This window comes from Neoarius graeffei, chromosome 7 (assembly GCF_027579695.1).
Source record: "Neoarius graeffei isolate fNeoGra1 chromosome 7, fNeoGra1.pri, whole genome shotgun sequence".
Classification (NCBI taxonomy): Eukaryota; Metazoa; Chordata; class Actinopteri; order Siluriformes; family Ariidae; genus Neoarius; species Neoarius graeffei.
The window spans coordinates 1-139,216 of NC_083575.1; the positions used below are offsets into that span (position 1 = coordinate 1).

The 139,216-nt window shown below is 43.0% G+C and overlaps 1 protein-coding gene across 1 annotated transcript; it reads left to right on the top strand.

The window, feature by feature from the left end:
• The first annotated feature begins 49,323 nt into the window (after positions 1 to 49,323).
• LOC132888988 (histone-lysine N-methyltransferase PRDM9-like) lies at positions 49,324 to 110,069 on the top strand. Its single transcript, XM_060925085.1, has 6 exons — positions 49,324 to 49,413; positions 64,829 to 65,000; positions 68,589 to 68,860; positions 98,376 to 98,443; positions 98,614 to 98,792; positions 107,337 to 110,069. Exons 2-6 carry the CDS (start codon positions 64,841 to 64,843, stop codon positions 108,575 to 108,577), a joined length of 1,920 nt encoding a protein of 639 aa, XP_060781068.1. The 5' UTR covers positions 49,324 to 49,413; positions 64,829 to 64,840; the 3' UTR covers positions 108,578 to 110,069.
• Positions 110,070 to 139,216: the final 29,147 nt, after the last annotated feature.

Sequence of the window (139,216 nt, forward strand, 5' to 3'; positions counted from 1 at the left end):
AGCCACAACAAGCCACAAGACCAGGGAGAGACACAAAATGCCAGCGGCCTCCAATGGATTTCAGGAACTACATGGTCAAGGGAAAACAAGCCACAGAGATTGACTACCTGCAGTAACGGCCGAGTATCCTGTGCTGTCTAAGCTACACAGTAAGTCAAGGCAAAACAAGCCACAAGTCAAGGGCAAACAAGCCATCAAGGCAAAACAAGCCACAAAGTCAAGGGCAAACAAGCCACAAAGACTGAAGTTGCAGCTTAAGGCTAAAAAACAGGACAGCCACTGAATAACTGTCTTCTCTTTGTTTCGAGGATGTGGTGCTGCAGTTTTTGGAGGTCCGTCTGACATATAATGACTTTCTGGTTCTGAGTGCTGTTGGCAGACTGGGGGAGCAGTAATTGGTAAGCCAAAAAAAGTCTGCTTCTAGACTGAAGAGAGCTTTGATTTATTGTTTTCAACAAAATCCAGCATTAATCTTCCAAAAGTCTATTTCTGGACTGTAGAGGGCTCATTGCCATCTTGTGGCCAAACCGTGTAATTGCATTTAAATACCATTTCTTTAAAAACGGAATATTGGCCACCAGCCTTTGTTTTCTAAAAGTCTATATTTAGACCAAATAAAACCCAAATACTTTAACCCTAACCTTAACCCTAATCCTAACCTCAACCCCAAATCCTAACCTCAATTTTAATTCTAGCCATAACCCCAATTCTAAATTTTAACCCCAACCCCAAATCATAACCCTAACCCATCCCCAAATCCTGGACTTGTGATTGGGCATGGGACACAAGCTCGGGTTTGATCACCCTGTGGCTGGCCGCCTTTGATGAGGGTGTCTGGTGTTGAAAGGCCGAAACACCCCATGATTCAAAGGAACACCACTGATGATGTGTCCTAAAATTGACGGAGATACAATCCCCACGCCACGCTTAACATCAAAGGAGAATGGAAGGATAGTCCAAATACACGTTGGGGTGCTTGCCTGGCATCTGTGGGGCATCGGGGATGGGGCTTGGGAAGGACAGTGCACAACACGGCCTTGGCCTAGGCCAGGACGTGGATCTTTGTGGAAACCTAACCAGCCAGTGCCTCCCGGGTCCTGTCTGGATGTTGTGCGGTGCCAGTGCATATCCCCTGTTTGTGTTTCTCCTGATGGGCATAATAAACTACAAAAACTATACTAGGAAGAAATAAAAAAATCACTATTAGGCCTAAAGGGTGGAACAAAATTAAAAACATAAATGTCCAAGGGAAATAAAGATAAAGGGAAACAAGGGAAATATCCTGTCAAGGCAAAATGAGTCACAAAGTTAAGGGAAAGTAATTGCTTAGTCATCCCCCCAACAAGGAAGGGGAGGGGCCTCCTCAAGGAAAACAAGCCACAACAAGCCACAAGACCAGGGAGAGACACAAAATGCCAGCGGCCTCCAATGGATTTCAGGAACTACATGGTCAAGGGAAAACAAGCCACAGAGATTGACTACCTGCAGTAACGGCCGAGTATCCTGTGCTGTCTAAGCTACACAGTAAGTCAAGGCAAAACAAGCCACAAGTCAAGGGCAAACAAGCCATCAAGGCAAAACAAGCCACAAAGTCAAGGGCAAACAAGCCACAAAGACTGAAGTTGCAGCTTAAGGCTAAAAAACAGGACAGCCACTGAATAACTGTCTTCTCTTTGTTTCGAGGATGTGGTGCTGCAGTTTTTGGAGGTCCGTCTGACATATAATGACTTTCTGGTTCTGAGTGCTGTTGGCAGACTGGGGGAGCAGTAATTGGTAAGCCAAAAAAAGTCTGCTTCTAGACTGAAGAGAGCTTTGATTTATTGTTTTCAACAAAATCCAGCATTAATCTTCCAAAAGTCTATTTCTGGACTGTAGAGGGCTCATTGCCATCTTGTGGCCAAACCGTGTAATTGCATTTAAATACCATTTCTTTAAAAACGGAATATTGGCCACCAGCCTTTGTTTTCTAAAAGTCTATATTTAGACCAAATAAAACCCAAATACTTTAACCCTAACCTTAACCCTAATCCTAACCTCAACCCCAAATCCTAACCTCAATTTTAATTCTAGCCATAACCCCAATTCTAAATTTTAACCCCAACCCCAAATCATAACCCTAACCCTAACCCATCCCCAAATCCTGGACTTGTGATTGGGCATGGGACACAAGCTCGGGTTTGATCACCCTGTGGCTGGCCGCCTTTGATGAGGGTGTCTGGTGTTGAAAGGCCGAAACACCCCATGATTCAAAGGAACACCACTGATGATGTGTCCTAAAATTGACGGAGATACAATCCCCACGCCACGCTTAACATCAAAGGAGAATGGAAGGATAGTCCAAATACACGTTGGGGTGCTTGCCTGGCATCTGTGGGGCATCGGGGATGGGGCTTGGGAAGGACAGTGCACAACACGGCCTTGGCCTAGGCCAGGACGTGGATCTTTGTGGAAACCTAACCAGCCAGTGCCTCCCGGGTCCTGTCTGGATGTTGTGCGGTGCCAGTGCATATCCCCTGTTTGTGTTTCTCCTGATGGGCATAATAAACTACAAAAACTATACTAGGAAGAAATAAAAAAATCACTATTAGGCCTAAAGGGTGGAACAAAATTAAAAACATAAATGTCCAAGGGAAATAAAGATAAAGGGAAACAAGGGAAATATCCTGTCAAGGCAAAATGAGTCACAAAGTTAAGGGAAAGTAATTGCTTAGTCATCCCCCCAACAAGGAAGGGGAGGGGCCTCCTCAAGGAAAACAAGCCACAACAAGCCACAAGACCAGGGAGAGACACAAAATGCCAGCGGCCTCCAATGGATTTCAGGAACTACATGGTCAAGGGAAAACAAGCCACAGAGATTGACTACCTGCAGTAACGGCCGAGTATCCTGTGCTGTCTAAGCTACACAGTAAGTCAAGGCAAAACAAGCCACAAGTCAAGGGCAAACAAGCCATCAAGGCAAAACAAGCCACAAAGTCAAGGGCAAACAAGCCACAAAGACTGAAGTTGCAGCTTAAGGCTAAAAAACAGGACAGCCACTGAATAACTGTCTTCTCTTTGTTTCGAGGATGTGGTGCTGCAGTTTTTGGAGGTCCGTCTGACATATAATGACTTTCTGGTTCTGAGTGCTGTTGGCAGACTGGGGAGCAGTAATTGGTAAGCCAAAAAAAGTCTGCTTCTAGACTGAAGAGAGCTTTGATTTATTGTTTTCAACAAAATCCAGCATTAATCTTCCAAAAGTCTATTTCTGGACTGTAGAGGGCTCATTGCCATCTTGTGGCCAAACCGTGTAATTGCATTTAAATACCATTTCTTTAAAAACGGAATATTGGCCACCAGCCTTTGTTTTCTAAAAGTCTATATTTAGACCAAATAAAACCCAAATACTTTAACCCTAACCTTAACCCTAATCCTAACCTCAACCCCAAATCCTAACCTCAATTTTAATTCTAGCCATAACCCCAATTCTAAATTTTAACCCCAACCCCAAATCATAACCCTAACCCTAACCCATCCCCAAATCCTGGACTTGTGATTGGGCATGGGACACAAGCTCGGGTTTGATCACCCTGTGGCTGGCCGCCTTTGATGAGGGTGTCTGGTGTTGAAAGGCCGAAACACCCCATGATTCAAAGGAACACCACTGATGATGTGTCCTAAAATTGACGGAGATACAATCCCCACGCCACGCTTAACATCAAAGGAGAATGGAAGGATAGTCCAAATACACGTTGGGGTGCTTGCCTGGCATCTGTGGGGCATCGGGGATGGGGCTTGGGAAGGACAGTGCACAACACGGCCTTGGCCTAGGCCAGGACGTGGATCTTTGTGGAAACCTAACCAGCCAGTGCCTCCCGGGTCCTGTCTGGATGTTGTGCGGTGCCAGTGCATATCCCCTGTTTGTGTTTCTCCTGATGGGCATAATAAACTACAAAAACTATACTAGGAAGAAATAAAAAAATCACTATTAGGCCTAAAGGGTGGAACAAAATTAAAAACATAAATGTCCAAGGGAAATAAAGATAAAGGGAAACAAGGGAAATATCCTGTCAAGGCAAAATGAGTCACAAAGTTAAGGGAAAGTAATTGCTTAGTCATCCCCCCAACAAGGAAGGGGAGGGGCCTCCTCAAGGAAAACAAGCCACAACAAGCCACAAGACCAGGGAGAGACACAAAATGCCAGCGGCCTCCAATGGATTTCAGGAACTACATGGTCAAGGGAAAACAAGCCACAGAGATTGACTACCTGCAGTAACGGCCGAGTATCCTGTGCTGTCTAAGCTACACAGTAAGTCAAGGCAAAACAAGCCACAAGTCAAGGGCAAACAAGCCATCAAGGCAAAACAAGCCACAAAGTCAAGGGCAAACAAGCCACAAAGACTGAAGTTGCAGCTTAAGGCTAAAAAACAGGACAGCCACTGAATAACTGTCTTCTCTTTGTTTCGAGGATGTGGTGCTGCAGTTTTTGGAGGTCCGTCTGACATATAATGACTTTCTGGTTCTGAGTGCTGTTGGCAGACTGGGGGAGCAGTAATTGGTAAGCCAAAAAAAGTCTGCTTCTAGACTGAAGAGAGCTTTGATTTATTGTTTTCAACAAAATCCAGCATTAATCTTCCAAAAGTCTATTTCTGGACTGTAGAGGGCTCATTGCCATCTTGTGGCCAAACCGTGTAATTGCATTTAAATACCATTTCTTTAAAAACGGAATATTGGCCACCAGCCTTTGTTTTCTAAAAGTCTATATTTAGACCAAATAAAACCCAAATACTTTAACCCTAACCTTAACCCTAATCCTAACCTCAACCCCAAATCCTAACCTCAATTTTAATTCTAGCCATAACCCCAATTCTAAATTTTAACCCCAACCCCAAATCATAACCCTAACCCTAACCCATCCCCAAATCCTGGACTTGTGATTGGGCATGGGACACAAGCTCGGGTTTGATCACCCTGTGGCTGGCCGCCTTTGATGAGGGTGTCTGGTGTTGAAAGGCCGAAACACCCCATGATTCAAAGGAACACCACTGATGATGTGTCCTAAAATTGACGGAGATACAATCCCCACGCCACGCTTAACATCAAAGGAGAATGGAAGGATAGTCCAAATACACGTTGGGGTGCTTGCCTGGCATCTGTGGGGCATCGGGGATGGGGCTTGGGAAGGACAGTGCACAACACGGCCTTGGCCTAGGCCAGGACGTGGATCTTTGTGGAAACCTAACCAGCCAGTGCCTCCCGGGTCCTGTCTGGATGTTGTGCGGTGCCAGTGCATATCCCCTGTTTGTGTTTCTCCTGATGGGCATAATAAACTACAAAAACTATACTAGGAAGAAATAAAAAAATCACTATTAGGCCTAAAGGGTGGAACAAAATTAAAAACATAAATGTCCAAGGGAAATAAAGATAAAGGGAAACAAGGGAAATATCCTGTCAAGGCAAAATGAGTCACAAAGTTAAGGGAAAGTAATTGCTTAGTCATCCCCCCAACAAGGAAGGGGAGGGGCCTCCTCAAGGAAAACAAGCCACAACAAGCCACAAGACCAGGGAGAGACACAAAATGCCAGCGGCCTCCAATGGATTTCAGGAACTACATGGTCAAGGGAAAACAAGCCACAGAGATTGACTACCTGCAGTAACGGCCGAGTATCCTGTGCTGTCTAAGCTACACAGTAAGTCAAGGCAAAACAAGCCACAAGTCAAGGGCAAACAAGCCATCAAGGCAAAACAAGCCACAAAGTCAAGGGCAAACAAGCCACAAAGACTGAAGTTGCAGCTTAAGGCTAAAAAACAGGACAGCCACTGAATAACTGTCTTCTCTTTGTTTCGAGGATGTGGTGCTGCAGTTTTTGGAGGTCCGTCTGACATATAATGACTTTCTGGTTCTGAGTGCTGTTGGCAGACTGGGGAGCAGTAATTGGTAAGCCAAAAAAAGTCTGCTTCTAGACTGAAGAGAGCTTTGATTTATTGTTTTCAACAAAATCCAGCATTAATCTTCCAAAAGTCTATTTCTGGACTGTAGAGGGCTCATTGCCATCTTGTGGCCAAACCGTGTAATTGCATTTAAATACCATTTCTTTAAAAACGGAATATTGGCCACCAGCCTTTGTTTTCTAAAAGTCTATATTTAGACCAAATAAAACCCAAATACTTTAACCCTAACCTTAACCCTAATCCTAACCTCAACCCCAAATCCTAACCTCAATTTTAATTCTAGCCATAACCCCAATTCTAAATTTTAACCCCAACCCCAAATCATAACCCTAACCCTAACCCATCCCCAAATCCTGGACTTGTGATTGGGCATGGGACACAAGCTCGGGTTTGATCACCCTGTGGCTGGCCGCCTTTGATGAGGGTGTCTGGTGTTGAAAGGCCGAAACACCCCATGATTCAAAGGAACACCACTGATGATGTGTCCTAAAATTGACGGAGATACAATCCCCACGCCACGCTTAACATCAAAGGAGAATGGAAGGATAGTCCAAATACACGTTGGGGTGCTTGCCTGGCATCTGTGGGGCATCGGGGATGGGGCTTGGGAAGGACAGTGCACAACACGGCCTTGGCCTAGGCCAGGACGTGGATCTTTGTGGAAACCTAACCAGCCAGTGCCTCCCGGGTCCTGTCTGGATGTTGTGCGGTGCCAGTGCATATCCCCTGTTTGTGTTTCTCCTGATGGGCATAATAAACTACAAAAACTATACTAGGAAGAAATAAAAAAATCACTATTAGGCCTAAAGGGTGGAACAAAATTAAAAACATAAATGTCCAAGGGAAATAAAGATAAAGGGAAACAAGGGAAATATCCTGTCAAGGCAAAATGAGTCACAAAGTTAAGGGAAAGTAATTGCTTAGTCATCCCCCCAACAAGGAAGGGGAGGGGCCTCCTCAAGGAAAACAAGCCACAACAAGCCACAAGACCAGGGAGAGACACAAAATGCCAGCGGCCTCCAATGGATTTCAGGAACTACATGGTCAAGGGAAAACAAGCCACAGAGATTGACTACCTGCAGTAACGGCCGAGTATCCTGTGCTGTCTAAGCTACACAGTAAGTCAAGGCAAAACAAGCCACAAGTCAAGGGCAAACAAGCCATCAAGGCAAAACAAGCCACAAAGTCAAGGGCAAACAAGCCACAAAGACTGAAGTTGCAGCTTAAGGCTAAAAAACAGGACAGCCACTGAATAACTGTCTTCTCTTTGTTTCGAGGATGTGGTGCTGCAGTTTTTGGAGGTCCGTCTGACATATAATGACTTTCTGGTTCTGAGTGCTGTTGGCAGACTGGGGGAGCAGTAATTGGTAAGCCAAAAAAAGTCTGCTTCTAGACTGAAGAGAGCTTTGATTTATTGTTTTCAACAAAATCCAGCATTAATCTTCCAAAAGTCTATTTCTGGACTGTAGAGGGCTCATTGCCATCTTGTGGCCAAACCGTGTAATTGCATTTAAATACCATTTCTTTAAAAACGGAATATTGGCCACCAGCCTTTGTTTTCTAAAAGTCTATATTTAGACCAAATAAAACCCAAATACTTTAACCCTAACCTTAACCCTAATCCTAACCTCAACCCCAAATCCTAACCTCAATTTTAATTCTAGCCATAACCCCAATTCTAAATTTTAACCCCAACCCCAAATCATAACCCTAACCCTAACCCATCCCCAAATCCTGGACTTGTGATTGGGCATGGGACACAAGCTCGGGTTTGATCACCCTGTGGCTGGCCGCCTTTGATGAGGGTGTCTGGTGTTGAAAGGCCGAAACACCCCATGATTCAAAGGAACACCACTGATGATGTGTCCTAAAATTGACGGAGATACAATCCCCACGCCACGCTTAACATCAAAGGAGAATGGAAGGATAGTCCAAATACACGTTGGGGTGCTTGCCTGGCATCTGTGGGGCATCGGGGATGGGGCTTGGGAAGGACAGTGCACAACACGGCCTTGGCCTAGGCCAGGACGTGGATCTTTGTGGAAACCTAACCAGCCAGTGCCTCCCGGGTCCTGTCTGGATGTTGTGCGGTGCCAGTGCATATCCCCTGTTTGTGTTTCTCCTGATGGGCATAATAAACTACAAAAACTATACTAGGAAGAAATAAAAAAATCACTATTAGGCCTAAAGGGTGGAACAAAATTAAAAACATAAATGTCCAAGGGAAATAAAGATAAAGGGAAACAAGGGAAATATCCTGTCAAGGCAAAATGAGTCACAAAGTTAAGGGAAAGTAATTGCTTAGTCATCCCCCCAACAAGGAAGGGGAGGGGCCTCCTCAAGGAAAACAAGCCACAACAAGCCACAAGACCAGGGAGAGACACAAAATGCCAGCGGCCTCCAATGGATTTCAGGAACTACATGGTCAAGGGAAAACAAGCCACAGAGATTGACTACCTGCAGTAACGGCCGAGTATCCTGTGCTGTCTAAGCTACACAGTAAGTCAAGGCAAAACAAGCCACAAGTCAAGGGCAAACAAGCCATCAAGGCAAAACAAGCCACAAAGTCAAGGGCAAACAAGCCACAAAGACTGAAGTTGCAGCTTAAGGCTAAAAAACAGGACAGCCACTGAATAACTGTCTTCTCTTTGTTTCGAGGATGTGGTGCTGCAGTTTTTGGAGGTCCGTCTGACATATAATGACTTTCTGGTTCTGAGTGCTGTTGGCAGACTGGGGGAGCAGTAATTGGTAAGCCAAAAAAAGTCTGCTTCTAGACTGAAGAGAGCTTTGATTTATTGTTTTCAACAAAATCCAGCATTAATCTTCCAAAAGTCTATTTCTGGACTGTAGAGGGCTCATTGCCATCTTGTGGCCAAACCGTGTAATTGCATTTAAATACCATTTCTTTAAAAACGGAATATTGGCCACCAGCCTTTGTTTTCTAAAAGTCTATATTTAGACCAAATAAAACCCAAATACTTTAACCCTAACCTTAACCCTAATCCTAACCTCAACCCCAAATCCTAACCTCAATTTTAATTCTAGCCATAACCCCAATTCTAAATTTTAACCCCAACCCCAAATCATAACCCTAACCCTAACCCATCCCCAAATCCTGGACTTGTGATTGGGCATGGGACACAAGCTCGGGTTTGATCACCCTGTGGCTGGCCGCCTTTGATGAGGGTGTCTGGTGTTGAAAGGCCGAAACACCCCATGATTCAAAGGAACACCACTGATGATGTGTCCTAAAATTGACGGAGATACAATCCCCACGCCACGCTTAACATCAAAGGAGAATGGAAGGATAGTCCAAATACACGTTGGGGTGCTTGCCTGGCATCTGTGGGGCATCGGGGATGGGGCTTGGGAAGGACAGTGCACAACACGGCCTTGGCCTAGGCCAGGACGTGGATCTTTGTGGAAACCTAACCAGCCAGTGCCTCCCGGGTCCTGTCTGGATGTTGTGCGGTGCCAGTGCATATCCCCTGTTTGTGTTTCTCCTGATGGGCATAATAAACTACAAAAACTATACTAGGAAGAAATAAAAAAATCACTATTAGGCCTAAAGGGTGGAACAAAATTAAAAACATAAATGTCCAAGGGAAATAAAGATAAAGGGAAACAAGGGAAATATCCTGTCAAGGCAAAATGAGTCACAAAGTTAAGGGAAAGTAATTGCTTAGTCATCCCCCCAACAAGGAAGGGGAGGGGCCTCCTCAAGGAAAACAAGCCACAACAAGCCACAAGACCAGGGAGAGACACAAAATGCCAGCGGCCTCCAATGGATTTCAGGAACTACATGGTCAAGGGAAAACAAGCCACAGAGATTGACTACCTGCAGTAACGGCCGAGTATCCTGTGCTGTCTAAGCTACACAGTAAGTCAAGGCAAAACAAGCCACAAGTCAAGGGCAAACAAGCCATCAAGGCAAAACAAGCCACAAAGTCAAGGGCAAACAAGCCACAAAGACTGAAGTTGCAGCTTAAGGCTAAAAAACAGGACAGCCACTGAATAACTGTCTTCTCTTTGTTTCGAGGATGTGGTGCTGCAGTTTTTGGAGGTCCGTCTGACATATAATGACTTTCTGGTTCTGAGTGCTGTTGGCAGACTGGGGGAGCAGTAATTGGTAAGCCAAAAAAAGTCTGCTTCTAGACTGAAGAGAGCTTTGATTTATTGTTTTCAACAAAATCCAGCATTAATCTTCCAAAAGTCTATTTCTGGACTGTAGAGGGCTCATTGCCATCTTGTGGCCAAACCGTGTAATTGCATTTAAATACCATTTCTTTAAAAACGGAATATTGGCCACCAGCCTTTGTTTTCTAAAAGTCTATATTTAGACCAAATAAAACCCAAATACTTTAACCCTAACCTTAACCCTAATCCTAACCTCAACCCCAAATCCTAACCTCAATTTTAATTCTAGCCATAACCCCAATTCTAAATTTTAACCCCAACCCCAAATCATAACCCTAACCCTAACCCATCCCCAAATCCTGGACTTGTGATTGGGCATGGGACACAAGCTCGGGTTTGATCACCCTGTGGCTGGCCGCCTTTGATGAGGGTGTCTGGTGTTGAAAGGCCGAAACACCCCATGATTCAAAGGAACACCACTGATGATGTGTCCTAAAATTGACGGAGATACAATCCCCACGCCACGCTTAACATCAAAGGAGAATGGAAGGATAGTCCAAATACACGTTGGGGTGCTTGCCTGGCATCTGTGGGGCATCGGGGATGGGGCTTGGGAAGGACAGTGCACAACACGGCCTTGGCCTAGGCCAGGACGTGGATCTTTGTGGAAACCTAACCAGCCAGTGCCTCCCGGGTCCTGTCTGGATGTTGTGCGGTGCCAGTGCATATCCCCTGTTTGTGTTTCTCCTGATGGGCATAATAAACTACAAAAACTATACTAGGAAGAAATAAAAAAATCACTATTAGGCCTAAAGGGTGGAACAAAATTAAAAACATAAATGTCCAAGGGAAATAAAGATAAAGGGAAACAAGGGAAATATCCTGTCAAGGCAAAATGAGTCACAAAGTTAAGGGAAAGTAATTGCTTAGTCATCCCCCCAACAAGGAAGGGGAGGGGCCTCCTCAAGGAAAACAAGCCACAACAAGCCACAAGACCAGGGAGAGACACAAAATGCCAGCGGCCTCCAATGGATTTCAGGAACTACATGGTCAAGGGAAAACAAGCCACAGAGATTGACTACCTGCAGTAACGGCCGAGTATCCTGTGCTGTCTAAGCTACACAGTAAGTCAAGGCAAAACAAGCCACAAGTCAAGGGCAAACAAGCCATCAAGGCAAAACAAGCCACAAAGTCAAGGGCAAACAAGCCACAAAGACTGAAGTTGCAGCTTAAGGCTAAAAAACAGGACAGCCACTGAATAACTGTCTTCTCTTTGTTTCGAGGATGTGGTGCTGCAGTTTTTGGAGGTCCGTCTGACATATAATGACTTTCTGGTTCTGAGTGCTGTTGGCAGACTGGGGGAGCAGTAATTGGTAAGCCAAAAAAAGTCTGCTTCTAGACTGAAGAGAGCTTTGATTTATTGTTTTCAACAAAATCCAGCATTAATCTTCCAAAAGTCTATTTCTGGACTGTAGAGGGCTCATTGCCATCTTGTGGCCAAACCGTGTAATTGCATTTAAATACCATTTCTTTAAAAACGGAATATTGGCCACCAGCCTTTGTTTTCTAAAAGTCTATATTTAGACCAAATAAAACCCAAATACTTTAACCCTAACCTTAACCCTAATCCTAACCTCAACCCCAAATCCTAACCTCAATTTTAATTCTAGCCATAACCCCAATTCTAAATTTTAACCCCAACCCCAAATCATAACCCTAACCCTAACCCATCCCCAAATCCTGGACTTGTGATTGGGCATGGGACACAAGCTCGGGTTTGATCACCCTGTGGCTGGCCGCCTTTGATGAGGGTGTCTGGTGTTGAAAGGCCGAAACACCCCATGATTCAAAGGAACACCACTGATGATGTGTCCTAAAATTGACGGAGATACAATCCCCACGCCACGCTTAACATCAAAGGAGAATGGAAGGATAGTCCAAATACACGTTGGGGTGCTTGCCTGGCATCTGTGGGGCATCGGGGATGGGGCTTGGGAAGGACAGTGCACAACACGGCCTTGGCCTAGGCCAGGACGTGGATCTTTGTGGAAACCTAACCAGCCAGTGCCTCCCGGGTCCTGTCTGGATGTTGTGCGGTGCCAGTGCATATCCCCTGTTTGTGTTTCTCCTGATGGGCATAATAAACTACAAAAACTATACTAGGAAGAAATAAAAAAATCACTATTAGGCCTAAAGGGTGGAACAAAATTAAAAACATAAATGTCCAAGGGAAATAAAGATAAAGGGAAACAAGGGAAATATCCTGTCAAGGCAAAATGAGTCACAAAGTTAAGGGAAAGTAATTGCTTAGTCATCCCCCCAACAAGGAAGGGGAGGGGCCTCCTCAAGGAAAACAAGCCACAACAAGCCACAAGACCAGGGAGAGACACAAAATGCCAGCGGCCTCCAATGGATTTCAGGAACTACATGGTCAAGGGAAAACAAGCCACAGAGATTGACTACCTGCAGTAACGGCCGAGTATCCTGTGCTGTCTAAGCTACACAGTAAGTCAAGGCAAAACAAGCCACAAGTCAAGGGCAAACAAGCCATCAAGGCAAAACAAGCCACAAAGTCAAGGGCAAACAAGCCACAAAGACTGAAGTTGCAGCTTAAGGCTAAAAAACAGGACAGCCACTGAATAACTGTCTTCTCTTTGTTTCGAGGATGTGGTGCTGCAGTTTTTGGAGGTCCGTCTGACATATAATGACTTTCTGGTTCTGAGTGCTGTTGGCAGACTGGGGGAGCAGTAATTGGTAAGCCAAAAAAAGTCTGCTTCTAGACTGAAGAGAGCTTTGATTTATTGTTTTCAACAAAATCCAGCATTAATCTTCCAAAAGTCTATTTCTGGACTGTAGAGGGCTCATTGCCATCTTGTGGCCAAACCGTGTAATTGCATTTAAATACCATTTCTTTAAAAACGGAATATTGGCCACCAGCCTTTGTTTTCTAAAAGTCTATATTTAGACCAAATAAAACCCAAATACTTTAACCCTAACCTTAACCCTAATCCTAACCTCAACCCCAAATCCTAACCTCAATTTTAATTCTAGCCATAACCCCAATTCTAAATTTTAACCCCAACCCCAAATCATAACCCTAACCCTAACCCATCCCCAAATCCTGGACTTGTGATTGGGCATGGGACACAAGCTCGGGTTTGATCACCCTGTGGCTGGCCGCCTTTGATGAGGGTGTCTGGTGTTGAAAGGCCGAAACACCCCATGATTCAAAGGAACACCACTGATGATGTGTCCTAAAATTGACGGAGATACAATCCCCACGCCACGCTTAACATCAAAGGAGAATGGAAGGATAGTCCAAATACACGTTGGGGTGCTTGCCTGGCATCTGTGGGGCATCGGGGATGGGGCTTGGGAAGGACAGTGCACAACACGGCCTTGGCCTAGGCCAGGACGTGGATCTTTGTGGAAACCTAACCAGCCAGTGCCTCCCGGGTCCTGTCTGGATGTTGTGCGGTGCCAGTGCATATCCCCTGTTTGTGTTTCTCCTGATGGGCATAATAAACTACAAAAACTATACTAGGAAGAAATAAAAAAATCACTATTAGGCCTAAAGGGTGGAACAAAATTAAAAACATAAATGTCCAAGGGAAATAAAGATAAAGGGAAACAAGGGAAATATCCTGTCAAGGCAAAATGAGTCACAAAGTTAAGGGAAAGTAATTGCTTAGTCATCCCCCCAACAAGGAAGGGGAGGGGCCTCCTCAAGGAAAACAAGCCACAACAAGCCACAAGACCAGGGAGAGACACAAAATGCCAGCGGCCTCCAATGGATTTCAGGAACTACATGGTCAAGGGAAAACAAGCCACAGAGATTGACTACCTGCAGTAACGGCCGAGTATCCTGTGCTGTCTAAGCTACACAGTAAGTCAAGGCAAAACAAGCCACAAGTCAAGGGCAAACAAGCCATCAAGGCAAAACAAGCCACAAAGTCAAGGGCAAACAAGCCACAAAGACTGAAGTTGCAGCTTAAGGCTAAAAAACAGGACAGCCACTGAATAACTGTCTTCTCTTTGTTTCGAGGATGTGGTGCTGCAGTTTTTGGAGGTCCGTCTGACATATAATGACTTTCTGGTTCTGAGTGCTGTTGGCAGACTGGGGGAGCAGTAATTGGTAAGCCAAAAAAAGTCTGCTTCTAGACTGAAGAGAGCTTTGATTTATTGTTTTCAACAAAATCCAGCATTAATCTTCCAAAAGTCTATTTCTGGACTGTAGAGGGCTCATTGCCATCTTGTGGCCAAACCGTGTAATTGCATTTAAATACCATTTCTTTAAAAACGGAATATTGGCCACCAGCCTTTGTTTTCTAAAAGTCTATATTTAGACCAAATAAAACCCAAATACTTTAACCCTAACCTTAACCCTAATCCTAACCTCAACCCCAAATCCTAACCTCAATTTTAATTCTAGCCATAACCCCAATTCTAAATTTTAACCCCAACCCCAAATCATAACCCTAACCCTAACCCATCCCCAAATCCTGGACTTGTGATTGGGCATGGGACACAAGCTCGGGTTTGATCACCCTGTGGCTGGCCGCCTTTGATGAGGGTGTCTGGTGTTGAAAGGCCGAAACACCCCATGATTCAAAGGAACACCACTGATGATGTGTCCTAAAATTGACGGAGATACAATCCCCACGCCACGCTTAACATCAAAGGAGAATGGAAGGATAGTCCAAATACACGTTGGGGTGCTTGCCTGGCATCTGTGGGGCATCGGGGATGGGGCTTGGGAAGGACAGTGCACAACACGGCCTTGGCCTAGGCCAGGACGTGGATCTTTGTGGAAACCTAACCAGCCAGTGCCTCCCGGGTCCTGTCTGGATGTTGTGCGGTGCCAGTGCATATCCCCTGTTTGTGTTTCTCCTGATGGGCATAATAAACTACAAAAACTATACTAGGAAGAAATAAAAAAATCACTATTAGGCCTAAAGGGTGGAACAAAATTAAAAACATAAATGTCCAAGGGAAATAAAGATAAAGGGAAACAAGGGAAATATCCTGTCAAGGCAAAATGAGTCACAAAGTTAAGGGAAAGTAATTGCTTAGTCATCCCCCCAACAAGGAAGGGGAGGGGCCTCCTCAAGGAAAACAAGCCACAACAAGCCACAAGACCAGGGAGAGACACAAAATGCCAGCGGCCTCCAATGGATTTCAGGAACTACATGGTCAAGGGAAAACAAGCCACAGAGATTGACTACCTGCAGTAACGGCCGAGTATCCTGTGCTGTCTAAGCTACACAGTAAGTCAAGGCAAAACAAGCCACAAGTCAAGGGCAAACAAGCCATCAAGGCAAAACAAGCCACAAAGTCAAGGGCAAACAAGCCACAAAGACTGAAGTTGCAGCTTAAGGCTAAAAAACAGGACAGCCACTGAATAACTGTCTTCTCTTTGTTTCGAGGATGTGGTGCTGCAGTTTTTGGAGGTCCGTCTGACATATAATGACTTTCTGGTTCTGAGTGCTGTTGGCAGACTGGGGGAGCAGTAATTGGTAAGCCAAAAAAAGTCTGCTTCTAGACTGAAGAGAGCTTTGATTTATTGTTTTCAACAAAATCCAGCATTAATCTTCCAAAAGTCTATTTCTGGACTGTAGAGGGCTCATTGCCATCTTGTGGCCAAACCGTGTAATTGCATTTAAATACCATTTCTTTAAAAACGGAATATTGGCCACCAGCCTTTGTTTTCTAAAAGTCTATATTTAGACCAAATAAAACCCAAATACTTTAACCCTAACCTTAACCCTAATCCTAACCTCAACCCCAAATCCTAACCTCAATTTTAATTCTAGCCATAACCCCAATTCTAAATTTTAACCCCAACCCCAAATCATAACCCTAACCCTAACCCATCCCCAAATCCTGGACTTGTGATTGGGCATGGGACACAAGCTCGGGTTTGATCACCCTGTGGCTGGCCGCCTTTGATGAGGGTGTCTGGTGTTGAAAGGCCGAAACACCCCATGATTCAAAGGAACACCACTGATGATGTGTCCTAAAATTGACGGAGATACAATCCCCACGCCACGCTTAACATCAAAGGAGAATGGAAGGATAGTCCAAATACACGTTGGGGTGCTTGCCTGGCATCTGTGGGGCATCGGGGATGGGGCTTGGGAAGGACAGTGCACAACACGGCCTTGGCCTAGGCCAGGACGTGGATCTTTGTGGAAACCTAACCAGCCAGTGCCTCCCGGGTCCTGTCTGGATGTTGTGCGGTGCCAGTGCATATCCCCTGTTTGTGTTTCTCCTGATGGGCATAATAAACTACAAAAACTATACTAGGAAGAAATAAAAAAATCACTATTAGGCCTAAAGGGTGGAACAAAATTAAAAACATAAATGTCCAAGGGAAATAAAGATAAAGGGAAACAAGGGAAATATCCTGTCAAGGCAAAATGAGTCACAAAGTTAAGGGAAAGTAATTGCTTAGTCATCCCCCCAACAAGGAAGGGGAGGGGCCTCCTCAAGGAAAACAAGCCACAACAAGCCACAAGACCAGGGAGAGACACAAAATGCCAGCGGCCTCCAATGGATTTCAGGAACTACATGGTCAAGGGAAAACAAGCCACAGAGATTGACTACCTGCAGTAACGGCCGAGTATCCTGTGCTGTCTAAGCTACACAGTAAGTCAAGGCAAAACAAGCCACAAGTCAAGGGCAAACAAGCCATCAAGGCAAAACAAGCCACAAAGTCAAGGGCAAACAAGCCACAAAGACTGAAGTTGCAGCTTAAGGCTAAAAAACAGGACAGCCACTGAATAACTGTCTTCTCTTTGTTTCGAGGATGTGGTGCTGCAGTTTTTGGAGGTCCGTCTGACATATAATGACTTTCTGGTTCTGAGTGCTGTTGGCAGACTGGGGGAGCAGTAATTGGTAAGCCAAAAAAAGTCTGCTTCTAGACTGAAGAGAGCTTTGATTTATTGTTTTCAACAAAATCCAGCATTAATCTTCCAAAAGTCTATTTCTGGACTGTAGAGGGCTCATTGCCATCTTGTGGCCAAACCGTGTAATTGCATTTAAATACCATTTCTTTAAAAACGGAATATTGGCCACCAGCCTTTGTTTTCTAAAAGTCTATATTTAGACCAAATAAAACCCAAATACTTTAACCCTAACCTTAACCCTAATCCTAACCTCAACCCCAAATCCTAACCTCAATTTTAATTCTAGCCATAACCCCAATTCTAAATTTTAACCCCAACCCCAAATCATAACCCTAACCCTAACCCATCCCCAAATCCTGGACTTGTGATTGGGCATGGGACACAAGCTCGGGTTTGATCACCCTGTGGCTGGCCGCCTTTGATGAGGGTGTCTGGTGTTGAAAGGCCGAAACACCCCATGATTCAAAGGAACACCACTGATGATGTGTCCTAAAATTGACGGAGATACAATCCCCACGCCACGCTTAACATCAAAGGAGAATGGAAGGATAGTCCAAATACACGTTGGGGTGCTTGCCTGGCATCTGTGGGGCATCGGGGATGGGGCTTGGGAAGGACAGTGCACAACACGGCCTTGGCCTAGGCCAGGACGTGGATCTTTGTGGAAACCTAACCAGCCAGTGCCTCCCGGGTCCTGTCTGGATGTTGTGCGGTGCCAGTGCATATCCCCTGTTTGTGTTTCTCCTGATGGGCATAATAAACTACAAAAACTATACTAGGAAGAAATAAAAAAATCACTATTAGGCCTAAAGGGTGGAACAAAATTAAAAACATAAATGTCCAAGGGAAATAAAGATAAAGGGAAACAAGGGAAATATCCTGTCAAGGCAAAATGAGTCACAAAGTTAAGGGAAAGTAATTGCTTAGTCATCCCCCCAACAAGGAAGGGGAGGGGCCTCCTCAAGGAAAACAAGCCACAACAAGCCACAAGACCAGGGAGAGACACAAAATGCCAGCGGCCTCCAATGGATTTCAGGAACTACATGGTCAAGGGAAAACAAGCCACAGAGATTGACTACCTGCAGTAACGGCCGAGTATCCTGTGCTGTCTAAGCTACACAGTAAGTCAAGGCAAAACAAGCCACAAGTCAAGGGCAAACAAGCCATCAAGGCAAAACAAGCCACAAAGTCAAGGGCAAACAAGCCACAAAGACTGAAGTTGCAGCTTAAGGCTAAAAAACAGGACAGCCACTGAATAACTGTCTTCTCTTTGTTTCGAGGATGTGGTGCTGCAGTTTTTGGAGGTCCGTCTGACATATAATGACTTTCTGGTTCTGAGTGCTGTTGGCAGACTGGGGGAGCAGTAATTGGTAAGCCAAAAAAAGTCTGCTTCTAGACTGAAGAGAGCTTTGATTTATTGTTTTCAACAAAATCCAGCATTAATCTTCCAAAAGTCTATTTCTGGACTGTAGAGGGCTCATTGCCATCTTGTGGCCAAACCGTGTAATTGCATTTAAATACCATTTCTTTAAAAACGGAATATTGGCCACCAGCCTTTGTTTTCTAAAAGTCTATATTTAGACCAAATAAAACCCAAATACTTTAACCCTAACCTTAACCCTAATCCTAACCTCAACCCCAAATCCTAACCTCAATTTTAATTCTAGCCATAACCCCAATTCTAAATTTTAACCCCAACCCCAAATCATAACCCTAACCCTAACCCATCCCCAAATCCTGGACTTGTGATTGGGCATGGGACACAAGCTCGGGTTTGATCACCCTGTGGCTGGCCGCCTTTGATGAGGGTGTCTGGTGTTGAAAGGCCGAAACACCCCATGATTCAAAGGAACACCACTGATGATGTGTCCTAAAATTGACGGAGATACAATCCCCACGCCACGCTTAACATCAAAGGAGAATGGAAGGATAGTCCAAATACACGTTGGGGTGCTTGCCTGGCATCTGTGGGGCATCGGGGATGGGGCTTGGGAAGGACAGTGCACAACACGGCCTTGGCCTAGGCCAGGACGTGGATCTTTGTGGAAACCTAACCCTAACCCTAACCCCAAATCATAACCCTAACCCATCCCCAAATCCTGGACTTGTGATTGGGCATGGGACACAAGCTCGGGTTTGATCACCCTGTGGCTGGCCACCTTTGATGAGGGTGTCTAGTGTTGAAAGGCCGAAACACCCCATGATTCAAAGGAACACTACTGATGATGTGTCCTAAAATTGACTGAGATACAATCCCCACGCCACGTTTAACATCAAAGGAGAATGGAAGGATAGTCCAAATACACGTTGGGGTGCTTGCTTGGCATCTGTGGGGCGTCGGGGATGGGGCTTGGGAAGGACAGTGCACAACACGGCCTTGGCCTAGGCCAGGACGTGGATCTTTGTGGTAAACCTAACCAGCCAGTGCCTCCCGGGTCCTGTCTGGACGTTGTGCGGTGCCAGCGTGTATCCTCTAGTGTTCCTCCTGATGGGCATGTGCTAGTTAAGGCAAAATAAGCCACAAAGTAAAGGGAAAACAAGAAATTGGCCGAGAAAGTCACTGGTATGCTTAAAGGGTGAAAGAAAATTAAAAACATAAATGTTCCTGGGAAATAAAAATAAGGAGAAAATGGTTATTACCTACTCATAAGAAAGTCCTAATTTGGGTTTATATTCATAAGAGAGTCCTAATATGGGAAAGTCCTAATTGGGGTTTAAAACCATAAATGTCTAAGGGAAATATCCTGTCAAGGCAAAACAAGCCACTAAGTTAAGGGAAAATAATTGCTTAGTCATTCCCCAACGAGGAAGCTACCCAGTAAAGGGGAGGGGCCTCCCTAAGGAAAACAAGCCACAACAAGCCACAAGGTTGCACAGTGGAGACTATACTAGGGAGAAGCAAAAATGTCAGCGGCCTCCAGCAGATTTCAGGAGCTGCATGGTCAAGGGAAAGCAAGCCACACAGTAAGTCAAGGCAAAGACAAGCCACAGAGTCAAGGGTAAACAAGCCACAAAGACTGAGTGAAAGGAAAAAGAAGTCAAGGCAGGACAAGCCACAGAGTCAAAAGGAAAAAGAAGTCAAGGCAAAATAAGCCACAGAGTCAAAGGAAAAAGAAGTCAAGGCAAGACAAGCCACAGAGTCAAAAGGAAAAAGAAGTCAAGGCAAAATAAGCCACAGAGTCAAAGGAAAAAGAAGTCAAGGCAAGACAAGCCACAGAGTCAAAAGGAAAAAGAAGTCAAGGCAAAATAAGCCACAGAGTCAAAGGAAAAAGAAGTCAAGGCAAGACAAGCCACAGAGTCAAAAGGAAAAAGAAGTCAAGGCAAAATAAGCCACAGAGTCAAAGGTAAAAGAAGTCAAGGCAAAACTAGCCACAAGACTGAGTAAAAGGAAAAAAGCTACACAGAAGCCAAGGCAAAACAAGCCATGAAGTCAAGGGTAAACAGGCCATTTCTAGCTTAAGGCTGAAAAACAGGACAGCCACTGAATAACTGTCTTTTCTTTGTTTCGAGGATGTGGTTCTGCAGCTTTTGGAGGTCGGTCTGACACATAATGACTTTTTGGTTCTGAGTGCTGTTTGCAGATTGGGGGAGCAGCAAGGGGTAAGCGATAAAAGTCTGTTTTTAGACTGAAAAGGGCTCACTGCCATCTTGTGGCCAAACCATGTAATTGCATTTAAATGTTATTATTTCTTTAAAAACAGAATATTGGCCATCAGCGTTTGTTTTCCAAAAGTCTACATCTAGACTAAACAAAACCCAAATATATGAACTCTAACCCTAACCCTAATTCTAACCTCAACCCCAAGAGGTACAAGCTGACTCCTAACCATAATTCTAACCATAACCCCAATTCTAAATTCTAATCCTAACCCTAACCCCAAATCATAACCCTAACCCATCCCCAAATCCTGGACTTGTGATTGGGCATGGGACACAAGCTCGGGTTTGATCACCCTGTGGCTGGCCACCTTTGATGAGGGTGTCTAGTGTTGAAAGGCCGAAACACCCCATGATTCAAAGGAACACTACTGATGATGTGTCCTAAAATTGACTGAGATACAATCCCCACGCCACGTTTAACATCAAAGGAGAATGGAAGGATAGTCCAAATACACGTTGGGGTGCTTGCTTGGCATCTGTGGGGCGTCGGGGATGGGGCTTGGGAAGGACAGTGCACAACACGGCCTTGGCCTAGGCCAGGACGTGGATCTTTGTGGTAACCCTAACCCTAACCCTAACCCTAATAAGGAAATCATTCCTTACACTATGATCTCTCAGCTTCCAAACACGAAGCTTAGGGGTAAAAACATGCCTCTTTTTCTTGCTAAACTTCAAGGAAATATCACATAGTAGGAGCTTATGCTTCAGGGCACATTCTTCATTTGGGACAACTTTAGTATTGATGACATGCTTAAAGTTGCATCTTCTAGTCAGAATATAATCTACCTGTGTTGAGGAAACACCAGACTGATATGTAATCAGATGGCTTGCCGTCTTCTGAAACAGGGAGTTGTTAATTACCAAATCGTTTGCCACTGCAAAATCAAGAATCCTCACTCCCTCTGGGTTACACTCACCATAACCAAAACCGCCATGAACACCTTCATATCCTTCAGACTGACATCCAGTGTGGCCATTAAAATCCCCACAAAGGAACAAGGTCTCAGATTCGGCAATCTTCGAAACCTCACAAAACAGCTCATCGTAGAAAGAGTCCTTAACCCCATCATCTAGTCCTACCTGGGGGGCATATATGGAAAAAATGGTCAGGATGGTAGAATCGATGGTAGAATCGACATCGACCTTCATGGCACAGATACGATCAGAGACCCTTCTAACCTCCAGGACATGCTCCACCCACTTTTCCGCAAGTAGGATACCTACACCGCCTGTACCATTTTCGTTGCCAGACCAAAAGAACTTATATCTGGTGTCTTTACCAGCAATCATACGTGCAGAAGAACCTCTCCTCCTTGTCTCTTGCAAACAACATATATCAATCTTTCTCCTAGATACAGTTTCCACCACTTCTCCACTTCTTCCTCTCATTGTACCAACATTCAAAGTTGATATACGCAAATTTTGACGTGGCCGCTTGATGTCGGTCTGGTGGTGCCCACATCTAACACCATCCCTACCGTTAACGACACTCCTAACACTAGGAGCCCCGTTTACACTAATACTCTGTGAAACTACTACCATGACTAACAAATGAAGCAGGTTTTTACGGTTGGATGCCCTTCCTAACACCAACCTAGTTTCACAGCAACTAGGAAGCTGGGTGCCAAGGGATTGCTAAGACAGGGATGGGGAGAACTGGTTTTAAGGCGCCAGCAACCCGCCTTTCGCCCATCCTCCTGTTGGTTCTGGACAGTTCTGCCACGTGAAGGCCAGGAGGCAGACTTGGTTGTCAGAGGCTGTATTTTGCACTGAGCCATTGGGGCATTTTGTAAGCTGGTAGGACAAATGCCCAGTACAGCCACCCCGGCGATAACAACCCATAAGAACCCATTTCTACAGAAATAAAGAAAATTCTAAAGGGTTCACAAACTTTCAAGCACCACTGTGTGTTTTCTGCTGAGACATAAGTGCTGAGACTGCATCTGATGCCTGAACTCTATTTGGAAGGCTGTTCCATTACTGCGGGGCTTTGTAAGAAAAGGCTCTGCTCCTTGAGGTAGCCTGCACCTTTTGATCTAAGTAGGCATGGCGGGTCATAAAGGACCAGAATTTAGCTCAGGTACTGTGGTGTGAGACCATTCAGTGGTTTAAAGGTCAATAGTAGTATTTTATAAACAATATGGAATTTGACTGGGAGGAATTTTGTATGGATTTTAACCTCTGATAAACTCTAATTTCTGCATATATTTATCCTTCACTTCTTTCGGACTTAGATTATCCAAGTAATCCAATAGTAAAGCTTTTTTAGCTGTAGTTTTCTTAGGACAACAGCAACAGATGTCGGACATCTTTGCTTGGCTTTAGTATGTGAACTGTATGTAAACAAAGTTCACTTGTCCCCCAGGACTAGGGTAGCAACAGTTGCTAACGTAAATGTGACATCAGTGCAAGGGGTTTATAGCTGCCCACTACTCTGGGTGTGTGTGTGCTCATTGCTCACTTGTATATGCATGTGTGTATTCACTGCTTTAGATGGGTTAAATGTAGAGGAGGAATTTCATTGTGCTTGAGTGTACATGTGACAAATAAAGGCTTCTTCTTCTTTGGCTTGCAAACCTAATAAAATTAAAAAGGCAATAATTTGGAAACTATTTAAAATTAGTGTTAGGTTTATATAAGTATTATTCTTATTATTCTTATAAGTATTATTATTAAAATGGTGACAAACTTAAGGATTAACTTAAGGTTCAGTTAAAAATGACCTTCTGTCTCGGCTGGACATTGTTTGGGAACATTTTGTTTATGAAATGTGTATTTTTGATCAGAGATGTGTCTGAACGACGCCAAGGTCTGTTTTGATGTCAGATCGACCCACACACACTTTAATGTTGGATGTAATGGTAGCCTTATTGCTGAACAAAGAGTTAAGACTCTTATATTATATTTTTATAGTATAGTTATAGTATATATTATTATAGTATATATTATAGTATATATTACTTATAGTATATTTTAGAGCTTTTTAAGATCCTTTATTATTTTGGATTATTGCATATACTATGGCAGTGATTTTAAACTATTCCTGTGTAGCCTGACCTTCTGAGAAGAACACTTCTTTGTTAGACCAAACATAGTCTTTGTTTAAAACATTGTCGTAAAAACATCTCACGTGCTTTGACGTACGTAAATGAAATTGCTGAATTGCTGAAATATTATTTTGCTTATGATTGAAGGTTTCATTCACACACACATACATATGGAATTAAGATGTGATTTGCCGACCTAGCACATAGACACAGATATCAAAATGATGTCACTCACTCACACCCCTCTCTGAGGTCACATACAAACACACACACATTTGACAGACACAGTAGCCATTTGGAGAGATTATGATTTGTTATAAAAGGTGTTTGTAATCTTTCATCTTTGACGAAGTGACTGTGCGAATAAACTGGCATGTGAACTGTCTGGTTCCCCTGTCTGTTTCTATCATTCTATCATTCGTCCCGGATCCGAGGGTGGCCCACGAAGGAATCGGGGTCTCTGACTGGGGTGAACCCCAACAATTTGGTGGGGGTTAGTATTGTAATTAGTGTGGGGGCAGTATTGCCAGTTGGCAAACTGAGGATAGGGGGAAAGGGGGTTTATGAAATTAATAATCGAGGGGAGGTGCTGCTGAATATTTTTTTTTGCTCATTTGAAAGTAATGCCCACCCGAAAGGGAAAATTAAGTTTTTTTGTTCATGTCCAGTTTAATATCAATTCTTATTGTAATCACATCAAATTTTTAATGCCTATATACAAGCCCAATTCCAAAGAAGTTGGGACAAAGTACAAATTGTAAATAAAAACAGAATGCAATAATTTACAAATCTCAAAAATTGATATTCTATTCACAATAGAACATAGACAACATATCAAATGTCGAAAGTGAGACATTTTGAAATTTCATGCCAAATATTGGCTCATTTGAAATTTCATGACAGCAACACATCTCAAAAAAGTTGGGACAGAGGCAATAAGAGGCTCATCTCATCTCATTATCTCTAGCCGCTTTATCCTGTTCTACAGGGTCGCAGGCAAGCTGGAGCCTATCCCAGCTGACTACGGGCGAGAGGTCGGGTACACCCTGGACAAGTTGCCAGGTCATCACAGGGCTGACACATATGCCGCTTTTCCACTACCAACGCGGCTGAGTCGGGCTGAGCCGTGCCATGCTGAGTCGGGCTGAGTAAAGCTGAGCGGGGCTGTTGGAGTTGCATTTCGACTACAACCGCGCTGAACCGTGCTGGCTGGAAGTGGGTGGACACATTGGGTGGAGTTAGCGAAAGTGGGTGGACGTCACGTGATGTCGTTAAGCAGCGCAAACAGTGACATCAGTGAGCTTTTAAGCGGTAGTCTCACGACCCGAATAGTAAACAATAAACATGGAGGACATGGAGTTGTTAGTGTTGCTGGTCTTGGTTCTGTGGCTTGTTGTCACCGACAACGGCAACAGATACTGGCAAGAGCATATAGATGAGGCGAGGCGCATAAGGCTTCAGAAATTCTCGTAATTCATAATTATTCTTCTATCGGGTTTATGGTGTTTACAGATCCCAGCGTGCTCGCGGGGCGTGTGTGGGCATGTGAGGACACTCCTCCTCACCAATCAGTGCACAGGGGAGTGTCTGCTCACGCCCCCAGCCTCACTCGGCTCGCTTCAGCCCCACTCCAAAACGGTGCGAGTTTTAGGGGCTAAGCAGGGCTGAAGCGAGCCGAGTCGTGCTGTTCTTTGGTAGTTGAAACGCGAGCCGTGTTGGGCTGAAGTGAGCTGAAGTGAGCTGAAGTGAGCTGAAAAAGGGTAGTGGAAAAGGGTCAATAGACACAGACAACCATTCACACTCACATTCACACCTACGGTCAATTTAGAGTCACCAGTTAACCTAACCTGCATGTCTTTGGACTGTGGGGGAAACTGGAACACCCAGAGGAAACCCACGCGGACACGGGGAGAACATGCAAACTCCATACAGAAAGGCCCTTGCTGGCCATGGGGCTCAAACCCAGACCTTCTTGCTGTGAGGCAACAGCGCTAACCACTACACCACCATGCCGCCCAGCAATAAGAGGCTGGAAAAGTTAAAGGTACAAAAAAGGAACAGCTGGAGGACCAAATTGCAACTCATTAGGTCAATTGGCAATAGGTCATTAACATGACTGGGTATAAAAAGAGCATCTTGGAGTGGCAACAGCTCTCAGAAGTAAAGATGGGAAAAGGATCACCAATCCCCCAATTCTGCACCGACAAATAGTGGAGCAATATCAGAAAGGAGTTCAACAGTGTAAAATTGAAAAGAGTTTGAACATATCATCTACAGTGCATAATATCATCAAAAGATTCAGAGAATCTGGAAGAATCTCTGTGCATAAGGGTCAAGGCCGGAAAACCATACTGGGTGCCCATGATCTTCGGGCCCTTGGACGGCACTGCATCACATACAGACATGCAAAATGTATTGGAAATGTTGGTAACTCGCCAGCGCCCCCTATAACGATCCCACAATTTCCTTGCGCGCTCCACCCGGATGTGACGTGAAGTGGAACTGCTTTAACTGTATCGAGAGCGCCTCGATTCGCTCTCTCATGTTCTGACTACTGGAGTGGTCGGACGGACTGTAGGCACGCAAGCTACAGTGTTGAGACTAACCGCTATTGTCTGAGAACAGCCTGTTCAAATTAGTTTCGGCCGAACTTTTGAACGACCCGCTAAGTTTCAGCGATATAGTGGTTTCGATTCTAAACCTTTGCAAAGTTTAACTACAGTTAAGTAGTTTTCCACGCTAAGAGGCATTTGCGGACAGCTTCGCTCCTCTCAGCCTTTTTCTCGTCGACGCATCACCGGAGGTTTCTCCTGAAGCACCGTGGGCCAGCTAGGCCTTCATCTCCCTGCTTCGTTAGCCGCGGTTGGACGCAACGCGCCGCTAACCTCCTCTCCTCGGACTGCGACCCTCAGCGCGGACATCGGAGAAAGAACTTCCATCGCATTGAGTAGGCACTTGGGCAAATTTTTAATTTGTAGCTTATTCAGATGGTTGTTAGGGTCATGTTTAAGCTTTGAGCTATTTAGCATACCCGCTCAGACACGGAAGGTGTTTGTTTGTTTTTATTGTTTGTTTGTTTGTTTTTATTGTTTGTTTTGGTTCTGTTTTTTTTTTTCTTTGAACTTGTTAGACAGGGTATCTTGCATGATATCTTTCCTTAACTCCATTGCTAGCTTCCCTATCTGATTAGCAGCGCAGCGACAAGTTTGTTATTTTAAGCTCCGAGGCTAGACCGCTACAAGGCCTAGTTCTCTCCATCCAACACATATACACACTCTCTCACACTCTTTCTCTCTCTCTCTCTCTCTCTCTCGCGTTGAGTTCTTTGCCTAGATAGTCTGTTGGAAATTGTTGTTAAGTGCAGTGTTTGGATCCAGCTGTAGCGTGGTCAGATTCTCCTTAGCAACTTATTGCTAGCTGGTAGGCTTGTGTTCTCGACTAGGCCTGCAGGCGCCATTTTTCCGACGCCATTTTGATACCTTCCTCATTGAGTTACCTGTGATACGACACCTAGGCACTGACCGCCATTTTGTTTAAGCATTGCCAGAGTGGCTAGTCATTAGCATCTGCCCACAGATACCTACACAAAGCACACATTAGCCACAGAGCTAATCCTTTGTTCTATTTAGCTAACATTCCTTTGTTTTAGCTAACATTCCTTTGTTTTAGCTAACGACAAGCTAGGTCACACACACACACACCCACCTCCACACACACGCACACAAGGGATTCTTTTCTTTTTTCTTCTATCTCTTTCTCTCTCTCTTTCCCTCAAATTTATAGTCCAGGTGTAATTGTTCCATTGTTTTGTCTTGTTATTACCTTTGCTGACATTGAATGTATTTTGAGTTTATTATTATTAGTGAGTAGTAGACAAATAAAAGCTAATTAAAATTAATTGCATTTTACTTGTTCCTGTTGTTTATTCACAAGGTCAACTATTTAGAACTCCTTTTTCCTTCAGAATTTAGCTTTTGTATACAACTGGGTTTCCCATCTAATACAGAGCTACCATTTAATCTTGAGTGTAACCATTCACGGTGAGTATTAAGATTAATAATTTAAGATTTTATGAGACTGATCTTTATTTATAAATTGATTAATTTAATTATCAATTATCACATAATTTATAATTTAATTAATCCCAATTCAACCTACAGAAATCACAAAATGGGCTCAGGAATATTTCCAGAGAACATTATCTGTGAACACAATTCACCGTGTCATCCGCCATTGCCAGCTAAAACTCTATAGTTCAAAGAAGAAGCCATATCTAAACATGATCCAGAAGCGCAAATGTCTTCTCTGGGCCAAGGCTCATTTAAAATGGACTGTGGCAAAGTGGAAAACTGTTCTGTGGTCAGATGAATCAAAATTTGAAGTTCTTTATGGAAATCAGGGACGCCGTGTCATTCAGACTAAAGAGGAGAAGGACGACCCAAGTTGTTATCAGTGCTCAGTTCAGAAGCCTGCATCTCTGATGGTATGGGGTTGCATTAGTGCGTGTGGCATGGGCAGCTTACACATCTGGAAAGACACCATCAATGCTGAAAGGTATATCCAGGTTCTAGAGCAACATGTGCTCCCATCCAGACGACATCTCTTTCAGGGAAGACCTTGTATTTTCCAACATGACAATGCCAAACCACATACTGCATCAATTACAGCATCATGGCTGCGTAGAAGAAGGGTCCGGGTACTGAACTGGCCAGCCTGCAGCCCAGATCTTTCACCCATAGAAAACATTTGGCGCATCCTAAAACAGAAGATATGACAAAAAAGACCTAAGACAGTTGAGCAACTAGAATCCTACATTAGACAAGAATGGGTTAACATTCCTATCCCTAAACTTGAGCAACTTGTCTCCTCAGTCCCCAGATGTTTACAGACTGTTGTAAAGAGAAAAGGGGATGTCTCACAGTGGTAAACATGGCCTTGTCCCAACTTTTTTGAGATGTGTTGTTGTCATGAAATTTAAAATCACCTAATTTTTCTCTTTAAATGCTACATTTTCTCAGTTTAAACATTTGATATGTCATCTATATTCTATTCTGAACAAAATATGGGGGCGGCACGGTGGTGTAGTGGTTAGCGCTGTCGCCTCACAGCAAGAAGGTCCTGGGTTTGAGCCCTGGGGCCGGCGAGGGCCTGTCTTTGTGGAGTTTGCATGTTCTCCCCATGTCCGCGTGGGTTTCCTCCAGGTGCTCCGGTTTCCCCCACAGTCCAAAGACATGCAGGTTAGGTTAACTGGTGACTCTAAATTGACCGTAGGTGTGAATGTGAGTGTGAATGGTTGTCTGTGTCTATGTGTCAGCCCTGTGATGACCTGGCGACTTGTCCAGGGTGTACCCCGCCTTTCACCCGTAGTCAGCTGGGATAGGCTCCAGCTTGCCTGTGACCCTGTAGAAGGATAAAGCAGCTAGAGATAATGAGATGAGACAAAATATGGAATTTTGAAACTTCCACATCATTGCATTCTGTTTTTATTCACAATTTGTACTTTGTCCCAACTTTTTTGGAATCGGGGTTGTGTTTTAGAATGCACAAGAATGTTACAGGAATAATTTGCTGTAATTAGTATTTTTCTATGAAGATTGAGAATGCTTTGTGACTGTACTAAATCTTTCAGATGAGCTTTGGTATACGCATTGCTACCATTTCTTGTTTTAATTAACTATCTTGATACTTTTTTAAAACAACCTTCAATACCTGTGGATTGATTCTAAATTTATTCAAAATTTACTAATAAAAATCATTAAGCTGTTTTACTTTTAATCAGGTCAATGGCTTCACGCCATAGTTCAAGGCTAAGGATCCATCTTTTAGAGACACACACTCCATCTTACTCCATCCCCACCTCTCAAAAAAAAGGAAAACTGGTGCTGAGGCAACGCGCGATTGGAAAGACTGACTGCAACAAAATGAACCTGAGAGATGGGCTGAATACATCCAAAGAGGCAGAGAGGCAACAAAAGCCTACAGAAAAAAATGTTCTGAAGAAAAGAAGGTACATTTTTCCAAAAACCTAAATCAAAGTGTGCATTAGACATATATTTTGCAAATGGATCTATTGTTGATATATTTGTCAATAAGAATATGTGTATGGCAGTATAAATGAATGAAGCGAAGCATACCTGAATATTGCAATTAGTGCAAGTTTCATTTTTATGTAACAGGGTTATTCATCATAACGTGTTGAAAAGTTGCCAAATACAAAGCTAACTTTTGTGTGTGTGTGTGTGTGTGTGTGTGTGTGTGTGTGTGTGTGTGTGTGTGTGTACAGGCCATTCAGAGAGAACAAAGCAGGCTTCAGATGCAGGCGATGAGAGCCCGAAAAAAAGCAGAGCAGCCAGAGCAACCTAGATTGACTCGATCTGCTAAAGAGGAGCAGAGAGAGAAGTGGAGGCAGGTGAAGGCAAAGTGTTGGGTGAGCTTACACCCCCAGAAACAACGCCGTCAGAGGGAGAAGAGAGCCCAGCCGGAAAGAGAAAAGTGAGAGAACAAAAGAGGTACCATGTATTGTCTAATAATAATAAACTTAAATCTAGTTAAGAAAGTGGGAAGTAAAATTCCACTTAGTTATAATGTTTGGTGTAAGTTGTAATTTCTCAGAGCTCTCTATTTTAAGTGACACTTAAAATATAAAGCAGTAAAAGCCATTTAATCTGAACATCATGGCCACTATTGACATTGTTCAGCTGCTTTCTGGAAATATCTCCCATCTATTTGTGTTTACCGGTAGTGAAAAGAAAGATAATAATATTAACATAATAAACTTTTCTATTTAAAATATTGATTGAATGATTTTTCTTTGAATGTTCTAGTGCATGCAGTCAAAAAAAGATTTTTAAAGATGTTGATGTGAATGATTATCATAATTTTTTTATAAACTGTAGACTGATGGATGTTTTAGGATCATCACTTTGTGTTATATCCTGTTTATGAAATTAATCATAGCTGTGAAATTCTGCATGTACACTGCAAATTAAACATTACAATAGACATACAGTATATTGATGATCATTATATTTAAATAGTATTATTGAAAATATATTTTTTACAAGTTGCACACTTGTGTTTCAAAAATTGTTACAAGTTTATTTAATCATTTTTACTGTTTCAGTATCTGCAGCTGCTGCTTCCCAGCCATCCAGCAGCATACCACAGGCTTCCACTTGCACCCCATTGTCATCATGGAGTCAAGGAGCCAGAAGAAAGGCAAAGGCTCAGGCCTATGCAACTTTTCCACACAGTCCTTGCAGACTCATAGAGACTCTGAATGATATTGTACATTCCCTTGCACCTCGTAAGAAGCAGCTATTCAAAACACTCCAGCCAGAGTCATTAGAACATAGGCTTGGGAAATCTGTGATATTTGAGCTGAAAAAGAACAACACCAGGCGAAATAAAGATCTGCTTCACACTCACCATGTTCTCCTCAATACCTGTCAAAAATACCTGAATCTTCGAGGATCCAGCAGCATCCGAGCAGTCAGCAAGGGGAACATTTTGTCACTGGCTGCATCAAAGCACATGAAATGAGAGAAGATGAAAAAAGAGATTGAGGAATATTACAAAAGTGTTTCCTGCCCCATCCCTGACAAAAAGCTTGTCTCATCAAAAACCGGCCAGGCTGCATCACTGTTGACGAAGCCCTTGAGAGAAGTCTATGATGACTTTGTTGCCACACAACCAGCGGGGTCAACGAAGGTCAGCTTCTCTCACTTTGCCAAGTGCAAACCCAGGTACATTTATCCACAGCAAGACTGGCGGCTGAGAATGTGTCTGTGTGAGTATTGCACAAACATTGACCTGAAGCTTCGTACCCTAAATGCCATCACTGGAAGGACAGACAATGCTGCTCGCATCAGGCATGGCTACCATGCCATCGATCTCCTGACCTGTGGTCGGGATGACGGAATATGGCAAAAGAAGTGTGCATACAGGGAGTGTGTAGAGTGCCAAGACCAGACACTGAAGCAGCACACAGCGCGGCTCCTATAACACCAGCGCCCCCTGACCTGGTTGTAATCAAAATATAATTTAACTTTAAGTTGTGAGAATGATTACATTTTAATGCAGAGTGTAAATCTGCAACTTGTTCAGATGTGATATAAGTAATGATATCTTCACTGTAAAAAGAAACTAGTAAAGAAAAAAATACATGTATTTCCATGTTATGTGAGAGATGAAAAAGCAAATAATTGAATAAATCAATGGGATATTGTGTGACAGTTTCAAACTTTTGTCTGTGTATTACTATTATGCTAATTGATAATTTAGCACAAAATAAGGGGTGTATCTACATGATATCCTGCAGGCACAACAAAGTAAAGTTTAATAAAATGTATGATAACTGATGAACATTCAAAACTAAGGAGTAAAATTTAAAAATAATGATAACAAATATGTTTTTGTTTTCGTGTCCAATAATTTCATTTAAAGAAACAAATATATGCACAGAAAAATATATTCCTTGGTTATAAAAGAGGGTTTTTAAAGGCATACGTTTCCATGTTATGTGAGTGAACTTCAGAACACCGTTAAAATTTTCCACAGTGGAGGCCAGATAAAGCAAGATGCTATCTTTATTCTTATTAAACATGACAAAAGAAACATTGAGTGTTAAGTAAAAGCAAAAAAAAACTGTAAAATTAGAACATTTATTTTTTGACCATAATGTCCCAAATGAGAGACCAGTTTCTGAGACAGACCCATATACAAACTACTTGGCACTAATGTTTCCTTCAGATCATAAGGAGCAGGTGCATATAAATTACAACAAAACAAACAAACAAAAGTAAAACACATTTATGAGGCTCAGGCTTTTCTTGTAAATCATGCTCTTCAATTATGTTTAAAAGTTTAATTGCATCTTTTGTTTTTGTGACCTGAATGGCTTTAGTGTAAGAAAGAAACTCATTATGAAATCCACAACACCTGGGTTTCACCTTCATGTCCTTCCATCTGTGGATATAGAATTTACAAAGGATAATAATGACATTCACCAAAAAGTCATTTTTCCTGTTGTCCATAAACAATGTCCTTTTGAATAAAGTTTTCCAACTGAAAAACCTTCAGGTCAAGCCAATCATGTCCATCCAGTCACAAGGCTTCAGCAGACATACACTGGAAAAATAAATGATCAGAGGTTTCATTATTTTCACAAAACACACAATTCCTGGTTTCAATAATTAACCACTGTTGCAACAGATCACTGGATGGTACACTCCATTTAGAGTTTGAAAATGTATTTCTCTGGCTTTGGGATTTATCAGAAATTGTACATATTTTCTTTGTAAAATATGAAGTTATTTTTGAGTAAATTTGTAAGATGCAATTTCTATAACAAATGGGGTACAACATTGATTGATTGATTGATTGATTGATTGATTGATTGATTCTTTGTCATTGCACATTACTATACAACAGAACACTGTTTGAGGGCTCAGATCACAGCAGCATATCAATAAATAATTATATATATATATATATATATATTAGCGCTGTCAAGTAATTAAAATATTTAATCGCAATTAATGTCGCGACTGTCATAGTTAACTCGCGATTAATCGCAGTTTAATCGCACATTTTTGTCACATGAAAAACCATTGTAATTCTCTTATCAGCATAAAAAAGTGAATGGACTTGCTCACCGTTCAAACTACGGGGGTACTCGGGGGATCCAAGATCCCCTGAAACAGACATGAGATCCCTTGAAAACATGATTTGGGAAATGTTGGGGGGTCTCTAAAATATTGGCAAAATGAAGTTTATTGACATAGCAATCGTGTGTAATGGGAAGCATTTGCATATCTGAAGTGAGCGCGCGATGGAGATCCGCACTCTGAAACAAGCGCAAGCACCCCAAGGGAAAAAAGGGACCCCCCGAAAATATCGGCATAGTTCGAACACTGGTTGTACCAATGTTTTTTTTTATTGCAGAGCATAACACGTCTTTTCACAGCCACTGCAAAGTCGGGCTGGAGCCGCCGATGGGAAAACGAAACCTAAGCCGAGCACCGTGGCTCTTCGGGGGAGGGCAGAGGACTCTGGCTGTGCGGGGCGTGGCATTACAGTCTAGCTGCTATCGTTTTTCTAAGCAAAGTCTCTGTTCCAAGTTCCTGGCAGTTTCAAAAGCTTATGAAAAACCTACATCATGTCACAGAGCGTTAATCTCGCGATAAAAACATTATCGCCGTTAAAATTGAGTCAAGTTAACGCGTTAATAACGCGACATTTTTGACAGCACTTATATATATATATATATATATATATATATATATATATATATATATATATATATACACACACACACAACCTTTTAAAAGCAGCATAATGGCATATAAGCAGTAGTATAAATTGTTTAAAGTCCTTCCCGCGCCGTGTGGTGCCAATCTCGGTTTCCACAGCCCTCAGCCTCTCACCTATTACATAGCTAGGGTTACAGTGGGGGGCTAGTCCTCTGGTAACCACGAGAGTTTAACTCCCCACTCGCATCTGTATTGCAGCGTGCCTTGCCAGATGGTAGCCATGCTTGCCAGATGATACCTTTTTTATGATGGTCTTTGGTATGACCCGACCGTGAATAGAACTCACAATCTCCTGATCGAGAGGTGGACACACTACCACTTGCTGGTAGTATGAATTGTAGTATGTAATTATTTAATGTAGCCAAACACAGTAAGGTGCAGAGTGTGAGTCCAAGTCCAGATCAAGCCTCCAGCAGAGCTTTTACAGTCCTGGGGAAGAAGCTATTTTGGTGTCTTGCTGTTTGTGACTTTCTAACCCTAAGCCTTCCGGGAAGGGTGTCAAAAAGACATTGTCTGGGGTGAGTGCAGTCAGTCCTAATCTTTGTGGCTCTGTTTCTCAGCCTGGCAGAGTAGATCTGTTCCAGGGATTGGAGAGGGGTACCAATGATTTTAGATGCAGTCCTGATGATCCACTGCAGATCTTTTCTCTCCTCTGAGGTGCAGCTGGAGAACCACACTATGCATCCATAGCTCAGAACACTTTGTATGGTGCATTGGTAGAAGTTGGTGAGCGCAATCCGGATCTGGGACGGAACTTCCATCTTGCTGGCATTCACTTCTTGGTCTGCTCTGCTGTGTAGAAGGGGACTTTGCCAGAACATCTTGTTTGTTTCTTGTGCCATTTTTTTTGTTTCCTGGATTTTTGCTCTTGGTGGCACGGTGGTGTAGTGGTTAGTGCTGTCACCTCACAGCAAGAAGGTCTGGGTTTGAGCCCCGTGGCTGGTGAGGGCCTTTCTGTGTGGAGTTTGCATGTTGTCCGCATGGGTTTCCTCTGGGTGCTTTGGTTTCCCCCACAGTCCAAAGACATGCAGGTTAGGATAACTGGTGACTCTAAATTGACCGTAGGTGTGAGTGTGAATGGTTGTCTGTGTCTATGTGTCAGCCCTGTGATGACGTGGTGACTTGTCCAGGGTGTACCCCGCCTTTCGCCTGTAGTCAGCTGGGATAGGATCCAGCTTGCCTGCAACCCTGTAGAAGGATAAAGTGGCTACAGATAATGAGATGAGCTTTCTGCTCTCTGTTTTGCCTAGTCTTGTCACAGTTTTTTTGCACTATGTTTTTTGTCTCCAGTTTTTGTCAGAACTATTTTTCATGTTTTTTCATATTAGCTCTTTGTCTACCTCGTTGTTGTCTGGATTATTTTTGCTATTTTTGTTCATTGACTTTGTTTGGACTTTAATAAAATCATTTTTTATTCATTGGTTTTTCTGGTTTGTGTTCTGCTATTGGATCCTAACTCACCACATCTTGCTACCCTTAACAGTTTTATTCTCTGCTGGCTGTACAACAAATTGCCCCTCACAGAGATAATAAAGTTTACTATACTATAATGCATCAATCAAGAGGAAGTGAGTAGGGGGAGGGCAAAGTAGCTAGTTTTGGAAAGGGCCACAGAGTGCTTCCAGTGGCGATGCACACAGCTGTGTTCATATTTTGCTCTCCCATACAATCCTGAGTGCTTGTACATTTTCTCTATGATTGGAGGCCTTGAATACGTACTCTTGTGTGATTATAAAATAGAGAAACTTCCCCTAATCTTGTCCAATTTCCATAAACAAATGCTCTTGGTATGGTCACTAACTTATAAATACAACTTCTCCCCACATAGATGCTTCATCTGGAATAATCAGCACATTAAATATAAAAATAAATCCTTATTTTTTTTTCAATCCTGGTTCAACAACATAACTAGTAACCCAACTACTCAATGAGAATAGAAATCTGCTAAGTTACTGAGTTCCTCCAAACATTTGGTATTCCTGTTACCCCAAAAGAGTTTGCCATTGTAATGGATGCCATTCCCTCTGGTATCCTAATTCTTCTCAGAGGGGCTGAAAAACCAGTTTGCTTACCATCTCTGGACCCCATATTGACCTCAGTGGGTCAGGTATGCTTCTCTGTCACACACAAGAATAATAATCACAATATTCTTGCATTATTCCAGGCAGATGTCACCACTATCCCCTCTGTGATTCAATACTGGACTGGTCTTGTTGGTGACCTGAACTGGAGCAGTGTGTGGAACCTCCCATACAGATACTTCCTTACAAAGTAAGGGAGGTGTCTTTCAAACTGATTCATAGATACTATCCTGCCAAGCATTATATGCTTAAGTTTAAGAGAGACATGTGTGTGGACTGTTCATTGTGTGAGACAGACCCAGAAACATTAGTGCACCTGTTCTGGCAATGTCCCTTTACCATCACATTCTGGACAGAAATAATCCGGTACATTACAGCCAAGCTTGACTCTGATTTTTCTCTGTGTTGGAAATATGTACTGTTTGGTTTCTATAACAACAAAATAAAAAGAATTATATATAAATTTGTTGATCATTTTAGGAAAATGCCATATTCATAAAGCCAAGTTTAGTCATTCAAAACCTTCATTTATAGCCTTCGAAAAGGAAACTGAACAGGAAATCAAAATCATCTCGAACTCCAAAAACAAGAAAGCTGCTAAAATTTTTCATGTGTACTTATTATTTTATGTTTTTATTTGAAAACTCACCCTGGCTCTTGGTTTGTTGTTTGTGTGTGTATTAATAACTGTATTTATATTTTGTTGCTGTTATTTTCAATAAAGATAAAAAAGAGAGAGTGCTTGTGTTGCGGGGATAATTTTAGACTGCAGGCAGCTGCTCCACTGTGTTTATCACAGAAATACCCAATAAAAAAGTAGCTTGTATGGCCATTGCCATGCTACTTGATCAATAAAAGAGTTAAGCTACTGAAAAGCTATTTGATTCAGTAAATAGTGATGTTACTGAGAAATTTAGTTAAGTTACTCATGATGCTACTTGTAGTGACGCTACTGCCCAACACTGAATTTCCCTTTGGACGGACACTTTTTGGAGACATCAACAAGATTTTGACAGAAAGCTTCTTGGGCAGGGGGCGACACGGTGGTGTAGTGGTTAGCACTGTCGCCTCACAGCAAGAAGGTCCTGGGTTCAAGCCCAGCAGCTGATGGGGGCCTTTCTGTGTGAAGTTTGCATGTTCTCCCTGTGTCTGCATGGGTTTCCTCTGGGTGCTCCAGTTTCCCCCAAAGGCATGCAGGTTAGGCTAATTGGTGGCTTTAAATGCAAGTGTGAATGGTTGTTTGTGTCTATGTGTCGGCCCTGCAATGACCTGGCAACTTGTCCAGGGTGTACCCTGCCTCTCGCCCATAGTCAGCTGGGATAGGCTCCAGCTTGCCTGCAACCCTGTAGGACAGGATAAGCAGCAACAGATAATGGATGGATGGAGCTTCTTGGGTAGTAGTGCCTAATTGGTACAACAGAAAAGCATTCACCCTATCATCTAGAGATTGTGAGTCCAAATCCTGATGTTGTCAAAAGTCAGGAAGGGAGAGGTGTCAACTGCAAGTAACACTAGCCAAATGTCTATGAGTTCCTACATATAGAAATGGGTAGACAGTTGGTGTGTGATGCTGTATGAGCAGCAGTTCAAATAGATAAGCAATAAGAACTGGCTGCCCAAATGACTGGTCCAAATTTAAAGACCTTCGATGAAAAACCAAACAGAAGCTTGCTTGCAAAAAGAAAGATCATGCCACCAAGCTCAGAGACTTTTTGTTTGAGAACCCCAACCATTTTTGGTCACTTGTCAAATCATCCATGACACAGCGTACTAGTCCCACGTACCTCCATGATGGTCAAACCTTTGTGACAAACAGTGTTGACAAAGCTAACTTGCTGAATTCATTCTTCCATTCTGTATTTACTACTCATGATACAACACCTCCAAGCATGGACAACACTCCAACTGCAACATTTATTCCTCACTTGTCAAGTGTCCAGCTCACTTTTGATGGTGTGATGAAAGCTCTATACTTGTTGGATCCAAAGAAAGCAAGTGGACCTGATGAAATCCCTGGGATGATTTTAAAGAACATGGCTGAAGCTATCACCCCATCGCTGTGTCGACTGTTCAACTTGCTGTATCATTAGGAACAGTTCCTAATAAATGGAAATGCGCCAACGTTAACACCTATTCATAAACGAGATGACGCATCTATCGTTGCTAATTACAGACCAATCTCCCTGCTGAGTATCATCTCTAAAATGCTAGAATGGAGTGTCTTCGATCATTGTCATCACCATTTGTTTCCTTATCTATACCACCTACAACATGGATTCCAAAAGAGGAAATCAACAGTCTACAGTCTACCATGATATTGTGGAAAGTATAGCTAGTGGTAATGAAGTTGATGTGGTTCATCTTGATCTATCAAAGGCATTTGATAAGGTATCACATTAATTGCTGTTATTCAAACTGCAATCATACGGGATCTCAGGATCTCTACTTCAATGGTTCAAGAGCTATTTGCATGACAGACAGCAGCGTGTCGTCTTGGATGGTACTTATTCTGACTGGTTACTCATATCATCTGGTGTTCCTCAAGGCTCCATACTTGGACCACTTCTCTTTCTTATCTATGTCAATGATATGCCAGATTATGTACAAGGTGACTCCAACTTGCCCTCTTTGCTGATGACTCGAAGCTGTACAAAGTTATCAAATCTGAAACATGTAAGGAATCCCTTCAAGATGACATTGATTGTATTCACCGCTGGAGTGTTGACTCGCACATGTCATTCAACGCTTCCAAATGCAAAGTCGTCAACATGTCTAAGAAAATAATCCAAACCGCTAATTACCAGTACCATCTTGGTACTGGTAACTAGTTCGGTGCTAGTTAAAATGGCGCCCCCCATGGCGAATGTGTTTGTGATGTGCTCCCGACACCGATTGTTTTTATTGTTTATTTTAGTCATTTTGATTGTGACAAATGCTCAGTGCTTGTACACTAGGATCACCTACAGCAAAGACACACTTCTGGACATTGGTAAAATTCACCACGGGCCCAGTCCAGTCCTTCTGGACTGTAGCTTTCTTCTTATCATTAACACCGACCAAAGCTACACCGACACCATCCGGCAGGCCGCATCATCACCAGACTCGAGTAGGTGAAACGGCCGATGATCCATGCACCCAAAATGGAGGCACGGTAAGAGAGGCGGGCTACATGCTAGGCTAAAGGCTAGAGCTACAAGACCACCACTACCTAGCCTTCTGCTAGCTAACGTTCGCTCACTCGAGAATAAGATGGATGAGCTGAGAACCAGGACAACATCTCAACGTGAGATCAGAGAGTGTTGTGCCCTGATTTTTATGGAAACCTGGACTACTGCAAGCCTGCCAGACCTGGCCATTGAACTACAGACCCACTCCATGCACCGCGGAGACCGCACATCTGCTTCCAGTAAAAACAAAGGTGGCGGTGTGTATGTTTATGTTAACAACAGATGGTGTACAGATGTACAGGTGGTTGAAAAACACTGTTGTGCGGACATTGAAGTGCAGACCCTTTTATCTACCGAGGGAGTTCAGTGCTGTGTTTATGCTGGCTGTTTACATCCCGCTGCGGGCCGACTGCACTACAGCACTAGAACTACTACATGACATCATCGGCAAATATGAGACCACACACCCAGATGCTGTGTTCATCGTGGCTGGGGATTTTAATCACTGCAACCTCAGGACTGTGCTACCAAAGTACCATCAACACGTGAGCTTTCCGACAAGGGACAACAACATCCTGGACTATGTCTACAGCAATGTGAGAAATGGCTACAAGGCTGTGCCCTGCCCCCACTTTGGACAGTCTGACCACATCTCTGTGTTCCTCTACCCAGCTTACAAGGCCTTTCTCAAACAAGCCCCCCCAGTGAGTAAAACTGTTAAAGTTTGGAATGAAGGGACTGATCTGGTGCTCCAGGAGTGCTTCAGTTCTACAAACTGGGATGTGTTTAAGACTGCAGATTTGAGAGAAGACTGTTCTGTGGATTTAGAGGAATATGCATCTGTGGTCACCAGCTACATCAGTATGTGTATTAATGACATTGTCCCCACCAAGCGCTGCAAAATATATCCTAACCAAAAATCTTGGATTAACAGTGAAGTATGCTCCATGCTACATGCACGCTCCACCACTTTTGCCTCTGGTGACGCAGATGGATATAAAAAGGCCAGATATGACCTACGCAGATCCATCAGGGAAGCCAAGAGGCAGTACAGACTGAAGCTGGAAGGATATTACAACACCTCAGACTCCAGATGCATGTGGCAGGGCCTGCAACACATCACCAACTTCCAGCAGAACAGCAGGGTCACAGCCAACCACAACACATCACCAGATGAGCTGAATGAGTTCTATGCTTGCTTCGACACCCTCAACACCAACAACACAGAGGGATTCTACCAACAGAGGCAGCACAGAGCTGTTCACCTATTGTGACCATAACCGAGGTGAGCAAGGTCTTCAGGAGGACTAACCCCCGAAAGGCAGCCAGCCCTGACAACATCCCCAGCTGTGTTTTGAGGGCCTGCTCCACACAGTTAGCAGAGGTCTTCACAGACATTTTCAACCTGTCCCTCTCCATGTCTTCTGTGCCCACATGCTTCAAGACCACCACCATAGTGCCCCTCCCAAAGAAAAACAATATAACATGCCTGAATGACTATCGCCCAATTGCACTCACTTCAGTTGTAATGAAGTGTTTTGAGAGGATAGTCATGTCATATATCAAAAAGGGCATCCCAGACACAATAGACCCCCTTCAATTTGCATATCGTCAGAACCGTTCAACTGATGATGCCATCAATGCAGCCATCCACACAGCCTTGTCACACCTGGAACACAGGAACACCTATGTTCGAATGCTGTTTGTGGACTACAGTTCAGCCTTCAACACTGTCATCCCCAGCAGACTGACAGAGAAGCTCTCCACCCTTGGACTGACATCCTCCCTCTGCTGCTGGGTCCTGGACTTTCTCACAAACAGACCCCAGGCTGTCAGAGTCGGTACCAGAACATCCAGCACCAAGACAGTGAGCACAGGGACCCCCCAAGGCTGTGTGCTCAGTCCACTGCTGTACACCCTCTTCACCTATGACTGCACCCCCACCCAGAGCAATACTTCCATCATCAAGTTCGCTGATGACACCACTGTCATTGGGCTGATCACCGGCGGAGATGAGAGAGCCTACAGGGAGGAGGTGGCTCAGCTGGTCTCCTGGTGCCAGGAAAATAACCTCTCCTTGAATGCTGAGAAGACCAAGGAGATGATTATTGACCCGAGGAAGAGGAGGAGAGACCAGCACGCCTCGCTGCACATCAATGGGACACAGGTGGAGAGGGTGAAAACATTTAAATTCCTCAGAACTCACATTAGTGAGGATCTCACCTGGACACACAACACACAGCAGACCATCAAGAAGGCTCAACAGAGACTCTTCTTCCTGAGGAAGCTGAGGAAATTTGGACTGTCCACCAAACTCCTCAGCAAGTTCTACAGGTGCACAGTGGAGAGTGTCCTGACAAATTCCATCACTGTGTGGTACGGGAACTGCACAAATCAGGACAGAAAGGCTCTCCAGTGTGTCATTAAAATGGCACAGTTCATCTGTGGAGCTGTCCTCCCCCCACTACAGGACATTTACAACACCCGGGTCACAAAAAGGGCACAGAGCATCATCAGGGACCAAACACACCCACAACACAGACTATTCATGCTCCTACCATCTGGCAGATGCTACAGGAGTGTGAAAGCAAGGACTACTAGACTGACACAGTTTTTACCCCCAGGCCATCAGGCTTTTGAACCATGGATTATAATCACCATCTACCTCTATATTTCCATCAGGCTTTGAACCACGGCTTATATTAGCAATTTTGCACAAGACATTGCACAGTATATCTACCTCTATGTTTGCGCATTGTTTGTTTGCCTCTCCTTTTTTTAATGTTATCTTCATTTTTCATTCTACTTTTATATTTTGCATTCCATATGCACTTCATATTTTATATTTCATATTTTATATATAGGGGCGGCACGGTGATGTAGTGGTTAGTGCTGTCACCTCACAGCAAGAAGGTCTGGGTTTGAGCCCCGTGACCGATGAGGGCCTTTCTGTGCGGAGTTTGCATGTTCTCCCCGTGTCCGCGTGGGTTTCCTCTGGGTGCTCCGGTTTCCCCCACAGTCCAAAGACATGCAGGTTAGGTCAACTGGTGACTCTAAATTGACCGTAGGTGTGAATGTGAGTGTGAATGGCTGTCTGTGTCTGTGTCAGCCCTGTGATGACCTGGCGACTTGTCCAGGGTGAACCCCACCTTTCGCCCGTAGTCAGCTGGGATAGGCTCCAGCTTGCCTGCGACCCTGTACAACAGGATAAAGCGGCTAGAGATAATGAGATGATATGAAAGATTATATATATATATATATATATTTCTTTTTTATTGGTAAGCATAGTTTGGTCGGGCAGTTGCAAAATAAGAATTTCATTACCCAATAATAAACCGCTGTGTCTGTATGACAAATAAACATCTTGAATCTTGAATCAGGTCCTTGAATATGCAACTGAAACAAAAGACCTTGGTGTTACTGTGTCAAGTGACCTAAAATGGAACAAGCACATCGAGGATAAGTGTGCGAAGGCAAATAAGACCCTAGGACTGGTGAAGAGAACTTGTGGAAGACACATTAAAGAGGTGGCAATGAGAAAGACTTTATATTGCTCGCTGGTAAGATGGCAGCTTGAGTACGCCTCCAGTATATGGTCACCATACACTGTGAAACATATCAAGCTAATTGAAGATATTCAACGTAGGGCAACAAAGTTTATTCTGAACTATCCAGAAGACATGTGCTACACTGAAAGACTCTGTGTACTTGAGCTTCAACCATTGGAGCATAGAAGGAACATCACTGACCTTATTCTCCTATAGATAGTTTTCACTGACGTCACGGCATTCTGGGGAATGTCCTCCAGCCGCCATCTTGTGGGGCTAACAAAACGGACCATCGCTATTACCGGCTATGTTATCTCAGACGAATTTATAAAGTTATATAGTCAGTTTTCTAAAATAAAGATCAATGTCGGCAAAATCAAGCAAACGGAAGTATATGGATACATTGGACGACATCTCACGACGACGGTATGCAGCCAAACTGGCCTTGATTGGGGGAATTGACCCCTACGAAGTGGACAAAGATGCATTTTCCAGTGACTATGCAGGGCTGCCATCCATATTGTACCCTGATATTGTGAACTATTTCATGAATAGTAAAAGTGCCTACACACTTGACATCCTCAAAGCATACAAGTCCCTGGAGTCATACAATTATTTTGTCTGTGGCTGGGTCCGTGAAGTCCACCATATAAAAACAAGTGACAGTCGTGTCCTAATTACAGCCAAGGTATGTAAACATTGGAATTTTAGAGCTCTCAACACTGCATATAAATGTGTGTGTGTGTGTGTGTGTGTGTGTGTGTGTGTGTAATATCGAGTTGATTTAAATCGGAATTGATTTAAATTGCAAAGTTGCATGAAGCTGCGCAAATGTGCGCAGCTTTCCGATTCACTGTTTTTTTCTCATCCTTATACTTCCTATTTAAACAACTTACCACTTATAAAATGATCGGAGCAGACTTTGCTGTGTTTGGAAGGCTGATAATCCTTGCGGTTGATTCTTGCAAGCCATAGATTTCTCCTTTGTATGCTGAATTTCTTTGTTTGCTTGCCTTCGTGCTCCCGTACAGTGGGAATTCCATAAAAGCTCCGCTTGATGTCATCATCTGACCTATGACGACAGCATGAATACAACAGGTGTGCACCATTGCTAGCTTTAAATAGCCTGCTTGGGTTCTTTTGAAGACTTTGTACTCGTGTGTTACAATGTGTGCTCAGTGACCCATACGGTAAGCTTGACCCACAAGATGGCCACCACTAGGGAATCCCCGACTCTGTGACATCATGTGAAAACTATCTATACAAGATAAGAAACAACTTAATTGACACTGACCTCAAACAGCACCTCCTACCTTCTGCATCCTCCTACAACACAAGGAACTTTGACAGAAATAACTATATTCAGCCTCAACACCACAAGCAAACCTACTACAGAGCCACCTTCCCCCCAAGAACAGGTGGTCTCTGGAATAAGCTTCCAACTGAAGCTAAGTCAACGAAATTGAGACTATCACAATTTAAGAAACATGCAATTAGCTACTATCATAATCAACTGTCACAGTACAAACCTCATTAACTCTTTACTTGACTATTGAACCCTATTTTATAGCCCATAAACTTTGATAATTTTGAAGAATAAGATCAAATTATATAAAGACTTACACATGTCGGCTGAAACGAATCCGAGATAATCGCAAAAGTCAAATCAAATCAAATCAAATCAAGTTTATTTGTACAGCGCTTTTAACAATAAACATTGTCGCAAAGCAGCTTTACAGAATTTGAACGACTTAAAACATGAGCAAATTTTATCCCTAATCTATCCCCAATGAGCAAGCCTGTGGCGACGGTGGCAAGGAAAAACTCCCTCAGACGACATGAGGAAGAAACCTCGAGAGGAACCAGACTCAAAAGGGAACCCATCCTCATTTGGGCAACAACAGACAGCCTGACTATAATATTAACAGTTTTAACAGGTATAACCCTCAACTGTCCTCATGGGGCCGTCCTTCACAGGAGTGGGGCGATAAAACTCCGACCAGACACAGGGCACCAGGATGGATCAAGCAGGTCCGAGGGGCAGAAGAGGCCAGCATCTCAATCCCAGGATCAACATGTAACTCAGAGGGACAGATGGGGGGGGAGAGAGAGAGAGAGAGAGAGAGAGAGAGAGAGAGAGAAAGAAAACACGTTGTTAGGTATGCCCTAAAAATGACAAGTATTAAATCTGTGTGGTAGGCTCGCAGAGACGAGAGTCTTTACATCAGGCATAACACACAATGGCATGTTAATATGGTAAAAATGTATCATGACCTGCTCTGGCTGGATGCTTGATTGGGTGATGGGAGCACACTCCTCAGCAATGATGAGATGCAGATGGGACCCTTAGGCCTGGCCAAGACAATTCAGTTACATTTCACCAGGTCTGGGACATGCGACAGAATGTCTGACGGCCGATTCCCTGCAGGCTACGATAGCCAGTCGAGGTCCCCACCGTCTCCACCAAAAGATTTCCTGTTGACTCCATGTAACTCAGAGGGACAGATTTGGGGTGGGGGGGAGAGAAAGAAAACACAGGTGGTTAGGTATGCCCAATGTCACCTGAATAAGTAGGAACAGTATACATATTGCACCGTGTACAAGCAGGGACTCCGGCAGCAAACTATGACAGCATAACTAAAAGGAGAGAGCCGGAAGGTAACACAGGCATGAGGGAGCCCCGGGACATAAAGCAGCCAGCCACTACACCGTCAACAAACTCGAGTGAGCAAGCGAGTGGGGACTGACAGCATCCATACATCCCAGTTTACCAACACTCTATGTCTGAGGACCCTCCAGATCTACTCCTTTACCTCATAAACACCATTAACAAAAGGCTTGACTAAACAGATATGTTTTCAGCCTAGACTTAAATGCTGAGACTGTGTCTGATTCCTGAACATTACTTGGAAGGCTGTTCCATAACAGTGGGGCTTTATAAGAAAAGGCTCTGCCCCCTGATGTAGCCTTCACTATACGAGGTACCAGCAGATAGCCTGCACCTTTTGATCTAAGTAGGCGTGGCGGGTCATAGAGGAGCAGAAGTTCACTCAGGTACTGTGGTGCGAGACCATTTAGTGCTTTAAAGGTCAATAGTAGTATTTTATAATCAATACGAAATTTGATTGGGAGCCAGTGCAGTGTGGATAAGACAGGCGTGATTTGGTCATATTTTCTAGTTCTAGTAAGGACTCTTGCTGCGGCATTTTGAACTAACTGGAGCTTGTTTATGCACTTATTGGAACATCCAGACAGTAAGGCATTACAATAATCCAACCTGGAGGTAACGAAAGCATGGACTAGTTTTTCTGCATCATGCAATGACATTAAATTTCTTATCTTTGCAATATTCTGAGATGAAAGAAAGCTATCCGGGTGATGTTATCAATGTGAGTTTCGAATGAAAGACTGGGGTCAATAATCACTCCGAGGTCTTTTACTGCTGCACGTGAAGAAACAGAAAGGCCATCCAGAGTTACTGTGTAATCAGAAAACTTACTTCTAGCTGTATGTGGTCCTAGCACAAGTACTTCAGTCTTGTCAGAGTTAAGCAGAAGGAAATTTATAAGCATCCAGTGTCTAATGTCCTTAACACATTCCTCAATTTTATTAAGCTGGTGTCTCTCATCAGGTTTTGCAGAGACATACAACTGTGTGTCATCAGCATAACAGTGGAAACTAATACAATGTTTACGAATAATATCGCCCAGAGGTAACATATATAGAGAAAAAAGCAGTGGACCCAAGACAGAACCTTGTGGAACACCAAACTTTACCTCGGTACGTCTAGAAATATCACCATTTATATCAACATACTGATAACGATCAGTTAGATAAGACCTGAGCCAGGAGAGGGCCATTCCCTTAACTCCCACAACATTTTCTAGTCTATCCAGAAGAATGGAATGATCAATGGTATCAAATGCTGCACTAAGGTCAAGCAACACAAGTAGCGAGACACAGCCCTGATCAGACGCCAACAGTAGGTCGTTTACTACTTTAACCAGTGCTGTCTCGGTGCTATGATGAGGTCTAAATCCTGACTGATACATTTCATGGATGTTATTCCTATGTAAATATGAGCATAACTGCTGTGCCACAGCTTTTTCAAGGATCTTGGAGATAAAGGGGAGGTTTGAAAAGAAGCAATTTTTTTCGAAATTTGTGATTTTTGTTTTTTTTTCCATCATGTGCAAGTTGAGATCTTGAAGAATGCAATCAGTATTTCAGATAATAGATTGTTTTGTTGGAAAAGCATACATTTTTTTTGTTGCAAATTGTCTCGTTTTTGTCAGGACTGTAGCCTGCTGGGGGGTGTGGGTAAATTACCATATGGGCCATTCACATGATGATTTAAGTCTTTTGGGTTTTTTTTCCGCGAATCAGCTGTATGATCCGAGCTGAGCGCATGGCTACTTAACACACTTACTCTTATTGAAGCAGCGCGTGACAAGCCTCAACAGGAACTACGGGTGACTTGCAGGGCCAAATTAGAATTTGCGTTAACGGCACTATTTTTTTTTAATCACGATAAATTGAGATCACGTTAACACGTTATTATCGCGTTAACTTTGACAGCACTAATATATATATATATATATATATATATATATATATATATATATATATATATATATATATATATGCATTTTTTTAAATTATAGCGGAAAAGTTTATCAATTGGGACGAAAGTCCTGTAGCTTCCACCTGTCACAAGATTTAGTTTTAGAAATTTTATCATTACCCGCTTCTCATTTCATTTTATTGTAACTGTATTTATATATTGTGACAAATTAAAAAAAAAAAAAAAGATGCTGGCTTTATGTGCCTCAGAGGAGTCTTTATTATTCCAACCCCACAGAATTTTAGCTTCCGGCAGAAAACAAACAAACAAAAAAACCCAATCCAGACATGTTCAGAACAACCAAATGGGTCCAGGCATGCAACATTACACTTTTTAAAATTACATTATAATTGTTATTAGTAGAAGTGTGTGAGGGTTAAATCAGTATCTCACTGGGCTGCGACAGCCTGCGACTAGTTGGAGACACAACAATTGTGATAAAATATAGGAATTAGTGACAATTTTCACTTGGAATCACACTGAATTGATATTCACATATTTTATCGCAATTGCTGTGTCTCCAACTAGCCGCAGGCTGTCGCAGCCCAGTGAGATACTGGCTGAAGAACTCGCACTTCCTGTCTCACGGAAACTGACTTGAGAAGGGTTCGTGACAACTTTGCGACACCAGCGATGCATTTGCGGCTATTTTGAGAGAAATTTTGTCGCACTAATTTTTGGAACATGTTCAAAATATCAGCGATGAAGGGGCGACACTTTGCGACTCATGCGAGGAAATTGAGAAGCCCCGCGAATGTTTCAAGACACTTTTGAAACTCTCTCGCGCAGGGGCGTGTTTAGCCTATTTTTGGGGGTGCTCAAGCACCCCCAAAAACGAGCTCAGCACCCCCTAGCTCAGCACCCTCAAAAACACTGCTTTTGGACGTAATTTTCAGAAATAAGTGCCCTTGCGCACTGTGCAATGAATGTGTGCGCGGGCGTGTGAGTGTTCTTGAATTCACCTTTTACGTGATAGTTCTATGACCAGTAAAATACCTCTCCTCCTTGCGTCCCCTCTGATTGGGTTGCCTGTCCGCGCGAGTGCTTGCTACGACATGGTGTTTTTTTTAACTGGATTCCACGCCGATGAGGAACTCGAAGTAGCACCTGAGTATTACTGGCATAGCGAGATGTGAAGGTACGGACTGGAGTTACAATTGTTAAACATAACACAATAATATGCATAATGCAATATTGATGTTCCCTGGTCTATGAACAGAATGATAAAAACGACATTTATCATCCATATCGAGATACTTTTGTGCAGAGCTGTACAAGTGCTACTGTGCTAGACCACCGTGTGTTAGTCAATTTTATTTAATGTAACATATGTTTACGTTTGCTTATCATTCTTATCATGCTTATCAACAAAAAATATAAACTAATGTAAAATCATAATAATACACACTATTATTACACAATACACAATAACACATTAATTAACAATTACCACTGTTCAAAATGAATAGCTCCAACATTACAAATGCAGTAGTAGGTCTTGTTTAGTTAAAAATATCACGTAAATATTTGTGTCAGTGGTTGCAAATGTGTAGATATCATAGTTTATTGGGTCAGCTTCTGTTACAACATTGCATAAGTCTCGTCTTGTCTAGTCTAGTTTTCTTGTCTAGTTAAGTCTAGTCTAAATGCGGAATAAATGTGTAAACACTGTCATTCAAGCCAGGTGCCTCTGTCAGCTCTGGGGGCTAAGCACCCCCAAAGATCAGATGCTAGAATCGCCCCTGCTCTCGCGCATGACGTTCACAATTTGTCGCAGCCAGAGATACTGGCTTTTGGGTTCGGCTGGGATAGGCGTCCTCCACCCTGAAACTCCGCTCCAGTCCAGGTGGTGGCGGTAACGCGTCCAGTAGCTGCTTCTCCAACCGCCAGAAAACACTGGAGAAGAAAAAACCGCTGCTCGCCTGAACCGCTTTAGTCCCTCGAGTTATAAAAATAAAAGCACGTTACTGTGTCTGGCTCTGAGGATTTAAAACCCTGAGGTAAGTTAAACTGAAGGTGTGTGGTCGAATCCCAAATATATCTCCACTTTACTGTTTTAGGAACTCCGTTCAGTATGAAATAATGCCGTGTGCACCCTAGATAGTGCACTATTTATCCACTCAGGAGAGAGTTGTAGTTTGGCTAACCTGTTTAGTTGTATACTGAAAGTATTTAAATCTTCACTTCAAGTTTATTTCCATCACGGGTTGTTTTTTTTCCTCTTTCTCTAAATTGTGACTTCCTCGCAATTCCAACTTTATATTTCTCAAAATTTCAACTTGATTTCTCACAGACTTTTTTTCCTCGTTTTTTTTTCAAAATTATTATTATTATTATTATTATTATTATTATTATTAAGCTAATCAGGCAGAATCACCCCCTCTGCAGTGTGTTGAGCAGAAAGCTTTACACACTGAAAATGAAAATGGATGAAATCATAGGGGACTGTTTTAGGCATGGTTTCCTGAACCGGGAGGTCTTGCTGTTGGAAGAATCGTATGGTGTTGAGCTTGAAGCCTCTGATCCCTGGAGAGAGAGAACTGTGTCTAACAATTAGCTCTGGCAGCAATGAAACCTCTTACTTTAACTCAGGGCTGGTTTTATACGCAGGGCTTTATTAGGCACTGCAAACTCTTCTTCTTCTGGGTGTTTCTTCTTCTTAAACTTATTCATCTTCCGTACAAATTTCAAATAACCCAATAACCGTACATCGCACACAGACAAACAATACATCAAAACGTGCAGCTCGATCGGACTCGCTGTGCTATTATTACTTTGTTCAGCATTCTACGATTTTTTGCGACGTAGTTGCGAAAAAATCACGCAAAATTTCCCATTCATTTCTATGGGAATAAATGAAAAAAATCGCACATTTTCAACGTTTTTCAAACATCTGCTGCTCTGGCATGCTTTCACCTAGAGACATGATTCAAACTTTAAAATGGAGACAAACTCCTGTGTGGATCTGGCATTCAACTTTTTTGCTAGGTTCTATACTTTTTGATCAGTCACAGATCAATCACCATGATCAAATCTGGAGAAATTCAGACTTTATAATGGGTGTCTATGCAGTCGCGGTAGAGTGTACACAGCTTTAAAAAAAATGCTCTACATTTCTCATTAAAACTCTTTTCAGCCATAAATTTCACTCTACCAGAGCATTTTTTAACATAGTTACTGGGAGACCAAATGGTCTCCCAGTGGCCAGATTTGGTCTCCTAGTCAATGCCAAACCAGCTTCACTGGGAGACCAAATTTTAAACCAAGTTTTTATCATTTTGTTCAATCAGTTGCAATTAATTAACCAAGCACCATGTAAGTATACATTTAACAAGGAAAATGAGGGTCTGTGTTATAAGATATACACACGATCATGTTGGTTAAGAAAAACAAAACTAAAATTTGGTTACTGAGATGGCTGATGTCAGAATCCGATGTCATTACTATGTAACTTTGGGTGTCTTTGACATAACACAAGGGCAAATACAGCCCCAATTACATACCGTATAACGGCGCCCAAATTACGGGCTTGTCAAAAGACCCAAAATAGAACATACGAAAATCGCCCAAATTAGAAGAAAATATCCTGTTTCATAAGGGTGGAGAACCCAAAATATTTTTAAATTATTGTTAAATGTCTTTTTTTGGCATATATATTTCAATTTGTTGTTCAGTCGCTTCATAACATGAAGTGAACATGAAATGCGTCTAGTGATTACCGTAAACCGTGTCTGAGTCTCTGACGTCTGAATGTCGTAAAATATACTTCCTTTGTTTATGTTGTGAAATTCTCAACGATTCATGATAACATGTGGCTGTCAGTTTGTGATACTGTTGATAGTATAGATTGACAAGTGGTCGTCATGCCGGGTCGTGGTAGACCTAAGACAACTGGTAAATCACATAAGAACAGCAGTTCATATATTCATGGAAAACGCACAATCGATGGCATTATTAAGTCTACAGGTGGGGGAATGGGGGGGTTTATCACACAACAGAACAGTCAGAAGACATCAGACGATATTGTTGACAAGGTCAAGGTCATTGACTTGTCATTGACAGCTGCCTTAAGGCCTCTGCATGCTCTTGCGACAAGGCTTTCGCAGATAGCTTTTCGCAGACAGTTGTAATTTATTGTTGAGCGGGGGAATAGGCGTGCGCGATGTTATTCACCGGCACAACGCAAGGGGGGGCGAAGTCGCTAGGAGTAGTTGGTGGGTGTGGTTAGTGGAGTGTTTATCCTCCGGTTACTTATAATGACTAGAACTTTTTTTTTTTTATAATGACTAGAACTGGAGTCGTATAGATGTACGTACTTCCTCAATCAACCGCTCTTCGTGCTGCTCCATCTTCGCTCGTGTTTTTAAAAATGCCGGTCGTGAAAACAAAAACCAGGAAAGTAGGGAAGCGGAAGTGCGTGTACAGCGGGTAGAGTGGACCAATCAGAGCCCTCTTGTCTCCGGCGCTGTCTGCGAGGCTTCTGCGGTGGTCACAATTTTTGGGAGGTGCGCGCAGAGCGTCTGCGAAGGTGGGGGGGCTACGCAGACACTGTCTGCGACACCGTCTGCGAGGACTGGGTTGTCAGCATAAATTGGCCTTTACAGTTGCCAGGTACGCTATGGATTTTTATTACATATTTTATGTGAGACTTTTATGTAATCTGCTTTGTACCAGCTTATTTTTAAACTTGAGTGAAAATTATTTTTATCCCATTTATGCCCAAATTAATTTATACCAAATTGTATTGGAAGTTGAATTGAAATAGATGTGTGCCCAAATAGATGCTGTGATCATAATTAGGCTTACAAAATATAGCATAAGCTATTATATCTAGTACTTGATTTTTTTTACTTTTCATGTTTAAAAACATGGCTTAACTCATACATTTAATTGTAATAATAATTATTCTTTAAGGGCTGCACACAATTAAAAATCCAGTTATTAGTTTATTTATTTTTGATATTTTGATTGTTCTAGATCATTATTGTTTCACTGTTTGAGATTTTAAAGTTCTCTGCTGCCCATACTCTTGTGCAAATAGATTGATATTACATATTGTTTCCCATTTTTCATGCATATAAAAAATTCATGAACTATTATTATCTTTATTTATTCAGAATGTTGGAGAAAACTTTTGACTTTTTAGATACAGCATTACTTTATACTTGCACATGATTATGTAATTTCTATTATTTTTATTGCTCGATATATTTATAATTGGTTAAAAAAATTACTAAAAATGATACATCAAAAATTTTCAGCACGCTACGCACAAAAATAGTAAAAAAAAAAATTCTACGCTCGCCATGGTGCCCAAATTAAAAACCTGTCTTTGCCCCTGCACCTCCTCCCTGTTGACTCTCTCATCTTCGCCGGTGATCAGCCCAATGACAGTGGTGTCGTCAGCGAACTTGATGATGGAAGTGTTGCTCTGGGTGGGGGTGCAGTCGTCGGTGAAGAGGGTGTACAGGAGTGGACTGAGCACACAGCCTTGGGGGGTCCCTGTGCTCACTGTCTTGGTGCTGGATGTTCTGGTACCGACTCTGACAGCCTGGGGTCTGTTTGTGAGAAAGTTCAGGACCCAGCAGCAGAGGGAAGATGTCAGTCCAAGGGTGGAGAGCTTCTCTGTCATTCTGTTGGGGATGACAGTGTTGAAGGCTGAACTGTAGTCCACAAACAGCATTCGAACATAGGTGTTCCTGTGTTCCAGGTGTGACAAAGCTGTGTGGATGGCTGCATTGACTGCATCATCAGTTGAACGGTTCTGGCGATATGCGAATTGAAGGGGGTCTCTTGTGTCTGGGATGCCCTTTTTGATGTATGACATGACTGTCCTCTCAAAACACTTCATTACAACTGAAGTGAGTGCAATTGGGCGATAGTCATTCAGGCATGTTGTATTGTTTTTCTTTGGGAGGGGCACTATGGTGGTGGTCTTGAAGCACGTGGGTACAGAAGACATGGAGAGGGGCAGGTTGAAAATGTCTGTGAAGACCTCTGCTAACTGTGTGGAGCAGGCCCTCAAAGCACGGCCGGGGATGTTGTCAGGGCCGGCTGCCTTTCGGGGGTTAGTCCTCCTGAAGACCTTGCTCACCTTGGTTACGGTCACAATAGGTGAAGAGCTCTGTGCTGCCTCTGTTGGTAGAATCCCCCTGTGTTGGTTGGTGTTGAGGGTGTCGAAGCGAGCATAGAACTCATTCAGCTCATCTGGTGATGTGTTGTGGTTGGCTGTGACCCTGCTGTTCTTCTGCTGGAAGTTGGTGATGTGTTGCAGGCCCTGCCACATGCATCTGGAGTCTGAGGTGTTGTAATATCCTTCCAGCTTCAGTCTGTACTGCCTCTTGGCTTCCCTGATGGATCTGCGTAGGTCATATCTGGCCTTTTTATATGCATCTGCGTCACCAGAGGCAAAAGCGGTGGAGCGTGCATGTAGCATGGAGCATACTTCACTGTTAATCCAAGATTTTTGGTTAGGATATATTTTGCAGCGCTTGGTGGGGACAATGTCATTAATACACATACTGATGTAGCTGGTGACCACAGATGCATATTCCTCTAAATCCACGGAACAGTCTTCTCTCAAAGCAGCAGTCGTAAACACATCCCAGTTTGTAGAACTGAAGCAGTCTTGGAGCACCAGATTAGTCTCTTCATTCCAGACTTTAACAGTTTTACTCACTGGGGGGGCTTGTTTGAGAAAGGCCTTGTAAGTGGGCAATTCCATGTAAATGTCAACCTCACCATGCAAAAATAAAGCAACATGTAATACATCAAAACCACTCCCAGAGATATCACCTAGGCCTGTATTTTACAGATGTGAATAAGTTGAACCAATTTGTAACCAACCTAATATGTCACTGTCAGTCTTTCTTTCTTATAATGTAAACCCCAAGCTAAAATCAACTTTGATCATGTACAATTCTATATTATTGCCACAAGCCACAGAAATGTATGCTAAAATCCACAAAACAGCAAAACAATAGCCATCCTAAATATTATTTAAGAACTTTGATAGTTTTAGCTGATATTTAGAGAGTTTTTCAAAGGGTTATGGTGGTTAAATTGCTGATTTTCTAAACATATGCCATGTCTATTTCAGACGCGTCACATCCATAACGCTGACTTTTCCTTCCGAAACTCTGCATGAAATACAAAATATTTTAAACAAAGATTTTTTAATATTCACCTTGGACCCCTCTATCAAATGGATATCTCCATTTCGACATTAGGTTTACAATTTCACAGAGTTTGATAAAAATGTACAGTCACCCAAGAAAAGTGATACTTTTTCTGTCACATCCATAACGCATCTTTTATTGGCATTTTCTGGCATGCCCTAGATGTACTATGGGAATTGTTCTTGTTCTATCAGTTCTCCAGTATGGTACAGCCTTAAAATATGCAACACCTGTTTAAATACTGGGAGACAATAAAACATGCACTGGGTCATTTGTTGCCATTTTGAGTTCAAGTGTCACGTCCATAACGCTGGAATTGCTCCAAGCTGGGTAGAGGAACACAGAGATGTGGTCAGACTGTCCAAAGTGGGGGTGGGGCACAGCCTTGTAGCCATTTCTCACGTTGCTGTAGACATGGTCCAGGATGTTGTTGTCCCTTTTCGGAAAGCTCACGTGTTGATGGTACTTTGGTAGCACAGTCCTGAGGTTGCAGTGATTAAAATCCCCAGCCACGATGAACACAGCATCTGGGTGTGTGGTCTCGTATTTGCCGATGATGTCATGTAGTAATCCTAGCGCTGTAGTGTGGTTGGCCCGCGGTGGGATGTAAACAGCCAGCATAAACATAGCACTGAACTCCTTCGGTAGATAAAAGGGTCTGCACTTCACCATCAGCACTTCAATGTCTGCACAACAGTGTTTTTCAACCACGTGTACATCTGTACTAGGGATCGACCGATATGTTTTTTTCAGGGCCGATACCGATTATTGTGGAATTGGGATGCCAATAACCGATACGTGCAACCGATAAATGTAAACATTATAATTCACATGAAATTAAACATAGCACACACTGACACAGACCTTCATATCCATGAAATGTATGTTTAATTGTAAAATTGAACATGAAATTTTGTGCAGGGAGATGCCAGCAGCATTTGTACAATAAAGTCAAACATTAGTTAGAATAAAATGAGAAATAAAATATTCACCAATAAAAAAAAATCACTCTCTACTATATTACAGCTCACCATTTTCAGTGGAAAATAAATGAAAATACACTCTGGATTCTTTTACACTAAAAACTAAGTAAGACTTACCAACTTCAAGTAGTTTTTAAATAACAAATCAAGTGTAGGGAGCTGCCTGCAACATTTTTTAAAAAGTAAAATCAAACATAAAGTAGGCTATCACTCCCTATTATGTAACAACTTAACAAGTAACCACCTACATTCTAATGCTTTTAATGCCCAAGCCTAATATTCCCAATTTAGGAGGATTATATTGTAGTGAAGGATGCTCTGCATGTTAAAAGGAGCGGCTGCTCCTTTAAGAGTCTGTTCAGAGAACGGAAGTCGGAGTGAGGGGGCGGCTTGAAACAGTTCACAGCGGTTAGCTACGTGTGTTGATTGGCTATATCGCTTGTGCCAAACAAATCAGATGTTGTGGTGGGTGGGACTGTGTTCTTGAACTCAGAGAGGCGAGTGCAGGAAAGGCCGTGCAGTGACAGTCGCGTTAGGAACGAAATGGCTGCAAAAAGGCATGTTATCGGCATATCGGTGGAAATTATGGCCGATACTGATAGCCCTAAAAATGCAGAATATCGGCCCGATATATCGGCTAGGCCGATTATCGGTCGACCCCTAATCTGTACACCATCTGTTGTTAACATAAACACACACACCGCCACCTTTGTTTTTACCGGAAGCATATGTGCGGGCTCCGCGGTGCATGGAGTGGGTCTGTAGTTCAATGGCCGGGTCTGGCAAGCTTGCAGTAGTCCAGGTTTCCGTAAAAATCAGGGCACAACACTCTCTGATCTCACGTTGAGATGTTATCCTGGTTCTCAGCTCATCCATCTTATTCTCGAGTGAGCGAACGTTAGCTAGCAGAAGGCTAGGTAGCGGTGGTCTTGTAGCTCTAGCCTTTAGCCTAGCATGTAGCCCGCCTCTCTTACCGCGCCTCCGTTTTGGGTGCGTGGATCGTCGGCCGTTTCGCCTACTCGAGTCTGGTGATGATGCGGCCTGCTGGATGGTGTCGGTGTAGCTTCGGTTGCTGTCAGCAATGAGAAGAAAGCTACAGTCCAGAAGGACTGGACTGGGCCCGTGGTGAATTTTACCAATGTCCAGAAGTGTGTCTTTGCTGTAGGTGATCCTAGTGTACAAGCACTGAGCATTTGTCACAATCAGAATTACTAAAATAAACAATAAAGACAATTGGTGTCGGGAGTGCGTCGCAAACACGTTCGCCATGGGGGGCGCCATTGTGCAGCTATGGTGGTGATATTGCGGTCGCGGTAGAGTGTTCCATTAACATAAAGCTTGTCGATAGACAGTGTAGCTCGTTTACCTTCTTGCCTGAGTTGTTTCATTATAGGCAAGAGGGCTCTTCTTTCCTGGATTTCTCGTGGGAATTGGTCGTTTAGTCCATATGATGTGCCTTTCAGTTCTTTTCCTTTGCTTTTAATAAGTTCTTTGTGCTTGTAGTGTTCGAATTTGGCTATTATCGGAGGTGGCTTTTTATGCCGCTTTTCCACTACAAACGCAGCTGAGTCGGGCTGAGCCGTGCCGTGCTGAGTCGGGCTGAGCGGGGCTGTTGGAGTTGCATTTCGACTACAACCGCGCTGAACCGTGCTGGCTGGAAGTGGGTGGACACATTGGGTGGAGTTAGCGAAAGTGGGTGGACGTCAGGTGATGTCGTTAAGCGGCGCAAACAGTGACATCAGTGATCTTTTAAGCGGTAGTCTCACGACCCGAATAGTAAACAATAAACTTGGAGGACATGGAGTCGTTAGTGTTGCTGGTCTTGATGCTGTGGCTTGTTGTCACCGACAACGCGGACAGATACTGGCAAGAGCGTATAGATGAGGCGAGGCGCATAAGGCTTCAGAAATTCTCGTAATTCGTAATTATTCTCCTTCCGGGTTTGCGGTGTTTGCAGATCCCAGCGCGCTCGCGGGGCGTGTGTGGGCATGTGAGGACACTCCTCCTCACCAATCAGTGCACAGGGGAGTGTCTGCTCACGCCCCCAGCCTCACTCGGCACGGCTTGGCTCGCTTCAGCCCCACTCCAAAACGGTGCGAGTTTTAGGGGCTAAGCAGGGCTGAAACGAGCTGAGTCGTGCTGGTTTTTGGTAGTCGAAACGCGAGCCGTGTCGGGCTGAAGTGAGCTGAAGCGAGCTGAAGTGAGCTGAAAAAGGGTAGTGGAAAAGGGCCATTATTGTCTTTGGAAGTGAGACGGTGGACTTGATGAAAGGTAATCCTGTTGACTGCCTCTGATGGGATTTTCAGAGATGACTACATGAAATCTTTCACAGCTTTCTCAGGATCATCAGGTATAGTTGTTGATAGTGGGATTCCTGAAAAAATGAGGTTGTTGCGCATGCTGCGGCATTGGAGGTCTAGTATTTTTTCTTTCATGATTCTATTTTCGCTAGTGAGATGAGTTACCTGGTTGGATAAGTTTGTGACATTTCCTTTTAGTTCACTGTTTTCTAATATGAGTGTGTCGATCTCTGATTGAGAGAATGCGAGACTGGCTTTTAATTTGAGGTGATGATGTTACACTGAGTCTATCGCGAGACTTTGGGTGAGATCCAACATGGCGGCGCGCTGAATACCATTTGTAAACAGAGGATTACAGGAATATCATTTTCCTTCTGTTTAAACTAGTGGTGCAACGGATCACAAAACTCACGGATCGGATCGTTCCTCGGATCAAGAGTCACGGATTGGATCATTTTTCGGATCGGCAAAAAGCAAAAAAAAAAAACGACAAATAAACATATGTACTTACATTTTGTCTGTTTATAACACACTTAAATTATTAAAATATATAAAAAATAGTGCACAAGGCATAATTATTAATGAAAAACAACTTAGTGCAATATATTGGCATATCTCCTTCCTTTAAAATGTAACAATGAACCAAAAATCTACTTAAAGTGCAACAGCAACATAAAAAGGCATATCTTCTTTTAATATTGGTTCAAAAGGTCATTAGAACTCAAAGGTAAACATAAGAAGACATCTTCGTTGAAACAAGGACAGTGAAAGAACCTGAGTTTATAATTTCAGATTTTTTTTCAAGAAGACAAGGATGTCAACATTGTCGGGAGAGAGTGTGGACCTCTTAGCTGTCACTATGTCCCCTGCAGTTGAGAACACTCTCTCTGATGGTACTGAAGATCCTGGCACAGCGAGGTAGCATCTTGCCATCTTTGCAAGACAAGGGTATTTGCATTCATTGGTTTTCCACCATGTCAGTGGATCACCATCCACTGACATGCCACCTGCTGCCTGGTAGGATGCCACCTCCTCTTTGATGAGGTCAATGCCAGGAGCCTTGGTGTACATCTCTTTGCTGACAAAGGTCTCTCCAAAGAGCTCGGCCATCGCTGATTTCTTTTGAGGAGGAGATGTGTCCAAGCCTCCTCCTGCTGCCTCTGCAGCTTGACCCTGCAGAAAAAAAAAATTAAACCTGTTATTTATTTTAATGTTTCATAGGCATGAAAAATGTGGCAATAACATTTAATAAAAGCCATTATTACTGGAAATAAAAAATGTGTGTAGATTTACATTTATAATTTTTAGATAATATTCTTTTTCTTTACCTCATCAAAGTCTTCAGTACCCAGATGGCTCACAATCTCAGTGGTGAGGTCATTGTATGTCTTCCGACGTAGGGCAGGGTCCAGGTGAGACAGGGACTTGAATCTGGGATCCAAGGCAGTAGCTTTGTGAAGGTAGTCCTGCAGAGTAGGGGATGAAGTGTATCTGGGCTTCAGGTCCTCTCTAATGGCAGCCTTGACATCTTGTGTGATGGTACTGTCTTCCACACTTGGAGCCATGGATTGTAGAATCCTTGTTTTCAGCGGCAGGATCATTGATACAGATGGTGAAGTTTCAGTGCTCAGCAGAGATGTGACCGTTTTGAGGGGTTTAAGTACCTGGAGGACCTCTTCTGCCACTCTCACATCATCATCAGACAGGGTGATGATGTTTTCTTTCCTCAGGGTTTTCTCAGTCAATGCAGAGTATATAGCTGCCTGCTGCTCCAGATAACGCTCCACCATATCATAAGTGGAGTTCCACCTTGTTGGTACATCATGTATGAGCTTATGATTGGGTAGCTGTAACATGTCTTGCTTTGTCTTGAGCACATGAGCAGCTGTTGTGCTTCGGTGGAAGTAGGAAATCACCTTCCTGATTCTCCCAAGGAGGCGTTCCATTTTATTGACTGAGATTCCCTTTTATGATGCCAAATTCACTACATGTGCAAAGCACCCTATCTGTGGGCCAAGTCCTGCCATATTCACTGCATTTATTTGATTTTTTGCATTATCAGTTGTTACTGGAATATTAGTACTGGGCCTCCTTAACTTCCATTCTTCAACTGCTTGTGTCAGTACCTGCGCAAGATGAGTGCCTGTGTGACTCTCGTAGAGGGGGCGTGTCTGCAGCACTAGACTTCTCATCTCCCAGTCTTCGGTGATAAAGTGAGCCGTTATCGTCACGTAGCTCTCCGTTCCCCTGGACGTCCACCCGTCTGTCGTGAGCGCAACAGCCGACGCTCGGGATAGTTCATCCACAACTTTCTTCTTCTCCCACTCATAGAGATCTGGCACTACCTTCTCACTGAAGTGTGTGCGCGATGGGATGTCGTAACGTGGCTCAAGCACTTTCAGCATGTTTTTAAAGCCCTCGTTTTGCACAACTGAATATGGCCTCGTGTCTGTAGCTATAAACACGCCGATAGCATTTGTGATAGCTTTAGCCTGGTCGGATTGCGCAGGGAGAGGCTGCTTAAATGCTGCGGTGATGAGCGGTTGTTGGCCAGCTTTCGTTTTTTCTCCGATCAGTGAAACACCCAGGTGATGTCGCTTCAAATGAGTGAACATGCTGGATGTGTTTCCACTGTCATATGGCTTTCTTGTGCCACAATGCCTACACACAGTCGCAGTTTTGTCCACTGACCTCTTTCCTTCGTCATCATAGTTGACAGGGAAGCCAAAATGCTCCCATACAGGGGATTTAAGTGTAGACGTGGCGTTCAAGCTCCTCCATTCCGCTCGCCATGTCTACACACCTCCTTTCTCCGCTCGCCGCAAGCTGTATGCGGATGGAGCACAACTTTTTTTTTTTTTCCAGAAATTAATCCGCGGATCACGTGTGTCCCGAACCGATGACGTCGATCCGAACGGATCACGGATCAATGATGATCCGTTGCACCACTAGTTTAAACTGGTTATTACCTCTCAACAAGAACCGGACAATCTGTTTACCTTTTCCGACGGCCACTTCTTCATTCCGGACACTGACATCTGAACCCAGCAAGAAACACCCAACACGTGACTGGTCAACTGAGACAGACGAGGCTCCAGAGACTAGGGGTGGGCGATACTGGGAATTTGGGTATCGATCCGATACCAAGTAAATACAGGGCTAGTATCGCCGATACTGATAGCGATACTTTTTACTTGAAATGTTATGATCATTGAATAATTTTGTGATTTTGCCTTTTTTTAGTTGATTGAGTATGATAAAACACAGGACAAAGATTTTAGGCAAATAAAAATGTTTTTTATTAACTAACTACAACAATATAAAACAATGTAACAGTGTATTAATAATAAAATAATTCCCTTATCACCTTCTGCTACACAAAATTGTTTAAGAAAAAAGTCACTAGTGCAAAATACAACCCCGATTCCAAAAAAGTTGGGACAAAGTACAAATAGTAAATAAAAACGGAATGCAATAATTTACAAATCTCAAAAACTGATATTGTATTCACAATAGAACATAGACAACATATCACATGTCGAAAGTGAGACATTTTGAAATTTCATGCCAAATATTGGCTCATTTGAAATTTCATGACAGCAACACATCTCAAAAAAGTTGGAACGGGGCAATAAGAGGCTGGAAAAGTTAAAGGTACAAAAAAGGAACAGCTGGAGGACCAAATTGCAACTCATTAGGTCAATTGGCAATAGGTTATTAACAGACTGGGTATAAAAAGAGCATCTTGGAGTGGCAGCGGTTCTCAGAAGTAAAGATGGGAAGAGGATCACCAATCCCCTTAATTCTGCACCGACAAATAGTGGAGCAATATCAGAAAGGAGTTCGACAGTGTAAAATTGCAAAGAGTTTGAACATCTCATCATCTACAGTGCATAATATCATCAAAAGGTTCAGAGAATCTGGAAGAATCTCTGTGCGTAAGGGTCAAGGCCAGAAAACCATATTGGGTGCCCGTGATCTTTGGGCCCTTAGACGGCACTGCATCACATACAGGCATGCTTCTGTATTGGAAATCACAAAATGGGCTCAGGAATATTTCCAGAGAACATTATCTGTGAACACAATTCACCGTGCCATCCGCCATTGCCAGCTAAAACTCTATAGTTCAAAGAAGAAGCCGTATCTAAACATGATCCAGAAGCGCAGATGTCTTCTCTGGGCCAAGGCTCATTTAAAATGGACTGTGGCAAAGTGGAAAACTGTTCTGTGGTCAGAAGAATCAAAATTTGAAGTTCTTTATGGAAATCAGGGACGCCGTGTCATTCGGACTAAAGAGGAGAAGGACGACCCAAGTTGTTATCAGCGCTCAGTTCAGAAGCCTGCATCTCTGATGGTATGGGGTTGCATTAGTGCGTGTGGCATGGGCAGTTTACACATCTGGAAAGACACCATCAATGCTGAAAGGTATATCCAGGTTCTAGAGCAACATATGCTCCCATCCAGACGACATCTCTTTCAGGGAAGACCTTGCATTTTCCACCATGATAATGCCAAACCACATACTGCATCAATTACAGCATCATGGCTGCGTAGAAGAAGGGTCTGGGTACTGAACTGGCCAGCCTGCAGTCCAGATCTTTCACCCATAGAAAACAAGCCGCAATCGCAGCAGTCTTGTCAAGTTGGGGATACACCTGCCCATGACCCAGATACCGTACTTCCACCCACCCAATTGCACATTTTTTGGGGGTTAGCTGTGAGACCCACATGCCTCAGTGACTCTAGGACAGCCCTAAGGTGTTCAAGGTGCCGAGGCCAATCATTGCTGTACGCAATAATGTTGTCAAGGTATATTGCCACATAGGCAGTGTGGGGATGGAGGATATTCTCCATGAGCTGCTGGAATGTGTCAGGAGCCCCAAATAACCCAGAAAGAAGCGTGACAAACTGGTGTAATCCAAACGGTGTGGAAAAGGCCATTTTCTCTCAGGATAGAGGAGTCAAGGGGATCTGCCAATATCCCTTTGTTAAATCCAGTGTCAAATAAAAGTGAGCAGCATCTAACCGATCAAGCAACTCATCAATGCGAGGCATTGGGTATGTGTCGAATTTAGACACCACGTTGACTTTTTTCTATAGTTTTCAAAGAACCAGACCGATCTATCAGTCTTGGGTACCAGGACCGCCGGGCTGCTCCAGTCACTGTGTGATTCCTCAATCACAGACGCGGAAGGAGAATACGGGAGGACACCCCGGTGCGGTGGGCCAGCTGTGGGGAGCCAGCACCCGTCTCTGTGGTGGGGACGGGAAGAGAAGGGAGAAGAGGCGACCCATCCGCCTGCTGTCAGAACCGGCATCAGATGGCCCTCCACCAACTTGATGGCTTGCTCCAGGGACGCTGAGCGATGACTCTGGACCCAGTCTGCTGTTCCTTCTGGAAGTTGAGCGATAAACTGCTCCAGTGTCACCAGATCGATGATCCTGTTGGTGTCATGGTCTTCCACCCTCAGCCGCTATTGGTCGAATGCGAACGGCCGGCTGACCTCCTCCAATGTCTGTGTCCAGAAGCACTGGCGATGTTGTTCCGGAGAGTGGCCGACACACTGCAGGATGGCTCTCTTCAGGTCGGTGTATATGAGCTGGCTGCCGGCAGCGAGCTGCCGTGTGGCGGGCTGTGCCTTGCCAGTCAGGAGCGGAAGTAGGCATGCTGCGCGCTGCTCGACTGGCCACCCCCACACTTCGGCTGCTGGCTTGAAGTGAGCAATTAAAGCCTTCCGGATCGTTGTACGGGCCCATCTTTGTGAGGGTGCTGTGGGGAGGGTCCGCTGCGGTTGAGGTCCCCGACAACACAAGCAGATGCCGGAACGCTTGGCGATCTTCCTGCTGGGCCAGTATCAAGGCTTCAAAGCATTGCTCTTGTTCCTTCCGGAGGGCGGTCAGCGCTTGATTCCTGGTTCTGCTGGGCAGTAGCGAGGGCATGGATGAGATCCTTCAATGGGGAAGACTTCATGTGGTGGTTCCCTTCTGTACTCCTGGGTTTCGGCACCACTCTAATACGCCCCTCATGTGGGTGGAGTACAGAAGCATGGCAGGCGAGAGATGATGTTCACACACACCTTTTATTTTCGTGTTGTTTTTCAGCTTTAATGTGCGTTTAGGTACACAGACATGTGCGTACACACAGTTGTGTTTTGGTCTGGGGAAATCTCTTCTCTCTGCTCTCTCCCTCTATTTCTGTTCTCCACAGTCACTGCAACAAACACACACACACACACACACACACACACACATTTAATTAACAACAGGTGCATTGACTTTGCCACTCACCTTCCCTGGCCCCACCCTACATTCACAAACTGACACTAAGCCATGCCCCCACTGCCACAAATGCGTTTGAAGTTCCTCATACTAACTGTCCAGGTTTTTGTGTCATGCTGAGATAATCATTATAAAGAATCGCGATGCCTCCTCTGCCAGTTAGACGAGGCTGGTGTATATAACTGCAACCAGGAGGACTAGTTTCATTTAATGCTACAGACTCATTTGGTTTAATCCATGTTTCTGTTTAAACACAGTACATTAAACTGCTGATCAATAAGAAGTTCATTAACAGTTCATGCTTCAGACATAAGAGAGAAAATATTTAAAAGTCTTACCTTTTACAGTAGGTCAAAGGTGCTGGCAGCGGCTGTACAGTCAGTATGATCTAATTTTATATTAATTAGATTATTAGAACAAACTCTGAGTATTTCTACTTTTTTGTATAGCTCGGGGAACAGGCACAGTCTCAATGTAATGGAACCTGTGTAATGACTGTGCAGGTAGCAGACAGAAAGTTTAGCCTGTCCGTCTGCTCCCTGGCCTTGGCTCTGGATTGCCGTGGATTAACTAGGCCTGTTCTGAGACTATGAGCTATGCCGCGAGAAATGAGAGCAGCATCTTCCCGAGTGGGATGGATACCGTCCCGCCCTAACAGATTTGTTTGATCTTTAGCTGTGTGAGGACATGAAAACAGAGACATCCATGGATGGAGAGACCTCAGAAGCCTGTGTGAAGAAAGAGGAGACGCTGGATCTGAATATCTACAGCTATGGAGACGATCTCGACAACCCACCTGAAGGTCTCTCCGTTAAAGTGGAAGATCCTGACAATAAAGACTATCTCTGTAAGACATTAGGCCACTCTGGTGCTCAGTAACACTCACTGTTTATTCTACCCTGCACACTATCTGGTGCACTAAAAGTGCAATACAGTACATTTGGCATGTAGCCTCAGTCTTTCTTATAATTTTAATCAACAAATTGACATTGAAATTTAGATTTTTTTATTGATTAAAGTATGAACTTTGTTTATAGAGCATGTAACATGGTAGCGAGGAGTGAAAGAAACTTTGTTTATTTATTTATTTATTTAAAATACTTTAGTCGTTATAAACCGAGGATGTTAATCTGAACAAAAAAAGCATGGAATATCACACGATGGGTGTGTATTAAAAAAATCTGTGCTGCGTGGTTTTGTTTTCATATTACAACATGGCCCAAAATGTATGATTCCCCTCAAACCATAGTGATTTGCTTATTGCAATTTTGAATTTATTAATGAATGACACATTCAATGTTTAATTTGTTTCTGTTTGCATTTAATGTTGCAGAATGTCTGTCATTCTCTCCAGCCACTCCTGTTTTTTATTCTGAGACAAAAAAAAAAAAATGTGGGATGTCGTGTGACTGAGAAACCAGAAAGCACAAAGTCTTCTGTCCTGAAGACTCTTCCATCTTGGGAAACTTACTGACTGATACCTGGGTCTCCTTCCATAAATGTTAAATAAATGTGTCGTAACGTCTTCACCACATTAGAAGATTATAGGTTTCCCCCCCTCTTTCTTCCACCCGTTTGTCGTCCAGTGTGGTCACCTGCTAGTATCCACCCACTAGCCAGGTCTCTCTAACCATGTGAGTGAAGGCTAACACGTACGTCCTCCAAGACATGTAAAGCCATCAAACTGCTCTTTTTCAATTGCAGCTCATGCTGTGTCACATGATGGCAAAACACACCTGGAGGACAGTGTTATGTGCTCTGTTCCCCACATGCATAAGCTCGCAGAAGATCCCAACCAGATGTGATTTAATAGGGGACAGAGAGTATGCCCCTCATTATGCCTCTGGAATTGAATGTTCAATAAGAGACAGTGGGTGTGAGAGACAGGAGTCCAAATATACGGATTTCGGGGCATCACAGTGGCGCAGCTCCGGGGTCCTGGATTCGATTTTAAGCTCGGGTTGCTGTCTGTGTGAAGTTTTGCAAGTTCTCCTCCCCGTTTGACTATTTATTTATTTACTTTCTTACTGTGTGGACAGAAGAAGCTTTTTGTCACATGCACACTTGAAGCACAGTGAAATTCATCCTCTGCATTTAACCCATCTGAAGCAGTGAACGCGCGCGCACACACCCAGAGCAGGGGGCAGCCACACCAGAGCGCCTGGGGAGCAGTCAGGGGTCAGGTACCATGCTCAAGGGCACCTCAGCCCAAGGCCGCTCCATGTTAACCTAACTGCATGTCTTTTTGGATTGTGGGGGAAACCAGAGCACCCGGAGGGAGCCCACGCAGACACGGGGAGAACATGCAAACTCCACACAGAAAGGCCCTCGCCGGCCGCTGGGTTCAAACCCAGAACCTTCTTGCTGTGAGGCAACCGTGCTAACCACTACACCACCGTGCCACAGTTAATTTTGTTTGTACCTGCATGTGATTTTTCATAACAAATTTGGGAAATTCTGTTCCCCAGAAGATAAGCAAACAAGTAGCTGAATTTAAAACAACCCTGACCAGGCAAGTCCTAAGAGTAAATACATCATGCAGTGCCACAGTCATGTTAATGAACCTTCGTTTTATTTTGCCCTGCAAGCTTCGTATCTGACCATTTGTTTACTCCCACAAGGAAGTAAAAAAAACCCTCATACTCATATCCAGTACTGGCACAAAATATGGAAATGCCTAGGAAAAGATCGATTTTGCATACTTAATCCGTGCAAATGACATCAGAATCTGCACTGAAGGCAACTGAAATACATTATGAAGATACAGAGACACCTTTTAACCACAATTTTATAATTTACCCATGAAAATACTAGCAGTTTTGGCCATTGTTGTGTGTTAAACATCATAAAAATATTGGAAATAGTATCTCTTTTTGTTTAGTTTAGCCCCAAAAACCACCTTAATCACTCCTTGTTGGGCAATCCTACCATGATATATGCTAATTATTCCACAGGTGAAAACCATTAAATAAATTATGTGGTCTCTACAAATAATTCATTAGAAAAACTATTTATCCTCTGACTTACAGCCAGGCAACAGGCAGAAATGGCATCAGAGAGAGAAACTACAGAAGAGCAACGTATTAGGATGAAAGTTTTGCAGGAGGAGGGCCATTCATAATGAGCCATAGCAAATAAACTGCATGTGACCCACAGTGCTGTCTGGAAATGTCTCAAGCATCACCAGCAGACTGGGAACTTCAAGAACATTTCAGGCAGAGGAAGGAAGAAAAAGTTGACTAAAGCTGATGTCCAGTACCTCAAGACTACATCCCTACAAGAGAGGAAGAAATCCAGCAAGGAACTGGCACAGGACCTCCAAGATGCTACAGGCAAGGATGTCTCCCCACACCTGGTTAGGAAGACGCTCTCAGCAGAAGGCCTCAAAGGTCATGTGTCAGTGCGCAAAACTTTTGTTGAGAGGTGGAAATAAGCAGAAGAGACTTAACTGGGCAAAAATTCACAGGAGATGGACTTCGGAGCAGTGGAAAAGGGTCATGTTCTCAGATGAGAAGAAATTTTGAATTATTTGGCAACGCTATGCAACAGTAAGTCAGGTGCAGAAAGGGAGAAAGATACAAGGCAAACTGTATTTCTCCCACAGTAAAACATGGCGGAGGGGTCCTGCAAGTATGGGGAGCCATCACCTACAATGGAGTTGGTCATCTCTACAAAATAGATGGGACCCTCACTGCTGACAAGTACAGACAAATCCTTATCCATCATGCTGTGCCTTCTGGAAGAGCTCTCATTGGCAACAACTTTTTATCTTCCAGCAAGATAATGACCCAAAACACACAGCTGGGATGGTTAAACAGTATTTACAAAACAAAGAACAAGATGGCAGCTTGGCAATTCTTGATTGGCCAGCCCAAAGTCCTGACATGAATATAATTGAGCAAGTCTGGAACTACATGGAGCGAGAGAAGGTGAAAAGGGCTCCTTCAAACCTGCCACAGCTCTGGGAAGTGTTGCAAGACATATGGAGTTCAATTCCACTTGATTTTATTCATAAACTTTGATAGCATGCCTGATCGTGTCAGTGCTCTTCAGTGTCAAGGGGTTCCATACCAAATATTGATAATATTTTAGAATGATTTACTCTGGTTACTTGTAACATTTGTTTGTTATGATGAAAATGTTTAGTTTATTAAGAGAACTTGAAAACAAAAGGTCAAATTGTGGTGTTTTGTCATTTTGGTAGGTGTTTCCATATTTTTTGCCAATACTGGTACTTGGTTGTGTCCTGTTTGATCCCAGTCCTGATGGACACCTCTAGTCTCAACCAGATGCTCAGTGAACCTTACTGGCAAGCTTTCTTAGGATAATCTTTATACAGTACTAATGTACCGTATATGGTCTTAGATAGACACACACACAGATTGCACACACATTTGGGCCTCATTTCTTCCTGTTGTGTTTTCTCTACTCCCAGACTGTGAAGTTTGCAAATCCTTCTTCCTCAACAAATGCGAGGTTCATGGACCACCCCTCTTCATCCCCGATACTCCTGTTCCCATGGGAGTCCCTGACCGAGCCAGACAAACACTTCCTCCTGGGCTAGAAATCCAGAAGTCCAGTATTCCTGATGCAGGCCTGGGAGTGTTTAATAAGGGGGAGACTGTTCCAGTAGGTGCACACTTCGGCCCCTGCCAGGGAGAGCTGGTGAACCGAGAGGAAGCCAAGAACAGTGGCGACTCCTCGGTTGTGAGTTTGTCATAAATTTTATTATAAAGATTGTATATTTTTATGTAACAAAATCTGATGACTAGATGAAGGTAGCTCCAATTAATATCAATTTCTTCTTGCAGATGATATGTGGAGTAGTGGTGTAAATCGCAAGTTTTAGCACAATGCGGTCCGACATCGGTTCTTTTAGCCAGTGTGGTGGAACTTGCCTGTTAATACTAGTAACACCTCAGTGCTCAAGTTGTCTGTGTCTATGCGTCAGCCCTGTGATGACCTGGCGACTTGTCCAGGGTGTACCCCGCCTTTCGCCCGTAGTCAGCTGGGATAGGCTCCAGCTTGCCTGTGACCCTGTAGAACAGGATAAAGCAGCTACAGATAATGAGATGAGATAAGACAGTATATACCCGGTGTGCTGTGAGACAAAGTGAAGTGTGCTGTGGAATTTTGAGCAACCCCATGCATTTTCATGCAGGCTCATTAAATAATATTTTTTTTTAAATACAACAATGACTGTACTTTTTCATTAAAAATGTTTGTAGGTAGTCACTTTTTTACTTTTTTTTTTTTTTAATCTAAATGGCCTTTAATCCCATTTTGAAAATAAATTTGGCTCCAGGGAGGAGTATTATTATTGTAGCGACCAGAAAAGGCAGTCACTTTAGTTGTTGCCAATTCCACGGAGCCTTGCCAGAGTGCAAAGGCTCATGGTGCTGTTAATGTTAAAGCTTGGAGAACATTAGGGGCTAAATAGCAATGAGCCACCTTGACCAAGACTCCTGCAGTAATTGACCACCTCTGTCCAGTATTTCTGATAGGCATGTGTCTTGTAGTAAAATAAAACAACATCTAGAACCATGTTATGTACAGAGCAAAGGATGTCACATAAGCCAATCAGTCCCTGTCCCAGTCCACCATCCCACCCTGCCTGAAGTCCTCTACCATCTTCCATTGCCAAAAAAAGACCATTAGCAGCCTGAATGACCACTGACCAGTGGCACTTATTCCCATCATGAAGCGCTTTGAGCAACTGGTTCAGACTTGCATCATCTCAAGTCCCCCACCCATGTTAGACACCAGTATACTTGTAGAGCGAATGGGTCTACAGAGGACGCCATAGCAACAACTCTCCACACTGCCCTCACTCACCTTGAGAAGCAGGAGAGCTATGCTAGGCTGTTCTTTGTGGACTTTAGCTCAGCATTCAACACCATTCTCCCTCACAGACTGGTGTCCAACCTGATAGACCTGGGACTGTCTTAATCCATCTGCCTCTGGATAAAGGACTTCCTGTCTGATTGCCTCAGCAATGGCTCCCCACTCTTCACCCTCTAGTCAAGAAAAGTTTATTTGTATAACGCTTTTAACAATAGACATTTTCGCAAAGCAGCTTTACAGAATTTGAACGAGTTAAAACATGAGCTAATTTTATCCCTAATCTATCCCCAATGAGCAAACCTGTGGCAAGGAAAAACTCCCTCAGACGACATGAAAGAGAAACCTCGAGAGGAACCAGACTCAAAAGGGAACCCATCCTCATTTGGGTGATAGACAATGTGATTCTAACATTTTTAACATGAAATCAGTTTTGTTGATGTTCTAACTCTTCATTGATGGAAACTTGAGTGCAGAACTGTTCATGACAACTGCAGTCCTAAAGTTAGCAAGTCAGCTGTAGTCCTCAGCCATAAAAGCATTACTGTAAGAGTCCAGAGCATCTGCCAAGTGTGACTTTCAACTGTCCGTATGGGGCCGTCCTCCACAGGAGTGATGTGATGAGACTCCAACCAGATGTAGGGCATCGGAATGGATCAGGCAGGTCTGAGGAGCAAAAGAGGTCAGGATTGCCATGTAACTCAGAGGGACAGATGGGGGGGAGGGGAGAGAAAGAGAGAAAACACAGGTTGTTGGGTATGCCCAATGTCACCTGATGAGTAGGAACAGTATACATTTTGCACTGAGTACAAGCAGGGACTCTGGCAACTAACTATGACAGCATAACTAAAAGGGGAGAGCCAGAAGGTAGCACAGGCATGAGAGAGCCCCGGGACATAAAGCAGCAGCCACTACACCGTCAACAAACTCGAGCGAGCAAGTGAGTGGGGAACTGACAGCATCCATACATCCCAGTTTACCAAAACACCATGTCTGAGGACCCTCCAGATCTATTCCTTTCCCTCATAAACACTCTTAACAAAAGCTAAACAGATATGCGTTCAGCCTAGACTTAAACATGGACTGTTTCTGATTCCCGAACACTACTTGGAAGGCTGTTCCATAACTGTGGGGCTTTGTAAGAAAAGGCTCTGCCCCCTGATGTAGCCTTCACTATACAAGGTACCGGCAGATAGCCTGCACCTTTTGATCTAAGTAGGCATGGTGGGTCATAGAGGAGCAGAAATTCACTCAGGTACTGTGGTGCGAGACCATTCAGTGCTTTCAAGATCAAGAATAGTATTTTACAATCAATGTGAAATTTGATTGCAAGCCAATGCAGTGTGGATAAGACAGGGGTGATGGGGTCATATTTTCTAGTTCTAGTAAGGACTCTTGCTGCTGCATTTTGAACTAACTGGAGCTTGTTTATGCACTTATTGGAACATCCAGACAGTAAGGCATTACAATAATCCAACCTGGAGGTAACAAAAGCATGGACTAATTTTTCTGTGTCATGGAGTGACATTGAATTTCTTCTCTTAGAAATATTTCTGAGATGAAAGAAAGCTAACCGGGTAATGTTATTGATGTGAGTTTCGAATGAAAGTCCGGGGTCAATAATCACTCCGAGGTCTTTTACTGCTGCACGTGAAGAAACGGAAAGGCCATCCAGAGTTACTGTGGAATCAGAAAACTTACTTCTAGCTGCATGTGGTCCGAGTACAAGTACTTCAGTCTTGTCAGAGTTAAGCAGAAGGAAGTTAATAAGCATCCAGTGTCTAATGTCCTTCACACATTTCTCAACTCTATTCAGCTGGTGTCTCTCGTCAGGTTTTGTAGAAACATGCAACTATTGCCCCTTTTCCACCAAAGCAGTTCCAGGGCTGGTTCGGGGCCAGTGCTTAGTTTGGAACCAGGTTTTCTGTTTCCACTGACAAAGAACTGGCTCTGGGCCCAGAAAAACCGGTTCCAGGCTAGCACCAACTCTCTGCTGGGCCAGAGGAAAGAACCACTTACGTCAGTGGGGGGGGCGGAGTTGTTAAGACCAACAACAATAACAAGACCGCGAAAGATCACCATTTTTAAGCGACGAGAAGCAGCAGCTGTACAAATGCGAAGTCATCCATTATTGTTGTTGTTGCTGCTGCTGCTGCTTCTTCCGTGTTGTTTTTACTTCGATGTTCGCGCCAAGGTTTATGCAAACGTAGCGACGTAACTGACGTATACAGCGACATAATGACGTGGCTTCCCTTAGCACCGCGAGCTATGGAAAAGTAAACTGGTTTTCAGCTGGCTCGCAAGTTGAACGAGTTGTGAACCAGCACTGGCCCTGAACCAGCCCTGGAACTGCTTTGGTGGAAAAGGGGCATATGTGTCATCAGCATAACAGTGGAAACTAATATCATGTTTATGAATAATATCACCCAGAATCAGGCCTTTACATTAACTTTTTTGCTCACCGGCCACTGTGGCTAGTGGTTTTCCTGAGTCACTAGCCATTCAGCCTTTTCACTAGCCACAATTTTGTTGCCAGGAAATCGCAGTTTTTTTCTTCACCATGATGCGTTAAAGTTCGGAAGATCTAGATTTAATTATGAATGGCAGTGTATAATGTATCTGTACAGTAGCACTCAAGTATTCGGTGCTGTTAAGGTAGCTCTCTCTATGAAAACATGGAACCAATTCAGACAAAAATATAAGCAGAGTATTCTGTTTATTGAACTCAAATTCAAGCCCCTTACAATATGAAATATCGTATATGAAAAATAACATTCAGTACAACTGAACTGATTCTAATATTAAAAGTCCAATTCAAAACATTTATCATTGAAAAACATTTGATGTTTTGATACGCAAGTATTATGTGTATTATCAAGTATTATTATGTATATTATGTATTATCTATTAATTTTGTGTGTGTGAACATGTGTAGAGAGAGACATTAAATGTCCTCATTACATTCATCATCAGATGAGTCTGAATGGTCCATGAAAAATGGTCTTCGTGACCTGAGGCTTCCAGCAGGTCATAAGTTGATAGCTGGGGTGGGATCAACTTCTTTACAATCACGTGAAAGTTTCTAAATGGCAGCTCCATCCTCTCCAGCTCAGCCAACTTCATGACAGCCAGGGACTGAAAGCAATGCTGCCCTGTAGTGAACCAGCCGTCTTCGCCGGTTTTGATGTTATAGTACCGATGTGTGCATTTGACTTTTTGTGGTCCTTGATAGTTTCGAGTCTATCCAGAAGAATGGAATGATCAATGGTATCAAATGCTGCACTAAGGTCAAGCAACACAAGTAGCGAGACACAGCCCTGATCAGACACCAACAATAGGTCGTTTACTACTTTAACCAGAGCTGTCTCTGTGCTATGATGAGGTCTAAATCCTGACTGGTACATTTCATGGATGTTATTCCTATGTAAATATGAGCATAACTGCTGTGCCACGGCTTTATCTAGGATTAAACAAGTTGTTCTTCTACACTTACAACTGCACCCTGCTCACTCCCGTAATGACATCATATTTGCGGATGATACTACCATTGTGGGGCTCATCTCTGGGGGGAAGGAGTCTGCTTATCAGCACAAGGTTGAGCAGCTGTCTGGGTGGTGCTGAGACAACAAACCTGGTCCTCAACCACCAAAACCAAGGAGCTGATCATAGACTTCAGGAAAAAGAAGACTTTCAGCCTATTCTCATCAGTGTGCAATATGTGGAGAGGATCCTGGACTTCTGGTTCCTTGGGGTGCACATAGAGGAGGAGCTGACCTGGAGCTCTAATGCCACACAAGTGATAAAGAACACACAGCAGAGACTTTACTTCCTGATGATCCTCAGGATGAACGACCTCCCTCAAAAACTGCTTGTGTCCTTCTATTGTTGCTCCATAGAGAACATACTTACATACATACTGCATCAGTGTGTGGTTTGTCAGCTGCACAGGAGCAGAGAGAAAAGTTCTCCAGAGGGTTGTCACCACCACCCAGATGATCATCGGATGCCCTCTTCCCTCCCTGGAAGAGCTTTACGGTTCCTGCTGCTTCAAAAGAACCCTCAGTATATTAAAAGATCCATCCCACCCCAGAAATTCTCTGTTTGAACTGCTGCCCTTGGGCAGGCAGTTCAGGTCAATTAAGAAATGGACAAATAGACCCCTTGCACATGATGTTACGCATCACGTGATAATTGACCCCCAGGTGAAAAGACACCAGTTTTCGTGTAAGCAAGGCTTAACCAGTCTTAAATATGGTTCATTTTTGCGCTGTTTTTGGTTGTTCCAATCATTTAAATCGAGGAATAGATAAAGGATATTACCATTTCCCTGCTATGAAGAAAAATGTTAACAAAGAGAAGCAAATGCTTCAAGAACAATGAAGAAATGAGTGGTTAAAGAGAATACAGCGAGAGGAGCTAACCCTGAAAATTGCAGAGAAATTTGCGACTATTTAAAATGTATTTTTAAAAAATAGACAGTCGCAACAGAGTATGGAAGAGTTTGTTTAAGAATCTCCTTTTATTTCTGCTCACGTTTGAATTAGCTTTTTCATGAAAGTGTTCAGACAAAATCAAATGATTTTCTTCCAGATGAACCAACTTCCTCGTTCGACATGGAAAACCCAGATTGGGCACCAAACAAACAACGCTGACATAATTCGTTAAAAAACTCAACAAGGAGCGACATGCTCCTGATGCATCCTGAAAGAACAGAAAAGATTAAGAGCAAAAAGCGCTGAAGCTTTGCTTCTGTTATCAGAGGAACTCAGTCCTGTGCAAGATGTCAACCTGGAGCCAGAGTGTAGTAATGAACCTACAGTTTGACTGTGTTCTACATAAACACACTGAACTTTACAACAGCTGCAGGCATGTGAAATGGAAATAAATCGACTAAGGCAGGAAAAACTCATTCATCTCATCATCTCTAGCCGCTTTATCCTTCTACAGGGTCGCAGGCAAGCTGGAGCCTATCCCAGCTGACTACGGGCGAAAGGCGGGGTACACCCTGGACAAGTCGCCAGGTCATCACAGGGCTGACACATAGACACAGACAACCATTCACACTCACATTCACACCTACGGTCAATTTAGAGTCACCAGTTAACCTAACCTGCATGTCTTTGGACTGTGGGGGAAACCGGAGCACCCAGAGGAAACCCACGCGGAGAACATGCAAACTCCACACAGAAAGGCCCTCGCCGGCCCCGGGGCTCAAACCCAGGACCTTCTTGCTGTGAGGCGACAGCGCTAACCACTACACCACCATGCTGCCGCAGGAAAAACTATTTTGGATAAAATTGTTACTGTCTGTTGCACACTTATCAACCTGTGTGACTCAGTTGTGCTTTTTGAATAGAGAATAAATGAAGAGGGAACTGAACATGAACAGTTTATTGAAATTATTATTACAAGGGTGATTGTAGTTAACTATATGATTATAGTTAGCTATATGACTACAGCTGCAACTGGAATGTGCCGATTCTGTTTGCATTTGTAATTATTGTACCATCCACTATTAGATAAAATTAAAATAAAATCTTACAACATTGTTTGAAAGTCTAGAGCAAGATAACGTTATTTTACAAATAATAATACTTCAGAGATTTGTTTCTTTTTTAACAAATCATAAATATCAATGTATAAATGAGTGCAAATAGCTCTGTAACTTGATGTCCTTGAGGTTGTTGAGACATAGCGGGCCGGGAATACCATCTAGCCCACAGTTCAAGTAGTAGTCCTTTGAGAGTAAATGCTCAGGCTTTTGCAGCATTCTGTTCCCTGAAGCTGATGTCGGTAAAAATTCTATACACAGGTTTTCTTGTTTATGTAGTGGGGTGTGCAGTTTTTTTTTTTTTTTAACTGTTCTTCCGTGTCCGGATTCTTCCGGAAAAGGAAAGTACATTCCAACATGTAGCTAACACTAGGCCACAAATCTGCACCGTCACTCCATTGGTTTTGAGGAATTTTGTACAGATCATAGCCACTAATAAACTCCAATTTCCATGTATCCTTCACTTCTTTATAACTAAGATTATCCAAGTAATCCGTTAGTAGGGCTTTTTTGGCTGTAGTTTTCTTCAGACAACAGCAACGGCCATAACAGCCATTGAATTTGTTCCACGTTTCCGTGACTGGCCCTCTGCAGGCCCTTGGGCATCCCCTGACTGGTTCTTGACTGTCTGCCGATTGGTCAGTGTAGATAATTTATCCCCCACAATGACGTAGTCAATGCAGTCCTGACTGGTTACGCCCCTAAGCAGCTTGTGTGAAAACCAGCTGCTATCCCTCATTTTTCCACGGGGAGGAGCAGTGATTGTCCGTTTCACAAAGCAGGTTTATCAAATGCTGAGAACAGCTGATTTCAGTTAGTTAATTCAACCCGGAGGAGTTTCACCGTGAGTTAAAAAGCCATAAGATTTTAATGCGCTCATACAGCGAGTTTGAATGTTTTCTGAAAGAAGCGCAACACTGCTGCAGCTGCCAATCACACTGGGAAATCCTAATAGAAATGAAATTACTCATCGGTTACAGCACAATGTCAATATAATTAAAAATTAATTCAACAGATCTGACCGGTGATTTGTGTACGGTATGTGAAGGGAAACCGGCAGGGATTATATGCGCCTTGGTAGCCCAGGGGTCACACTGCATGCCTCATGATAGTGCGGTACGTAGTTCGATTCTGACTCGGGACCTACAGCCTCCTGCAATTTACTCCTCTCTCAGGCTAGAAGACCATGTATGAAACTTTTTTTTTTTAATGGGTAAAAGCCAGTGCTTAATTTGTGAAGTGGGAGGTCCCGGAACGCAGGAGGTGGGTGGGTCCGGCAACTCAAAAAAAAAAAAAGGCATTGGGTGGTTTACTATAACTTTACGCACACACGCCTATTGTGTGTGTAAAAAAAAAATATCAGATATTATGATCTTAGAAAACACTTTAGTGACGAACAGTTAGACAGTAATATGTCGTGATGTTATAAAATATTATTTTTTATTAGGCTATATATTAAATTATATATTAAATTTATCTTCTAAAATAACAGACTGTACTCATATCACAACCGGTTTATTTCACCATTGGAGATCAGATCACACAGGGACTTCGTGGCTCAGGTGGATAAGGCGCCATACCATAAATCCAGGGACCCGGGTTCGATTCCGACCTGCGGTCATTTTCCAAGCCCTCCCTGTTTTTCTCCTGCTCATTTCCTGTCTCTACACTGTCCTATCCAATAAAGGTGGAAAAAGCCCAAAAAAGAGAATAATTTAAAAGCAGTGCCAGCAAACATAAGTGCAATCAATTCAAGTAATAGTTAAGAAATAAAGGGTTTACAAAACAAGTTGGAGAATTCATTTTAAAAATTTTAGTAAGCTTTCTTGTTTTTTTTTTTTTGCCATTTTTTTCCACAGCACAAGCTAACGGCTACAAAAAACCTGGTGTTCTATTGAGCTGAAGTATACACCCCATGTCCCCCCCTCCCTCTTCCCCTTTCACATAGATTTTGTGGATGTCATAGGAGAGAAATCAACAACAGATATCAAAATCAAAACCGAACACTAAACAAATTTTTATTCATTTATTTAATTTATTGTTTGATTTTTTCCCTTTGTGATGGTCACAGAGATGATCTGAAGGGAATAACCTACAGTACGGTAGGCTGTAGGTCACGGGTCGGAATCGAACTATTATTAATGTAACAAAGACAGTAGAAAGATGTTTGCCATTTGTGCATTTTTATTGAAGGTACAAACAGTAGTGCTATCACAAACAAACGAATACAAAAAAGTCACTAAAAGCCAAAGTGCTGTGACTCAGGGTGAACCTTTCAGGGGCTTCAGTCTCTCGTTGATCTGGCTGCAGATTTTTGACCACTGGTTTTTACTTTGGACTGAAAGAAAACATTATTTTAAAGTAAATTGAAAACTTATAGTTCTGAACTGAATCATAAATTTAAGATATATAAGACAACTTAATAAAATTGTAATTACAACAATTTAATTTAATTCGGTTTTTCCACAGTTTATCCAAAGTATCATTTTTTTCAGTGTGTGTTCTGAGTGTTTGCTCTTAGCAGTTTACAGGAGACAGAAAAACAGGTTCTGAATGTTCTGGGGGATGCCTTTTGCATTGTTCAAAGACAGGTGAGAATGGTCCCTTTTCACTGTATGGGGGGGGTAGGGCAGCTTGCGCATTCCAGCCAAACGAGCTGTTACGCATTACAAAAGGTTAGACGCCATACTGTAGTATACCCTGTAAGACCCATTGTTTCAATATTACAACATGACTTTTAGCGATTTTAACAAAAGGTCTGCAAACATTTTTTTTTTTCTCAAGACCACATTTACACCGTAATGTAATCATATGAAAAATACTATTACAGACTGGTGGAGCAGCGTGCCGAAAATATGTATTTGGTCCATGGTGTGGTCTTTTTTTCATACGTCGCTGGCTCTTTTGCCAGTAGCGCATCACTTGCGCAGGTCTGGGGTTACCCTGCAATTTTCGGGTTGTTCTATTATTATTAGGCTACCGCATAAAAGCGGTCACATTGTGTGCTCAATACCTGTATACAGCGCTGAAATAAACGTTTTGCAATGAATAAGAAGTGTTTTGAGTTAACAACATATTTTTAACACTAGAAGGCCCAAAGTGCAGACTTTAGTCTGCAATGAAATCCCCCCCAAATTTGTGAATAAGTCTAATGTACCATTACCTGCCTCCCATTGTTGTGTAAAGAAGCCTAATTATTGTGTTACCTGAGAAATAGCCTCTTTGTTTCTAACCCTAACCAGACTTCACAATGTCACAACTGAGGCTACATCCACACGACAACGGCAACGAGATGTTATTTAAAAATATATCGCGTCCAAATGGGCAACGATCAGTAAAATATCAGCTCCATATGGCAACGCAACGCTTGCTGAAAACGATGCAATACACATGCCACACCTCTAGGGGCGCTGTAAGACGGTCCCTTCGGAGACACGAGAACAATGGAAGAAGTAAGGACGCATGCGCATAAACTGTTATGCGCGAGACTTCATATTAGCCACAAAGTCAGGAAAATCTGTTCGTAAAATTACATTATAATGACCAAATACAATGAAAAGTATTTTTCCAGTCTCACCTGTGAAAGGTAATCCCATGTGATCTCGTTTGGACGGCAAACCTGTTGGTACAGTTAAATGCAGCTAATCTTTATTCTCCGCTTTGACCTTTCCAATATGGCGGCGAGGATGACCTATGATTCTACGCGGAAGGCGGCGTCTTTAATGGTCCGAAATAAATTGAATACTACACGTTGATGGAATAATTTGTTGTTTCTCACCTGTGAAAGGTAATCCCATGTGATCTCGTTTGGACGGTAAACCTGTTGGTACAGTTAAACGCAGCTAATCTTTATTCTCCGCTTTGACCTATCCAATATGGCGGCGAGGATGATGTATGATTCTACGCGGAAGGCGGCGTCTTTAATGGTCCGGAATAAATTGAATGCTACGTTGATGGATTAATTTGCTCCTCTACGCCCTTTTTGAGGAATGTATTGTCGGACTTAAACCATCATCTGAAGAGGTGAGATCGCTCCTTTTTTTCGCTCTTTTTGCTAGCGGGATTGACTCTGCCCTACGGGCTATTCTCTCTCTCTCTCTCTCTCTCTCTCTCTCTCTCTCACTTTGCACCATTACACAATAAATATTCACAGTGAAAATGTTTTGTAAGCGCGTTTCATGAACCAAGTTATAGGATTTGTTGACAACTCGCATCGCAATGAGAAGATCATTGGCACTACTGGTGTTAAGAATCAGACCATTTCATAAATGAATATTTTGCTGTAGAGCTGCAGTGTTTGTACAATTGCATGTTTTTGCTTCACTATTACTGTCACTATTCTGCTTCTTGCATTACTACTGTGAACTAACACTGAACATAATAATAATAATATCCAAGCTAGTGTTTCACTTTCACTAGTGCTCTGTAAGGCTTTTTCCTGGTGATATTCATTACACTTCTACCCGGCGTGAAGCACTCACAGTCATGTGGTTGTGACGTCATCGTAAACAAATCCGTTCTACTCATCCAGACGACTTCACAACGGCAACGTTGCCAGATCTTTCCACTCTGGAACCCGTTCTCAAAAAGATTGCGTTTTGGGCACCCAAAACGCCGGTGCCGTGTGGACGCCAGGCCTAAACGATAAGCAATTGTATCGGAGTCACCTGAATCCGTTGCCGTGTGGACAGGGCCCAAGGCAACCAAGAAGGATCAGTTCTAACCCTAACCCCAAATCCTGGATCTAACCCCAACCTGAGCTCACCCCTAGCCTTAGCCCTTAGCCCAAAACCTAGCCTCAAATAATAATGGAATAATAACCCAAATATAAGATGAGGGTACTGACCAGGCACTTGTGGAGCATTGAGGATGAGGCTTGGGAAGGACAGTGCACAACACGGCCTTGGCCTTGGCCTAGGCCAGGACGTGGATCTTTCCGGAAACCCTAACCCAAGTATGTGATTGAGCAGGACAGTTCAGACACAGAGGCCACATCAGATGAGGAGGAAGACACAACGCACATCAACCCCCCTTGTAATAAAAAAACAAAAAGTTGCAGATGTGGGCATAACACCTGGATCCACAGAGAAGGCGAAAGATGGCACTGTGTGGTTCCACCACAAAGTTGGAGACTTTTCTGCTCATGAAACTCCACAGACAGCATTCAATGGATCTGGAAGGCCAACAGAGTTTGCAACACGCAAAATCACGAGTCGCCTTCAAAGCTTCCTGTATTTGTTGGATATCAGCATGTTGTTGGCCATCAGAGACTGCAGAGTCCAGGAGGGCCGTAGAACAAATCCCAGCTGGCAGATGAGTGTCTTCGAGCTGATGGCGTTCCTCGCAATCCTTTTTCGAAGGGCTGCCAAGGGCTACATTGGTGCCATGCGACTCATGTGGGCCAATAGATTCGGCAACCCAGATATCAAAGCCATAATGCCCTGTAACCGCTGTCTTGAAATAAAGCGGTACCTTCGTTTCGACAACAAGGACACCCGCAAGGAGCGCATACAAACGGACAAATTTGCAGCAATTTCAGACATCTGGCAGGAGTTTGTTCAGAATTGTGTGTCGTCCTACAGTCCAGGGCAACATGTTACCATGCATGAGCAGTTAATTCTTTCAAAGGTTCGTTGTTCCTTTCTGCAGTACATCGCATCCAACCCTGACAAGTTTGGAATCAAGTTTTGGATTGCAGCAGATCTGGACACAAAATACATGTGTAATGCCATCCCTTACTTGGGAAAAGATCCCACTCGTCCAACGGGAGAGAGGCTATCAGAGAATGTTGTTTTGAAATTGATGGAACCATTTACCGTATGGACCAGGGAAGGACTGTAACTATGGACAATTTCTTCACCTCTCTGGCTAACAGGCTTCTTCAACGAAAAACAACTCTGCTTGGCACCATCAACAAAAATCGTCAGGAGCTACCAGTAACTGCAAAGGAAACCTCGGGGCGCCAGTTGTACTCCACATGGGTGTTCACATCTGGAAGTGCCTTGCTGATGGTGTTTGCAACAAAAAAAAGATATCTGTTTGTCTTCTGAGCACCATGCATCAGAAAGTGGAAATTGTGGGCACCCAAAAGCAAAAACCAAACACTGTTGTTGATTACAACCATTTCAAATGCAGCGTTGATATCATGGACCAGATATTACGCAACTACTCGGTGCGTGCAGGAACACGGAGATGGCCCATGGCTGTGTTTTACAACCTGCTTGACATGGCTGTCACAAATCCACATGTCTTGTACACAGCATGTACAGGATCCAAAGAAAGTCGCCAATTGTTCATGCTGGAGGTTGCAGAGGAACTTCAAAACAGGCTTTTGCAGGAAAAGGCACAAGGGGAAGAACACAAACAGCAGTGTGAGATGAAAGTTTCTCAGAAGAAAAAGACACAGTGCCAGGTGCGCATACTCTGCAATAATAACAGAAGCACTGAACTTTGTGTATGCTGCCACAAATACACCTGTGGCAAATGTACCGTAGGAAAGACTCACCACGGGAATGTGGAAACTGCTAGATGGGACAACTGTATGCTACATTTCTGTGCTTTGTATAGCCTCCATGTGTAGTGAGCCTGCTTTTCTTAGTGTGAAATAAATGTTTATTTTCTTCCTGAAGTTATACCGTCTGTAGTTTTTCCAAGCTGAAATTGGGTTTTTTGGGGCACTAATTCCAGTCCTCTGTCCTCTGACATTGTGAGCTTGGCAGAGTAAATTGTCATTGAAATTGGGGTGTAACCTAAAACCAAATTACCATTCATGAATAGCAACCTCAGTGGGGGGTGGAGTGGTTGTTCACAATACAATGGAGACAGTTAGCACCTTGAGAGGACTACACAATTTTTGCAGAGAGGAGGGGGCATGCAGCAGAAGTGAAAATCTCAGGGCCTTTTTAATGAACCATGTTTATCACATATGGTAACACATTATCAACAAAGAAAAAAAAAACCAATGCCAAGGATCAGGAAAAGAACCACAGCGATGTGATTAGTTGGGCTATCAATGACTGACAGAGCCCCGGCACGTACCGTAACTAAGCATTATAAAGTTAAAAAATATATTTTTTATTGAAAAAACAAGAATGTAATGATTTCTAAAATGATTTTACCTAACGAAATTTTCTGCTTTAATCCACATTTGCTGGTGTTGAGCATTTTTTTTTTTTGGCTTCTCAAAATCATCTCATCACAGATCACTCGCTGCTGGAGTGTGCGAGCTTCCCTGCCCCCTATTTGTTGAAAATCTTCTGTAGATGTCGGGGTTTTATATTGATTTATTATTATTATTATAATTGTTAATAATTAAACGTGATAAATCTGGTTATTAGGAACAAAGGAGGGCATAGTGGGAAATGATATGGTAACTGTCTCTTGTCGGTTCAAATACGATACTGTTTTGTGATTACACTGTACTGGTATGTGTGCACATTTTAAAAGAAATAGACAAATGGCATGAACCTCTCTACTGTCTCTTATTACACTAAAGAAAGAGCATGGCCGAGTCATTGCATATTACTGAAAAAAAGAAAGAACGAATGATACATGGATTGTGTATCATTCGTTCTTTCCATTTTTAATTGGCAATCAAAAAATTAAAAAAAATGACTTGTTTTTCATTTCAATTTTAGGCTCATATAAAAATAAATATGAAAAACCAGTCATTTTTTCATTTTTTGTGTTAAAATAAAAACAAATAACCAGTCACCCTTTAATTTTTTTATTTTTGATTGCCATTTGAAAATAGAAAGAACGAATGATACACTGATTCAAACAATTAAGCTATACGGTTCTTTCATCACAAGCATGTTGTTTAGTGTGCCCTATAAGGCCTACTTCATGAAACAGTAATCAGTGGCTACATTCAACTTGTAATAGATTTCAGTAGTTAGTAAAGTCTTATAAGCAAAAAAAAGTCCGTTTTCAGTCATCCCAACATTGCCACTATTTAATATTGTCTAGCCTATTTGAAAGCAGGACCTACATGTAACACTAAAAAGTGCACAGTGCTTCATTGCAAGAGTCACTTTTTTTAAATATTTATTTTTGAGCGAGTTTGCCTTTGTTTAACAGTAGCTGGTATAGAGGTTGGCAGAAAACAGGGAGAGAGGAGTGAGGGTGAAAAACCCAAGGCAAAAATCGAACCATGTTTCAGGAGTTACCGGTACAAGACGTGCAGTAACCACCAGACTACCAAGACCCGCAGTTTTGCCTGCTCCTGCACTGAAAAAAGTAACCTACCGTATAGAATTTACCCAATAAATCTGAGGTAACAATTTGCATTGACTTGTTTGGGGTAGATTTCATTCCATATATTGAGTATAAAATAACTGAAATAAAAAGCTATGAAATACTTAAATAAATTGGGTAAAATTTACCTCATGTATCTATTCAACAGCTACTTTCTCATTGAAATTGGGTAAAATTATCTCTTGTTTGCTAGTAGGTAATACCTGATAATTACTAATCAAAGGTAATTAATATCACTTACAGTAGTAACCATTACTTATTCGGAGAAGGTAAGATGTACCCCCCCCAAAAAAAGACTTTCAGATGGTTCATCATCTCAATGTTTTTAATCCATAAAATCATCATCAAAAAAAAAACCACAGAATAAAGTGCAGTACAACAGCTTCACACAACATTTAAAGTAATGAACCTGTTTTATAACTCACTAACAGCTTCAAATGTTGTTTCTGGACTGACCAAATCTGCAGTCCAGGTGAATCTACCATAACTGCCTTGTTTATATGCAGCAATGATGCACCAAATGATCAAAAAACACAAAATAAAGTGCAGTACAACAGCTTCACACAACATTTCAAGTAATTAACCTGTTTTACGGTATACCGTAGCTCACTAAACTACCGTAACAGCCGGAGAGAGGAAGATGGCAGTCCGAGAGTTCCCTGGCTGACTGCAATAATTCCTAAATATTCCTTGGCTGACTGCAATAATCGAGTAAATTTTATCTGGTTTGCTTAGATTATATTTACCACTCTCCAAAATCACTTCTTACAGTGCACTGAAAAAAGTAACCTATAGAATTTACCCAATAAATCTGAGGTAACAATTTGCATTGACTTGTTTGGGGTAGATTTCATTCCATATATTGAGTATAAAATAACTGAAATAAAAAGCTATGAAAGGGCGGCACGGTGGCGTAGTGGTTAGTGCTGTCGCCTCACAGCAAGAAGGTCCGGGTTCGAGGGCCTTTCTGTGCGGAGTTTGCATGTTCTCCCCGTGTCCGGGTGGGTTTCCTCCGGGTGCTCCGGTTTCCCCCACAGTCCAAAGACATGCAGGTTAGGTTAACTGGTGACTCTAAATTGACCGTAGGTGTGAATGTGAGTGTGAATGGTTGTCTGTGTCTATGTGTCAGCCCTGTGATGACGTGGTGACTTGTCCAGGGTGTACCCCGCCGTTCGCCCGTAGTCAGCTGGGATAGACTCCAGCTTGCCTGCGACCCTGTAGAACAGGATAAAGCGGCTAGAGATAATGAGATGAGATGAGAAAAAGCTATGAAATACTTAAATTGGGTAAAATTTACCTCACATTTATGTATCTATTCAACAGCTACTTTCTCACTGAAATTGGGTAAAATTATCTCTTGTTTGCTAGTAGGTAATACCTGATACCGTAATCACTAATCAAAGGTAATTAATATCACTTAGTAGCCATTACTTATTCGGAGAAGGTAAGATGTACCCCCCAAAAAAAGACTTGCAGATGGTTCATCAGCTCAATGTTTTTAATCCATAAGATCATTAAAAAAAACAGAATAAAGTGCAGTACAACAGCTTCACACATTTCAAGTAACTTTTTTTTTATGAGAGAAGCGCCATCTAATGGCGACACCGTGGAATCAAATGAATGGGCGTGTTTAGAATTAAAATAGGAGAGGGAGGGGGGTCTGAGCCCTGGCTGGCAGCCTGCTGGCTTTCAGCTGGGAACTGCACGGCAGTCGCATGGCATGCGGCTGGAACGGGAATTTACATGCGGCTGTTATGGTAGCTAACACTAGGCCACAAATCTGCACCGTCACTCCATTGGTTTTGAGGAATTTTGTACAGATCATAGCCACTAATAAACTCTAATTTCCATGTATCCTTCACTTCTTTATAAGTAAGATTATCCAAGTAATCCGTTAGTAGAGCTTTTTTGGCTGTAGTTTTCTTCAGACAACAGCAATGGACATCTGACATCTTTGCTTGGCTTCAGTATGTGAACAGTATGTAAACAAAGTTTGCTTGTCGCCCAGGTATAGGGTAGGGTAGTGACCGTTGCTAACGTAAATATGTCGTCAGTGTAAGGGGTCTATAGACCGAAAAAGAGCTTCTACCCCAGAGCCATAACTGCACTAAACAGTGCTTGTTTTAAAGGGACCGTGCAATTAAAAAAAAAAAAAAACAGCAGTGTGTGAATGTTTTGTGCGTGTATGTCTTTTTAGAGTTTTTGAGTTGTTAATATATATTATATGGACATTTTTATTTCTTTATTTTTAATAAGCAGATGTTGCACTGGTAGGATGGCATCCGATTTCATTGTACGATATGCAATGACACATTTTTATATTCAAAAGTGGAGCTCTCCGTCTCATGATTTCTCCTTCCACACACACTTGCCACATTAGTTCACTACCTGTCAAGTTAAACATGTAAAAACAAAAATGTCCAAGTCTATTGCAATACTTCATAAAACTAAACACATTCTAAGCCAAAAATCATTGCACGCACTTTATAATTCTCTGCTTGTTCCATACATAACTTATTGTGTGGAGGTCTGGGGAAATGCATGTAAAACAATCATATTGCAGAAAAGAGCTATTAGGATCATACACAACGTATGTTATAGTGAACCAACCAATCAGTTGTTTATAAACTTGAATGGCCTTAAATTTCGTGATTTTGTGGATTACAAAATTGCTCAATTTATGTTTAAAATCAAAAACAAAACTATCCCTGACTGTATTCAGAGTTTTTTTCAAATCAGAGAGAGTCTTTATGAATTGAGAGGAACTCATATGTTTGTTAAAACAAAGTTCAGAACAAATGTGAAACAGAGGCGTATATCTATAACAGGAGGTTAATTTATGGAATGGTCTTGAAAATGAAATTAAACTGTGTAACACGCTTAAAGGCCTTAAAGCATACAAACGTATAAAATTATCAGTAAATACAAAACTAAGATATGAAATATGTTTGGAAAAAATGGTTTGATTTAAATTTGATCCAGCTACTTGATATGTAACACTACAGAATACAAAAACGTCAAAATCCAATATGTATGTTTTGGTGTTCATTTGAAATTGAAAGCTGTAAAATTGTATTGAACAAAATGTAGGGTTAGGGTTGATGAATGCTAATTATCAATGCTAACTTCTCCATTGATGTTATCTGTTTGCTGTTTTAAATTGATAACCATCGTATTGTGTTTGGACTAGTGGATGGCTGGAGTGGACACTTAATGTTATCAGTCTCAAATCAAATGGTGTTTGTGTTCTGAAAATGCTTCCATCACTACAGTCTAGGTAACTCATGGAAAACACTGTAATGAGCGTTGCCTCACGTTTTTAATAAATTATACAATTGCCTGTCTGATTTACCTATCTGTTTTAATAATTATTTGACAATCTGCTGTAGTGCAATCTGGGTCAAATTTTGCAAATGACCTTCTAGCCCATCATAATGTGTGTGACATTCTTCATAATCGATAGCCAACTTTTAATTTGGTGTGCCTTGACGTTCTGATTTGACCTTTGATGTGCTTTAGCCCCAACAAGCTTGGAAATCTCTGGTACATATGATAGTCAGTTATGGTTGGGCAAGTCACAGCAGTTTTAAGTGAACATGCAGCCTAGCCCATCTCTAAAGTCCTTCCCGCTCCATGCAGTCAGGCACATTGGGTGGCGCTGACCTTCGTTTTCATAGCCCTCGGCCTCTCACCTATACAGCTAGGGTTACAGGGGGGCTAGTCCTCTGGTAACCGCGAGAGGCAACAGCCTAGTCTATAGCTATGTTTTAATGTCCATTTTAAGCTCTTCATTCTGGTCCTTGAAAATGGCATTGCAGGCCAATTCAGGGTGCTGATGCCCAAACAGTTTGTAGATTTATTTTTTTTTTAAACATGTGGAAGCCGATGCCTCTAATGCCTGGTTTGTTTGTTTTTTTAGCTCCTCCTTTAATTTTTGACCTTTCCATGGCTTTTGTTTCACTGCTGCACACTGCTTTTGCATTAGTGTAGAATGTTAATGTGCATTACTTCTCAAGGGAATTTTTACAGCTAGGGGAAATATCCTGAGCAAAATCCATTCCAGTATGTTGCCTTCCCTCTTTTTCACGTTCCTGACCGTAGTTGGGAAGCGGGAGTGAATCCGGTTTGCTAGACTCGCTCACTTCCCTGCTCGCATGGCTTTCATAATGCTCCTGGATTCTAACGGGTATATGAGTCAGGAGACACACACGGCAGTGGTCTGAACAAAGTAACGTCTTCATATGAAAATAGCGCTCATCACCATTACAGTCGTGGCTAACTCCATATACAGTGCTCAGCGTAAATGAGTACACCCCCTTTGAAAAGTGACATTTTAAACAATATCTCAATGAACACAATTTCCAAAATGTTGACAAGACAAAGTTTAAAATAACATCTGTAACTTATAACGTGAAAGTAAGGTTAATAATATAACTTAGATTACACATTTTTCAGTTTTACTCAAATTAGGGTGGTGCAAAAATGAGTACACCCCACAACAAAAACTACTACATCTAGTACTTTGTGTGACAGGTATAGAAAATGGCTTGCTTTGTAAAACAGTTACCCCCCCCCCACCCTCGTATTTTTTATTTTTTTTTATTAGATCTAATCTAATGGTATTAACCACTAATGTATTTATTTTCATGCTACTAGATGGCACTGTTGCACTGTCGCACTGTAGTGGGTTGCCATGGAGATGGTAGCTCGAGCACTCAGAAAATAAATGCCGTTTGCTTGAGCAAGACGTAATTTCTGTGTATCTGAATTGCATCTAACCCACAGTGCAACCCAGCCTGTGGGCCTTGTTACCTGCCCAGATTCCCCTAGGTCTGGCGCCGGTAACAATCGGGGGCTCGTCCGGGATTAAGAATCCAAGAGCAGGGTGAGCGGTCACTGTGACGGTGAGACCAGGTGTCCAAGCTGCAGGGAAGGCTGCTGTGTTGAGCGTCATCCAGAGAGCGAAAGTCACCAGTGAGACATCACGATGGCCACAGTTACCCCACGGCGGATACTGATCTTCCAGATAAACAAAAAGCTTCCAGTGCTGAGTTCCAGTCAACTGCAGTTGGTTGCCAGTTCAATTGAAGATGGCAGCAAGAGCACTGAGGGCTTCAGTGAACCAGAGCTGTATGATTTTATCGTGGACTACACCAGGAGTGAGAGGTTGAAAGCAATGGAAGATGAAGGCATGGCTCAACTCCTCTCCTTCCAGGACCTGCTGCATGGACTGACATCGACAGACACCAGGTCTGGTGAGGTTTGTGTTTCCACCGTTCACATGGACAGCAACACGCGTCTGCCACCCATGGACATTCATGCCCCTGGCACTCCGGAGATGCCAGCCCAGCTGAGTGTTGCTGGTAACCACAGTGTCCACCATGGTAGGTCAAGCCTATCCTCCACTGTAACAGACCAGGTTTTAAGGTTGTCTGATGTTACTGCTCTGCTTCCACGCAGAGAGTGTAAACTGCATGGTGGTCAGATATCCGATACAGGTTCTGACATATATTTTAAGGGTCTTTGTAAGCAGATTGACACTGCTTTACAAGAAGGGTTTAGTGAGGCCGAGATCATTAGAGCAGTTCTTAAAATAATTAAACCAGGTACATTTAGGGATATGTTAACTAACCATGATGACCTAACAGTTAACGGTTTAAAGAGGTTCCTCCATTCTCACATCAGAGATCAAAGTGTAACCGAGCTCTTCCAAGAATTAAGTAATGCCAGACAGCACGACAGAGAGAGCCCACAGCAATTTCTGTATAGACTCATGGGATTAAAGCAGAGGGTTATTTTTGAGTCACAGCAGCCAGGCATAGAGTTTAGCTATGACAGGAGGCTTGTACAAGGTACCTTTCTACACACACTCTACCAAGGTCTAAATGAGAGGAATAGGTATGTTAGACATGACATCAAAACATTTCTTCCTGATCAGCAGATTAGTGATGACTTTCTGTTAGAACAGATGAGTAAATCCATGACTGAGGAAGAAGGTAGGTTAAAGCGCCTGGGTGCCGTATCTAAGTCCCGACCAGTGACGGTAAGTGTTGCCCAACATGACGGTAATGCACAGACTGACACAACTACACCGACTCTAGTTGATGCCGAGTTACAGGCTAACCGTGATGCTATCAAACAACTGACTGCACAAGTGTCTTCGCTGACCCGACACATAACCCTTGTTGACAGGTCGGCAGAACACATATAGTCTGGTGGCCCTGGTACCTCCGTCAGTCATCCACAGCCACTGTCAGTCGACAAAAAGGGTAGATGCAAGGACTGTGTCACAAGCGGAACCATGAGCTGTCCCCATTGTTTTTTCTGTGGCCAGGCAGGACACCGAGCCATTGGCTGTTTACAAAGAAGGTCATCGGGAAATGGGAAGAAGTCACAGGAGAAGGGCAGCCAGTGACCGTGAACAGTGTTACGCCCACAGTTAAGCTTAAGCCGTCAGTCTCACTATGCCAACCAGACCCAAAGAGATGCATTGCACAGCTCATAGGGAAACATTGTACTGTGTCCTGCAACATCAACGGTCTACCTATTGAAATGCTTTTAGACTCAGATGCTCAGGTGATGATGGTCAGCAAAACCTGGATAGACAGTGCATCACCCCATGTCAAAATCCAACCACTTCAGTCCCTCTTTGCCGATCAGTCTTTTGAAATGTCAGCAGCAAATGGTACACAAGTTCCCCTGGATGGCTGGGCTGAGGTTGACCTGCAGATTTGTAGTGAGCGCCATGGGTCTGTGACTATTAGAGTACCCCTTCTTGTCAGTCCGAGTTGTCACTGTCCCTTGTTAGGTAGCAATGTCTTAGCCGAGATCATCAAAGAGCATGACAACACCCTTAATGTGACTGCAATCCTGACTGATGCTTTGAGTGTCTCAGAGAACACCGTCGAGGCTTTAGTCTGTGCCCTCCAGATCACCAACACTGACGAGACAGCCTTGTGTACTGTGCGTTCCGGCAAGAAAGGTGTCACTATCCCTGCTGGTTGAGTCTATGAAATCAGGTGCTGGGTTAGGGAGTTGTCAAGGAATCGTACCATGCTGTTCCAGCATCTCATGGAAAACACCTGCCCTGAGGGTCTAGAACTGTTTACTCTCCTAGTTGACATTTCCTTGTGGGTCATCAAAATGCATTAAAATTCCCATCCAAAATGCAACCCAACATGCCATTTACCTGACCCAGAGAACCACTCTTGGCACTCTTGAGGAGGTGGCTGATGTGAAACATGTCCTGGGTCCTGAGCACACTCAGCGTGACGGTGTCCAAACCTTTTCAGCTCAGATAAACACAGTGACTTACCTGAACGATGAGCAAGACAAACAGACTTTGCCTAAGATCAAAGACACATGGCACCCCCCTGTTGATGTATCACATCTAGCAGAGGATGAACAGAGAGTAGTGAAGGAAATGTTGTTCGATGAGTCAGACGTGTTTGCCAGAGACGATGCTGACATTGGTTGTATTCCTGACCTACAACTTAGACTCAACCTTGCAGATGAAACACCTGTCCAAAAATCTTACAATGCCATCCCAAAGCCCTTGTATCGAGAGGTAAAAGACTATGTTCAGAACTTGCTTGACCGTGGTTGGATCAGAAAATCCACCTCAGCTTACTCTTCTCCGGTGGTCTGTGTGAGGAAAAAGGACATGAGCCTGCGGCTCTGTGTTGACTTCCGTGGGCTGAACAGCAAAACCATTCCTGACCGTCATCCACTTCCACGCATCCAAGATCTCCTGGACAACTTAGGAGGCAACTCATTGTTCTCCATACTTGACCAGGGCAGTGCCTACCACCAGGGTTTTGTTGAAGAGAGCTGCCGTCACCTCACTGCTTTTAGTACACCTTGGGGGTTTTACGAGTGGGTGCGCCTCCCGTTTGGAGTTCCCCTAGGTCTTGCGCCGGTAACATTTGTATGACCTCCATGATTTTTAATGACAACAACAAGTCTTCTAGGCATGGAATGAACAAGTTGGCAACATTTTGCAACATCAATCTTTTTCCATTCTTCAACAATGACCTCTTTTAGTGACTGGATGCTGGATGGAGAGTGATGTTCAACTTGTCTCTTCAGAATTCCCCATAGGTGTTCGATTGGGTTCAGATCAGGAGACCTACTTGGCCACTGAATCACTTTCACCCTGTTCTTCAGAAATCCAACAGTGGCCTTAGATGTGTGTTTAGGATCATTGCCATGTTGGAAAAGTGCACGATGACCAAGGGCACGGAGTGATGGTAGCATCTTCTATTTCAGTATAGAGCAATACATCTGTGAATTCATGATGCCATCAATGAAATGCAGCTCCCCGACACCAGCAGCACTCATGCAGCCCCACATAAGGACACTGCCACCACCATGTTTCACTGTAGGCACCATGCATTTTTCTTTGTATTCCTCACCTTTGCGACACCATACAGTTTTGAAGCCATCAGTTCCAAAAACATTCATCTTGGTCTCCTCACTCCAGAGTATAGAGACCCAGTAGGCTTCATCTTTGTCAGCATAGGCCCTGGCAAACTCTAGCCGGGCTTTTTTGTGCCTGGGCTTTAGGAGAGGCTTCTTTCGTGGACGGCATCCATGCATGCCATTCCTCTGCAGTGTACGCCGTATTGTGTCACCGGAAATAGTCACCCCAGTTTGGCTTTCTACTTTTTTAGGTAACTGCAGTGAACTTGTATGCCAATTTTCTTCAACCCTTCTCATCAGAAGACGCTCCTGTCGAGGTGTTAACTTCTGTGGACAACCTGGACGTCTCTGTGAGATGGTTGCAGTTCCATCTTTCTTAAATTTTTGTACCACTTTTGCTACAGTATTCTGACTGATAAGTAAAGCTTTGCTGATCATCTTGTAGCCTTCACCTTTGTGGTGTAAAGAAATTTATTTTCTTTGGGGAATTCTGAAGAGACAAGTTGAGCACCACTCTCCATCCAGCATCCAGTCACTAAAAGAGGTCATTGTTGAAGAATGGGAAAAGATTGATGTTGCAAAATATCGCCAACTTGTTCATTCCATACCTAGAAGACTTGGTGATGTCATTAAAAATCATGGAGGCCATACAAAGTACTAGATGTAGTAGTTTTTGTTGTGGGGTGTACTCATTTTTGCACCACCCTAATTTGAGTAAAACTGAAAAAAATAGTGTAATCTAAGTTATATTATTAACCTTACTTTCACGTTATAAGTTAAACAGATGTTATATTAAACTTTGTCTTGTCAACATTTTGGAAATTGTTTGTGTTCATTGAGATTGTTTAAAATGTTACTTTTCAAAGGGGGTGTACTCATTTATGCTGAGTACTGTAACTTCTGCATAGTGACAAAACCAGCCATATGCTGGGGGGGAATCCGGCTAAACCCCTGCTGCAACAGGCCCTCTTAAAACTGCAGGGCATATTTTACAAGTACCATGCAACTATCTGAGGAAATTATGATTAAAACATTGATAGAATTAGACTAAAATTAAAATTGAGTTCCATTGATGAAATCTTGACCAAAAAAAGGACTAAAATGTAACTACTATTTTCAGGACACAAGACGAAAAGTAAATTTAAAATCATTTAAATTAAAGATGAACACTGCTACACTGAACTAAAACAACATTGGTGCCCAAATGAATATTACTTGTACAGATCAAAATATTTTATATAAAACCCATTTAGAGACAGAACTGACTTTTAAAGTTGTGTATTTTTGTAGCTGTCTGCACACATGCGAACTCCTCACCTTTCGGCGAAATTCGCTGTTTTGGTCCCAAAATAGGTCACTTGTGTGAATCGTGTAGATCCGAAGAGGTTTTTTTTTGGGGGGGTAGGCAGGCTACAACGCTATTGTTGCCAAACATTTCACTTACAAGGTTACAGCCAATCAAGATAAACAGTTACTAACACGCTTCTTTTCCATTGGAGTTCTGATCAGCTGGTGCACAACCCACTGCTGGTTGCCAGTCCTCGCTTACGAATATTCCACAGATTCAGACCGCAAAGTCACCTTTTTATAGAGAGATCTGGCAACCTCATCTCGCGACTGAATCTGAATACCAATGGAACAGTTTCCAGCGCGCTCGGGGGTGAATAACCATGGGCGGATCTACCGGGGTGGCATATGCCACTCTAAAAGAAAGCCTTGCCACCCCTGCTGCTACCCCAGTTGGCAGCGACGAATTCAAAGAAAAATTACGGCCAATTTGACATTTATGTGCGCGAATTTCCAATGTCCGACTGTGGCGAATGCAGCACGAGATAACGCCAGAGATTGGTTGTTTTGGAAAATTGAGAGGCGCGAAGCGAGGGAGCCAGGAGTCGCGAGGAAAGGAGACACGGGAGGAAAGGGGTAAAAGCTGATTAACTATCTATCAAAAAATGAAATTATAATGAATGAACAGTGCTAGCATAGTTGCGATGCTGATTTTGAGAGGATAAAAATCAGGTTGGAGAAGGTTATTTAGCTAACTATACATGTAAGGCAAAAAAAAAAAGTGTGTTTCCGGTAACCCGACCGATCGAGAATTTCCGCGTCGAAATTGCCGACCGTAAAGTTTTTATTACAAATTTCCCTCGATATTTTAGTGTAAGCAGCGTTAGTTTGTCATAATTTTTTTGTTTCAACGCATTCAAGTTGTGAAAGAAACGATAAAAAGTAAAATGTTTTGCCACTTCTATCAGCCTTCCTGGCTGTAATGCAAATTGCTTCCTCTTCAGTATACAAGTGCACTTCCATGGCAGGGAAAAACACTACATTTTGCCGCCTATGTAGTCCCCTATTTATACAAATAGGAGTCATTCAGGATTCAGCCATGTTTTTGCTCCGTGTTTTTGCTCGACCCAAGTTCTACAGTAGGCTAGGCGAGGCCGTCTGCTTTTAATGGAAGTAGCCTAGCCTAGGACGTTAAACCATATTTTCACGTTATTTCTTGATAAGGTGTTTTCACATTATCACATGAAAATATCATGAAATTACGTGTTATGTTATTACATGATAAATATATTGTAAAAACGTGATAATTCTGTTAACAATATCTTTTCACGTAATTACTTGAGTCTAAGCCAATTTTTTTTTTTTTTTGAGTGTGGCAGCAATACGCTTCCGCAGATCATAACTCGAACTCTTGCGATATTTTTTTTTATTCGTTTAAAGATTTAAAACACTTATTTTATTATGATGTGTGGTATAAAGGATTCTGTGCCAAAATACTATTTTGTAAGATGTTTACTTGTGTTAATTTTTTCGAACAAAATAAAACAAATTAAGAAAAAAAAATTTCCTACCTACCGACCTTATTTTAGTATTTCATGTTACCTGAAACACACTTTTTTTTTTTTTTTTTTTTGGGCCTAATGTTAGCTAGGTCTGACATTAGTTTTGTGTAAAGTCGGCCACAAAAGTTAATATTGATTCACCGTCTGTCAAGGAAAACATTGCTATTGGCTGAAGCTTATGATTCAAATATTGAGGATCTTAAACATGAGTTACATCAGACGAGGAGAGTACTAGACAGAAAAAAGGGGGAACAGGAGAGTCCTACCACTCTCATGGAGTTCACTGTTTTTGGACCCATACCAAGATGATGATGTTGGTTTTTTTTGAGTTGTTCAGGTTGTGTAAAATAGCGGTTGTCTTGCCTGTGAGCATCCTGTGAACGAAGTTTTTCATCTCTCAGGCTCATAAAGACTTATTTGCGGTTGACTATGACAGAAAAGAGACTATCAAGTTTGGCTGTACTCAGCATTGAATCAAAGCGCACAAAAGCATTAGATCTTGATAAATTTGTAAAGCGTTTTGCTGAGCAACATGGAAATCGCCGCATTCAGCTGTTGTAGGCATGACAAGTTCATGTTATGCTCACTGGTGAGCCTTTACAAAGCGTGAGGGAAAAAAACTATAAAATGTGACACTGGTGTAAATGGCTTAAATCATGCTGAACTTGAAGCAGTGTTATTGTTGTTTTTTAGTGTCTGTTCTTTTGCATATACAGTATAAAACTGTCCAGAAACGGTATAGACCTCATCTGAGAATGTGTGTTCTTCGTGAACAATAAAGGCATGAGATTAAGTTTATCTGTATGAGTTTGTAAATGGCAGTCTGTGCCCTTTTGTAGTGTGTACATACTATTTGTCGTCAAACTGTGATTAAATTCAGTATATATACATGTCTGTAATACGTTGCCACCCCTCAAAAATTCCTGCCCCCCTCTTGCCACCCCATAAATATTTTTCTAGATCCGCCCCTGATTTCACATAGGTGATGTCTTTAAGAAAATTGACAGACAGGGATTGGCCAGGTGTGTCCTCTGGGGTAGGTCTGTTAGATAGCACAGGCAGTAATATATACCTTTTTGTAAATAGCCCACTGTGTTGTACACGGGTGAAAATTAACTTCACAAAATATCAAACTTTACCGGCCACTGACAAATAAATGGTACAATTTACCGGCCACTCAACAGTAACTTATTAAGACATGTTTATGGAAAGTTATTTTGTACTGTATTAAATTCAAGATGTCACTGGTTGCAATTTTTTTTGTAACGTTGACTACGAAATGTACTTTTGCGCGCGTGCCGTGTCCCCGTGCATCCTTCTCACCTTTTTCACCCCTGACCAGTTTGCATGCCTGTGTCTGTTTAGAGACCAAAACACAAGGGACAGATATTTATCAGAGAGGTCTGATTCACAGCACAGCTTTGCCATGTCAGAAGTAAAGCCTTTTATGAGAAACCTTTCCTTTGCCTAAATTATGATAAAGCCTTGCCTGCATTTTCCTATAGTTACTAAATTCATCTCGGAGCTTGTCAGCTGTTTTGTGAATCTTACGATACAGTCAAAAACCTTTAATTCAGCCTTCGTGAGGCTTAATAATATTGGCGTGAGCCATTGTTCTTGTTTCTGTAAACCTCATTTAAAGCCATATACAGTGGGGCAAAAAAGTATTTAGTCAGTCACCAATTGTGCAAGTTCTCCCACTTAAAAAGATGAGAGAGGCCTGTAATTTTCATCATAGGTATACCTCAACTTTGAGAAACAAAATGAGGAAAAAAAATCCAGAAAATCACATTGTCTGTCTGATTTTTAAAGAATTTATTTGCAAATTATGGTGGAAAATAAGTATTTGGTCAATAACAAAAGTTCATCTCAATACTTTGTTATATACCCTTTGTTGGCAATGACAGAGGTAAGACATTTTCTGTAAGTCTTCACAAGGTTTTCACACACTGTTGCTGGTATTTTGGCCCATTCCTCCATGCAGATCTCCTCTAGAGCAGTGATGTTTTGGGGCTGTTGCTGGGCAACACGGACTTTCAACTCCCTCCAAAGATTTTCTATGGGGTTGAGATCTGGAGACTGCCTAGGCCACTCCAGGACCTTGAAATGCTTCTTACGAAGCCACTCCTTCGTTGCCCGGGCGGTGTGTTTGGGATCATTGTTATGCTGAAAGACCCAGCCACGTTTCATCTTCAATGCCCTTGCTGATGGAAGGAGGTTTTCACTCAAAATCTCATGATACATGGCCGCATTCATTCTTTCCTTTACACGGATCAGTCGTCTTGGTCCCTTTGCAGAAAAACAGCCCCAAAGCATGATGTTTCCACCCCCATGCTTCACAGTAGGTGTGGTGTTCTTTGGATGCAACTCAGCATTCTTTCTCCTCCAAACACAAGTTGAGTTTTTACCAAAAAGTTCTATTTTGGTTTCATCTGACCATATGACATTCTCCCAATCCTCTTCTGGATCATCCAAATGCTCTCTAGCAAACTTTAGATAGGCCTGGACATGTACTGGCTTAAGCAGGGGGACACGTCTGGCACTGCAGGATTTGAGTCCCTGGCGGCGTAGTGTGTTACTGATGGTAGCCTTTGTTACTTTGGTCCCAGCTCTCTGCAGGTCATTCACTAGGTCCCCCTGTGTGGTTCTGGGATTTTTGCTCATCGTTCTTGTGATCATTTTGACTCCACGGGGTGAGATCTTGCATGGAGCCCCATATCGAGGGAGATTATCAGTGGTCTTGTATGTCTTCCATTTTCTAATAATTGCTCCCACAGTTGATTTCTTCATACCAAGCTGCTTACCTATTGCAGATTCAGTCTTCCCAGCCTGGTGCAGGTCTACAATTTTGTTTCTGGTGTCCTTTGACAGCTCTTTGGTCTTGGCCATAGTGGAGTTTGGAGTGTGACGGTTTGAGGTTGTGGACAGGTGTCTTTTATACTGATAACGAGTTCAAACAGGTGCCATTAATACAGGTAACGAGTGGAGGATAAAGGAGCCTCTTAAAGAAGTTACAGGTCTGTGAGAGCCAGAAATCTTGCTTGTTTGTAGGTGACCAAATACTTATTTTACTGAGGAATTTACCAATTAATTCATTAAAAATCCTACAATGTGATTTCCTGGATTCTTTCCCCCCATTCTGTTTCTCATAGTTGAAGTGTACCTATGATGAAAATTACAGGCCTCTCTCATCTTTTTAAGTGGGAGAACTTGCACAATTGGTGGCTGACTAAATACTTTTTTGCCCCACTGTATTGATTTCGTGTAAAAAAAAAAAAAAAGTAAATGTGATATTTTTCTACAGGTATTCAGGAGCATACAGTGTGAAGAATACATCGATGCCAAAAGAGAGACGCATGTGAATTGGATGAGGTGAGCAGTACACTAGCTGTTGGGTCATTTTAGTGATTTGATTTTACAGCTCCTCATTTGTTGGAAGAACTTTATCTTCATGTCATTAATATCTACACCATGCTTTCTCCAAGTCTGTAACTCTGATTTAATTTTTTACCTTTTTCTGAAATGTTGCCTCACTCTTTTAGGTATGTGAATTGTGCCCGTAATGAAGAAGAACAGAATCTTGTGGCATTTGAGTATCAAGGGGGAATTCTGTATCGTTGCTGTCGATCCATTAACCCAGGACAGGAGCTCTTGGTGTGGTATGGAGAGGAGTACACCAAAGAACTCAGTCCTGCACCTACAGGAACAACCAGACAGCAAGGTGTTACTTTTGTCTAAGAGGTTATAGAGCAGGGGTATTCAATTAAGTCACTGAGGTCCAGTTATTAAGTTTTGTCCAAGTAGAAGGTCCGAACCGAAGTCCAGCTTGTGTCTTATAGCCTTCCCCTATGTCCACATTTACATATGGTTTCAACAATATTTATTGTTAATTTCCAATGCAGGAAATGAACTGAGTGCACAACTATCTCTTTTACCATAAATAAAAGTAGTCCCAGGAAAATAAATTCAAGGCCTTTATTTCAGATTAAAGAAAACAGAAACCTCAGAATAAAATAAAAAAGTGCAGAGTGGAATAACTCCTTTTTCTCTTAAAGAGGTCCCAACCTGAAGAATTGAAGGCCTACACTTAAAGTAAAAAAGTCAACTCAGAAAACATTAACTAAAAAGTTCAAACAGAGCATTGACTTAACATTTTCTCTCCTTTTTCTTAAAATAAGGAGGTCCCAGCCTAAAAAATAAGGGCCTACTTTTCAAGAAAAAAAAGTCCACATCTTCAGAAAACAAGTGGCTTTTTTTTTGGGGGGGGGGAATGCAAACAGAACATTTTTCTTTGAACTTTTCTCTTTTAATTCTTCTTCTTTTACTTTTCTTAATGAAAAAAATGGGCATGTGGCTGACCTGCCAGTAATTTAAATCTTGGTTGGAATGGAGTTAGTGCCATTCTCATGCAGATATGTAGGTGTTCATTGTTGAGCCTAGAACGGTACTTGGTTTTGACAATGTTCATAGTGGAAAAAGCTGACTCACAGCTGTAAGTCAATCCAAACATAGTCAAGGTGTGCAGTGCTCCTTTGGTTAGACCAGGGAACACACTCTCAGAAACAGTCTGTAACCAGAAAGTAGCAGGGTCAGTTGTCTCAAAATGCTCTCTTAATGCAGCATTTCCTTGCAGATCAATGAGCAGATCCCCTCCTCCCGGGGGGACATGCCTGGAACACCTCCCCAGGGAGGCATCCAGGAGGCATCCGAAAAAGATGCCCGAGCCACCTCAGCTGGTTCCTCTCGATGTGGAGGAGCGGCGGCTCTACTCCGAGCTCTTCCCGAGTGACTGTGCTTCTCACCCTATCTCTAAGGGAGCGCCCAGCCACCCTGCGAAGGAAACTCATTTCGGCCACTTGTATCCGCGATCTTGTTCTTTCGGTCATTACCCAAAGCTCATGACCATAGGTGAGAGTCGGAACATAGATCGACCAGTAAATTGAGAGCTTCGCCTTTTGGCTCAGCTTCTTCTTTACCACGACGGACCAGTAAAGCGACCGCATCACTGCGGAGGCTGCACCGATCCGCCTGTCGATCTCACGCTCCATCCTTCCCTCACTCGTGAACAAGATCCCAAGATACTTAAACTCTTCCACTTGAGGCAGGACTTCTCCACCAACCTGGAGAGGGCAAGCCACCCTTTTCCAGTCGAGAACCATGGCCTCGGACTTGGAGGTGCTGATTCTAATCCCAGCCGCTTCACACTCGACTGCAAACCGCCCCAGTGCATGCTGGATGTCCTGGTTTGAAGAAGCCAACAGGACAACATCATCTGCAAAAAGCAGAGATGAAATCCTGTGGTTCCCAAACAGGATTCCTTCCGGCCCCTGGCTGCGCCTAGAAATTCTGTCCATAAAAATTATGAACAGAACCGGTGACAAAGGGCAGCCCTGCCGGAGTCCAACATGCACTGGGAACAGGTCTGACTTACTGCCGGCAATGCGAACCAGACTCCTGCTCCGTTCGTACAGGGACCGGACAGCCCTTAGCAAAGAGCCCCGAACCCCATACTCCCGAAGCACCCCCCACAGAATACCATGGGGGACACGGTCAAATGCCTTCTCCAGATCCACAAAGCACATGTGGACTGGTTGGGCAAACTCCCATGAACCCTCGAGCACCCTATGAAGGGTATAGAGCTGGTCCAGTGTTCCGCGACCAGGATGAAAACCGCATTCTTCCTCCTGGATCCGAGGTTCGACTATTGGTCGAATTCTCCTCTCCAGTACCCTAGAGTAAACTTTCCCTGGGAGGCTGAGAAGTGTGATTCCCCTATAATTGGAGCACACTCTCCGGTCCCCTTTCTTGAAAAGAGGGACCACCACCCCAGTCTGCCACTCCAGAGGCACTGTCCCCGACCGCCACGCGATGTTGCAGAGGCGTGTCAACCAAGACAGCCCCACAACATCCAGAGACTTGAGATACTCAGGGCGGATCTCATCCACCCCCGCTGCCTTGCCACCAAGGAGCTTGCAAACCACCTCAGTGACTTCGGCTTGGGTAATGGATGAGTCCACCTCTGAGTCATCAGCCTCAGTCTCCTCAATGGAAGACATGACGGTGGGATTGAGGAGATCCTCAAAGTATTCCTTCCACCGCCCGACAATGTCCCCAGTCGAGGTCAACAGCTCCCCACCCGCACTGTAAACAGTGTTGGCAGAGTACTGCTTCCCCCTCCTGAGGTGCCGGACAGTTTGCCAGAATTTCTTCGAGGCCGACTGATAGTCCTTCTCCATGGCCTCCCTGAACTCCTCCCAGTTCCGAGTTTTTGCCTCCACAACTGCCCGAGCTGCAGCACGCCTGGCCTGCCGATACCCGTCAGTCAGCTGCCTCAGGGGTCCCGGAGGTCAACATGGCCCGATAGGACTCCTTCTTCAGCTTGACGGCATCCCTTACGTCCGGTGTCCACCACCGGGTTCGGGGATTGCCGCCACAACAGGCACCGGAGACCTTGCGGCCACAGCTCCGAACAGCTGCGTCCACAATGGAGATAGAGAACATAGTCCACTCAGACTCAATGTCCCCCGCCTCCCTCGGAAGCCAGGAAAAGCTCTCCCGGAGGTGGGAGTTAAAGACCTCCCCAACAGAGTGCTCGGCCAGACGTTCCCAGCAGACCCTTACCATACGTTTGGGCCTGCCAGGTCTGTCCAGCTTCCTCCTCTGCCAGCGGATCCAACTCACCACCAGGTGGTGATCAGTTGACAACTCAGCCCCTCTCTTCACCCGAGTGTCCAAGACATAGGGTCGGAGATCAGATGAAACAACAACAAAGTCTATCATCGACCTCCGACCTAAGGTGTCCTGGTGCCACGTGCACTTATGGACACCCCTATGCTCGAACATGGTGTTCGTTATGGACAAACCTTGACTAGCACAGAAGTCCAATAACAAAACACCACTCGGGTTCAGATCGGGGAGGCCGTTCCTCCCAATCACGCCCCTCCAGGTGTCACTGTTGTCGCCCACGTGAGCATTGAAGTCCCCCAGTAACACAATGGAGTCCCCAGTCTGAGCACCCCTCAGTACCTCTCCCAGGGACTCCAAGAAGGCCGGATACTCTATACTGCTATTCGGCCCGTAGGCACAAACAACAGCAAGAGCCCTCTCCCCAATCCGAAGGCACAGAGAGGCGACCCTCTCGTTCACTGGGGTAAACTCCAACACATGGCGGCTGAGCTGGGGAGCTATAAGCAAGCCCACACCAGCCCGCCACCGCTCACCATGGGCGACTCCAGAGAAGTGGAGAGTCCAGCCCCTCTCGAGGAGCTGGGTTCCAGAGCCCAAGCTGTGCATAGAGGTGAGCCCAACTATCTCTAGCCGGTACCTCTCAACCTCCCGCACAAGCTCAGGCTCTTTCCCCCCCAGCAAAGTGACATTCCATGTCCCAACAGCTAGCCACTGTGTCTGGGGATCAGGTCGTCGAGGCCCCTGCCTTCGACTGCCACCCAATCCACACTGCACCAGTCCCCTACTGCTACCTCTGTGGGTGGTGAACCCACAGGAGGTCGGGCCCACGTCACCTCTTCGGGCTGAGCCCGGCCGGGCCCCATGGGCAAAGGCCCAGCCACCAAGCGCTTGCATACGAGCCCCAACCCCAGGCCTGGCTCCAGGGTGGGGCCCCGGCTGCGCCATACCGGGCGACGTCATGGTCCTTGATGGTTTCTCCATAAGGGTTTTGGTGAACTGCTCTTGGTCTGGCCTGTCACCTAGGACCTGTCTGCATTGGGGAACCCTGACAGGGGCATAATGCCCCCGACAACATAGCTCCTAGGATCATTCAAGCACACAAACCCCTCCACCACAATAAGGTGGCAGTTCTAGGAGGGGCAAAATAATGCTCCATGAAAATTACTTAATCTCGTGAATTTACCATTGGTCACGGGTCCGGACAGAACCATCACTGGGTCCGGATCCGGACCGAGGTCCGCCATTTGGTGATGTAGGTTATAGAGGTTATTTTCTGCATCATTTCATGACGTTTCTGAGCCTACCAGTGTTTCTGGGATGAAAGTTGTTGTACAGTACAGTCTGCAATAACTAGAGCATTCCCCAGAGAGCTCATTTTGGCCTGTTCCACCAACCAGATAGGTCTTCTCAATCATATGACCGTGACCAACCAGAGAGGGTGAAGTCTATCAGCTTCCTTTGAGACACGTGAAGTCCGCCTACTGCATATCTTGCTATTGCAAAACTGACTACAGTGGTGCTTGAAAGTTTGTGAACCCTTTATAATTTTCTATATTTCTGCATAAATATGACCTAAAACATCATCAGATTTTCACCCAAGTCCTAAAAGTAGATAAAGAGAACCCAGTTAAACAAATGAGACAAAAATATTATACTTGGTCATTTATTTATTGAGGAAAATGATCCAATATTACATATCTGTAAGTGGCAAAAATATGTGAACCTTTGCTTTCAGTATCTGGTGTGACCCCATTGTGCAGCAATAACTGCAACTAAATATTTCCGGTGACTGTTGATCAGTCCTGCACACTGGCTTGGAGGAATTTTAGCCCATTCCTCCGTACAGAACAGCTTCAGCTCTGGGATGTTGGTGGGTTTCCTCACATGAACTGCTCGCTTCAGGTCCTTCCACAACATTTCCATTGGATTAAGGTCAGGACTTTGACTTGGCCATTCCAAAACATTAACTTTATTCTTCTTTAACCATTCTTTGGTAGAACAACTTGTGTGCTTAGGATCGTTGTCTTGCTGCATGACCCACCTTCTCTTGAGATTCAGTTCATGGACAGATGTCCTGACATTTTCCTTTAGAATTCACTGGTATAATTCAGAATTTATTGTTCCATCAACGATGGCAAGCCGTCCTGGCCCAGATGCATCAAAACAGGCCCAAACCATGATGGTATCACCACCATGTTTCACAGATGGGATAAGGTTCTTATGCTGGAATGCAGTGTTTTCCTTTCTCCAAACATAACGCTTCTCATTTAAACCAAAAAGTTCTATTTTGGTCTCATCCGTCCACAGAACATTTTTTCAATAGCCTTCTGGCTTGTCCATGTGATCTTTAGCAAACTGCAGACGAGCAGCAATGTTCTTTTTGGAGAGCAGTGGCTTTCTCCTTGCAGCCCTACCATGCACACCATTGTTGTTCTGTGTTCTCCTGATGGTGGACTCATGAACAGTAACATTAGCCGATGTGAGAGAGGCCTTCAGTTGCTTAGAAGTTACTCTGGGGTCCTTTGTGACTTCGCTGACTATTACACACCTTGCTCTTGGAGTGATCTCTGTTGGTTGACCACTCCTGGGGAGGGTAACAATGGTCTTGAATTTCCTCTACTTGTACACAATCTGTCTGACTGTGGATTGGTGGAGTCCAAACTCTTTAGAGATGGTTTTGTAACCTTTTCCAGCCTGATGAGCATCAACAACGCTTTTTCTGAGGTCCTCAGAAATCTCCTTTGTTCATGCCATGATACACTTCCACAAACATGTTGTGAAGGTCAGACTGTAATATATCCCTGTTTTTTAAATAAAACAGGGTGCCCACTCACACGTGATTTGTCATCCCATTGATTGAAAACACCTGACTCTAATTTCACCTTCAAATTAACTGCTAATCCTAGAGGTTCACATACTTTTGCCACTCACAGATATGTAATATTGGATCACTTTCCTCAATAAATAAATGACCAAGTATAATATTGTTGTCTCATTTGTTTAACTGGGTTCTCTTTATCTACTTTTAGGACTTGTGTGAAAATCTGATGATGTTTTAGGTCATATTTATGCAGAAATATAGAAAATTCTAAAAGGTTCACAAACTTTCAGGCACCACTGTATATAGTAAACCACAAGATATTGTCGTTTTATTCATCATGCCCAGTTTAACCAGAAGTAGCATAAAATGCATGCCCTGTGGATAACGAGTGGCACAGCAGAAAAGTGTTGTCCCCGTCATCCTCCCCATCATCCAGATATTGCCACTTTCAAATCCTGATGACGCCACAATCATCTGTGGTTGGGAGCTCAAGACAGCAAAATTGTCTGGGCTCTCTGGGAGGGAGAGATGGCATGCTCTCTCTTCTCTGCCGTCAGTTACACTGGCCAGTCATGGGTGTGTGAGAGCACATTTAATAGGAAGTAAGTGGATTGGGCTTTCGTCCGAGTGTGCTTTGCAGCCCCCTGACATTGTATGAGTAAAACGTGGTCAACTGGTGTTTCTTGTCTTGGAGGAAGCACATGATAGCCCTCCTTGGTTGGTAGCTGTTATGTGATACTGGAGAGGAGTCTGATGGGTGGGAATTGGCTATGGCTAAATTAGGGAGAAAATTGGGGAGAAATCGGGGGGGAATGCCCCGTCACAGCAAACACATAATATAGGATAATGTTAGACCTCCCCATATTACAGAAACACTGGGGGGGCGGCATTATAATACCTTCAGTGCAATATAACCAGCTGGCTGGAAAGAAGTTAGTTGAACACACACATGCAGTGTGTCTAAACCAAGCGAAGTTGTTAATTGGATAATGCAGATGTCAGTCAAACCCATCAACCATTATAAAAATCAATTGCAACACATTTGCTTTATTTCAGGAGCATATGTGATGGTTATATTATCAAGCAATTTAACAAGCAATAACAGTTTTGGTATTTTTATGGAATTCAATAATTCCACAAGAGTCATCCCATGGAGAACTTATCTTTTTAATTATGTTAAATTTTAGCTCCTTAAAGTGCATATCACAGGTAAATTCAGGAGCAAGATCAATGTAATTCTCCTATTTTATATTAAACTTTGGTCAAATATCTATAACATTCTGCATTCTCTGAAATTTTTTTACCTTTTGCAATACCAGAAAAATTCAGTTGAAATCAAGCCATTTGAGGTGAATTGGTCTGCCTCTGGAAAAACTTGGCATTTGAATTTCCCGGCAAACACTGATTTTTGTGACGTCGCGTGCAGAACGCCTCCCTCTGAATCTTACGTCAGCGCTGGTTTATGAGAAAACGACCTGGTGGTTTTCTGCAAATTTCTTCAACATTATCGCGTAATTATTAAAATGGTTAACAGATGTATCGTAGGAGGGTGTAGCAACACCGATCATGATGGGGTTAGTACTCATCGTTTCCCAAAAGACCGGACAATGAGAGAGAAATGGGAGTGCTTGGTCTACACAGGCTGTGCACTTAAACCGTGCAAGCTCTCGCAGCCTGCTGGCGCTTCCGCAGGTGACATCACGAATCTGGCTCCAGACTCCCTTGGGATTTTTCCAGACACGTTTTGTTATTTTATTTTTTTCTGCTGTCGACAGATGGTCTTGTGCAAAATTACCCTTCTGGATGAGTGTGTAAAGGGACATACTTTTCATATATAAAAATAAATAAATTGGTCCAGGATATGCACTTTTAAACTCTTGCAGCTGAAGAACTTCAACATGTTAAGGAACAAATAGTGTCTGATGAATTAACGAACAATTAAACACATGGAGGTTTGGTTGCTTTGTTACTACAAATCACACCGTGGCATTCTTCAAATACTGCAGTAAGGAAATTCCTACTGCTGCAGACCTACTTGAATGCCATCTGAACCGATGCAGTGTGTCCCTTTTTTTTTTTTATACGCCTACATTTACATTAAATGACTATTGTTATATGTCTTAATTTATGGATGTTGGCTTGCTTTCATCATTTACATTAATATGAATCATGGGGCTTCACAAAATCCCACAAAACTTAATTTCATGAAATTAGTGTGTAATTGAAATTAATAAGCGTTTTTAAACTTGACAACCTAATCCATATAAAAAATCCAGATAGAAAATACATATTTGCATGTGTAAATGCTACTAGAAACTATTTGCAAATAAATCTATCCATATCCAGTTTGATAAATAAGGCCCATTTTTGGATCTTTCAGAACCTTGAATGTGAGGGCTGAGTTTCCTTCTCAGTCCTGGATGAGATGTAAATAAGGCTAGGCTTGCCATTACCGAGACTTGACATGATGTCCAACAAGAACCAACAACTCCCCTTTGGTCACTCAGACCCATGGGGCCATGGCCAATGCTGTGCATAGCTGCTGTTCCAGGACCTTATTGAATCTCCCAGTATTCCAAGCAAGAGGCTGCTATATCTTAGTCTGCAACCTTTTGTTTTTGTCTCAGTCTTAATTAATGTAGAATCTTGATTAAGTTTCAGTAAAAGCACTCCTTACATTGGGTTAGTGTTGTTATATTTTATAATCTTGTTGCATTTCATGTTCAATTTGTTATTTTTGTCCTTTCATTTCTCCAGAAGTAAAGAACGCTCTGCTGCAAGTCTTTTCCTGCTCCACATGCCCTCGTTCCGATGCATCTCCAATTTACCTCGACAAGCATATCCAGAGATGCCACTATGAAGAGCACGTGAGACTGCGAGAATCAGGAGAGATTAAATATAAGCTTCAGATCCCCTCCAAATGCTCCAGTCGTCAACCAACATCAACTGATATTATCCATTTTGATACTTCCCATAATGATATACAGAAGGAAATTCACCACAGCTCAGATTGTGGAAAGAGTTTTAGTTATCAGAATGCACTCAAGACACACCAGCGCATTCACACAGGGGAAAAGCCGTATCACTGCTCACAGTGTGGGAAGAGTTTTACTCGTCAGAGTCATCTCCAAACACACCAGCGCATTCACACAGGAGAGAAGCCGTTTCACTGCTCACAGTGTGGGAAGAGTTTTACTTGGCAGAGTTATCTCCAACGACATCAGCGCATTCACACAGGAGAGAAGCCGTATCACTGCTCACAGTGTGGGAAGAGTTTTACTTGGCAGAGTGATCTCCAACGACACCAGCGGATTCACACAGGAGAGAAGCCGTATCACTGCTCACAGTGTGGGAAGAGTTTTACTCGTCAGAGTGCTCGCCAAACACACCAGCACATTCACACAGGAGAGAAGCCGCATCACTGCTCACAGTGTGGGAAGAGTTTTACTCGTCAGAGTTATCTCCGACTACACCAGCGCATTCACACAGGAGAGAAGCCGCATCACTGCTCACAGTGTGGGAAGAGTTATACTTGTCAGCGTGATCTCCAACAACACCAGCGCATTCACACAGGAGAGAAGCCGTATCACTGCTTACAGTGTGGGAAGAGTTTTACTCAGCAGAGTTATCTCCGACTACACCAGCGCATTCACATAGGAGAGAAGCCGTATCACTGCTCACAGTGTGGGAAGAGTTTTACACGTCAGAGTGCTCTCAATACACACCAGCGCATTCACACAGGAGAGAAGCCGTATCACTGCTCACAGTGTGGGAAGAGTTTTACTCGTCAGAGTTATCTCCGACTACACCAGCGCATTCACACAGGAGAGAAGCCGTATCACTGCTCACAGTGTGGGAAGAGTTATACTCGTCAGAGTGCTCTCCAAACACACCAGCGCATTCACACAGGAGAGAAGCCGTATCACTGCTCACAGTGTGGGAAGAGTTTTACTCGTCAGAGTGCTCTCCAAACACACCAGCGCATTCACACAGGATAGAAGCCGTATCACTGCTCACAGTGTGGAAAGAGTTTTACTCGTCAGTGTGATCTCCAACAACACCAGCGTAGTATTCACACAGGAGAGAAGCCGCATCACTGCTCACAGTGTGGAAAGACTCGTCAGTGTGATCTCCAACAACACCAGCGTAGTATTCACACAGGATAGAAGCCGTATCACTGCTCACAGTGTGGAAAGATGTTTGCTTGTTTAGTTACATTTAAGACCTTCAAGTGCATTAACTCAGAGACACTGCATGATTTAAAGTTGTCAAATTAAATATGGTTATTAGTTTTGACTGAAAATGACCTGTACTTTGAACTTTATTGTTCATGTTACACTGGTCAACAATTTTTCAGAAGTTGCCTGCTTCAGAGATGAAGTTGGCTATTATGAAATTTGGTGTGCTGAATTAGAAGTGACAGTTAATCAGCTGACTGGCTGTGGCTTCCAAGATATTTAAGATTTTAAATTTTATACTTATGTGCATTGTGTAGATCGTAATGTTTTAAATATAAATTGTAAAACTAGGTCTCTTCATGTGTTTATGGTCGGTTTACATGATATTTCACCTGTTCTCTTTATGTAACACTAGAAAATCAGCAAAAAGTTTATATAAATAAAATGTATTATGAACCAAATTGCAAAAACCAATTATGTATAAGTACTGAATAGGTTTAGTCCTTATTCTGTGTGTATGCAGTGGGTTTTTATTTATTTATTGGCAGCTTGTCTCTTGTATTCATGAAACGGAGCATCTCTTGTCAAGCAAAGACTTGATCTCGAGTGCATAGCACTGTATGAATTTTTTTTTTGAGCTGATATAAGACCAGTTTGTTCAGCAGAGTGATGTCAGTTGACTTATGATTGCATCATCAGTGACTTCTAAGAATAACATTGTCATGTATGATGCAATACCGGCTTCAGCTTGCATCATTCATTGTTTTGCCAAAAAAGTAAGTACTATCCAAACCCACTCATAGATTTATTCATAGAGCCAATCTTGAAAACAAGCCAATGAACAATTTTAAGTTTCATTTTCGTTCTCAGCGATCCAGAATTAGTAAAGTTTGACTATATTTATTTCAGAAGCATTTTGGCTGTAGACCAGTGTTCTATGACTGTTTTAAAATATGTAACCTTATAGTGATGTTTAAAATGAGACTGTTAATGTTTTCTTTTGCTCTTAAGTAGTCATTAATTACCACCATACAAATAATGATTTAACTGTAACACTTATCAGTGTAGTACTGCAGCATGAGACTAATTGTTCATGGAATTATTACTGATCAGGATTTTAATGTTTAATGGAAATGTCGATCAAATCAAATGAGTACGGAGCACTTAAATGAAGCTCGTCCAACTATATGCATCCACCTCGTCTCACTGGTTGAGGAGAAGGCATCAAAGTTGTTTATAATAATCTAGGAATTGTACAAAAACCTGAACAAAATTCAGTATGCTTGAAGTTCTTTATCCTAATGTATGTAGCTAAAAAAAATCTACACAGTTGATTCAACTAATTATTTACGGACCCGTGGTTTAAATTCTGAAATTGTTTCTGAATTTGTGGAATTTCTCAAACCTGGTTGTATCTTTAGACAACAAATTAAGTGTTAGAGACATTATTTGTTTTGATCACCTGGAAGACTCTGAGAACAGCATCCGTGTCCATTCTAGATTCAGTAGGGGTGAATCAGAATGTCATAGGACCTAACCCTAATTTTGTTCAGTTTTTGTATGATTCCTAGTGGTCACACTCTCGATCTAGCACTTGCATTTGTATTAAATATAGAAAATATAGTCATACTTCCACAGTCTGATGCTTCCTCAGACCATTACCTCATCTTTTTTGAAATGTCTTAACAATAATATATGCACCCTGTACACCATCACATCAAAAGTACATTCACAGCAACTACTGCATAAAGTTTTATCAGTAGTTTCCCAGAGTTATCAACTATGATTGGCCCTCACAGAACTTGATCAGACAACTGAATGCTTTGAGTCAACATTCTGCTTTACTTTAGATAATGTAGCTCCACTTAAAAGAAAATAATTCAGGAGAAAAAAAAAAAACCTAGCACCTTGGTATAACAATCACACATGCACCTTAAAACATACAAAATACATGTAAAATTAGAAAATGATGTCAAACAAAATTGATAGTATTCCAATTAGCATGGAATGAGAGCCACTGGACCTCCAGAGACAAGCTTCTAATGCTGCTTGTTCAATATTTCTCTCCACCATAATAGAAGATAACAAAAATAATCTTAAATTTTTATGGAATACTTTTGCAAAATTAACTAGGAATAAGACCACCACAGAAACATGCAAACCTTTAATATGTAGTAGCGATGGCTTAATGAAGTTTTTTTCAATGGCAAAATTGAAAATATCAGGCAAAAATATCAAACTATTAATTTGAAACTAGACAATTTGATAGGTATCCAACACTATGAGCAATGATTTGTGTTTTACACTCCTTAAAGAGACCGAACTAATTTCACTTATTCAATCAAAATCTTCAACTTGTGTACTTGTGGGGATTTTTTTCACCCCTTACCTATATGATTCTTTAAACAAATAACACCAGAAGCAATCAAACCTCTTTGAAAAACAATCAGTTATTCTTTTAGCAATGGCTATGTACCTAAATCCTTTTACCTAGCAGTTGTCAGACTCTTGATTAAAGAACCTACCTCAACCCTTGTCAGCTGTCCCATTATAGGCCAATATCAAACCTCCCTTTTATCTCCAAAATCCTAGAAAAAACTGTGGCATAACAGTTATGCTCATATCTACATGGGAATAACATCCATAAAAGGTATCAATCAGGATTTAGATCTCATCATAGCAGAGCCACAGCACTGGTTAAAGTAGTAAATGACCAACTAATGGCTCCTGATCAGGGGTGTGTCTCCTTGCTTGTGCTGCTTAACCTTAGTGCAGCTTTTGACACCACTGATCATTCCATTCTGCTGGATAGACAAGAAAATGTCATTGGAGGTAAAGGAATGGTCCTCTGCTGACTCAGGTCTTATTTAACTGATCATTGTCAGTTTGTATACGTAAATGGTGACTTTCGTATGCATGCTAAAGTAAAGTTTGGTGTTCCAGAAGGTGCTATCTTTGGCCCACTCCCCAAAATAGGCTACCTCTGGTTAGGATTAGGGTAGCGTGAGGGTGAAAGTTTTCCATTGCCCCAGCAAAAGCTGGGGCCTGCATTCTGCATGGGCCTGTCCAAAGTCCATCTACTCTCTCACCCCCCACAGCCCAGACACCACACTCCCGAGCAAACAATCTTTCTGTACCTTAATCTGGATGTTGGTCGAAGGGGTTGGTGATCAGTCTGATGGTCCTCAACCAGGGTTCGGGAACGGGATGAGGGGAAGGTCTAGATCCAAGATTTGATTTTAGTGGTTGAGATTAGGTTTAAGGGTTGAGAGGTTAGGGTTAGGTACTGAGATCACGGTTAAGTTTAGGTGTAGAGGTTGTGGTTAGGTTTGGGGGTTGTGGGGAATAGCCCTTAAAACAAGTCTGATTGACTGGATACCCCCACTAGGCTTAATTGTCTGCTTACACTCAGAGCCTTCCAATTCTTTATACGATACACTTGGCTTAATTGGCTGCTTACACTCAGAGCCTTCTAATTCTGTATACAATACCTTGACCCCTTTACTAGCAATGATTGCTGTTTTAACCTCAAAACCTTCTAATTCTTGACCCATGACCTTAATCACTTAACTAGCCATAATTGCGTTCTTAAACTCTAAATGTTCTGCTTCTCAACCCAAAACCTTCACCACTGATCAGCAATGACTGCAATTTTTGACCTCAAAATTCTCTGTTTCCCAAGCCAACCCCTTGACCAATGACGGATACAATATAGACAGATAGATAGATAGATAGATAGATAGATAGATAGATAGATAGATAGATGCCTGCCTGCCCACCCGCCCCTCTCTCTCTCTCTCTCTCTTTCTCTCTGGTGGGTCCAGAGTTGGAATTTGTGCTCAAAAGAATAATCCCTGAATCGGGAAAATTCAGTGTCAAAAAATTATGCTCTATAGCAATTTAGTTTCTTGTGATGTTCTTGGGGATTCGTACGCCATCCCCTATGTCGTGCATTGACCATTTCTAAGACGAACCAAGCCTTCTGTTGCAACATAGGCTCCAGCTTGCCTGCGACCCTGTAGAAAAGGATAAAGCAGCTCGAGATGATATGAGATGTTGGCCTTGGCCGTAAGTGGAGCCTGGTACATGAAAGGGTTAATTGGTTCACCTGCGCTAATTAGCAGAGCGTGCGTGAGTGCTCAAGGGTGTATGGAAAGTTTAGAAGCTTGGAGACGCCAGCAGGCACATGGTTTTGGAAGATTGGAAGCTGCGTTGTCGCAAGCTTGTGGATTACTTGTTGGGAGTTCGTGGATGTGGATTTACGTGCTTGTAGGATTGACTGACTTTTCTGGTTGGTGAGAATAAGGCTGAACTGCTGAATGGGCCGCCGTGCTCGCATTTGAACTTGAGCCGCTGCGCGTACTTTAAAAACTGAACTGGCCTGTGCGCACGCTGCCTCTCGCCTTTCCTACTGCGCTGTGTTCAACATTTTTAATTTAGTAACAAACTTTTGTGTTTAAAGCTTTTGAGTTAAGTTTCAATATGACTGAGGAAGAGACTGAAGACCAAGATTTCTCAAATGAACGAGAACTGTTTAAGTTAATTGCAACACACAGAGGGAAGCTTGGTGTTCTAACACATAAACATAACGAAATCAACAGCCTTATTGAATCCAGCCAAGATAAAGAAACTGTTGAGAAACAAATTAAGTTATTTGAGGGATTTTTCATTGAGTTTAATAATTTGCAAGCATCAGTACAGAGATTGATAAAAGAGGACTATGAAAGAGAGGCCGATCATACAGACTGGTATGAACCAAAATTTCAGTTTTACAAAGCCTTCTTGGATGGCATTATAAAATGGGTTCAGTGCGAACAAAGTGATGAAAAGGAGGAAGGGGGTGACAAGGAAGAAGAGGAACAGCGTGAACGTGTCTTCAATATTAAACCCCAAGATAGTGCATCTCAAACAGCTCCCAGTGTTCCGCAGAGCTATAAAGCGACACGTGTTCTCATGGTGTGTTTACACGTAGCTGGATATCTATGAAGATGCATATTTATTTATGCAGTTGCACCTCTCATTTACACGTAAACGGAGGTTTCAGTCACTGAAAATGGATATCTTTGAAAACTCCGTTTTCATGCCTGCGTGTAAATAGTGGAAAACGGAGTTTTAGGTTTTCCTGACGTCACGATATGCGTCACAGAACAATATTTGCGTCAGGCGCTCAATATTTTGGTTTGATGGTCTCATGGATGCAACATGGGTGGTCGTCCTTTTTACATATTTGCAAACACTTTTGGTTTGTTTGCATTTGCAAATAGGACTACAACTGCTTTATGAGGAGCAGAGGAGAAGAACTGCGAGGAGGGTCGCAGTTTTCCAGGCACTTTTCCTCCCACCAAGACAAAGGCTTGCTGCTTACCAACGTCACCGCCGCTTTTGGATCCGACCCGGGAGAACTGCTGCCAGGTGGCTAAACTTCACAAATGAAGTTGTTCTCCTGGAGGAATGGCACGAGAACTTCCGCATGTCGCAGTCATCGCTCCTCTCGCTTGCGGAGTTACTGCATCTCTACATTGAAGGCCAGACGACTGTCATGCGGAGCCCAGTCAGTGTATTGACAAAAGTAGCCTGCACCCCATATTATTTAGCTGATGAGGGTAGAATACGGAAAACGGCAAATACATTCAGGCTCCCTAGGTCGATGGTTTCCATAATAATCAGACAAGTGTGTAAAGTGATTACTGTGCATCTTGGTCCTAAGTACATACGACTGCCGACAACAGAAACTGCTGTCCAACAGCTTGTGCACGGATTTCAGCCAGCGCACAGCCTCCCCCAGTGTCGAGGTGCTGTAGATGGTGCACACACACACAGAGATAAAACAACCTTCAGCCAATTCTACAGATTACATTAACAGGAAAGGCAGGTATATTTTAAATATTCAAGCTACCTGTGACTACAAATATACATTCATGGATGTGGTGGTGAAAGGTTCAAGGTATTTTTAATGTCCCCTGAGGGCAATTAATTTTGCAGCCAGCGGAAAAAACACGCACCAACAATAAATACAGTCACATTGAGACATAAACCAACCATAAATAATTAGAACAATAAAAACATTCATCAAGAAGTGTTTAAAAGGACGGTTACAGCAGGTAAAAAATGAGTTTTTGAATCTGTTGGTTCTACAACCCTTTAAAACAAATCTGCGTCTGGATGGTAAAAGGGAGAACTCTGAGAACGGGGTGACTGGGGTCAGCTAAAATTGCCTGTGCTTTTTCGAGTGACCTGATTTTATGGAGAGTGGAGATATTGTTCAGGGGAGTATTGGCAATTTTGCTACAGAAACTGATAATGTTAAAAATACGGTTCTTGTTTTTCTGTGTCAGCAACCCAAACCAGCAGATAAAAGAAAAAGTAAGATCAGATTCAATAAAACAACTGTAAAACATTCTCATAAAACTGCTGTCCATGTTAAAATTCCTCAGTTTATAATAAAAATGCATACGTTGGTGAGCTTTCTTGCATACAGTGTCCACATGTTTGTCAAAAGTAAATCTGTAGTCGATTATGGTACCCAAGTATTTATACTCCTCCACAACTTCAACTACCTGATCACTAATATATACACGGGAGATGACATCTTTGTTTTTTCTAAAACCAATGATCATTTCTTTAGTTTTGCTGACATTTATGTCTAAAAAGGATGACTTACACCAGTTAATAAAATCAGACACCACTGAGCCATGATCAGGATCATCTGATTTTAAAAGAGACACAACAGAGTTGTCAGCAAACTTTAAAATATCCCATCCTGTGTGCTGGCATTGACACAAATTTGTGTATAAAACAAATAAAAGGTGGGAGAGAACACAACCCTGCAGTGAACCAGTGGAGGAGAGCAGAGCATCAGATAAAACATCGTTGACCCTGACACGTTGGGATCTGGTGGTTAAAAAATCCATCAACCAAGAAATAAGACCAGGGTCAATGTTATGTGTGTTCTTTAACCTATTAGCTAAAATATGTGGCTGGATACAGTTAAAAGCAGAGGAAAAATCAATAAAAACAATACGTGCAAAGGTGTTAGCTACCTCAAGGTGTGAGAGCACCAAGTTCAGTAAAGTGCATATGGCATCGTCCACCCCTCTACCTGGCCTATAGGTGAATTGCAATGGGTCCAAGTTGGTTTTCACAGCGGATAATAGTGCATTCTTAACTATCTTCTCAAATGACTTCATAACAAGGGATGTAAGGGCAACGGGCCTTTAGTCATTCAGCTGTTTTGGAGCTCTGTTTTTAGGGACAGGGACAATAATGGAATCTTTCCATGAGCAAGGGACCTTATTGAGATGGAGGGAGCGTCTAAAAATATAGCAAAAAATATCAGACAACTGATCTGCACAATTCTTGAGTAAGCGGCCATTGATACCATCAGGGCCTGGACTTTTCCTCTCCTTCACACCCTGGAAAAGTCTCCGGACCATACCCTCCTCAATGTGGACGGGATTTTGGCCCACTGTCACAGCCTTAAAATGGGATTGTTCCACTGCAAAGTTGTGTGTATTAAAACGGTTATAAAAAACATTCAGTTCATGGTCAGACATGTTGCCATGGGAAATAGGACATTTTTTGGTTTTCTTACCCATCATGGATTTCACCCCTTCCCATGCAGGGCGGGAGCAACCGGCACAAAGCAGGTTTTCCACTCTATCTTTATAGCTACACTTGGCAAGCTTAAATTCTTTCTTAACTTGTTTTTGTAGCTCTCTATACTTAGTAGTGTCCCCCTGATAAAAACAAATGTTACGCTGATTTATTAAGTTTTTAACTGATTTTGAAATCCATGGTTTGTTGTTCGGAAAGAAAGAAACCTGTTTGAGTGGAATAACCAAGTCCTCACAGAAGATTACATATGCTGACACAGTCTCTGTGAGATCATCTAGCTCAATACAGACCTCCTTAAACAAGGCCCAGTCTGTACAGCTGTAGCAGTCCTGTAGACTTTGGATTGATTCCTCCGACCAAACCGGAACCAAACGTTTCACTGGTTTGTGTTCCTTCAGGACCAGTTTATAGGACGGAAGTAAATACACAGCGTTGTGATCCGACAAACCAAGTGGGGCTCTGCGCCAGGACTTGTAAGCACCCTTCACAGAACCATAACAGAGGTCCAGACATTTTCCATGGCGAGTCGGACAAGTCACATCTCATCTCATTATCTCTAGCCGCTTTATCCTTCTACAGGGTCGCAGGCAAGCTGGAGCCTATCCCAGCTGACTACGGGCGAAAGGCAGGGTACACCCTGAACAAGTCGCCAGGTCATCATAGGGCTGACACATAGACACAGACAACCATTTACACTCACATTCACACCTACGGTCAATTTAGAGTCACCAGTTAACCTAACATGTCTTTGGACTGTGGGGGAAACCGGAGCACCCGGAGGAAACCCACGCGGACACGGGGAGAACATGTAAACTCCATACAGAAAGGCCCTCACCGGCCCTGGGGCTCGAACCCAGGACCTTCTTGCTGTGAGGCGACAGCGCTAACCACTACACCACCGTGCCGCCGGACAAGTCACATACTGGTAAAAATTACACAGGGACTTCCCTGGTTTACAATGGTTAAAATCGCCCATGACAAGGACTGGTGCATCCGGGGAAATCCCTTGTAGCCGCTGCAGCACCTTGACTATAACCTGGGTTGCTAACTCGGCATTAGCTTTCGGGTGAATGTAAACAAGTGTTACAAATAACTGTGGAAATTCCCTTGGTAAATAAAATGGACGAAGGGACACAGACAACAGTTCAATGTTGGGGGTACATAGTGACTCTCTGATTATCACTGTGCTGCACCAGTTCTTATTAACATAGAGACATAAGCCTCCCCCCAGTGATTTACCTGTCAGCAAGGGATCTCTGTCCAAGCGAACAGGCTCCCCAAAGCTGTGGATCCCCAAATCGGACTGGGGGTCATGATCTTTGAGCCATGTCTCAGTCAAGGCAAGGAGACAAGCGTTCTCATACTCAGGTGAAAACTTGACGTTTGCCTGGAGCTCGTCGATCTTGTTGCGAAGTGACTGGATGTTGGCTAAGATGACAGTGGGCAGAGGAATCTGGCGGTGGCCTTGCCTCTTCAGTCTCTGGCGCACACTACCCCGTCTCCCCCTCTTCCTCAATGGCCTGGGACCCCAGCCCTGGTTACCGCTGATGTATACTGGACGGATGATCTCCACGGGGAAGGTGCATGAGGGATCCACACTGCCAGCGTTGTTGTCCTGCAGAAGCAGCAGGAAATCGCGGCCGTACTGGAGAGGCCCTCGGTGGTCACATAATCCACTCAGTAGGTGACAGAAGAAAGTGATGAGAAATAGAAGGCCCAACATACCACGGTAAGTCATTGTAATTGTTGCAGTAAATAGTAACAATAGTCCGAACTTGTTAGTAATGACGATAAAGACAAAAAACAAGGAGGTTAGAGCTTAAAAAAAGCGCACTGACATTCATACGCTCACAATGCTCACACACCGCTGCTGCTGCCTGTTGCCATTACCAGCGCCACCATCATGTTAAAATAAATGGCTGGGGAGCGTCCATGATGCTCGTATGTTTGCAAATTCTAATCTAAACACATACCTGAAAAATGGAAATATTCCACCCTGTCCCAGGCAAATTATTGATGAAGAAGAGGCCATACCAATTTACCTACTGGGCGACCCCGCGTATCCACTGCTCCCATATCTGATCAAAGAATATGCCAATGGGGGGAGCACTGCCCAAGAGCAGTACTTCGGACTGTCTTTGGGCCATACACGGATGGTAATAGAATGTGCGTTTGGTAGGCTAAAAGCCCAGTTTGGAGCCCTGAGAACTTGGGTGGCCAACCCGCGGCTCGCGAGCCACATGCGGCTCTTTGCCTGGTGTCATGTGGCTCTTATGTTCATATCGAAGTTTGTGTTTGTGTATGTGTTTGCTTGAGTTCAGTATGGTATTTTCGTCAAATGCATCTTCGCTTTGCTTGGGTATATTACGGTATTTTCAGGTCATGTCAAATGCGCATGTGCGTGAGATAATCGCTAAGTTTTTGGGCAAGGTGTATCTTGTGTCAAGTAGCCTCTCAAAATGGCAATGAAAAAATGCACAGCAAAACAAAAATATGAAGACGAACATAGGACATTTTTAACAGAGTGGGAGAGTTTATACTTTTTTGTTGAATGTAATGGCAAGTCATTCTGCCTTATATGTCAGTCGTCATTAGCTCATTTCAAAGCTTCTAATCTTCAGCGCCACTTCAGCTCACTTCATGCTAACATCGACCAGGAATTTCCAAAAGGGACTGAACTTCGCAAGAACAAGTTGGCCACTTTAAAGAGTCAGGCAGAAAAACAGGTACAGATTTTCCAAACATTTACGAAGCACTCAGAGACAGTAACGCTTGCATCGTATCAACTGGCTTGGAACATTGCATGGGCTAAAAAGCCATACAACGTAGGGGAGTTTGTTAAGAAATGCCTCAGTGATGCTGTTGAAATCTTGTCTCCTGAAAATGACAAACTAAAACGCATGGTATCAGACATCCAACTGTCCCGCCACACTGTTGAACACAGGATATCGGACATTAACACAACTATTGAATCACAGTTGCACTCTGACCTTCAAGCCTGTGCGTATTTTAGTGTCGCTTTGGATGAGAGTTGTGACATAGAAGACAATATTTGCATGCTCTATGTCAAATGATTGTGTGATCAAAGAAGAACTCCTTGATATTGTGCCATTGAAAGACAGAACCCGTGGTATAGATGTGAAAGAAACAATGATGGCTGCATTTGAAAAAGCAAATTTGCCCATACGTAAACTAACTGCGATAGCCACGGATGGAGCGCCAGCCATAATCAGATCTGTGAACGAGCTTGTCAGGCTGTGCAAAGCTGACGAAACATTTCCCGAGTTTTGGAATTTCCACTGCATCATCCACAGGGAGCAACTCATGTGTAAATCATTGAATTTAGACAACGTCATGAAACCTGTGATGGAAATCGTCAACTACATCTGCACACATGCTCTTAACCACAGGCAATTCAAGAATCTCATCACTGAGCTTGACCAAGGGCTTCCAGGCGATCTGCCACTGCACTTCACTGTGAGGTGGCTGTCAAAAGGCAAGGTACTCTCTCACATCTTTGAACTTTTGGATGCTGTGAAACTGTTCATGGAAGAGAAGGACAAGGACTATCCGGAGCTCTCGGACCTCAAGTGGATTATGGATCTGGCCTTTTTGGTCGACATGTTGTGCCACTTGGACAGACTGAATCTTACCCTGCAGGGTAAATTAAAAGTGCTGCCTGACCTGGTGCAAAGTGTGTTTGCATTTGTCAACAAACTGAAGCTGTTCAAGGCGCACATTCAAAAGGGAGATTTAACGCATTTTCCCACTCTGCTAAAAGCCAGTGGGCAAGTCACCACCACCTCCCTGAATAAGCAAGGAGCCAGATATGCAACACTAATTGAAAACCTGCACGAAAGCTTTGTAACCTGGTTCCGTGATATACAACTGAAAAGGCCACAGATTACGTTCCTCGTCGACCCATTCAATGCGGAGATGGACTGTTTGAAAGCCCCGCTAGTCACAGATGAGGCTGCGGCTGAGTTGGAGATGATCGATCTTTGTGAGGAAGACCAACTGAAACTTGTTTTGAGGGAAGGCACCATTGAGTTTTGGAAAAGTGTGCCATTGGAAAAATACCCGAATGTGAAACGGGTTGCGCTTAAGATACTGTCAATGTTTGGGTCAACATACGTCTGCGAGTCTGTGTTCTCTACCATGAAACATGTGAAGTCAAAGCATCGTTCTGTTCTGACTGACACCCATGTGAAAGAACTGCTTCGAGTGGCAACGATGGAATACAAGCCAGATTTGAAGAGGATTGTTCAAGGCAAGGAATGTCAGAAGTCCCACTAAGCAACATGCATAGTAAGTGCACACAATATTGATTGCTGTAAATGACTGGCCTGTGGTATTAGTACTGACTGAAGGAGTAAATTTCTCTCATGTTGGCGTGTGACATTTACTATTAATCTGGCTGAGCAGAGGTGCGTGCATGAGCATGTGTGTGTGTGTGTCTGTGAGGGAGAGAGAGAGTGGGGGGGGCGATGTTCATGTGCGGTCATGTGTATGGTGTGGCTTTTTTTTGGTAATGCCATGAGTCCCACTAAGCAGCATGCATAGTAAGTGCACACAATGTTCATTGTTAAAAATGACTGGCCTCAGCCTGTGGTCTTAGTACTGTAGGAGTAAATATGTTGGTGTGTGACATTTACTATTAATCTGGCTGAGCAGAGGTGTGTGTGTGTGTGAGAGAGAGAGAGAGAGAGAGAGAGAGGAAGGGATGGGTGATGTTCATGTGCCCATGTGTATGATGTGGCTCTTTGCGGTAACACAGTAAAAAATGTGGCTCTTGGTCTCCAACTGGTTGGCCACCCCTGCCTGAGAAGGTCAATGGACATCAATCTTGATGACCTCCCTTTTGTCATTTTCCTGGCATTACCTGCAGGAGAGGTAATCTGCCACGACCATATGTAGCCCCTGGTCTGCAGGCCAAATTGAATTTAAAGTGCTGAAGGGTGATACCCAGAGTGATCCGCGCGGTGGTCCCACTGGTCAGAACAGAGGGTGAACGGGTGTCCGAGCAGGTAATACCGGAGAGCGAGGACCGCCCACTTGATGGGCAAACACTTTTTGTCCATCGATATTTTCCACTGGTCCAGCATTCAAGAGTGACCTGGAAAAAGCAGTGCTGTCACGCAGATTCGAACTGGAGCTGTTGTGGCCATAGTCCCATAAGAGCGTCTGCTAAATGCCTGTAACATATTCTAATGTAATCTCAAAATAAAATTTCGGCTTGCTGTATGTATTTGACGAGGGATAAATTTTGTATCCAGCTGTTTGGATAGAGCCGTGACGTAATTGCCCCAGGAGTTGCTGAAATAGCTCAGTTGGGAGTATGTTAGACTGAAAATCTAAGCATCTTTGGCTCAAGCCCAGATTTCAGCATCAAGGACTGTGGCTTGTGTCCATCTTGGTCTGTGTTTTTTTTTTTTTTTTTTTTTGCCAGGTCAATGCCAGTAATTTGATGGTTAAAGCAATCACACTGTTTGACTTTGGTTCCATGGTGTAATGGTTAGCACTCTGAATTCAGTGATCTGAGTTCAAATCTCAGTGGAACCAGTGAATCCTTCATTTGCAGCTTCCAAACTAACATGCACAGACTGTCTCAACAGAAGGCTCCTTTTGGCCAAGCCAGCTTTTATGTCCCAAACCCTTTGTGTCCGTCACCATGAAACAACTTCTTTTCAAGATGGGTACGGGCCAGTTCTGCAATTTTGAATCTGGGCTTTATTGCAATATCATCGCAGCTTCAATGGTATTGGCCACTATATGTCTGTATTGATCTTCCGAAAAGCACAAGTGCTGAATGATTTGGCTCCATGGTGTCATGGTTAGCACTCTGGATGGTGAATCCAGGCATCTGAGTTCAAATGTTGGTGGAACCTGTAAAAGATTGTTCCTTCACTGAATGATGGATAAACAAGACAATTTTGTTTCAGTGAGGAAAGTCCCACTTTTTGTGCAATGCATGATCAAAATACATGAAAAACAGAAATGTACCCCCTTTAAATTACAAAGTTGTACTGATCGGTCAGCATTTTCTCCAATTTGGACAGAGAAATCCTGTTTGCTGTAGCAGAAAGAAACCGGTGCTCCAAGTTGTCATCAATTCTAGCCAGTGGACCACTGATGACCCATCCCAGCAATGTCCTAATGGCATATGGACCATTCCCACAGCTGTTGATGACCTCCCAAGGTTCCATTATCTTGGGAGCATTGATACCAATTAACAGCACAACATTTGCCTTAATGCTTGGGATGTACACCTTTGACAAATATGGACAATTAGTCAGGTCTTCAGGAGTTACCAGATCATCTACAGTGACAGGCATTTCCTTCTGTGTAAAAACCTTGAGAAGGATGTGAAAATCATTGCTGTCCAGACCAGTTATCTCTTAACCAGTCAAAGAATAGGCTGGAACAATCTTTTCTTACCCATAGTCCGCAACAGGAGGCTAGTTCTTCTGCCTGTAACATTCAATTTCTGTATTAGATGTTTTGAGTAAAATGTAGCCAAGCTACTGGCATCCAGGAAGGCATATGTATGTATAATTTGATTCCCCTTTGTTAATTTCACCTTTCCAGGTAAAATGGATAGAGCACCTTGGTCCTTACCGGCCCCTGTTGGGCTACATGTTTTGAGTGGGGTCAACTGATCATTGGATGGTTCCTTTGATTGTTCCAGAGTTGCAAGATGCCCCTTAATACGAAGCACAGTAGGATGAGTTTGACTGCATGCTTTACACATCAAGCACTGATGGCAATTATGACTCATAAGCCCAGAACATAAACATGCAAAGCAAACTCCCCTTTCCTTCAGGAAGATTATCTTTTCCTTGTGCCCCTTTCTCTGAAACTTCTTACACTCATCCAAAGTGTGACTACAAGCACAACAAAGACATTCAACTCCTTTAGATGTCTCTAAATCTGAAGTTGGTTCAAGAACTCCCTCAGACAAATCCATAGATGTTACTGTTGTGGTGACAATATTTCCTTTTATTCTATCCCTGGGCTGCAATTTAAACTTGTTGGGATTCTTTTCCCCTACGGCACCAAATGATTAATCTTGTATGTCACCAAACAAAGGATCGGAGAGAATTTTGACTTGTTGTTCAATGAATGTAACCAGATCACTGAAACGAGCTCTATGGTTACTTGTTTCCATTATTTCATTTGCTTTAGTCCTCCATTGCTCCCTCTTCTTAAAAGATAACTTTGAGATGATGGTCCTCATATTCACTGGCATGTCCTGCTCTTGCACATATGGCAGCTCCTCTATTACATTACAGCAACCATGCAAGAATAAGGAGTAGGCTTGAAGTGATTTAACATCCTCAGATTTTATTGTATGCCGTACCAGAGCTCTTTCCATATAGGCAGTTGCAATTTTCTATGGATTCCCAAAGCATTCCTGTAAAAGATCCCTTGCCACTATATACAGTGCTCAGCGTAAATGAGTACAACCCCTTTGAAAAGTAACATTTTAAACAAAACCAATTTCCAAAATGTTGATGAGACAAAGTTTTATATAACATCTGTTTAACTTATAATGTGAAAGTAAGGTTAATAATATAACTTAGATTACACATTTTTTTTCAGTTTTACTCAAATTAGGGTGGTGCAAAAATGAGTACACCCCACAACAAAAACTACTATATCTAGTACTTTGTATGGCCTCCATGATTTTTAATGACAGCACCAAGTCTTCTAGGCATGGAATGAACAAGTTGGTGACATTTTGCAACATCAATCTTTTTCCATTCTTCAACAATGACCTCTTTTAGTGACTGGATGCTGGATGGAGAGTGATGCTCAACTTGTCTCTTCAGAATTCCCCAAAGAAAATAATTTCTTTACACCACAAAGGTGAAGGCTACAAGAAGATCAGCAAAGCTTTACTTATCAGTCAGAATACTGTAGCAAAAGTGGTACAAAAATTTAAGAAAGATGGAACTGCAACCATCTCACAGAGACATCCAGGTCATCCATGGAAGTTAACACCTCGACAGGAGCATCTTCTGATGAGAAGGGATGAAGAAAATCGGCATGGAAGTTCACTGCAGTTATCTAAAGAAGTAGAAAGCCAAACTGGGGTGACTATTTCCGGTGACACAATACGGCGTACACTGCAGAGGAATGGCATGCATGGATGCCGTCCATGAAAGAAGCCTCTCCTAAAGCCCAGGCACAAAAAAGCCCAGCTAGAGTTTGCCAGGGCCCATGCTGACAATGATGAAGACTACTGGGACTCTATACTCTGGAGTGATGAGAACAAGATAAAAGTTTTTGGAACTGATGGCTTCAAAACTGTATGGTGTCGCAAAGGTGAGGAATACAAAGAAAAATGCATGGTGCCTAAAGTGAAACATGGTGGTGACAGTGTCCTTATGTGGGGCTGCATGAGTGCTGCTGGTGTAGGGGAGCTGCATTTCATTGATGGCTTCATGAATTCACAGATGTATTGCTCTATACTGAAAGAGAAGATGCTACCATCACTCCATGCCCTTGGTTGTCATGCACTTTTCCAACATGACTAAACACACATCTAAGGCCACTGTTGGATTTCTGAAGAACAGGGTGAAAGTAATTCAGTGGCCAAGTATGTCTCCTGATCTGAACCCAATCGAACACCTATGGGGAATCCTGAAGAGATAAGTTGAGCATCACTCTCCATCCAGCATCCAGTCACTAAAAGAGGTCATTGTTGAAGAATGGAAAAATATTGATATTGCAAAATGTCACCAACTTGTTCATTCCATGCCTAGAAGACTTGGTGCTGTCATTAAAAATCATGGAGGCCATACAAAGTACTAGATGTAGTAGTTTTTGTTGTGGGGTGTACTCATTTTTGTACCACCCTAATTTGAGTAAAACTGAAAAAAAAGTGTAATCTAAGTTATATTATTAACCTTACTTTTTCCCGTTATAATTTAAACAGATGTTATACTAAACTTTGTCTTTTCAACATTTTGGAAATTGTGTTCATTGAGATATTGTTTAAAATGTTACTTTTCAAAGGGGGTGTACTCATTTTTGCTGAGCACTGTAGCCTCGCTCAGGAGCTATCTGCTGACAGCTGCACACTAGTTCTTGTGGTCGTCCTCTTGTAAACTGCTCCAAATGGTACAAACAGTCTGCCTTTCCTGCCTTTTGCTCCATTCCTTGTTCAAAGGCTTTGATAAATGCCCTTTACTGGAGTGGATTCCTTTCAAATATGGGAATTTCTTGGGGTGGCAGGGACAATGTACTGTTGTCACACTCAAGATGCAGTCATTTTGTTTGTGCATGATGGTAAGGAGGTCACTAGATGAATATTGACCACTTTGCTGATATGAGAATTGCCTCTGCTCACCCTCCATTGGTGCCATTGTTGGCTGGCGACAAATTTGTTATAATGTTCCCATAGTATTGGTTTCTTGCTGTTGTTCATTGGGATTGTCCCACTGCTTTGAGGCAGCCTCAGACCACTGTTCCACTTCCTTTCTTTGCACATCTGGTAATTGTGGGTCATTAGATGGAAATGATCCCTTCATTGCACGATTTCTTTTGTTGGCTTCCAAAATCACAGATTGTATTCCTTCACTATAGGATTTAAGATGTTGATGGATTGCCATTTCCATTTTTCCCTTTCGAGATAGGAGTTCATGCCATCTGAGGGTGCTTGAGAAGAACTTTACAGATCTGAGGCCTGCAAGACAGCCAGTTTATCAGTTGATGCAGCCAGTTCAGTCTCATCTCAGTTAATTCTATGATAAATTGGACATAAACATTATCCTTCACAATAAAAGGAAATATTTAAAAAATATCAGCATTTGCCCAGAAGACTTTAAGTTTATCAGTTATTCATTTATTTACTTATTTATTAATTTGTTTGTTTATTTTACTGAGACATGCTCAAGTCCCAGGATAAGACAAAGAATGCAAAGGAAGTCAGTATTAAGTAGAAGGAACTTGGAATTTTGCATTCGTGATCTGCATCCAAGACCCTCCAATTTCCCTCTTCTGGTACATGGCTGAATAGGATTGCTCTTGGAAGGTGCATTTCCTGAAAGTCAAGTCAAGTTTATTTGTATAGCGCTTTTAACAATAAACATTGTTGCAAAGCAGCTTTACAGAATTTGAACGACCTAAAATATGAGCTAATTTTATCTCTAATCTATCCCCAATGAGCACACCTGCGGCGATCATGGCAAGGAAAAACTCCCTCAGATGACATGAGGAAGAAACCTTGAGAGGAACCAGACTCAAAAGGGAACCCATCCCCATCCAGGCAACAACAGACAACATGACTATAACATTAACAGTCCTAACATAAAGTCAGCTTTGTTGATGCTATAAACCCCCCACCGACGGAGACCCGAGTGCAAAACCGTTCACAACAACCACAGTCCCAAATTCAACAAGTCAAACGCAGTCCTAAAGTAAGCAAGTCAACTGCAGTCCCCAGCCACAAAAGCACCACTGCAAGAGTCCAGAGCATCCTCCAGGTGTGACCCCCAACTGTCCACATGGGGCCGCCATCCACATGGGGCCGCCATCCACAGGAGCGATGCGATGAGACTCCAACCAGACACAGGGCACCAGGATGGATCAGGCAGGTCCGAGGAGCAGGAGACGTTCAGCATCTCGATCCCAGGACCGACATGTAACTCAGAGGGACAGATTTGGGGGGAGAACTGAGAGAAAAACACAGGTTGTTGGGTATGCCCAATGTCACCTGAATAAGTAGGAACAGTATACATATTGCACTGAGTACAAGCAGGGACTCCGGCAACTAACTATGACAGCATAACTAAAAGGGGAGAGCCAGAAGGTAACACAGGCATGAGGGAGTCCCAGAACATACAGCAGCCAGCCACTACACTGTCAACAAACTCGAGTGAGCAAGCGAGTGGGGGACTGACAGCATCCATACATCCCAGTTTACCAAAACACCATGTCTGAGGACCCTCCAGATCTACACTTTTACCTCATAAGCACCATTAACACAAGGCTTGACTAAACAGATATGTTTTCAGCCTAGACTTAAACACTGAGACTGTGTCTGATTCCTGAACACTACTTGGAAGGCTGTTCCATAATTGTGGGGCTTTGTAAGAAAAAACTCTGCCCCTGATGTAGCCTTCACTATGGGAGGTACCAGCAGACAGCCTGCACCTTTTGATCTAAGTAGGCATGGCGGGTCATAGAGGAGCAGAAGTTCACTCAGGTACTGTGATGTGAGACCATTCAGTGCTTTAAAGGTCAATAGTAGTACTTTATAATCAATACGAAATTTGATTGGGAGCCAATGTAGTGTGGATAAGACAGGGGTGATGTGGTCATATTTTCTAGTTCTAGTAAGGACTCTTGCTGCTGCATTTTGAACTAACTGGAAATTGTTTCTGCACTTCTTGGAACATCCAGACAGTAAGGCATTACAATAATCCAACCTGGAGGTAACAAAAGCATGAACTAGTTTTTTCCGTGTCATGTAGTAACATTAAATTTCTTATCTTAGCAGTAGTGGCCGGACCTTTGCCCATGGGGCCCGGCCAGGCTCAGCCCGAAGAGGTGACGTGGGCCCGACCTCCTGTGGGTTCACCACCCACAGAAGTAGCAGTAGGGGACTGGTGCAGTGTGGATTGGGTGGCAGTCGAAGGAAGGGGCCCCGACGACCTGATCCCCGGACACAGCGGCTGGCTGTTGGGACATGGAATGTCATTTCACTGGGGGGGAAAGAGCCTGAGCTTGTGCGGGAGGTTGAGAGGTACCGGCTAGAGATAGTCGGGCTCACCTCCACGCACAGCTTGGGCTCTGGAACCCAGCTCCTCGAGAGGGGCTGGACTCTCCACTTCTCTGGAGTCGCCCGTGGTGAGTGGCGGCGGGCTGGTGTGGGCTTGCTTATAGCTCCCCAGCTCAGCTGCCATGTGTTGGAGTTTACCCCAGTGAACGAGAGGGTTGCCTCTCTGTGCCTTCGGATTGGGGAGAGGGCTCTTGCTGTTGTTTGTGCCTACGGCCCGAATAGCAGTATAGAGTATCTGGCCTTCTTGGAGTCCCTGGGAGAGGTACTGAGGGTTGCTCAGACTGGGAACTCCATTGTGCTACTGGGGGACTTCAATGCTCACGTAGGCGACGACAGTGACACCTGCAGGGGCGTGGTTGGGAGGAACGGCCTCCCCGATCTGAACCCGAGTGGTGTTTTGTTATTGGACTTCTGTGCTAGTCACAGTTTGTCCATAACGAACACCATGTTCGAGCATAGGGGTGTCCATAAGTGCACGTGGCACCAGGACACCTTAGGTCGGAGGTCGATGATAGACTTTGTAGTTGTTTCATTTGATCTCTGGCCCTATGTCTTGGACACTCGGGTGAAGAGAGGGGCTGAGCTGCCAACTGATCACCACCTGGTGGTGAGTTGGATCCGCTGGTGGAGGAAGAAGCTGGACAGACCTGGCAGGCCCAAAGACTGCCTCGAAGAAATTCTGGCAAACCATCCGGCGCCTCAGGAGGGGGAAGCAGTACTCTGCCAACACTGTTTACAGTGCGGGTGGGGAGCTGTTGACCTCGACTGGGGACATTGTCGGGCGGTGGAAGGAATACTTTGAGGATCTCCTCAATCCCACCATCATGTCTTCCACTGAGGAGACTGAGGCTGATGACTCAGAGGTGGACTCGTCCATTACCCAAGCCGAAGTCACTGAGGTGGTTTGCAAGCTCCTCGGTGGCAAGGCACCGGGGGTGGATGAGATCCGCCCTGAGTATCTCAAGTCTCTGGATGTTGTGGGGCTGTCTTGGTTGACACACCTCTGCAACATCGTGTGGCGGTCGGGGACAGTGCCTCTGGAGTGGCAGACTGGGGTGGTGGTCCCTCTTTTTAAGAAAGGGGACCAGAGAGTGTGCTCCAATTATAGGGGAATCACACTTCTCAGCCTCCCGGGGAAAGTTTACTCTAGGGTACTGGAGAGGAGAATTCAACCAATAGTTGAACCTCGGATCCAGGAGGAACAATGTGGTTTTCGTCCTGGTCGCGGAACACTGGACCAGCTCTATACCCTTCATAGGGTGCTCGAGGGTTCATGGGAGTTTGCCCAACCAGTCCACATGTGCTTTGTGGATCTGGAGAAGGCATTCGACCGTGTCCCCTGTGGTATTCTGTGGGGGGTGCTTCGGGAGTATGGGGTTCAGGGCTCTTTGCTAAGGGCTGTACGGTCACTGTACGAATGGAGCAGGAGTCTGGTTCGCATTGCCAGCAGTGAGTCAGACCTGTTCCCAGTGCATGCTGGACTCCGGCAGGGCTGCCCTTTGTCACCGGTTCTGTTCATAATTTTTATGGACAGAATTTCTAGGTGCAGCCAGGGGCCAGAAGGAATCCTGTTTGGGAACCACAAGATTTCATCTCTGCTTTTTGCAGATGATGTTGTCCTGTTGGCTTCTTCAAACCAGGACCTTCAGCATGCACTGGGGCGGTTTGCAGTCGAGTGTGAAGCAACTGGGATTAGAATCAGTACCTCCAAGTCCGAGGCCATGGTTCTCAACCGGAAAAGGGTGGCTTGCCCTCTCCAGGTTGGTGGAGAAGTCCTGCCTCAAGTGGAGGAGTTTAAATATCTCGGGATCTTGTTCACGAGTGAGGGAAGGATGGAGCGTGAGATTGACAGGCAGATCGGTGCAGCCTCCGCAGTGATGCAGTCACTTTAACCGGTCCGTCGTGGTGAAGAAGGAGCTGAGCCAAAAGGCAAAGCTCTCAATTTACCGGTCGATCTACGTTCCGACTCTCACCTATGGTCATGAGCTTTCGGTAATGACCGAAAGAACAAGATCGCGGATACAAGCAGCCGAAATGAGTTTCCTTCGCAGGGTGGCTGGGCGCTCCCTTAGAGATAGGGTGAGAAGCACAGTCACTCGGGAGGAGCTCGGAGTAGAGCCGCTGCTCCTCCACATCGAGAGGAATCAGCTGAGGTGGCTCGGGCATCTTTTTCGGATGCCTCCTGGACGCCTCACTGGGGAGGTGTTCCAGGCATGTCCCCCCGGGAGGAGGCCCCGGAGAAGACCCAGGACATGCTGGAGGGACTATGTCTCTCGGCTGGCCTGGGAACACCTCGGTGTTCTTCCCGAGGAGCTGGCCGAGGTGTCTGGGGAAAGGGAAGTTTGGGCTTCCCTGCTTAGACTGCTGCCTCCGTGACCTGGTCCCGGATAAAGCGGAAGAAGATGAGATGATCTTAGCAGTATTTCTGAGATGAAAGAAAGCTATCTGGGTAATGTTATCAATGTGAGTTTCGAATGAAAGACTGGGGTCAATAACTCTGAGGTCTTTTACTGCTGCACCTGAAGAAACAGAAAGGCCATCCAGAGTTACTATGTAATCAGAAAACTTACTTCTAGCTGCATGTAGTCCTAGTACAAGTACTTCAGTCTTGTCAGAGTTAAGCAGAAGGAAGTTAATAAGCATCCAGACACCAACAGTAGGTCATTTACTACTTTAAAGGAAAAGTCCGGAGTGAAATGCTTTTTAGGTCTATTCTCGCATTATTGGGAGTGCATACGTTGAGTTGCTATCACAATCACATCAATCAGATGTGTTTTGAGAAAATTAGTTTTTTGTGATTTCAACCGGAAAGTGCTAACACGGCAGTGGCCAGGGCATGTCTTTTTGCCGATACAAAACGCTAGTTTTAAAACCATTGCAAAGCTCAAAACAACATGACAGTTCTGTTGAAGTGAGTAGAGGGTTCCTACAAACAAAACAAGGTGTGTGCAGCTCTAAAAGTGCACGACTAGAGTGTGTAGAATAGTAAATATAAAGGCAGTGACCTTACCTGAATTTGGTCTTCCTCAGACACCATCTTCAGTGGACAGTCCGTAAAAGTCAAGTGCCGAGTGCAGAGTCCATTGTGCATTTCCAGCAGGTTGCAGAAGGAAGTTAATAAGCATCCAGTGTCTAATGTCCTTAACACATTCCTCAATTCTATAAAGCTGGTGTCTCTCATCAGGTTTTGCAGAAACATACAACTGTGTGTCATCAGCATAACAGTGGAAACTAATACAATGTTTACAAATAATATCACCCAGAGGTAACATATATAAAGAAAAAGCAGTGGACCCAAGACAGAACCTTGTGGAACACCAAACTTTACCTCAGCACGTCTAGAAATATCACCATTTATATCAACATACTGATAACAATCAGTTAAATAAGACCTGAGCCAGGAGAGGGCCGCTCCTCTAACTCCCACAACGTTTTCTAGTCTATCCAGAAGAATGGAATGATCAATGGTATCAAATGCTGCATTAAGGTCAAGCAACACAAGCAATGAGACACAGCCCTGATCAGACGCCAACAGTAGGTCATTTACTACTTTAACCAGAGCTGTCTCTGTGCTATGAAGAGGTCTAAATCCTGACTGATACATTTCATGGATGTTATTCCTATGTAAATATGAGCATAACTACTGTGCCACAGCTTTTTCAAGGATCTTCGAGATAAAGGGGAGGTTTGATATTGGCCTATAATTGGACAGCTGACAGGGATCAAGGTCAGTTTTTTTAATCAGGGGTTTGATAACTGCTAGTTTAAAGGATTTGGGTACATAGCCAATCGTGAGAGAATAATTTATTATTTTTAAAAGTGGTTCAATTACTTCAGGTATTATCTGTTTGAATAGATGTGTAGGTAAGGGATCTAGTACACAAGTTGAGGCTTTTGATGCCGAGATTAATGAAAGTAATTGAGTTTATTTAAGGGGAGTAAAACATTCTAATTGCTGATCTGATAGAGTTATATGGTTAACTACAAGGTCATTTTCACTGTCTGACCTTAAATTAGTAGTTTGAATTTTTTTGTCAGATATTCTCAATTTTGTCATTAAAAAAATTAATGAAATCGTTACTATAATATACTGCAGGTGTGCATGTGTCTATAGTGGACTTATTCCTTGTTAATTTTGCAACAGTATTAAATAGGAATCTAGGATTATTTTTGTTATCTTCTATTAGGGAGGAGAGATATGTTGATCTCGCAGCAGTAAGAGCTTTTCTATACTTCAGGAAGCTCTCCTTCCATGCTAATTTGAACACTACCAATTTTGTTTGACACCATTTACGTTCCAATTTTCGAGTGGTCTGTTTTAATGTGTGAGTGCCATCATTATACCAGGGTGCTAATTTTTTGTCTCTGACCATTTTCCTTTTAAGAGGAGCTACATTATCTAAGGTATGGCGGAATGTTGACTCTAGGCATTCAGTTGCCTGATCAAGTTCTGCAGGGGCTGACAGTGACCCAATCAAAGTTGATAACTCTGGGAGATCATTTATAAAGCTCTCTGCAGTAGTTGAAGTGAATGTACATTTAATGCAGTGGCGTGGTGAGGTGCATATATTATTACTCAGACATAGTTTGAATGAGATGAGATAATGATCTGAGATAACTTCAGACTGTGAGAGTGTGACTATATTTTCTACGTTTAACCCAAATGTTAGTATTAGATCAGGCATTATTCAAGAAGCCCATTTCAGTGGGCTTCTTGAATAATGCCCTAGATTCGGAGTGTTTGAACCATAGGGTTTTCTGTTTAAGTCCTGTTTGAACCATAGAGTTTTCTGTTTAAGTCCTGTAATTCAAATCCATGTCAAATGACCAAGAAGGAATTCAAATGAATGTGACAGAATCAGGAAGTGATTCAAATTAGTGTCATTAATCTGGAAATTATTCAAATTGAAATAATAAAATGACTATTAATTCAAATTTATGTTACAGCAGCAACCATAAATTCAAATAAATATTAGAAACCAAGGAAGTAATTCAAATAAATATCTTAGGATCACAATTAATTCAAATTAATCTGAAAGGAACAAAAAGTAATTCAAATTAATGTGTATAATCAGAAAAGAGCCAAACAGTGGTGAGGCACTGCAGTCAGTTCCATCATCAAGTGGGTATCTACTTCATCAGACATTTTGGTGCTACCCACTACGTCCTCCAGAGGTGCACCAACTGAGTTAATTTACTCAACCTGGAACTGTGAGCTCTCCCATCACTGTTTTCTCTTAACCCACAACCAGTGAGAGGCTGATTCAGTCTGTCTACTGATGTCAGATATGGTTTTCCTGCAGGTTGATCCTGTGATGCCCAGGATGCTGAGTGCTTTCCACAAGGATTGACCAACAAATCCTCTGCACCCTACTTCTACCAGCAGGTTCCACATCTTCCATCTTTTCTGCTGGCACTCTTCTAGTAGCAGCTGGTATTTACCCCACTTCCTCTTGTGCACCTCTTCAGTGCTTTCTTCCCATGGTACAGTCAGTTCAAGCACCATAAGCTGCTTTGTTGACCTTGAAAACAGCAGCGCATCTGGTCTTTGCCTTGTTGTGGCGATGTCTAAAAGAAACTTCAGTTGTTCTTTCAGATCCAACTTCAACTCCCAGTCTTGTGCTGTTGGAAGGATCCCAGTTCCTTTGGTGGCACTAGTCACTGGATTAGCCCCCTCTTTTATAAACTTAATTAAGGTGGGCCCCTTGGTTCTGTGGTGGACCCTCCTTCTGGCTATTTCAATGATTGTGACTATTTCACTCAGTAGTGCTGTGTTGCAGGAGCACAGGATATGTTCCAGGCTTGCAGGTTCACCACATAACTTGCAGGTGGGGTTATCTGTCAGACCCCATGTCTTCAAGTTAGTTGGAGTTGGAAGCGTGTCATAAGTGGACCTCAACAAGAAGGCTGTACAACTGTCTTCCATATGCCAAAGGATGCTCCATGAAAGCATCTGATTACCTGTACCTTCCAACATAACCAACCTCCCTGTTTCTTTTGCAACTGCTCTTGTCTGGCGTGCCTCCTCTTCTACTTGGCGAACCTCTTTTTGGACCATCTCTCTGCTCTGGGTTGGTGTTGCTGTCTTCCAGCTTGGCCTAGTAACACATCCAAGCCCAAGCTGTCCTGTCCTGACTGTACCAATGATGTTGCTATATCAGAGACGTTCTTCGTCCTTCACATCTTGGTCTGCTCACCACTTATGACTGGTGGGCACCTCTATTCCTGCTTTCCTAACTTTCTCATCTGTGCTTTCCCTCAGCATTATCACCTGGTGTACCTTGGTCACCTTGAATTCCTCTGTGATGATAGTGGTAATTGAAGCTTACTACTGGTACTGTAAAGCCCAATGATGGAAAAAACTTCTGGGAAGTCCCAGCCATCGTCTGATGTATCTGTTGATCATCCTCTCCATAGTTTCTACAGAAGATGTGGAGTTGTTATACACCAGTAATGGCCAGGGGAGTCTTGGAAGCACCCCGTGCTGGTAACACCAAGCCTTGTACTTCCTGGGTAGACTGCTCTTATCAACAGTGCACATCCATTCTTCAGCTTGTTGTCTCATCTGAAAGATACTCTCCTTGTCTGTCACTGTGCTGTTGAACCACTTGCCAAGGCTCTTGACTGGCTTCTCAGAAACTGTCGGAATGTCTTCACCATCTATCCTGAATTTGAAGCTGTCCTGAAGTTTGCCTTTCTTGAAAACCAGGCTTCTAGACTTGGATGGCTTAAACTTCATCTTTGACCATGTCATCAGTCTGCCAATGTCCTCCAGCATCCATCTTCCTTCAGGAGCAGACTTTGTTGTAATAGTCATGTCATCCATGAAGGCTCTGAAGTCATCCATGAAGAACATAATTTGAATTCAAGTCACTGAATTACAAAGTAATTCAAATTAGTGTCAAATAACCAGGAAGTAATTCAAACAAGTGTGGTAGAATCAGGAAGTAATTCAAATTTTTGTCATTATTCTCAAAGTAATTCAAATTAATATCAAAGAATGACATTTAATTCAATTTATGTTCAAGCAGCAATCAATCCAGCCACTGAGGTGCACAAACCAGTGTATGTGTTCTGAAATTTTATCCTACCCATGAAAACGTCCTACCCGAGTTAACTGCGCATGCGTACAACAGCGAATTCACAGGGCCATAATTTTCTGCTACTGTATTACACAAGGTTAGTTTCTTGTATTTTTAATACCTTCTATGACCAGTATTCAATGCATATGTTTGACAGTCAAATAGTTCAACTTGCCACGTGCATGATATGTGTTTGAATGCAGTTTGAATAGCTAATACTGCGAAGCATTGTCATTTTCATGTAGTCATAAAACTTGCTCATGCGCCTACGAAATTAGCCCAGACTTTGCAGTTTGCGAGACGAAATACATCTTTACAATACATTATCTCACTGTGTAGCCTAAGCTAGTTTACAAGACGATGTACGTTTTTATGATACATGATATGATTGTTTCTGAGAGCATGCAGTTCGATGTTTAATAGCTCTGTTTACCAGCTGTTTCGAAACTTACTCAGTAGCCTACCTTTACATTAGCGCAGGGTTTGCATGTCTCTGGTATTACATAGGCTCGTTTGCAAGTCTCTATGATACACTCTCAAAAGAGATGTGTTAAAAACAACACATATTTAACACATCAGCGTGTTTATATAAGGACAACACAGTTTGTGTTAATAAATGTGTTGAACTCTATAACACAGTAACTGTGTTGAACTATTTAACACACTAGTGTGTTAAAACAACACAGTTTGTGTTTTATTTATTTATTTATTTATTTATTTAAATAAAACACAAACTGTGTTGTTTTAACACACTAGTGTGTTAAATAGTTCAACACAGTTACTGTGTTATAGAGTTCAACACATTTATTAACACAAACTGTGTTGTCCTTATATAAACACGCTGATGTGTTAAATATGTGTTGTTTTTAACACATCTCTTTTGAGAGTGTATTGACCTACAGTCATTTTAACATTACTGTACAGACATGGAAAGTAAATGGGATCAGGTGCATGCCCTCCTGACAGAAGGCACATACCCCTCGGGGTATGGAAAAAGTCAGAGGCAAAACCTGAGGAGATATGCCTCCAAATTCAGAGTAAGGGGTTAGTATCACAAGTCTATGATGCATGTTATTTAGAATACTGTATGTGGCGATAACGCATTATTAAAGTAATGTATCATTAACAGAAAAAGATCTCTGGTTTGGTAATAAGAAGGTGGTGAAAAAGAGGGAGGAAGCCAGGAGACTTTTCATGGAGTTCCATTCCTCCCCCATGGGAGGTCATACTGGCATCCTTAAAACATGGGCAGCAATCTCTTCCAGGTTCTACTGGACCGGGATGTCTGTAGACATAAAAAATTGGGTATGTTTTTTTTAATGTTTTTTTTTGTTTGTTTAATATAAACTGTCACACACAAATAATGTTAATAATGTAGTTTATATATTTTCAAGATCTTAGAATGTGACAGATGCCAAAAGGTTGGAAAACCATTGACTGCAGTGGGGGAGTTGCAGCCGATAAAGGTAAATACATATTAATACTCGTGCAAAACTATACAGTAGGTAACAATAGTGTGAAATCACATTCTCCCTATGTCCTTATGGGAGGTGAACAGTTTAGTGTTATGGTTATCTTTATATTACTTTTTTTTAGGTCTCTGGCGTGTGGGATTTGATTGGGATCGACCTTACTGGACCACTTCCCAAAACTGTCAATGGCTTTCAATACATTTTGACAGCTACTGATTTTTTTTCCAAGTGGGTGGAAGCTTTTCCACTCAAGTCCAAATCAGCCGCAGAAGTTGCAAGATGTATTTGCAGTATTATATACAGGCATGGCTGCCCAAAGTGCATTCTCTCTGACCAGGGAAGAGAGTTTGTGAATGACGTATGTACATTTAAATAACAAGCATTCAAAACATCTGCACAGTTGTCTATCAACAGTTGACAATTGCCTTGTTAATGTGAATCAACCAATAATGTCAGGTAATTAGTTTAGTCTTCACTTTTATTTTTTCTTTTTATTTTTTAAAGCTTAACAACAGACTTTGTGAGTTGCTCTGCATAGAGAGAAGCGTGGCCGCAGCCTATCATCCACAAACAAATGGTCTGGATGAAAAGACAAATGACAACATCAAACGGTACTTTTATAGTATGTGCAAGTCATCATATTTATTATTGCAATAATATTGTATTATTGCTGTTTTTCATGATAATTATTTTATTTTAGAGCCCTCAAGAAACTGGTTAATGACCAACAAAATGACTGGGAGATTTATCTTGAGGCAACTTTGTTTTCTCTGCGGTCCAAAATTCACACTACCACAAAGTACTCTCCATTTTTTTTGATGTATGGACGAGAAGCAGTATTTCCGTCAGAGGTACCTGCTGAAATGTCGGTAAGTATTATGATATGGCCACTCAGTGCTTTGACTTTATGTTTACAAAAACTGTTTTTTTTCTGTTTAAAACTGTTATTTTGTCACTGCCATTACGGGGTTGCTTCTATGTTTTCTTTTCTGTGGGTTTGCTTTTGGTAGTCAAAGTGGAAACTGCAAACAAGAACACATTCAGGGGTAATGCTTGGTCTCTTAAGTGTGGCAACAGGGTTCTTAAATGGTGGTATGAACAGGTGCTGAACTATAAACTATAAAACACAGCTGTTAAGTTTAATTTTCTTTTGTGCCAGTAATTAATTACATTGTATGAAATTGTTTTAATTATAGCTTTTAGATATTGTCCCAGCAGAAGAAAAGTACAGTGAAGTAGTGGAGCAAAAAGCAAAAGAAATGACAGCAGTTAAAGAACAGGCTGAGGAAAACATTAGAAAGTCCCAAGAGAAACAGAAGGAGGCATATTCAAGAAAAGTAATGAAGAAGTTCAAAAACCTTAAGTACAGCATTGGTGATGAGGTACTTCTGTGTAACATGAGGAAGCATGGAAGGAAGGGAGGCAGGATTGAAGCGGATTTCTCTGGACCTTATATGATACAAGCAATTAGCGGTAGGCTTGTCACGCTAAGTACGTCTCAAGGAGCTACTCTGAAAAACAAATACAACATCAACCACATAAAACCCTATAGAAGAAGCGCATCTACAGATGTACGAGACCAGACTGGCCCTGTGCCTAGTAAGGTTGACATCACGAAGACATCTGATGTGTTCCCTGAAATCTGCCCTCTGCCTTCAACAAATCAACAGTCTGAACGGCCTTCTGTTATTCAGTTTTGTGGCAAAATGCCAGCAGAACACACTTATACAGATAAACAGGTAGACAATACAGTAGCTGAAGTGCAGGAAATGGACCATATTCCGCCAAAGATTAACCACAGCATCCAGCAAGAAGGTTTGATTGGCGCCTTAACTTTTTGGGTTTTTGGTTCTGACCCGTTGGTCAAACCTTCTCCACCGGTTTGTTCTCTACCTGGTGGAGATGTTGGAGCTTTTCTTCTTCAGGTTAGCCTGTTGGCTATTTTCATATTTCTAACAAGATGTTTCATCTGTCCTGTTTCATCTAACAAGTCATTTTTCGGCTTTTACTAACAATGACATTTTACTAACAATTCATTATTATACTTTTATTAACACTACCCCACCCTCACCCACTAACTTGATGTTATACCAGAGGTGGGAAAACTACAGCCTGGGGGCCACATGCAGCCTGCTGGGCCATTTCATCCAAGCCCTCCTATCAATTAGCCTACCTGCAACATTTGGCCCTTCAGACGATATTTAAAACCCAATGTGGCCCTTGGGTCAAAACAGTTTTCCACCTCTGTGTTATGTTTGAGTAATGTATATGCCTCCTTGTCTGTGCTAGTTCATTATGTTTTTATTAACAGTTTCTTTGGCCTATTTATTCACGTTTTCATAAAGTTAATAAATATATTTTGCCACACTTTTTCTTTGTATTTGTTTTAGTGAAGGAACTCTGGGCGGCTAAAGACCGCGGCAAAGTTGAAGTAGTTGTTGGACCATATTCACTGTACTGTAATAATTTGCTACCACCCTGAACACAGAGGAAGCAGATATTT

Bases quoted from the DNA above. Each gene is read 5' to 3' on its own strand.
- LOC132888988 (XM_060925085.1), top strand. From the start codon at position 64,841: ATGAAAACAGAGACATCCATGGATGGAGAGACCTCAGAAGCCTGTGTG. The intron at 98,444-98,613 runs GTGAGCAGTACA...TCACTCTTTTAG, and splicing joins ACGCATGTGAATTGGATGAG to GTATGTGAATTGTGCCCGTA. The intron at 98,793-107,336 runs GTGTTACTTTTG...TCATTTCTCCAG, and splicing joins AGGAACAACCAGACAGCAAG to AAGTAAAGAACGCTCTGCTG.